This window comes from Telmatherina bonti (assembly GCF_933228915.1).
Source record: "Telmatherina bonti genome assembly, chromosome: 4".
Taxonomy (NCBI): Eukaryota; Metazoa; Chordata; class Actinopteri; order Atheriniformes; family Telmatherinidae; genus Telmatherina; species Telmatherina bonti.
The window spans coordinates 41,497,752-41,625,814 of NC_136622.1; the positions used below are offsets into that span (position 1 = coordinate 41,497,752).

General features: G+C 47.8%; 3 protein-coding genes across 6 annotated transcripts; 1 reads left to right on the plus strand and 2 right to left on the minus strand.

Annotated features, from left to right (window-relative positions):
- The first annotated feature begins 3,178 nt into the window (after window positions 1-3,178).
- On the plus strand, window positions 3,179-11,992 carry pcsk1nl (proprotein convertase subtilisin/kexin type 1 inhibitor, like). 2 transcript variants are annotated; one of them, XM_079239632.1, is made up of 5 exons: window positions 3,179-3,272; window positions 8,387-8,633; window positions 8,788-9,019; window positions 9,083-9,175; window positions 11,281-11,992. In XM_079239632.1, exons 1-5 carry the CDS (start codon window positions 3,219-3,221, stop codon window positions 11,663-11,665), a joined length of 1,011 nt encoding a protein of 336 aa, XP_079095758.1. In that variant the 5' UTR covers window positions 3,179-3,218; the 3' UTR covers window positions 11,666-11,992. The 2 variants fall into 2 exon arrangements, with proteins under 2 accessions (XP_079095758.1, XP_079095759.1); XM_079239633.1 differs by lacking the exon at window positions 9,083-9,175.
- A 976-nt stretch (window positions 11,993-12,968) lies between these two features.
- On the minus strand, window positions 12,969-29,870 carry lhfpl4b (LHFPL tetraspan subfamily member 4b; the record flags this gene model as incomplete). The annotated part of the gene is made up of 6 exons (XM_079239794.1): window positions 12,969-13,104; window positions 13,184-13,220; window positions 13,297-13,444; window positions 20,762-20,841; window positions 21,014-21,218; window positions 29,652-29,870. The coding sequence occupies 5 exons, from the start codon at window positions 29,868-29,870 to the stop codon at window positions 13,192-13,194; spliced, it is 681 nt and encodes a 226-aa protein (XP_079095920.1). The 3' UTR covers window positions 12,969-13,104; window positions 13,184-13,191.
- Window positions 29,871-38,782: 8,912 nt separating this feature from the next.
- hdac6 (histone deacetylase 6) lies at window positions 38,783-117,003 on the minus strand. 3 transcript variants are annotated; one of them, XM_079239410.1, is made up of 29 exons: window positions 116,863-117,003; window positions 66,193-66,272; window positions 65,843-65,974; window positions 65,688-65,773; window positions 65,470-65,554; window positions 64,096-64,136; window positions 61,409-61,427; window positions 60,936-61,033; window positions 60,646-60,750; window positions 59,230-59,298; window positions 58,954-59,080; window positions 57,416-57,481; window positions 57,276-57,335; window positions 57,108-57,197; window positions 56,884-56,990; window positions 50,993-51,060; window positions 50,228-50,375; window positions 50,030-50,158; window positions 49,794-49,962; window positions 47,242-47,447; window positions 46,978-47,170; window positions 46,739-46,888; window positions 43,390-43,567; window positions 43,179-43,267; window positions 42,901-43,095; window positions 42,707-42,829; window positions 42,480-42,626; window positions 42,282-42,410; window positions 38,783-39,309 (listed from the first exon to the last, which is right to left on the minus strand). In XM_079239410.1, the coding sequence occupies exons 2-29, from the start codon at window positions 66,259-66,261 to the stop codon at window positions 39,253-39,255; spliced, it is 3,135 nt and encodes a 1,044-aa protein (XP_079095536.1). In that variant the 5' UTR covers window positions 66,262-66,272; window positions 116,863-117,003; the 3' UTR covers window positions 38,783-39,252. The 3 variants fall into 3 exon arrangements, with proteins under 3 accessions (XP_079095536.1, XP_079095535.1, XP_079095534.1); XM_079239409.1 differs by having other exon boundaries at window positions 61,331-61,427; XM_079239408.1 differs by having other exon boundaries at window positions 60,936-61,138; window positions 61,331-61,427.
- Between the last annotated feature and the right edge of the window lie 11,060 nt (window positions 117,004-128,063).

Below are 128,063 nucleotides of genomic sequence, written 5' to 3' on the forward strand. Positions count from 1 at the left end.
CAGAGCTTCAACCATGTCCCGAGTGAGGCGGGGGACATTGAGTCCGAATGGGCTGTGGTCCGTGCCTCTATTGCTGAGGCGGCCAGCCGGAGCTGTGGCTGTAAGGTCATTGGTGCCTGTCGTGGTGGTAATCCCAGGACTCGTTGGTAGACACCAGAAGTGAGGGATGCCGTCAAGCTGAAGAAGGAGTCCTATCGGGCCTTCTTGGCCTGTGGGACTCTGGAGGCAGCTGATGGGTACCGACAGGCTAAGCACCATGCGGCTTCGGCTGTTGCCGAGGCAAAAGCTCGGGCATGGGAGGAGTTCGGCGAGGCCATGGAGAAAGGCTTCGGCTTCGAGGAGATTCTGGTCCACCATCCGGCGGCTCAGGGGGGGGAAGCAGTGCTCCATCAATACTGTGTACAGTGGAGATGGGGAGCTGCTGACCTCAACTCGGGGCGTTGTGGGTTGGTGGAGGGAATACTTCGAAGACCTCCTCAATCCTACCAACACGTCTTCCGATGAGGGAGCAGAGCTGGGGGACTCAGGGGTGGACTCTCCTATCTCTGGGGCTGAAGTCGCTGAGGTGGTCAAAAAGCTCCTTGGCGGCAAGGCCCCGGGGGTGGATGAGATCCGTCCGGAGTTCCTTAAGGCTCTGGATGCTGTGGGGCTGTCCTGGCTGACACGCCTCTGCAGCATCGCGTGGACATCGGGGGCAGTACCGCTGGATTGGCAGACTGGGGTGGTGGTCCCCCTTTTTAAGAAGGGGGACCGGAGGGTGTGTTCCAATTACAGGGGAATCACACTCCTCAGCCTCCCTGGTAAGGTCTATTCAGGGGTCCTGGAGAGGAGGGTCCGCCGGATAGTCGAATCCTGGATTGAGGAGGAGCAGTGTGGTTTTCGTCCTGGTCGTTGAACAGTAGACCAGCTCTATACCCTCTTTGGGGTCCTGGAGGGGGCATGGGAGTTTGCCCAACCAGTCTACATGTGCTTTGTGGACCTGGAGAAGGCATTCGACCGTGTCCCCCGGGGGCTCCTGTGGGGGGTACTCCGGGAGTATGGGGTACCGGACCCCCTTGTACGGGCTGTCCGGTCCCTGTACGACAGGTGTCAGAGCTTGGTCCGCATTGCCGGTAGTAAGTCGGATTCGTTTCCGGTGAGGGTTGGACTCCGCCAAGGCTGCCCTTTATCACCGATTCTGTTCATAACTTATATGGACAGAATTTCTAGGTGCAGCCGAGGTGTTGAGGGGATCCGACTTGGTGGCCTCAGGATTGGGTCCCTGCTTTTTGCGGATGACGTGGTCCTGTTGGCTTCATCTGGTGGTGATCTCCAGCTCTCGCTTGAGCGATTCGCGGCCGAGTGTGAAGCGGCTGGGATGAGAATCAGCACCTCCAAATCTGAGACCATGGTCCTCAGCCGGAATAGGGTGGATTGCCCTCTCCGGGTCGGGAGTCAGGTCCTGCCTCAAGTGGAGGAGTTTAAATATCTTGGGGTCTTGTTCACGAGTGAGGGAAGGATGGAGCGTGAGATGGACAGACGGATCGGTGCGGCGTCTGCAGTAATGCGGACTCTGCGCCGGTCTGTCGTGGTGAAGAAGGAGCTGAGCCAGAAGGCGAAGCTCTCGATTTACCAGTCGATCTACGTTCCTACCCTCACCTATGGTCATGAGCTGTGGGTCGTGACCGAAAGAAGGAGATCTCGTATACAGGAGGCTGAAATGGGTTTCCTCCGCAGGGTGGCCGGGCTCTCCCTTAGAGATAGGGTGAGGAGCTCGGTCATCCGGGAGGAGATCAGAGTAGAGCCGCTGCTCCTTCGCATCGAGAGGAACCAGTTGAGGTGGCTCGGGCATCTGGTCAGGATGCCTCCTGGACCTCCCTGGTGAGGTGTTCCAGGCACGTCCCTCTGGGAGGAGACCCCGGGGAAGACCCAGGACACGCTGGAGGGATTACATCTCTCGGCTGGCCTGGGAACGCCTCGGGATCCCCCCCGCAGAGTTGGCAAATGTGGCTGGGGAGAGGGAAGTCTGGGCTTCCCTGCTTAGGCTGCTGCCCCCTCGACCTGACCCCGGATAAGCGGCAGAAGATGGATGGATGGATATATTACATTATATTATATAAATCATATTACATTACATTACATTATATTACATAACATTATATTAAATTATATTATATTACATTACATTATATTATATTATATTTTAATATATTACATTACGTTACATTATATTAAATTATATTATATTACATTACATTACATTACATTATAGTATATTATATTATATTACATTACATTATATTATATTATATTATATTTTAATATATTATATTACATTACATAACATTATATTATATTATGTTATGTTAAATTACATTATATTATATTATATTACATTACATCACATTATATTACATAACATTATATTAAATTATATTATATATTATATTATATTACATTACATTATATTATATTATATTTTAATATATTACATTACATTACATTATATTAAATTATATTACATTACATTATATTATATTATATTATATTTTAATATATTATATTACATTACATTACAATACATAACATTATATTATATTACATTATATTATGTTATATTATATTATATTATATTGTATTATATTACATTACATTACATTACATTACATTACATTATATTATATTATATTACATTACATTACATAACATTATATTAAATTATATTATATTAAATTATATTATATTATATTATATTATATTATATTATATTACATTATATTATATTATATTATATTATATTTTAATATATTACATTACATTATATTAAATTATATTATATTGCATTACATTACATAATATTATATTATATTACATTACATTACATTACAATACATAACATTATATTATATTACATTATATTATGTTATATTATATTATATTATATTGTATTATATTACATTACATTACATTATATTAAATTATATTATATTAAATTATATTATATTATATTACATTATATTATATTATATTTTAATATATTACATTACATTATATTAAATTATATTATATTATATTACATTACATTACATTACATTACATAATATTATATTATATTACATTACATTACATTACATTACATTACATTATGAGTTATGGCTCCTCCTCTCCTGAGTCATCGGCTCCTCCCCCTCATCTGACAGGGAGCGTCTGCATCAGTGTGTTTATGGTCCGTCTGCAGAATGGCGTCTCACGGCCTCCTGCTGCTCAGCGCCGCTTTAATCCACGCGGCTCAGGTAAGCACGCGCCTGGTCCACGACGTTGTTGATGCGTGTCGCGTGTGACAATCCATGTCTGATGCTAATCTGCCACGGTAACCTGATCTGTGTGATCACTGATTTATCTGAGTGTGTGTGTGTGTGTGTGTGTGTGTGTGTGTGTGTGTGTGTGTGTGTGTGTGTGTGTGTGTGTGTGTGATTTTTACATTTATCTCGTTCTTGGGTCTTAAAAGGGCTTTTGGTGCTTTCAAGCAGATCAGAACCAGATCCGGGTCAGAACTCGGTCCAGATCAGAACCAGATCCGGGTCAGAACTAGGTCCAGATCAGAACCAGATCCGGGTCAGAACTCGGTCCAGATCAGAACCAGATCCGGGTCAGAACTAGGTCCAGATCAGAACCAGATCCGGGTCAGAACTCGGTCCAGATCAGAACCAGATCCGGGTCAGAACTAGGTCCAGATCAGAACCAGATCCGGGTCAGAACTAGGTCCAGATCAGAACCAGATCCGGGTCAGAACTCGGTCCAGATCAGAACCAGATCCGGGTCAGAACTAGGTCCAGATCAGAACCAGATCCGGGTCAGAACTCGGTCCAGATCAGAACCAGATCCGGGTCAGAACTCGGTCCAGATCAGAACCAGATCCGGGTCAGAACTAGGTCCAGATCAGAACCAGATCCGGGTCAGAACTAGGTCCAGATCAGAACCAGATCCGGGTCAGAACTAGGTCCAGATCAGAACCAGATCCGGGTCAGAACTCGGTCCAGATCAGAACCAGATCCGGGTCAGAACTAGGTCCAGATCAGAACCAGATCCGGGTCAGAACTAGGTCCAGATCAGAACCAGATCCGGGTCAGAACTAGGTCCGGATCAGGTCCAGGTCAGCGGAGTGTCTGTGGTCCTCGCAGAGATAGCAGTATGAACAGCGGCGTACATCAGAGCTGCTTCAACCAAAGGAACATATAATTTCATCTGCTGTCACCATGGAGACAGGAGATGGTAGCCCGTGGCAACAGGACAGGATGTTACACAGCAGGTCTCCTGTTACATGAGGCGTGTGTGTGTGTGTGTGTGTGTGTGTGTGTGTGTGTGTGTGTGTGTGTTCGTGTTCATGTTTTTGTTTCCGTACCACGACCTGGTCAGGTTGTTCACCAGCCTGAGGGGACCATCAGTCCTTATCAGGACCCGGTCCACTCAGGTATTCTTCAAGCTGTGTTCGGAAGGCTGCATCTGATTGGCTGATAAATAAATAAATACCAACTTTATTGTCCCTGAAGGTAAATTTGTTCAGTGCCTGAATACACAGCAGCAGCTGTCCAAGTCTCTGAGGATGTCGTCATGGTTACAGATGGAAGAAGCTGGATCTCATTTTACAACACCAGAAGGTCTCCATGACACCAGTCTCCTTGGAAACAATGCATGTTGACAAACAGCCATCCATCCAATCAGCTGTCAGCATCCTGAAGGGACAGAACTCCCTGATAAGCTGATGTCCCGGTAACCTTGTCAAGGAAACAGGATGTCCATTGTGTCCTCTACAGGACGTCCATCGTGTCCTCTACAGGACTCCATCGTGTCCTCTACAGGATGTCCATTGTGTCCTCTACAGGACGTCCATCGTGTCCTCTACAGGAAGCAGGATGTCCATTGTGTCCTCTACAGGATGTCCATCGTGTCCTCTACAGGAAGCAGAATGTCCATCGTGTCCTCTACAGGACTCCATCGTGTCCTCTACAGGATGTCCATTGTGTCCTCTACAGGACGTCCATCGTGTCCTCTACAGGAAGCAGGATGTCCATTGTGTCCTCTACAGGAAGCAGGATGTCCATCGTGTCCTCTACAGGAAGCAGGATGTCCATCGTGTCCTCTACAGGAAGCAGGATGTCCATCGTGTCCTCTACAGGAAGCAGGATGTCCATCGTGTCCTCTACAGGATGTCCATCGTGTCCTCTACAGGAAGCAGGATGTCCATCGTGTCCTCTACAGGAAACAGGATGTCCATCGTGTCCTCTACAGGATGTCCATCGTGTCCTCTACAGGAAGCAGGATGTCCATCGTTTCCTCTACAGGAAACAGGATGTCCATCGTGTCCTCTACAGGAAGCAGGATGTCCATCGTGTCCTCTACAGGATGTCAGTCGTGTCCTCTACAGGATGTCCATCATGTCCTCTACAGGATGTCCATCGTGTCCTCTACAGGATGTCCATCGTTTCCTCTACAGGAAACAGGATGTCCATCGTGTCCTCTACAGGAAGCAGGATGTCCATCGTGTCCTCTACAGGATGTCCATCGTGTCCTCTACAGGATGTCCATCGTGTCCTCTACAGGAAGCAGGATGTCCATCGTGTCCTCTACAGGATGTCCATCGTGTCCTCTACAGGAAGCAGGATGTCCATCGTTTCCTCTACAGGATGTCCATCGTGTCCTCTACAGGAAGCAGGATGTCCATCGTGTCCTCTACAGGATGTCCATCGTGTCCTTTACAGGAAACAGGATGTCCATCATGTCCTCTACAGGATGTCCATCGTGTCCTCTACAGGATGTCCATCGTGTCCTCTACAGGAAACAGGATGTCCATCGTGTCCTCTACAGGAAACAGGATGTCCATCGTGTCCTCTACAGGAAACAGGATGTCCATCGTTTCCTCTACAGGATGTCCATCGTTTCCTCTACAGGATGTCCATCGTGTCCTCTACAGGAAGCAGGATGTCCATCGTGTCCTCTACAGGAAACAGGATGTCCATCGTGTCCTCTACAGGATGTCCATCGTGTCCTTTACAGGAAGCAGGATGTCCATCGTGTCCTCTACAGGAAGCAGGATGTCCATCGTGTCCTCTACAGGAAGCAGGATGTCCATCGTGTCCTCTACAGGATGTCCATCGTGTCCTCTACAGGAAGCAGGATGTCCATCGTGTCCTCTACAGGAAACAGGATGTCCATCGTGTCCTCTACAGGATGTCCATCGTGTCCTCTACAGGAAGCAGGATGTCCATCGTTTCCTCTACAGGAAACAGGATGTCCATCGTGTCCTCTACAGGAAGCAGGATGTCCATCGTGTCCTCTACAGGATGTCAGTCGTGTCCTCTACAGGATGTCCATCATGTCCTCTACAGGATGTCCATCGTGTCCTCTACAGGATGTCCATCGTTTCCTCTACAGGAAACAGGATGTCCATCGTGTCCTCTACAGGAAGCAGGATGTCCATCGTGTCCTCTACAGGATGTCCATCGTGTCCTCTACAGGAAACAGGATGTCCATCGTGTCCTCTACAGGAAGCAGGATGTCCATCGTTTCCTCTACAGGATGTCCATCGTGTCCTCTACAGGAAGCAGGATGTCCATCGTGTCCTCTACAGGATGTCCATCGTGTCCTTTACAGGAAACAGGATGTCCATCATGTCCTCTACAGGATGTCCATCGTGTCCTCTACAGGATGTCCATCGTGTCCTCTACAGGAAACAGGATGTCCATCGTGTCCTCTACAGGAAACAGGATGTCCATCGTGTCCTCTACAGGAAACAGGATGTCCATCGTTTCCTCTACAGGATGTCCATCGTTTCCTCTACAGGATGTCCATCGTGTCCTCTACAGGAAGCAGGATGTCCATCGTGTCCTCTACAGGAAACAGGATGTCCATCGTGTCCTCTACAGGATGTCCATCGTGTCCTTTACAGGAAGCAGGATGTCCATCGTGTCCTCTACAGGAAGCAGGATGTCCATTGTGTCCTCTACAGGAAGCAGGATGTCCATCGTGTCCTCTACAGGATGTCCATCGTGTCCTCTACAGGAAGCAGGATGTCCATCGTGTCCTCTACAGGATGTCCATCGTGTCCTCTACAGGAAGCAGGATGTCCATCGTGTCCTCTACAGGATGTCCATCGTGTCCTCTACAGGAAGCAGGATGTCCATCGTGTCCTCTACAGGAAGCAGAATGTCCATCGTGTCCTCTACAGGAAGCAGGATGTCCATCGTGTCCTCTACAGGATGTCCATCGTGTCCTCTACAGGAAGCAGGATGTCCATCGTGTCCTCTACAGGATGTCCATCGTGTCCTCTACAGGAAGCAGGATGTCCATCGTGTCCTCTACAGGATGTCCATCGTGTCCTCTACAGGAAGCAGGATGTCCATCGTGTCCTCTACAGGATGTCCATCGTGTCCTTTACAGGAAACAGGATGTCCATCATGTCCTCTACAGGATGTCCATCGTGTCCTCTACAGGATGTCCATCGTGTCCTCTACAGGAAACAGGATGTCCATCGTGTCCTCTACAGGAAACAGGATGTCCATCGTGTCCTCTACAGGAAACAGGATGTCCATCGTTTCCTCTACAGGATGTCCATCGTTTCCTCTACAGGATGTCCATCGTGTCCTCTACAGGAAGCAGGATGTCCATCGTGTCCTCTACAGGAAACAGGATGTCCATCGTGTCCTCTACAGGATGTCCATCGTGTCCTTTACAGGAAGCAGGATGTCCATCGTGTCCTCTACAGGAAGCAGGATGTCCATCGTGTCCTCTACAGGAAGCAGGATGTCCATCGTGTCCTCTACAGGATGTCCATCGTGTCCTCTACAGGAAGCAGGATGTCCATCGTGTCCTCTACAGGAAGCAGGATGTCCATCGTGTCCTCTACAGGATGTCCATCGTGTCCTCTACAGGAAGCACGATGTCCATCGTGTCCTCTACAGGAAGCAGGATGTCCATCGTGTCCTCTACAGGATGTCCATCGTGTCCTCTACAGGAAGCAGGATGTCCATCGTGTCCTCTACAGGAAGCAGGATGTCCATCGTGTCCTCTACAGGATGTCCATCGTGTCCTCTACAGGAAGCACGATGTCCATCGTGTCCTCTACAGGAAGCAGGATGTCCATCGTGTCCTCTACAGGAAGCAGGATGTCCATCGTGTCCTCTACAGGAAGCAGGATGTCCATCGTGTCCTCTACAGGATGTCCATCGTGTCCTCTACAGGAAGCAGGATGTCCATCGTGTCCTCTACAGGATGTCCATCGTGTCCTTTACAGGAAACAGGACGTCCGTCACATCATGCTGAAACCTCGTGGACCTCACATGGTCCATGCTGTTGTTTATTAGAAATATAATCCATAACGTCTTGGTGACGTCAGACCTCTGTGGTTCAGTGTCTTCCTGCAGGTGTTGGTGGGGGGCGTGACCGTGACGTCTCAGCCAGACGCCAGCACAGAGACCTCCGAGACCGTCTGCCTTACAGAGACCAGATCATGTCATATCCTTCATTTAAGGCAGGAGGCGGGGCTAATAATGTGTACTACCAATCAGAGAACTGGAGAGGAAGGGGCTTGGACCAGGCACTGCAACGACTGGTGGAGAGAGACCAGAGGCGGGAGCAGGAGGAGGAGCAGCGAGCAGGTTGGAGCAACCTTCACATCCTACATCGATGTAAAGTTAAAACTTCCCCAGTTCCATCCACCAGAACCTCACTCACACAGATCCTAGAAACATAAAGTGTGATGAAGAACAGAAGAAGAAAATAAGCTTTAACCAGCCAATCATGTGTCTGCAGCTTACCTGGGGGCTCTGCTCTGCCTCCTGAGTGAGGCACAGAGCAAAGGATTGGTCAGTCCGGGTGATGTGGAGGTGGTGGAGGAGGTGGACGAAGATGAAGAGGATGATCGTGGGCCTCCAGGGGACTTCCAGGACTATGATGAGATGGGGCGGATATTGAGCATGGGGAGTCCCTCAGCGGCCTGGCGGAGCCTGATGGAGCCTCGGCAGACTCACCTGCTGCTGGACAGGTGAGTGTGTTCAGTTCTTCAGTAGTCAGAGGATGAATGAATGTAAAGAGTCCTGATTTTCAGGATGGAGCCTCAGCTGGTCCAGAGTCTGCTGCAGAGAGCAGGACCAACAGGCAGGGTCTCACTGGGACTGGACCGAGACCAGGAAACACTCAGGTGAGGACCAGTCCAGCATGTCCCTATCTTTACAGTTCAGTTCTCCACCTTTACGGTTCAGTTCTCCATCTTTACAGTTCAGTTCTCCATCTTGACGGTTCAGTTCTCCATCTTTACGGTTCAGTTCTCCATCTTTACAGTTCAGTTCGCCATCTTTACAGTTCAGTTCTCCACCTTTACGGTTCAGTTCTCCATCTTGACGGTTCAGTTATCCACCTTTACGGTTCAGTTCTCCATCTTTACAGTTCAGTTCTCCACCTTTACGGTTCAGTTCTCCATCTTTACGATTCAGTTCTCCATCTTTACAGTTCAGTTCTCCACCTTTACGGTTCAGTTCTCCATCTTGACGGTTCAGTTATCCACCTTTACGGTTCAGTTCTCCATCTTGACGGTTCAGTTCTCCATCTTTACAGTTCAGTTCTCCATCTTTACAGTTCAGTTCTCCATCTTGACGGTTCAGTTCTCCATCTTGACGGTTCAGTTCTTCATCTTGACGGTTCAGTTCTTCATCTTGACGGTTCAGTTCTTCATCTTGACGGTTCAGTTCTCCATCTTTACAGTTCAGTTCTCCATCTTGACGGTTCAGTTCTCCATCTTTACAGTTCAGTTCTCCATCTTTACAGTTCAGTTCTCCATCTTTACAGTTCAGTTCTCCACCTTTACGGTTCAGTTCTCCATCTTGACGGTTCAGTTATCCACCTTTACGGTTCAGTTCTCCATCTTTACGGTTCAGTTCTCCATCTTTACAGTTCAGTTCTCCACCTTTACGGTTCAGTTCTCCATCTTGACGGTTCAGTTATCCACCTTTACGGTTCAGTTCTCCATCTTGACGGTTCAGTTCTCCATCTTTACAGTTCAGTTCTCCATCTTTACAGTTCAGTTCTCCATCTTGACGGTTCAGTTCTTCATCTTGACGGTTCAGTTCTCCATCTTGACGGTTCAGTTCTTCATCTTGACGGTTCAGTTCTCCATCTTGACGGTTCAGTTCTCCATCTTGACGGTTCAGTTCTCCATCTTTACGGTTCTGTTCTTCACCTTTACGGTTCAGTTATCCACCTTTAGGGTTCAGTTCTCTACTGCTACAGTTCTGTTCTCCATCTTTACATTTCAGTTCTCCACCTCTTATGTTCAGTTCTCCACATTAACAGTTCGATTCACCACCTTTACAGTTCATTTCTTTACCTTTACAGTTCAGTTCTCCATCTTTACAGTTCAGTTCTCCATCTTTATGGTTCAGTTCTTCATCTTGACGGTTCAGTTCTCCATCTTTATGGTTCAGTTCTCCACCTTTACGGTTCAGTTCGCCATCTCTACGGTTCAGTTATCCACCTTTACGGTTCAGTTCTTCATCTTGACGGTTCAGTTCTCCATCTTTACGGTTCAGTTCTCCACCTTTACGGTTCAGTTCTCCACCTTTACGGTTCAGTTCGCCATCTCTACGGTTCAGTTATCCACCTTTACGGTTCAGTTCTTCATCTTGACGGTTCAGTTCTCCATCTTTACGGTTCAGTTCTCCATCTTTACGGTTCAGTTCTTCATCTTGACGGTTCAGTTCTCCATCTTTATGGTTCAGTTCTCCACCTTTACGGTTCAGTTCGCCATCTCTACGGTTCAGTTATCCACCTTTACGGTTCAGTTCTTCATCTTGACGGTTCAGTTCTCCATCTTTACGGTTCAGTTCTCCATCTTTACGGTTCAGTTCTTCATCTTGACGGTTCAGTTCTCCATCTTTATGGTTCAGTTCTCCACCTTTACGGTTCAGTTCGCCATCTCTACGGTTCAGTTATCCACCTTTACGGTTCAGTTCTTCATCTTGACGGTTCAGTTCTCCATCTTGACGGTTCAGTTCTCCATCTTTACGGTTCAGTTCTCCACCTTTACGGTTCAGTTCGCCATCTCTACGGTTCAGTTATCCACCTTTACGGTTCAGTTCTCCACCTTTACGGTTCAGTTCTCCATCTTTATGGTTCAGTTCTCCATCTTTACGGTTCAGTTCTCCACCTTTACGGTTCAGTTCTCCATCTTTATGGTTCAGTTCTCCATGTGTTATGGACACGCAGCTACATTGCTCCGCCCACTGTCTCCATCTCATGTCTTGTCTTTAGGCGGCTTGTTGCTAGGATACTGGCCAGCATCGGTCGTAACAACATCGCAGTGATGATGTCAGCTTCCAGAGCAAAGAGGGACCTGCCATTCCAATCAGTTGAACCTGTTAGCGATTCCCACAGCAGAACCCGCCGGTCCCTTGATGACATGGCTCCTCCGTTGCCGAGCAACAGCCCTCCTCTCCTCAGGGTAAAGAGACTTGAGGACGAAGACGAAGAAGAGAAGTTCCTCCCTCATACTGGCAGGCTGCAGAAGATCCAACGCATCGACACCATGGCGAACACGGACATGGAAGGTGGAAGTCATCAGCGCCACCGGAGGGCTGCCCTGACCTACGACCCCCAGATCCTGATCAGCCAAATCCTGGAGTACATGAAGGAGTGAGAGCAGGAGCAGAAAGAAACATGGGGAGGAGGAGGACTTTTCTTCTATTTGTTTTGATTTGTTTTTGTGTGAGGAGTTGCTAGACGCTACATAACCTCGACAGGAACAAGATTTCTGGGAGCTGTACTTAATGTCACACAAAGGTTCATGACTTCCTTTGATTCATTAAAGATGGAAGCATGATGGGCATTGTCTGTTACCATGGCAACAGCTGATGAGCTCTGTGATTGGTCGCTTCTCCTTGTGTTGCTCAGCTTGTTGTGATGCTTCATTTGTGCTGAAATTTGATTTATGTCACAATAAGAAATAAAGTTTCAGCTTCCTGGTGAAAAAAAATCATAAAAAACTTTTCTACATTTTTATTTTTTCTCATTCCAGTTTAATTTCAGCTGGACTGTTTACATCTCATGTCTTCATATTAAGTCATCATTTTATGAACAAAAAGCATGAAAAGACACGTGAAATTCATGTGAAACTCATGTCTGGTTATTTATTTTATATGATTTTATTATTTTCATTAAGAGAAAAGTTTTCCTAAATTAACAAAATGATTCTACAAAAATTAAATAAAGTGAAAGATAAAGAAGTTATCTAATAAAAAGTGAAAAATAAAAGATAAATCACACAAAATGAGGATCAAATAAATTAGATATATAAAATATGATGAAAAAAAATGTAATTAGCTGGTCAGAAATCAGGTCTGCTGCTGTTAGGGAGTTAGCACGAACACATTCTAGTCTCCTACAACTTGTCAAAACAAGTAAAGAAGCTAACAAGCTGAAAGAAACCAGATGCTAGATGCTAACTGTGGCTACACATAAACTAGCTTAAATCTCAGTTAGCTTCAAGCTACACAAACTATGCATGCTAAATTAGCTAACCATCAGGCAGCTGTTTGAAAACAGTCGATGTCAAATGCTAAAACTAATGCTAAATAGTTCAACCTTTCACTGGATTTCTGCTGCTTGCTTGCTAACACACGATAAATAAAACATTAATTTTTACATGTCTGAAACTACCTAGTCCATATTTATGAGGCTAACAGGCGCTTGCTGTGTTTCTGCTAAACAAAGCTAACCACAGTCTGAGATAATAGTAGTTCTTTTGAAAGAGTACATGCAAGCAGCACGACAGCTCTGATGGACATCATTTGAGAGCTGTTTGACAGGACAGGGTACAAAAACACAGGGATGTCCTGCAGGAAAGACACTGTCTTGTTTACATGCATGGGAGGGATGCAGCTCCTCTGAAAAAAGCAGATTAGTGGCTAAAAAGACTTCTGGAAGCAGCAACATCACACAACAGCAGCTGACAATCATGTCATGGACAATCTATTCATCACAGCACTTCAGATGAATGATCCTACGGGACATTATGGACCCAAGTCCACACAGTCCTCACAACACTGTAAACAACATCATTGCATGTGGACCACGTCTCTGAGGAGAAAACACAGAAGAAGAGTGAACAGGAAGTAGAAGGTACGAAGCAGTGCAGGCAGCAGAAGAAGAAACTGACCTGGAGACTCAGGCGGTCATCAGTAGACCTGTAGTCACTGCAAACAGATAAGCAGAGTTACACAGTGAAGGTCTGACTGAGGCATCAGCCTTCATCACCCTCTTCCTCCTCACCTTCCTGGGCGTTGGGAGGCAGCAGCGCGTCCTGTCTGTTGGCCAGAACGAAGGCCAGCGTAGCCAAGATGGCGTAGTCCAGAATCCCCAGGATGGCCAGGATGTAGGCCCAGTGGATGGAGCAGTTACCTGGAGAGAAGCTGCTCACCTGCAGGGAGAAGCAGCAGCTTCAGGTCATCCAGGTGAGAAAACACACTCATCATGCGTGTAGAATACATCATCATAAACATACGTGTGCATTTAACACACACCGAGATATCCCGTCTTTCAAACTGTTCTGTTCTAATCCATACATCTTATTTCCATTTTACTGATTCACGTCTGAAAGCCTGGCCGCGTGCTGCCATCTGGTGGCTGGATTTGGTAACACATTTAAGTAAATCTGTCGCCGTTTGATGACGAAATGGAGGCAGTTGCATCGCTAGACACTTCCAGCTTCATAAATGCTTTCAGGAGGTTCCTGGCAATCAGGGGACCTGTAAAACACATCCGTTCTGACAGGGGCACTAGTCTCATTGGAGCCTCAAACGCCCCTGGTACCCCATCTAATGGTGATAGAGGAGCTGTGCAAAGGTTCCTCTCAGACCATGGATGCTCTTGGACCTTTAACCCTCCTCACTCTTCTCACGTGGAGGGGCGTGTGGGAAAGGATGGTTGGTGTCACACATCTGGAGTTGGATTCAATGTTTTTTCAGATGGGATCTTCTACACCTAGACATGACATGCTTCTCAGGGTCAGAGGTCAGGGCCATCATGAACAACAGGCCATTAGTGTCTGTCTCTGATGATCCATGGATTCCTTCATTCTTACACCTACAACCTTCCCCCACCTTCAGGAGAGTTTAGGGAAAAGGACTTGTTCAAACAGCAGCGGTGGAGGTTTCAAAGCCTTCTGCACGACCAAGTCTAAAAGCAGGAAGGATGATACTTCTCCCAGACTTAAACCAAAAGAAATGACTGGCTTCTTGGCATCATTACTGAGGTGTACCCAAGTAAAGACGGGCATGTTCGCAAAGTTCAAGTCCAGTTGACAAAGAAAGACAGTACAAAGTTATTCTTACGACCTGTGAGCCACATGGTTTGTCTTATTTCTTCAGATTAAACTGGGATTGGTTGAGATCTCTTGATAGGAGGTTAGACTTCCATACGGTGTGTTCGCACCAGACGCTGAACGCTCGCCGTTGCTCACTAAACTGTCACTTTTGTGTCCAACGCCCAAGACGCTCTTGCCGCGTTTGCCGCTTGTCGAAACGAGCGGAAAACGCAATGAAAGGGGGGGGGGGGCTTTCCTTCTGGTCAGTTTGAATGATGGCGGATGCAGTAGAGAGATGGTGTAATGGAGTTCATTTGTGATGATTCCACTTGCCATCCTTTGTGTTTCTATAATTTAAACTTTATGTGTAATTTGATTAATTTTTATGAGTCTATTATTTTCAGTCAACAGATTTTATTTATTTACATTTATTGTGATGGGTACTTTAAGCTCCGATTCATTTGGAAGCACTTGAACGCCACCTGATAAGCCCTGCAGACTGGAGATGGACGCCCCCTCCCCCCCTCCGTCTAGCCTCAGTCTATCGGGAGGACTCGTGGTGAGTTGGCTTGCACTGATCTCTACAGAGATCGTTTTTTTCATCGTGTTTTAAATATTTATTTCCCGTCTGGAGGTATTCTGTTAACAGCTGCTGACGTAATGTGCTTGTGCTTCGTAAAAGGCTATATTACTCAGCAACTTGTTAGCCTAGTCTGTGTGGCTAATTCTAGCAACTTGGCTGCGAAAAACATTGACTTGTTTTCTTTTTCAGTTGTGTCGATGTCGTGACTGTGGGAGCTGATGAGCCTGTTTTTTATGTTCTGAACCAGAAACCAGATGTGGTCATAAAGAAGCCGTGGATTCTGAGACTGGGTACCATTGTCGTCATTTCATTCAACGCAGAAAAGAATAACCTGGCCGCTACAGTGGCATGGCTTTATTTAACAAACAAAGCTAGAGAACGCCATCGTAGGGCGTCTCAGCCCCATGTCCGGGTTCTCCAGCTAAACCATAGGCGTTCGGAGTTTGGCGAGTTTCTCCATTTACTCCAGGAGCTGCGTGCTGATCGCTCTGATTGGTTGACGCCCCGCATCACGCCACCGCGGCTATCACTGAAAACGCCTCCTTGACGCCTCCTTGACGCCTCCTTGACGCCTCCTTAACGCCGCCTTGACGCCGCCTTGACGCCGCCTTGACGCCTCCTTGACGCCTCCTTGACACTGCCTTGACGCCTCCTTGACGCGTCCTTAACGCCGCCTTGACGCCTCCTTGACGCCTCCTTGACGCCTCCTTGACGCCTCCTTGACACTGCCTTGACGCCTCCTTGACACTGCCTTGACGCCTCCTTGACGCCTCCTTGACGCTGCCTTGACGCCTCCTTGACGCTGCCTTGACGCCTCCTTGACGCTGCCTTGATGCCTCCTTGACGCCGCCCTGACGCCTCCTTGACGCCGCCTTGACGCCTCCTTGACGCCGCCTTGACGCCGCCTTGACGCCTCCTTGACGCCGCCTTGACGCCTCCTTGACGCCGCCTTGACGCCTCCCTGACGCCTCCTTGACGCTGCCTTGACGCTGCCTTGACGCCTCCTTTAGCCTCCTTGACGCTGCCTTGACGCCTCCTTGACTCCTCCTTGACGCTGCCTTGACTCCTCCTTGACGCTGCCTTGACGCCTCCTTGACGCCTCCTTGACGCCTCCTTGACGCCTCCTTGACACCGCCTTGACGCCTCCTTGACGCCTCCTTGACGCCTCCTTGACGCCGCCTTGACGCCTCCTTGACGCCTCCCTGACGCTGCCTTGACGCCTCCTTGACGCCTCCTTGACGCCTCCTTGACGCTGCCTTGACGCCTCCTTGACGCCTCCCTGACGCTGCCTTGACGCCTCCTTGACGCCTCCTTGACGCCTCCTTGACGCCGCCTTGACGCCTCCTTGACGCCTCCTTGACGCCTCCTTGACGCTGCCTTGACGCCTCCTTGACGCCTCCTTGACGCTGCCTTGACGCCTCCTTGACGCCTCCTTGACGCTGCCTTGACGCCGCCTTGACGCCTCCTTGACGCCTCCTTGACGCTGCCTTGACGCCTCCCTGACGCCTCCTTGACGCCGCCTTGACGCCTCCTTGACGCCTCCCTGACTCCTCCTTGACGCTGCCTTGACTCCTCCTTGACGCTGCCTTGACGCCTCCTTGACGCCTCCTTGACGCCTCCTTGACGCCTCCTTGACACCGCCTTGACGCCTCCTTGACGCCTCCTTGACGCCTCCTTGACGCCGCCTTGACGCCTCCTTGACGCCTCCCTGACGCTGCCTTGACGCCTCCTTGACGCCTCCTTGACGCCTCCTTGACGCTGCCTTGACGCCTCCTTGACGCCTCCCTGACGCTGCCTTGACGCCTCCTTGACGCCTCCTTGACGCCTCCTTGACGCCGCCTTGACGCCTCCTTGACGCCTCCTTGACGCCTCCTTGACGCTGCCTTGACGCCTCCTTGACGCCTCCTTGACGCTGCCTTGACGCCTCCTTGACGCCTCCTTGACGCTGCCTTGACGCCGCCTTGACGCCTCCTTGACGCCTCCTTGACGCTGCCTTGACGCCTCCCTGACGCCTCCTTGACGCCGCCTTGACGCCTCCTTGACGCCTCCCTGACTCCTCCTTGACGCTGCCTTGACGCCTCCTTGACGCCTCCTTGACGCCGCCTTGACGCCTCCCTGACGCCTCCTTGACGCCTCCTTGACGCCTCCTTGACGCTGCCTTGACGCCTCCCTGACGCCTCCTTGACGCCGCCTTGACGCCTCCTTGACGCTGCCTTGACGCCGCCTTGACGCCTCCCTGACGCCTCCTTGACGCTGCCTTGACGCCTCCCTGACGCCTCCCTGACGCCTCCTTGACGCTGCCTTGACGCCTCCCTGACGCCTCCTTGACGCTGCCTTGACGCCTCCCTGACGCCTCCCTGACGCCTCCTTGACGCTGCCTTGACGCCTCCTTGACGCCTCCTTGACGCTGCCTTGACGCCTCCTTGACGCCTCCTTGACGCCGCCTTGACGCTGCCTTGACGCCTCCTTGACGCTGCCTTGACGCTGCCTTGACGCCTCCTTGACGCCTCCCTGACGCTGCCTTGACGCTGCCTTGACGCCTCCTTGACGCCTCCTTGACGCTGCCTTGACGCCTCCTTGACGCTGCCTTGACGCCTCCTTGACGCCTCCTTTAGCCTCCTTGACGCCTCCTTGACGCTGCCTTGACGCCTCCTTTAGCCTCCTTGACGCTGCCTTGACGCCTCCCTGACGCCTCCTTGACGCTGCCTTGACGCCTCCTTGACGCCTCCTTTAGCCTCCTTGACGCCTCCTTGACGCCGCCTTGACGCCTCCTTGACGCCTCCTTGACGCCTCCTTGACGCTGCCTTGACGCCTCCTTTAGCCTCCTTGACGCTGCCTTGACGCCTCCTTGACGCTGCCTTGACGCCTCCTTGACGCCTCCTTTAGCCTCCTTGACGCCTCCTTGACGCTGCCTTGACGCCTCCTTTAGCCTCCTTGACGCTGCCTTGACGCCTCCCTGACGCCTCCTTGACGCTGCCTTGACGCCTCCTTGACGCCTCCTTTAGCCTCCTTGACGCCTCCTTGACGCCGCCTTGACGCCTCCCTGACGCCTCCTTGACGCTGCCTTGACGCCTCCCTGACGCCTCCTTGACGCTGCCTTGACGCCTCCTTGACGCCTCCTTGACGCCTCCTTGACGCCTCCTTGACGCTGCCTTGACGCCTCCTTGACGCCTCCTTGACGCTGCCTTGACGCCTCCTTGACGCCTCCTTGACGCTGCCTTGACGCCTCCTTGACGCCTCCTTGACGCCGCCTTGACGCCGCCTTGACGCCTCCTTGACGCCTCCTTGACGCTGCCTTGACGCCTCCTTGACGCCTCCTTGACGCCTCCTTGACGCTGCCTTGACGCCTCCTTGACGCCTCCTTGACGCTGCCTTGACGCCTCCTTGACGCCTCCCTGACGCCTCCTTGACGCCTCCCTGACGCCTCCCTGACGCCTCCTTGACGCTGCCTTGACGCCTCCTTGACGCCTCCTTGACGCTGCCTTGACGCCTCCCTGACGCCTCCTTTAGCCTCCTTGACGCCTCCTTGACGCCGCCTTGACGCCTCCCTGACGCTGCCTTGACGCCTCCTTGACGCCTCCTTGACGCTGCCTTGACGCCTCCCTGACGCCTCCTTGACGCCGCCTTGACGCCGCCTTGACGCCTCCCTGACGCCTCCCTGACGCCTCCTTGACGCTGCCTTGACGCCTCCCTGACGCCTCCTTGACGCTGCCTTGACGCCTCCCTGACGCCTCCCTGACGCCTCCTTGACGCTGCCTTGACGCCTCCCTGACGCCTCCTTGACGCTGCCTTGACGCTGCCTTGACGCCTCCCTGACGCCTCCTTGACGCTGCCTTGACGCCTCCCTGACGCCTCCTTGACGCTGCCTTGACGCCGCCTTGACGCCTCCTTGACGCCTCCTTGACGCTGCCTTGACGCCTCCTTGACGCCTCCTTGACGCCTCCTTGACGCTGCCTTGACGCCTCCTTGACGCCTCCTTGACGCTGCCTTGACGCCTCCCTGACGCCTCCTTGACGCCGCCTTGACGCCTCCTTGACGCTGCCTTGACGCCGCCTTGACGCCTCCTTGACGCTGCCTTGACGCCTCCTTGACGCCTCCTTGACGCTGCCTTGACGCCTCCTTGACGCCTCCTTGACGCCGCCTTGACGCCGCCTTGACGCCTCCTTGACGCCTCCTTGACGCTGCCTTGACGCCTCCTTGACGCCTCCTTGACGCCTCCTTGACGCCTCCTTGACGCTGCCTTGACGCCTCCTTGACGCTGCCTTGACGCCTCCTTGACGCCTCCTTGACGCTGCCTTGACGCCTCCCTGACGCCTCCTTGACGCTGCCTTGACGCCTCCCTGACGCCTCCTTGACGCTGCCTTGACGCCTCCCTGACGCCTCCCTGACGCCTCCTTGACGCTGCCTTGACGCCTCCTTGACGCTGCCTTGACGCCTCCCTGACGCCTCCTTGACGCTGCCTTGACGCCTCCCTGACGCCTCCCTGACGCCTCCTTGACGCTGCCTTGACGCCTCCCTGACGCCTCCCTGACGCCTCCTTGACGCCTCCCTGACGCCTCCTTGACGCCGCCTTGACGCCTCCCTGACGCCTCCTTGACGCTGCCTTGACGCCTCCCTGACGCCTCCCTGACGCCTCCTTGACGCCTCCCTGACGCCTCCTTGACGCCTCCCTGACGCCTCCTTGACGCTGCCTTGACGCCTCCCTGACGCCTCCTTGACGCTGCCTTGACGCCTCCCTGACGCCTCCTTGACGCTGCCTTGACGCCTCCTTGACGCTGCCTTGACGCCTCCCTGACGCCTCCCTGACGCCTCCTTGACGCCTCCTTGACGCTGCCTTGACGCCTCCTTGACGCTGCCTTGACGCCTCCCTGACGCCGCCTTGACGCCTCCTTGACGCTGCCTTGACGCCTCCCTGACGCCTCCCTGACGCCTCCTTGACGCCTCCTTGACGCTGCCTTGACGCCTCCTTGACGCGCCTCCACAGACTTGACGTGTAAATGGGGTGTAGATGGGGAGTGTTCTGTTATTGGGAGGCAGGTGTAAAGGTCCATCTGTTATACATCCTATTGCCATGATAACATTTATTTTCAACAAACAATTTTTGAAGTTGTAGAAAACTGTCCTGTAGCTTTTAATTTAATGTAAAACAATTATTTCATGATTGAGATTCCTAGAAGCTTTGTATGTTTATTTCTGTGTTTTACCCAACTCCAACTGGCTTCAGTAAAGAGTCCGCGGGAACTCTCGTCTGTCATCATGTTGGAGAGTTTATCCGCGAGTCGACTCCTGCTGGAGTAGAGGACATGAACGGTGCTGGGAGGCAGGTGTAAAGGTCCATCTATGCTGGACACAGACAGATGGACAGTCTCGTCTCAGGGCACAACGTTGAGTTGTTTGGCTGACACACAACCAGGAACAAGCCAGAGAAGAAGAGGAACAGGAAGATCGACAAATAAAATCCCCCGAAGAAGAACTCGAAAAGAACAAGACTGGTTTTCTTCTTCTGGTATTTTTGGACGATTGTAAACAACTTTATAGCCGTGCGTTGCTGCTACCAACCGGTGTCAGAACTCAGCACTGCCCCCTAGTGGAGGAACGGACTTACTAACTATTAAAGAAGTATGGAAGTATGAGACTTTAATGTTCACGAAGCACAAAGATCCGGGTTCTCCTGGAAACTGATCTGTTTGTCAATAAAGTTTCATTTGTTCGTAACAGAAGCACAAAACTATTTCAGCACGAAATATCCAATGCGTGAAGTTAACCGTAAAACAGATCAAGTGTTCCTACACAGGGGTGTAAACTTGTTTACAGTGAAGATCAGCTGTTTATTGTTGACAAACACTCACCGCATCTCCACACAGAGTTCTCATCTCTGGACTCTCCCATGAGTCTGGAAACAGGAGGCACGCCAAGGCCAGACAAAAACCTGCAGAGACAGAGGACACATCAGCCAAACCACGTCAAATGACAAACGTGTCCACCGCGGGACACGTCCAGACAGAGGGGTATAATAAAACCTCACGTGAACCAGGTGGGACAGAACATCTAACCTCCAATGAGACTTAAGCAGAAAACAGAGGAAGCCGTGTCCAACTAACCTGCAGTCAGCTGCAGCCAGGCGCAGATCTTGTAGACGGTTGCAGCGCTGCAGAACCTGAAGAGACAGAGACAGAAGACGCTGGTCCACACCGCCCAAAGCGACACGCCCACCAAAACAGCGACTGACTGGAAGGACGGCAGCGGAGACAGGCTGGACAGACTGCCACGACAGTCAGGGACAGGCCAGTCCGACTCCAAGCACACCTGAGGAGACATAGGAAAGCAGGGACGTGTAGACATATAGGGATGTGTAGACACATAGGGACGGAAAGACATATGGGGACGTACAGACATATGGGGACGTGTGGACACATAGGGACGGAAAGACATATGGGGACGTACAGACATATGGGGACGTGTAGACATATGGGGACGTACAGACATATGGGGACGTGTAGACATATGGGGACGTGTGGACATATGGGGACGTACAGACATATGGGGACGTGTAGACATATGGGGACGTACAGACATATGGGGATGTACAGACATATGGGGATGTACAGACATATGGGGACGTGTAGACATATGGGGACGTACAGACATATGGGGACGTACAGACATATGGGGACGTGTAGACATATGGGACGTACAGACATATGGGGACGTACAGACATATGGGGACGTGTAGACATATGGGGACGTACAGACATATGGGGACGTGTAGACATATGGGGACGTGTGGACACATAGGGACGGAAAGACATATGGGGACGTACAGACATATGGGGACGTGTAGACATATGGGGACGTACAGACATATGGGGACGTGTAGACATATGGGGACGTGTGGACATATGGGGACGTACAGACATATGGGGACGTGTAGACATATGGGGACGTACAGACATATGGGGATGTACAGACATATGGGGATGTACAGACATATGGGGACGTGTAGACATATGGGGACGTACAGACATATGGGGACGTACAGACATATGGGGACGTGTAGACATATGGGACGTACAGACATATGGGGACGTACAGACATATGGGGACGTGTAGACATATGGGGACGTACAGACATATGGGGATGTACAGACATATGGGGACGTGTAGACATATGGGGACGTACAGACATATGGGGACGTACAGACATATGGGGACGTGTAGACATATGGGGACGTACAGACATATGGGGACGTGTGGACATATGGGGACGTACAGACATATGGGGACGTGTAGACATATGGGGACGTACAGACATATGGGGACGTACAGACATATGGGGACGTACAGACATATGGGGACGTACAGACATATGGGGATGTACAGACATATGGGGACGTGTAGACATATGGGGACGTACAGACATATGGGGACGTACAGACATATGGGGACGTACAGACATATGGGGACGTACAGACATATGGGGACGTGTGGACATATGGGGACGTACAGACATATGGGGACGTGTAGACATATGGGGACGTACAGACATATGGGGACGTACAGACATATGGGGATGTACAGACATATGGGGACGTGTAGACATATGGGGACGTACAGACATATGGGGACAAGTGGACATATGGGGACATGTAGACATATAGTGACATGTAGACATATGGGGACATGAAGACATATGGAGAAATGTAGACATATGGGGACATGTAGACATATGGGGACATGTAGATATATGGAGACATGTAGACATATAGGGACATGTAGACATATGGGGACATGTAGACATGTAGTGACATGTAGACATATAGGGACATGTAGACATGTACCGACATGTATACATATGGGGACATGTATACATATAGGGACATGTAGACATATGGGGACATGTAGACATATAGGGAGATGTAGACAAATAGGGACATGTAGACATGTAGCGACATGTATACATATGGGGACATGTAGACATATAGGGAGATGTAGAAAAATAGGGACATGTCGACATATAAGGGCATGTAGACCTATGGGAACATGTAGACATATGGGGACGTATAGACATATGGGGACATGTAGGGACATGGAGACATGTAGGGACATGTAGACATGTAGGGACATGTAGACATGTAGACATATAGGGACATGTAGTGACATGTAGACATGTCGACATGTAGGGACATGTATACATGTGGGGACATGTATACATATAGGGACATGTAGACATATAGGGACATGTAGACATGTAGGGATATGTAGACATGTCGACATGTAGGGACATGTAGACATATAAGGACATGTAGACATGTAGGGTCATGTAGACATATAGGGACGTACAGACATATAAGGACTTATAGACATATAGGGACATGTACACATATAGAGACATGTATATATACAGGGACATGTAGACATATAGGGACATCTCGACATATAGGGACATGTAGACATGTAGGGATATGTCGACATATAGGGACATGTGGACATGTAGGGACATGTAGACATATAGGGACATGTAGACATATGGGGACATTAAGACATATGGAGACATGTACACATATAGGGACATGTAGACATATGGGGACATGTAGACATGTAAGGACATGTAGACGTGTATGGACATGTAGACATGCAGGGACTTACAGACATATAGGGAGATGTAGACATGTAGGGACATGTAGACATGTCGACATGTAGGGACATGTAGACATGTAGACATATAGGGACATGTATACATGTGGGGACATGTATACATATAGGGACATGTATACATATAGGGACATGTAGACATGTAGGGTCATGTAGACATACAGGGACGTACAAACATATAAGGACTTATAGACATATAGGGACATGTACACATATAGAGACATGTATATATACAGGGACATGTAGACATATAGGGACATCTTGACATATAGGGACATGTAGACATGTAGGGATATGTCGACATATAGGGACATGTGGACATGTAGGGACATGTAGACATATAGGGACATGTAGACATATGGGGACATTAAGACATATGGAGACATGTACACATATAGGGACATGTAGACATATGAGGACATGTAGACATGTAGGGACATGTAGACGTGTAGGGACATGTAGACATACAGGGACGTACAGACATATAGGGAGATGTAGACATGTAGGGACATGTAGACATATGGGGACATGTAGACATACAGGGACGTACAGACATATAGGTACATATAGACATGTAGGGACATATAGACCTATGGGAACATGTAGACATATGGGGACATATAGACATATGGGGACATGTAGGGACATGGAGACATGTAGGGACATGTAGAGATATAGGGACATGAAGACATGTAGACATATAGAGACATGTAGACATGTAGTGACATGTAGACATGTAGTGACATGTAGACATGTCGACATGTAGGGACATGTCGACATGTAGACATATAGGGACATGTATACATGTGGGGACATGTAGACATATAGGGACATGTATACATGTGGGGACATGTAGACATATAGGGACATGTGGATATATAGGGACATGTAGACATATAGGGACATGTAGACATGTAGGGACATGTAGACATGTCGACATGTAGGGACATGTAGACATATGGGGACATGTAGGGACATGTAGACATGTAGACATATAGGGACATGTATACATGTGGGGACATGTAGACATATAGGGACATGTATACATGTGGGGACATGTAGACATATAGGGACATGTGGATATATAGGGACATGTAGACATGTAGTGACATGTAGACATGTCGACATGTAGGGACATGTCGACATGTAGACATAAAGGGACATGTATACATGTGGGGACATGTAGACATATAGGGACATGTATACATGTGGGGACATGTAGACATATAGGGACATGTGGATATATAGGGACATGTAGACATATAGGGACATGTAGACATGTAGGGACATGTAGACATGTCGACATGTAGGGACATGTAGACATATGGGGACATGTAGGGACATGTAGACATGTAGACATATAGGGACATGTATACATGTGGGGACATGTAGACATATAGGGACATGTATACATGTGGGGACATGTAGACATATAGGGACATGTGGATATATAGGGACATGTAGACATATAGGGACATGTAGACATGTAGGGACATGTAGACATGTCGACATGTAGGGACATGTAGACATATGGGGACATGTAGGGACATGTAGACATGTAGACATATAGGGACATGTATACATGTGGGGACATGTAGACATATAGGGACATGTATACATGTGGGGACATGTAGACATATAGGGACATGTGGATATATAGGGACATGTAGACATATAGGGACATGTAGACATGTAGGGACATGTAGACATGTCGACATGTAGGGACATGTAGACATATGGGGACATGTAGGGACATGTAGACATATAGGGACATGTTGACATATAGGGAGATGTAGACAAATAGGGACATGTCAACATATAGGGGCATGTAGACATATGGGAACATGTAGACATATGGGGACATATAGACATATGGGGACATGTAGGGACATGGAGACATGTAGGGACATGTAGACATGTAGTGACATGTAGACATGTCGACATGTAAGGACATGTAGACATGTAGTGACATGTCGACATGTAGGGACATGTCGACATGTAGACATATAGGGACATGTATACATGTGGGGACATGTAGACATATAGGGACATGTGGATATATAGGGACATGTAAACATGTATGGACATGTATACATATAGGGACATGTAGACATATAAGGACATGTAGACATGTAGGGTCATGTAGACATATAGGGACGTACAGACATATAAGGACTTATAGACATATAGGGACATGTATATATACAGGGACATGTAGACATATAGGGACATCTCGACATATAGGGACATGTAGACATGTAGGGATATGTCGACATAAAGGGACATGTGGACATGTAGGGACATGTAGACATATAGGGACATGTAGACATATGGGGACATTAAGACATATGGAGACATGTACACATATAGGGACATGTAGACATATGGGGACATGTAGACATGTAGGGACATGTAGACGTGTAGGGACATGTAGACATACAGGGACGTACAGACATATAGGGAGATGTAGACATGTAGGGACATGGAGACATATAGGGACATGTAGACATATGGGGACATTAAGACATATGGAGACATGTACACATATAGGGACATGTAGACATATGGGGACATGTAGACATGTAGGGACATGTAGACGTGTAGGGACATGTAGACATACAGGGACGTACAGACATATAGGGAGATGTAGACATGTAGGGACATGGAGATATATAGGGACATGGAGACATGTAGGGACATGGAGATATATAGGGACATGGAGACATGTAGGGACATGGAGATATATAGGGACATGGAGACATGTAGGGACATGGAGATATGTAGGGACATGGAGATATATAGGGACATGGAGACATGTAGGGACATGGAGATATGTAGGGACATGGAGATATATAGGGACATGGAGATATGTAGGGACATGGAGACATGTAGGGACATGGAGATATATAGGGACATGGAGACATGTAGGGACATGGAGATATATAGGGACATGGAGACATGTAGGGACATGGAGATATATAGGGACATGGAGACATGTAGGGACATGGAGATATATAGGGACATGGAGACATGTAGGGACATGGAGATATATAGGGACATGGAGATATATAGGGACATGGAGACATGTAGGGACATGGAGATATATAGGGACATGTAGACATGTAGGGACATGGAGATATATAGGGACATGGAGACATGTAGGGACATGGAGATATATAGGGACATGGAGATATATAGGGACATGGAGACATGTAGGGACATGGAGATATATAGGGACATGGAGATATATAGGGACATGGAGACATGTAGGGAGATGGAGATATTTAGGGACATGGAGATATATAGGGACATGGAGATATATAGGGACATGGAGACATGTAGGGAGATGGAGATATATAGGGACATGGAGATATATAGGGACATGGAGATATATAGGGACATGGAGACATGTAGGGACATGGAGATATATAGGGACATGGAGACATGTAGGGACATGGAGATATATAGGGACATGGAGACATGTAGGGACATGGAGATATATAGGGACATGGAGATATATAGGGACATGGAGACATGTAGGGAGATGGAGATATATAGGGACATGGAGATATATAGGGACATGGAGATATATAGGGACATGGAGACATGTAGGGAGATGGAGATATATAGGGACATGGAGACATGTAGGGACATGGAGATATATAGGGACATGGAGACATGTAGGGACATGGAGATATATAGGGACATGGAGATATATAGGGACATGGAGACATGTAGGGACATGGAGATATATAGGGACATGGAGATATATAGGGACATGGAGACATGTAGGGACATGGAGACATGTAGGGACATGGAGATATATAGGGACATGGAGATATATAGGGACATGGAGACATGTAGGGACATGGAGATATATAGGGACATGGAGACATGTAGGGACATGGAGATATATAGGGACATGGAGACATGTAGGGACATGGAGATATATAGGGACATGGAGACATGTAGGGACATGGAGATATATAGGGACATGGAGACATGTAGGGACATGGAGATATATAGGGACATGGAGACATGTAGGGACATGGAGATATATAGGGACATGGAGATATATAGGGACATGGAGACATGTAGGGAGATGGAGATATATAGGGACATGGAGATATATAGGGACATGGAGATATATAGGGACATGGAGACATGTAGGGACATGGAGATATATAGGGACATGGAGACATGTAGGGACATGGAGATATATAGGGACATGGAGACATGTAGGGAGATGGAGATATATAGGGACATGGAGACATGTAGGGACATGGAGATATATAGGGACATGGAGACATGTAGGGACATGGAGATATATAGGGACATGGAGATATATAGGGACATGGAGACATGTAGGGACATGGAGATATATAGGGACATGGAGACATGTAGGGACATGGAGATATATAGGGACATGGAGATATATAGGGACATGGAGACATGTAGGGAGATGGAGATATATAGGGACATGGAGATATATAGGGACATGGAGATATATAGGGACATGGAGACATGTAGGGACATGGAGATATATAGGGACATGGAGACATGTAGGGACATGGAGATATATAGGGACATGGAGACATGTAGGGACATGGAGATATATAGGGACATGGAGACATGTAGGGACATGGAGATATATAGGGACATGGAGACATGTAGGGACATGGAGATATATAGGGACATGGAGACATGTAGGGACATGGAGATATATAGGGACATGGAGACATGTAGGGACATGGAGATATATAGGGACATGGAGACATGTAGGGACATGGAGACATGTAGGGACATGGAGACATGTAGGGACATGGAGATATATAGGGACATGGAGATATATAGGGACATGGAGACATGTAGGGACATGGAGACATGTAGGGACATGGAGATATATAGGGACATGGAGATATATAGGGACATGGAGACATGTAGGGACATGGAGATATATAGGGACATGGAGACATGTAGGGACATGGAGATATATAGGGACATGGAGACATGTAGGGACATGGAGATATATAGGGACATGGAGACATGTAGGGACATGGAGATATATAGGGACATGGAGACATGTAGGGACATGGAGATATATAGGGACATGGAGACATGTAGGGACATGGAGATATATAGGGACATGGAGATATATAGGGACATGGAGACATGTAGGGAGATGGAGATATATAGGGACATGGAGATATATAGGGACATGGAGATATATAGGGACATGGAGACATGTAGGGACATGGAGATATATAGGGACATGGAGACATGTAGGGACATGGAGATATATAGGGACATGGAGACATGTAGGGAGATGGAGATATATAGGGACATGGAGACATGTAGGGACATGGAGATATATAGGGACATGGAGACATGTAGGGACATGGAGATATATAGGGACATGGAGATATATAGGGACATGGAGACATGTAGGGACATGGAGATATATAGGGACATGGAGACATGTAGGGACATGGAGATATATAGGGACATGGAGATATATAGGGACATGGAGACATGTAGGGAGATGGAGATATATAGGGACATGGAGATATATAGGGACATGGAGATATATAGGGACATGGAGACATGTAGGGACATGGAGATATATAGGGACATGGAGACATGTAGGGACATGGAGATATATAGGGACATGGAGACATGTAGGGACATGGAGATATATAGGGACATGGAGACATGTAGGGACATGGAGATATATAGGGACATGGAGACATGTAGGGACATGGAGATATATAGGGACATGGAGACATGTAGGGACATGGAGATATATAGGGACATGGAGACATGTAGGGACATGGAGATATATAGGGACATGGAGACATGTAGGGACATGGAGACATGTAGGGACATGGAGACATATGAAGAGACAGCAGAAGACAAACAGGGACACATCAGTGACATTTTTCCATCTCTTTTTTTCTTTACCAGTCCAGTTTTTTGTTGTGATCCAGTTCTGATCCCACCCTGATATCAGGATCCTGGATTGTGAGACTCAGATAAACTGAAAGACAAACCAGCTTTGATTGGACAGTCCAGGTTCTGGGTTCTCACCTCAAATAGTCCCATGGTGCCGCTAGGTTTTGGAGGACCCGCCTGCTGGGTCCTGGAGTCAGCGGTTCCGACCCAGGACGGCTGCACCAGGATGACCACCTGGATGATGGCAAAGCAGAGGGTGCAGACGGCCCAGAGGACGCCGACGGCACGGGCGCTCCGCATGAACTCGGTTTGGTAGAGACGAGAGAGGTCGGCGAGGCCGGGAGATGCTGACATCACTGGAGGGGGTGGGGCTTCAGATCAATTCAACATGGACCCGGATGAGATCTGTCCTGGTTCCAGAGGATCAGAACGTCTCTAACTGGTTCTTCACCAGCAGTCTGTGGTCTGGAGCACCACCTGGCTCCCCACCGAGGCGGCTTCCTGCTGGCCTAACGCGTTACGCACCAGGCTGGAAGTTTGAACAGACAAACAAACAAACAAATAAATAAATAAATGAACAAATAAAACAGATGCAGAAACATCTGTCATGACATCATGACGAAGCGGGAAAATGGAAACGGCTTCACATGGAACCAGGTAAATAATTACACCTGCAGCTCCAGGAAGTTTTCATCTCAGTGATGTCTGGACCTGGACCTGGATCTGGACCAGGATTTGGACCTGGACCAGGATCTGGACCAGGATCTGAACCTGGACCTGGAGCTGACCAGGATCTGAACCTGGACCTGGACCTGGACCTGGACCAGGATCTGGACCAGGATTTGGACCTGGACCAGGATCTGGACCAGGATCTGAACCTGAACCTGGACCTGGACCTGGACCTGGACCAGGATCTGAACCTGGACCTGGAGCTGACCAGGATCTGAACCTGGACCAGGATCTGAACCTGGACCTGGACCAGGACCTGGAGCTGACCTGGACCTGGACCTGGACCTGGACCAGGATCTGGACCAGGATCTGAACCTGGATCTGGACCAGGATCAGGACCTGGAGCTGACCTGGACCTGGACCTGGACCAGGATCTGGACCAGGATCAGGACCTGGAGCTGACCTGGACCTGGACCTGGACCTGGACCAGGATCTGAACCTGGACCTGGACCAGGATCTGGACCAGGATCAGGACCTGGAGCTGACCTGGACCTGGACCTGGACCAGGATCTGAACCTGGACCTGGACCAGGACCTGGAGCTGACCTGGACCTGGACCTGGACCTGGACCTGGACCAGGATCTGAACCTGGACCTGGACCTGGACCAGGATCTGGACCAGGATCAGGACCTGGAGCTGACCTGGACCTGGACCTGGACCAGGATCTGAACCTGAACCTGGACCTGGACCTGGACCTGGACCAGGATCTGGACCAGGATCAGGACCTGGAGCTGACCTGGACCTGGACCAGGATCTGAACCTGGACCTGGAGCTGACCTGGACCTGGACCTGGACCTGGACCTGGACCAGGATCTGAACCTGGACCTGGACCAGGACCTGGAGCTGACCTGGACCTGGACCTGGACCAGGATCTGAACCTGGACCTGGACCTGGACCTGGACCAGGATCTGGACCAGGATCAGGACCTGGAGCTGACCTGGACCTGGACCAGGACCTGGAGCTGACCTGGACCTGGACCTGGACCAGGATCTGAACCTGGACCAGGATCTGAACCTGAACCTGAACCTGGACCTGGACCTGGACCTGGACCTGGACCAACAGGTCCAGATCATGGACCCCACCAGGCTGCAGGAGGAGGAGGGGTGATGGAGGTGTGGAACAACACGCGCCTGTAAACAGCTGTTCCAGCAGCTGCGCGAGCTGCAACATCAAACGGACTGACGTCCAATCAGCGGCTGATAAACATCAAAGCACCGATCGACGTTACATCAGAAACGACGTCATTTACCGTTCGCACGAGACGAAAACAGGAGGAAAAACAGCCTGCAGCAGGAGGAGCGCCGTCCGGAGGAGGTGGAGGAGCAGGAGGAGGATGTTGATGATTATCAATGCTGATCTTCTGATGTTTGAAACAATAAAATGATCAATGATCAAATCTGTCAGGTGGAGATCTGACGGAGCGGCTCGAGGAGCGAACAGCGTGACAGGAGGAGACGCTGCGCCTCCTGCAGGAGGACAGTGGAACTGCAGGAGGAGCTTCACGACCTCCGTCATCACCAAGCGGCAACCTGCTGCGGTAAAAAGCCAATGGAGAAGTGTATAAAACTGCAGTTCCCCCTTCTTCCACTAGGGGCTGCAAAACAGAGCAAATCCCCATAGACTCCCATGTTTCTTTTTTTTTTTTTTTTATTTATTTATTTTTGTCTTGTCCAGCATTTAGGCAGCAGAATGATGGTCTGCTGAGCAAATTTTCTCTGGCAAGGGAAGCTTTATAGATATAATGATCCCCTTGACTTTCTGAATTTTTATTTTATTTCTATATTTATTTTGTATTGTTGTTTGAATTGTAGAGTTTGTACTACTGGACCAGAGAGGACAGACGAAAGACAGAAAGAGAAAGGAGAAAAAACACCTCATATGGAAAGGGAAAGAGATAAAGGGAGGGCGAAAAAACAACTAAAAAATAACCCAAAAACAAAAAGAAAAAAACAACCTACAGATGTATACATACACACACACACACACATACACACATATATGTATACACTTATATACATATATACATATACACATATACACACACACACACATACACACATATATGTATACACTTATATACATATATACATATACACATATATACACACACACACATACATACGTACAAACATATACGCACTTGCCAGTATTAACACATATACATACACATACAAGCCAACTTTAGATCATAGTAACTAAACTATGAATGTAAAAAGTTAAATATAAATGAGAAACAAACAGAAATGAGAAAACTAGCTGCTGTTAGTGAATAAACCTGCAGACGACTCGGTGACTGTGTCACATGCAGAACATGCAGAGTGGAACGTGTTCAGAGAAGATCATGCCAGTGTGACCCCTCCCACACAAAGGCAAGAGGCACGCCAGGAGGACCCCCGAGACCGGGGCCATTGGCAGCCACCCCCAGGCGCAGACCCCAACCGCCCCACCCCCCCCCGGAGCCAGCCATGCACCGACCCAGGAGGCGGCAGAGGGGGGGTCCCAGCCAGAGTCCCCCCCAGTCAGGGGGAACAGGCCCCAGCAGGCCCGGACCAGCGAGGACCGGCCCCGCCGGGCACCGGCCCCCCAGGGCAGACAGAGCGCGGGCCCCACGGCCCCAAGAGCCCCGAAGCAACCCCCCACCCCCGCAGGCAGAGGGCCCAGCCCACACCGACGGAGGGCCGGGATCCCCAGACCGCCACCGAGCGGCAGCCAGGCCGCACCCCAGTGGACCAGCAGCGCTCCCCGAGCACCAAGACCCCCCTTTCCTATGCGCACACACACACACACACACACACACACACACACACACACACACACTTCCTCCTTAAACACACCCTATCCACCCATTCTCTTACACACGCTCAAACTCACACTCTCCTACCCCCGTTCTTTATACTCACACACCCCCTCAATTCAATTCAATTCAACTTTATTTATATAGCGTCAAATCACGGCAATGCCATCTCAAGACGCTTTACAGACAGAGGGGAAAACATAATGAAGGCCAATTCATAACAGCCTATATAAGGAAACCAACAGATTGAGTTGAGTCCAACTCAATCTCCCATCCTGAGCAAGCACACTGGCGACAGTGGGAAGGAAAAAACTCCCTTTTAACAGGAAGGAAACCTCCGGCAGAACCCGGCTCAGGACAGGCAGCCATCTGCCTCTGCTGTGTGGGGGGAAGAGGACAGAAAGACAACAGACAACAGGAACTGCTACTCCCGGCCAGGGAGACCTGCTGAGACAGGAGACATACATGTTAATGATGCAACACTGTTATGGGGGGGGGGTAAAAGAAAGAGATAAAGAGATAAAGAGAAAGAAGCTCAGTGTATCAGGAAATGTCCCTCAGCAGTCTAAACCTATAGCAGCATAACTTTTAAAAATTTCTGCCGAGCAGGAGGCAGAGCCTTTGGTTATCAGGCCCCTCTCTTATGGAATAAGCTCCCAGTTAGTGTTAGGGAAGCAGACACCCTCCCCACCTTTAAGACTAGGCTGAAGACTTATCTTTTTGATAAGTCCTATAGCTAGGGATGGTTAGCATCCCTTAGTTATGCTGCTATAGGTTTAGCAGATTTGATTAGCAGATTTTACAGATTTGACGCTATATAAATAAAGTTGAATTGAATTGAAGTGGAGAAACGGGAAACGGTGACACCCAAGGCAGAAAATAAAACCAAAGAAACGGTGTGAAATCTGAGCCATTTGTTCCAAATGAAACGTAAACTTTCCCCCAGAATGTTGGACATTAACAGCATCTGCAGAAGAAGAGAAAAAGTTATGTTTTCTTCTCTGTCTGTAAAGCGTCTTGAGATGGCATTGCCGTGATTTGACGCTATATAAATAAAGTTGAATTGAATTGAACTCTGGGACTGACACCATCTGGACCTGCAGCCTTGTTCTGGTTCAGTTTCTCAAGTTGCTTCTTAACCTGATTGCAGGAGACAAACAAGGTGGAGGTCTCAGGATGTCCTGATGTGGAGGGAGATGAAGCTGTGTTCTGGTCCATGACTGAGCTGCAGGGTGACAGATTGGAGGCGTGACAGGAAAGCAGTGGGCTTATGGAGGGTGTGTGGTCTGTTGGGCTGGAGGTAGGGGGTGAACTGAACCTGCTGAAGAATATGTTCAGCTCATTAGCTCTGTCCAGACCTCCATCAGGCTGGTCCCCCTTTAACTTGAAGCCGGTGATCTTCTTCATTCCAGACCACACATCCCTCAGGTTATTCTGCTGGAGCTGACTTTCTAACTTCTTCCTGTAGTCCTCCTTGCACTTCTTAGTTTGTGGTTTAAGTTGTTTTTGTGTTGCCCTCAATAACTCCCTGTCTCCATCCCTGAAGGCTTTCTTTTTGATGTTCAGCAGCTTTTTCAGGTCACTGGTGATCCAGGGTTTGTTATTGGGGAAGCACCTCACTGTTCTTGTTGGGACGATGCTGTCCACACAGAAGTTTATGTAATCTGTCACACACTCAGTCATGGTGTTGATGTCGTCTCCATGAGGTTCACAGAGGACGTTCCAGTCTGTAGCCTCAAAGCCTCCTCTAAGAGCATCTTCAGCTTCAGCAGACCAGATATTGATAGTCTTTGTGATGACTGGTTGCTGCTGAACGATGGGCTTGTAGGTGGAGGTGAGAAGAACCAGATTATGGTCAGATCTTCCTAAAGGAGGCAGGGCAGAACAGCTGTATCCATTATTCATATTTGCAGAAAATAAGTCCATCCGACCCCCACTCCATGCCACGTTCACATTGTACCCTGCTCCCTCAGCGATGCCCACTCGGTTGGGGGCTGCATCCTCCGAGGATGGGAAGAACACACCGTTGTCATAGCGATGAAGGGAGATGTACAGAACACTGAGGAGAGACAGAGTCCATCATCACATCAATGTCTTATTTCTTTGACACCTCCTAATCCTGCTCGATACCTGTTGTCATCTTCAAAAACATGTTGGGTCCCGTTGCCATGGTGAATGTCCCAGTCCAGGATCAGGACTCGGAGCTTCGGATCATTGGAGACTTTCTGAGCATGACGTGCAGCAAGCGCCGCCGTGTTGAAGAGGCAGAAACCACAGGGAGAGTTTCTCTCTGCATGATGTCCCGGAGGACGAACGATGGCCACGCCGTTGTTCACCTGCAGGAAAAGATAACCGTTAGCATTTTAGCATGTTCATTGTAATTCTGTTTTGTTCTCAAACGTTTACACTGTTAGCATGTAGCTTATTGTTAGCATGTTCGACCTGTCTCTTATGTTCTAACTTTTTGGCAGTTAGCTTGTTAGCACCTTTTTTCTCTTCCTGCTCTCGGAGAGGATGAAGTTTTTCTCTCTCCCTCCCGTTCCCACTCTGCCCTGCTGCTTCTTTGTCCGTCTGTCTGAGCCTCTTTCTCCATTTCCTTCTGAATTAAAATCATGGATCTGGTTAGCTGGTCTTTCAATGCAACTGGGTGATTCTTTTCTATCTTTTCTAAAAAGGTGCGCCGTTCTGTGGCTGCTGCTTCAGTCAGCCAGATCCTGTTTATGTCACATGTATGTTGTTTTGTCAAGTCTTCATCTTCATCTTCATCTTCTGCCGCTTATCCGGGGTCGGGTCGCAGGGGCAGCAGCCTAAGCAGGGAAGCCCAGACTTCCCTCTCCCCAGCCACATTTGCCAACTCTGCGGGGGGATCCCGAGGCGTTCCCAGGCCAGCCGAGAGATGTAATCCCTCCAGCGTGTCCTGGGTCTTCCCCGGGGTCTCCTCCCAGAGGGACGTGCCTGGAACACCTCACCAGGGAGGTCCAGGAGGCATCCTGACCAGATGCCCGAGCCACCTCAACTGGTTCCTCTCGATGCGGAGGAGCAGCGGCTCTACTCTGATCTCCTCCCGGATGACTGAGCTCCTCACCCTATCTCTAAGGGAGAGCCCGGCCACCTTGCGGAGGAAACTCATTTCAGCCGCCTGTATACGAGATCTCCTTCTTTCGGTCACGACCCACAGCTCATGACCATAGGTGAGGGTAGGAATGTAGATCGACTGGTAAATCGAGAGCTTCGCCTTCTGGCTCAGCTCCTTCTTCACCACGACAGACCGGCGCAGAGTCCGCATTACTGCAGACGCCACACCGATCCGTCTGTCCATCTCACGCTCCATCCTTCCCTCACTCGTGAACAAGACCCCGAGATATTTAAACTCCTCCACTTGAGGCAGGACCTGACTCCCGACCCGGAGAGGGCAATCCACCCTATTCCGGCTGAGGACCATGGTCTCAGATTTGGAGGTGCAGATTCCCATCCCAGCCGCTTCACACTCGGCCGCGAATCGCTCAAGCGAGAGCTGGAGATCACGACCAGATGAAGCCAACAGGACCACGTCATCCGCAAAAAGCAGGGACCCAATCCTGAGGCCACCAAGCCGGATCCCCTCAACACCTCGGCTGCTCCTAGAAATTCTGTCCATATAAGTTATGAACAGAATCGGTGATAAAGGGCAGCCTTGGCGGAGTCCAACCCTCACCGGAAACGGATCCGACTTACTACCGGCAATGTGGACCAAGCTCTGACACCTGTCGTACAGGGACCGCACAGCCCGTACAAGGGGGTCCGGTACCCCATACTCCCAGAGTACCCCCCACAGGAGCCCCCGGGGGACACGGTCGAACGCCTTCTCCAGGTCCACAAAACACATGTAGACTGGTTGGGCAAACTCCCGTGCCCCCCCCAGGACCCCAGAGAGGGTATAGAGCTGGTCCACTGTTCCGCGACCAGGACGAAAACCACACTGCTCCTCCTCAATCTGGGATTCAACTATCCGACAGACCCTCCTCTCCAGGACCCCTGAATAGACCTTACCAGGGAGGCTGAGGAGTTTGATTCCCCTGTAATTGGAACACACCCTCCGGTCCTCCTTCTTAAAAAGGGGGACCACCACCCCAGTCTGCCAATCCAGCTGTACTGCTCCTGATGTCCACGTGATGCTGCAGAGGCATGTCAGCCAGGACAGCCCCACAGCATCCAGAGCCTTAAGGAACTCCGGGTGGATCTCATCCACCCCCGGGGCCTTGCCGCCAAGGAGCTTTTTGACCACCTCAGCGACTTCAGCCCCAGAGGTAGGAGAGTCCACCCCTGAGTCCACCAGCTCTGCTCCCTCATCGGAAGACGTGTTGGTAGGATTGAGGAGGTCTTCGAAGTATTCCTTCCACCGACCCACAACGTCCCGAGTTTTGTCAAGTCTTGTACTGGAATTAGCTTTATTGTACTGGGACGCTGGCTCAATGACAAATGAAGCTGATTCTGGTCTTACTTGTACGTCTGTATTTCTCTAATGTCTTCATCCTTAGCAGATTGTGTACAGTAAGCATGTTAGCTGTGAGTCTTTTTTAATCCAATATTTACATGACCAGTAGCTAGCTAATGGTTAGCATGTGCGCCTTCATTTATTTTCTCTGGTGGAGCAGCTGACAAACTGCTGGAATGTTGGAAGAGTTGCAGAGAGGGAGACGTTGTTGAAGTCTCTGGAGATCGCCATGAATGAGTTTGGATGCTGTGTTTGTAGCCGAGCAACGACGGAGCTGATGACGTCACAGGCTGTGTCTGGTGCGGTACCAGGTATTATATAAACTGCTACCAGAATAACACAGGTAAACTCTCTGGGTAAATAATATGGACGGAAGCTCACAGCTAACAGTTCCATGTCCCTTGTGCATATCTTCTCCTTGACAGTAACATGTCCAGGATGACACCAACGCTGGTTAACCAGCACTGCAATTCCACCACCCTTTAGCTTTCCGCTGTGTTGTCTACTGCGGTCTGCACGGACCGTTTTAAAGCCCGGTACAGACACATTACAGTCAGGGATGTGTTCATGCAGCCATGTCTCGGTGAAGCACATAATACTGCACTCTCTGTATTCTTTCTGAGACCTTGTTAGCATCTCCAGCTCGTCCATTTTGTTAGCTAGCGATCTCATGTTACCCATGACGACGGTTGGTAGAAATGGTTTAAATCTCCATCGCTTTCTCCTCTGTCTCACTCCCGCTCTGCATCCTCTTCTCTTTCTTTTCAACTCCATCGGGATTTCATGTGTTGTTTCACTGATAATCCTGATTTGGGAGAGTTTCATCAGTTGATCCTGATTGTAAGACTCATCATAACAAGCCTTGAAAGCCAAAAATATGCAGAAAAATCTTCCTTGCAGCACACCCTCCGAATCGGCATGAAATCCTCAGAAAAAAAAAGACCTCATTTAAGGTAATATCTATGTGAGAAGAGTTCGTACTTTAAAAAAAAAATCAAGATAGCAAGTCAGAGCTACTAAAATCTGCTGCTATCAGACGGCGCAATCTAGAATGAATCCCTAATCTAATCTAATCTAATCTAAGAAGGGATGAAGTTGTATTTTTATTGAACATTGTATTTATTTAGTTAATTCTGTCATATCTGAGTAAAAGCTCAGTTATCCTCCGGAACCCATTCTTCTTTATCAGCGTCCAATGATTCCAATCGTTGAATCTTTATAAACCTGATCGATACTGAATGATCAATAAGACTTTTTTCTCTTTCTGGTGAAATTGAAGTTTTTATTTCTCAAGCTGATTGTTGATCAGTTACAAACAGTTTAAAAAAAAACCCCAAAACATTTACAAAATAAAGATTATTGCACAGATAATCAATAACCACAGGCTTGAAGATGATCAATCAATCTTTGATCAACAACAAATTAAAAATCAACTTTAAACAATTAGCTGATTTTTTAATACTTGTGACAATAAAATGAAAAACTTATCAGTTCAAGAAGGTTTCAAAACTTCTGATCACTTCCTGGTTACTTCTGATCACTTTGATCAGTTTGTTTGTGATATTTCTACATAGAATCAATATGTTTTGTTTCTGTTGTGTGATTGCTGCGCTCTCAGAGAATTAATCCAAAAACCTGCTGATGAGGATGATTAAGATCTCCAGTTAAAAAATGAAGAACTTTTTAGGGGCTGGATGACATCACTGGTATCCGTGGCAACAGACATCCAATCAGCCGCAATCAGATCTCTTCTCCAAACTTGGAGACGTGAGCTGCATTTTTAGCTTCAAACAGAACCTGAACAGTAGAAAAAAAACGTGTTGCTGTCATGTGACAGGACATGTGACAGATCATGTTACGTCATGTGACACGACGTGACGGGTCATTTACGGGTCGTACAATTAACTTTGACGGAAATTGTAAACACTCAAAACTGAATGACAAGCTTTTGCTGGTCTGATCCGGTCCGGTCGGGTCCAGTCCGGTCAGACCCAGTCCGGTCGGGTCCAGTCCGGTCAGACCCAGTCCGGTCAGATCCAGTCCGGTCAGACCCAGTCCGGTCAGGTCCAGTCCGGTCAGATCCACTCCAGTCAGACCCAGTCCGGTCGGGTCCAGTCCGGTCAGATCCAGTCCAGTCAGACCCAGTCCGGTCAGATCCAGTCCAGTCAGACCCAGTCCGGTCGGGTCCAGTCCGGTCAGATCCAGTCCAGTCAGACCCAGTCCGGTCGGGTCCAGTCCGGTCAGATCCAGTCCAGTCAGACCCAGTCCGGTCAGACCCAGTCCGGTCGGGTCCAGTCCGGTCAGATCCAGTCCAGTCAGACCCAGTCCGGTCAGATCCAGTCCAGTCAGACCCAGTCCGGTCAGATCCAGTCCAGTCAGACCCAGTCCGGTCGGGTCCAGTCCGGTCAGATCCAGTCCAGTCAGACCCAGTCCGGTCGGGTCCAGTCCCGTCGGGTCCAGTCCCGTCGGGTCCAGTCCGGTCGGGTCCAGTCCCGTCGGGTCCAGTCCGGTCAGATCCAGTCCGGTCAGACCCAGTCCGGTCAGACCCAGTCCGGTCAGATCCAGTCCGGTCAGATCCAGTCCGGTCGGGTCCAGTCCCGTCGGGTCCAGTCCGGTCAGATCCAGTCCGGTCAGACCCAGTCCGGTCAGACCCAGTCCGGTCAGATCCAGTCCGGTCAGACCCAGTCCCGTCGGGTCCAGTCCGGTCAGACCCAGTCCGGTCAGATCCAGTCCGGTCGGGTCCAGTCCGGTCAGATCCAGTCCCGTCGGGTCCAGTCCGGTCAGATCCAGTCCGGTCAGATCCAGTCCGGTCGGGTCCAGTCCCGTCGGGTCCAGTCCGGTCAGATCCAGTCCTGTCGGGTCCAGTCCGGTCAGATCCAGTCCGGTCAGATCCAGTCCTGTCGGGTCCAGTCCGGTAAGATCCAGTCCGGTCTGATCCGGTCCGGTCAGATCCAGTCCGGTCTGATCCGGTCCGGTCAGACCCAGTCCCGTCGGGTCCAGTCCGGTCAGATCCAGTCCGGTCGGGTCCAGTCCGGTCAGATCCAGTCCGGTCAGATCCAGTCCGGTCAGACCCAGTCCGGTCGGGTCCAGTCCGGTCAGATCCAGTCCGGTCAGATCCAGTCCGGTCAGATCCAGTCCTGTCGGGTCCAGTCCGGTCAGATCCAGTCCGGTCAGATCCAGTCCTGTCGGGTCCAGTCCGGTAAGATCCAGTCCGGTCTGATCCGGTCCTGTCGGGTCCAGTCCGGTCAGATCCAGTCCGGTCTGATCCGGTCCGGTCAGACCCAGTCCCGTCGGGTCCAGTCCGGTCAGATCCAGTCCGGTCGGGTCCAGTCCGGTCAGATCCAGTCCGGTCAGATCCAGTCCTGTCGGGTCCAGTCCGGTCAGATCCAGTCCGGTCAGATCCAGTCCGGTGTGATCCAGTCCTGTCGGGTCCAGTCCGGTCAGATCCAGTCCGGTCTGATCCAGTCCTGTCGGGTCCAGTCCGGTAAGATCCAGTCCGGTCTGATCCGGTCCGGTCAGATCCAGTCCGGTCTGATCCGGTCCGGTCAGATCCAGTCCGGTCAGATCCAGTCCGGTCAGACCCAGTCCGGTCAGACCCAGTCCCGTCGGGTCCAGTCCGGTCAGATCCAGTCCGGTCGGGTCCAGTCCGGTCAGATCCAGTCCGGTCAGACCCAGTCCGGTCAGACCCAGTCCCGTCGGGTCCAGTCCGGTCAGACCCAGTCCCGTCGGGTCCAGTCCGGTCAGATCCAGTCCCGTTGGGTCCAGTCCGGTCGGGTCCAGTCCGGTCAGATCCAGTCCGGTCAGATCCAGTCCGGTCTGATCCAGTCCTGTCGGGTCCAGTCCGGTCAGATCCAGTCCGGTCTGATCCGGTCCGGTCAGACCCAGTCCCGTCGGGTCCAGTCCGGTCAGACCCAGTCCGGTCAGACCCAGTCCCGTCGGGTCCAGTCCGGTCAGATCCAGTCCGGTCAGGTCCAGTCCCGTTGGGTCCAGTCCGGTCGGGTCCAGTCCGGTCAGATCCAGTCCGGTCAGATCCAGTCCGGTCTGATCCAGTCCTGTCGGGTCCAGTCCGGTCAGATCCAGTCCGGTCTGATCCGGTCCGGTCAGACCCAGTCCCGTCGGGTCCAGTCCGGTCAGACCCAGTCCGGTCAGATCCAGTCCCGTCGGGTCCAGTCCGGTCAGACCCAGTCCCGTCGGGTCCAGTCCGGTCAGATCCAGTCCGGTCAGGTCCAGTCCCGTTGGGTCCAGTCCGGTCGGGTCCAGTCCGGTCAGATCCAGTCCGGTCAGATCCAGTCCGGTCTGATCCAGTCCTGTCGGGTCCAGTCCGGTCAGATCCAGTCCGGTCAGACCCAGTCCGGTCTGATCCAGTCCTGTCGGGTCCAGTCCGGTCAGACCCAGTCCGGTCAGATCCAGTCCCGTCGGGTCCAGTCCGGTCGGATCCAGTCCCGTCGGGTCCAGTCCGGTCAGATCCAGTCCGGTCAGATCCAGTCCCGTCGGGTCCAGTCCGGTCGGATCCAGTCCCGTCGGGTCCAGTCCGGTCAGACCCAGTCCGGTCAGATCCAGTCCCGTCGGGTCCAGTCCCGTCGGGTCCAGTCCGGTCGGATCCAGTCCCGTCGGGTCCAGTCCGGTCGGATCCAGTCCCGTCGGGTCCAGTCCGGTCAGACCCAGTCCGGTCAGATCCAGTCCCGTCGGGTCCAGTCCGGTCGGATCCAGTCCTGTCGGGTCCAGTCCGGTCAGGTCCAGTCCAGTTGGGTCCAGTCCAGCAAACTCACCTGGTTGTGGACGTATGAGTCACACAGGTAGCACCATGTGGACAGGTCAGAGAAGCTGAGGACGAAGGGATGTTCTGACTGCGCACTGTGAGCCACCATGTGTCCGCTGACGTAACGTCCGCAGAAAACCTGAGCAGAGAAAACCGGGTCAGAACAGGTGTGACATGCTTTGCGAGGCTGACAGGGGAATGTAGTCACTTGGTAGCAGGTGAGACAGATCCAGTTCTCAGCTTCTGAACCGCAGTCTTGACACAGCAGAAAGACTTTGATACCCGATGGGGGGAGGGGCTTAACGGCGTCCAGGTGAGGACACCAGTCCAGAGGGTCCACCACGTACAGAGTGTTCTACAGGGAGGTGGAAAGGTCAGTCACCTCAGGACATTACAATAATCACATTAATCAGTAACTTATCAATATTCTCTGACTCCGCCCATCTCTGCTCCACATGCCGCCTCCAGAGACGCATAATTCTTTGACCAACCACACGCTCCTTCTGCCTCTGGTTCTGCCTCCACACCTGCTGACACTGGCGTTGCCACAGCAACAGTCTGGGAGTGAGGAGAAAAGGGAAGTTGTCACAGTGGTGGTCACGAAGCGGAGGTCTGTACTACTGACTCACCTCAGGCAGTATGCACTCCTCTGATTGGCTGCCACCTGACTCCGCCTTCACTTGACCTTCAACCTGCTCTGAGGCAAGGTGTGCCTTTGGTCTGGCCCCTCCTACTGCAACAGATGATGGCTGGTGATTGGCTGGGGTCTGACTGATGTCCAGACTGACCAATCCCTGAGTGAGATGTTCCAGACCGATCTCCGTCTGATTGGATGAGTGAGACACACTTGTCATCAGGGGTTGTTTAGCTGGAACAGATCCTGGGGTGATTGGTTTCTGAGTCTTACTGAGGAGACGTGTGGACCTTCAGAACTCTGCTCAGACCTCCACGGTTTTCCTTTAGAACCGCGTTTCCCATGAAGCTTCAGGTCCGGAACTGCCAGACAGGGACACATCAGACCAGAACCAGAGTTAGAACAAGATCCAGAACTGGAACCCGATCCAGAAGCAGAGCCAGAGCAAGGACCACAACCAGAAGCAGGTGCCATTAAGACTTACTATGCATCCTCAACGACTTCCAGTAGACGTTGTGATATCGAATGACCTCGTTGATTGTTGCCACAGCGCTGTGATGCGGCGGAGGAAGCGGCGTTACCAAGGATGGAGGAGGGTCTCCTAGCAACATGCTGGTGCACATCGCCATGGAGTCAGAGATGGAGGTCAGATTGTATCCTCCCTGAAGGGGCAGAAGGTCTTTATTGTTGGCGATGCCTGAGTTGTATGTTCTGATCAGTCTGGAAGTTCTGCTCACGCTAAATGATACCTGGATCGTCCGTTCCATCTGGAAGTTCTGCTCACGCTAAACGATACCGGGACCGTACGTTCTATCTGGAAGTTCTGCACACGCTAAATGATACCTGGATCGTACGTTCTATGTAGAGGTTCTGCTCACGCTAAATGATACCTGGACTGTACGTTCCATCTGGAAGTTCTGCTCACGCTAAACGATACCTGGACTGTACGTTCCATCTGGAAGTTCTGCTCACGCTAAATGATACCTGGACTGTACGTTCCATCTGGAAGTTCTGCTCACGCTAAATGATACCTGGACTGTACGTTCCATCTGGAAGTTCTGCTCACGCTAAACGATACCTGGACTGTACGTTCCATCTGGAAGTTCTGCTCACGCTAAATGATACCTGGACTGTACGTTCCATCTGGAAGTTCTGCTCACGCTAAATGATACCTGGACTGTACGTTCCATCTGGAAGTTCTGCTCACGCTAAACGATACCTGGACTGTACGTTCCATCTGGAAGTTCTGCTCACGCTAAATGATACCTGGACTGTACGTTCCATCTGGAAGTTCTGCTCACGCTAAACGATACCTGGACTGTACGTTCCATCTGGAAGTTCTGCTCACGCTAAACGATACCTGGACTGTACGTTCCATCTGGAAGTTCTGCTCACGCTAAATGATACCTGGATCGTCCGTTCCATCTGGAAGTTCTGCTCACGCTAAACGATACCGGGACCGTACGTTCTATCTGGAAGTTCTGCTCACGCTAAACGATACCGGGACCGTACGTTCCATCTGGAAGTTCTGCTCACGCTAAACGATACCTGGACTGTACGTTCCATCTGGAAGTTCTGCTCACGCTAAATGATACCTGGACCGTACGTTCCATCTGGAAGTTCTGCTCACGCTAAACGATACCTGGACTGTCCGTTCCATCTGGAAGTTCTGCTCACGCTAAATGATACCTGGATCGTCCGTTCCATCTGGAAGTTCTGCTCACGCTAAACGATACCGGGACCGTACGTTCTATCTGGAAGTTCTGCACACGCTAAATGATACCTGGATCGTACGTTCTATGTAGAGGTTCTGCTCATGCTAAACGATACCTGGACTGTACGTTCTTTCTGGAAGTTCTGCTCACGCTAAACGATACCTGGATCGTAAATTCTTTCTGGAAGTTCTGCTCACGCTAAAAGACACCTGGATCGTACGTTCTATGTAGAGGTTCTGCTCACGCTAAACGATACCGGGACCGTACGTTCTATCTGGAAGTTCTGCACACGCTAAATGATACCTGGATCGTACGTTCTATGTAGAGGTTCTGCTCACGCTAAACGATACCTGGACTGTACGTTCCATCTGGAAGTTCTGCTCACGCTAAACGATACCTGGACTGTACGTTCCATCTGGAAGTTCTGCTCACGCTAAACGATACCGGGATCGTACATTCTTTCTGGAAGTTCTGCTCACGCTAAACGATACCTGGATCGTAAATTCTTTCTGGAAGTTCTGCTCACGCTAAAAGACACCTGGATCGTACGTTCTTTCTGGAAGTTCTGCTCACGCTAAACGATACCTGGACTGTGGGTTCTATCTAGAGGTTCTGCTCATGCTAAACGATACCTGGACTGTACGTTCTATCTAGAGGTTCTGCTCACGCTAAACGATACCTGGACTGTACGTTCTATCTAGAGGTTCTGCTCACACTAAACGATACCTGGACTGTACGTTCTATCTAGAGGTTCTGCTCACGCTAAACGATACCTGGACTGTGGGTTCTATCTAGAGGTTCTGCTCATGCTAAACGATACCTGGACTGTACGTTCTATCTAGAGGTTCTGCTCACGCTAAACGATACCTGGACTGTGGGTTCTATCTAGAGGTTCTGCTCACGCTAAACGATACCTGGACTGTGGGTTCTATCTAGAGGTTCTGCTCACACTAAACGATACCTGGATCGTACGTTCTATCTGGAAGTTCTGCTCACGCTAAACGATACCTGGATCGTCCGTTCCATCTGGAAGTTCTGCTCACGCTAAACGATACCGGGACCGTACGTTCTATCTGGAAGTTCTGCACACGCTAAATGATACCTGGACCGTACGTTCTTTCTGGAAGTTCTGCTCACGCTAAACGATACCTGGATCGTAAATTCTTTCTGGAAGTTCTGCTCACGCTAAAAGACACCTGGATCGTACGTTCTTTCTGGAAGTTCTGCTCACGCTAAAAGATACCTGGATCGTACGTTCTTTCTGGAAGTTCTGCTCACGCTAAACGATACCTGGATCGTAAATTCTTTCTGGAAGTTCTGCTCACGCTAAAAGACACCTGGATCGTACGTTCTTTCTGGAAGTTCTGCTCACGCTAAACGATACCTGGACTGTAGGTTCTATCTAGAGGTTCTGCTCACACTAAACGATACCTGGATCGTAAATTCTTTCTGGAAGTTCTGCTCACGCTAAAAGATACCTGGATCGTACGTTCTTTCTGGAAGTTCTGCTCACGCTAAACGATACCTGGATCGTAAATTCTTTCTGGAAGTTCTGCTCACGCTAAAAGACACCTGGATCGTACGTTCTTTCTGGAAGTTCTGCTCACGCTAAACGATACCTGGACTGTAGGTTCTATCTAGAGGTTCTGCTCATGCTAAACGATACCTGGACTGTACGTTCTATCTAGAGGTTCTGCTCACGCTAAACGATACCTGGACTGTACGTTCTATCTAGAGGTTCTGCTCACACTAAACGATACCTGGATCGTACGTTCTATCTGGAAGTTCTGCTCACGCTGAACGATACCTGGATCGTCCGTTCTATCTGGAAGTTCTGCTCACGCTAAACGATACCTGGATCGTACGTTCTATCTGGAAGTTCTGCTCACGCTAAACGATACCTGGATCGTACGTTCTATCTGGAAGTTCTGCTCACGCTAAACGATACCTGGATCGTCCGTTCTATCTGGAAGTTCTGCTCACGCTAAACGATACCTGGACCGTACGTTCTATCTAGAGGTTCTGCTAACGCTAAACGATACCTGGATCGTATGTCGGGTTAGTTACAAATGTTGCCCTCCTTACCTGCATAGCTCACTTTTAGACACCTGAACTCACCTCCAGGATAAGGAGGACCCGTCCACCAGCCAGTGACATCAGCATGTGTGTGAGGTGAGCGTATCCTTCCGGAGTCACATGATATCCACCCAACGGATCTCCTCGAGCTGCATCGAAGCCGGCCGACACCAAAACTAGACTGGGGTTAAACTGCAGAGGACAAATAACCAATCAGGGCTCTGATGCACCGAGCGATGGAATGAAGGAAAGGCGATTTGTTGTTAGGTACGTTCAGTTACCTCGGTAGCAATCGGCATGACAACATGATGAAATGCTGCAAGGTAGTCAGAGTTGCCCATCCGACCCCCACTCCATGCCACGTTCACATTGTACCCTGCTCCCTCAGCGATGCCCACTCGGTTGGGGGCTGCATCCTCCGAGGATGGGAAGAACACACCGTTGTCATAGCGATGAAGGGAGATGTACAGAACACTGAGGAGAGACAGAGTCCATCATCACATCAATGTCTTATTTCTTTGACACCTCCTAATCCTGCTCGATACCTGTTGTCATCTTCAAAAACATGTTGGGTCCCGTTGCCATGGTGAATGTCCCAGTCCAGGATCAGGACTCGGAGCTTCGGATCATTGGAGACTTTCTGAGCATGACGTGCAGCAAGCGCCGCCGTGTTGAAGAGGCAGAAACCACAGGGAGAGTTTCTCTCTGCATGATGTCCCGGAGGACGAACGATGGCCACGCCGTTGTTCACCTGCAGGAAAAGATAACCGTTAGCATTTTAGCATGTTCATTGTAATTCTGTTTTGTTCTCAAACGTTTACACTGTTAGCATGTAGCTTATTGTTAGCATGTTCGACCTGTCTCTTATGTTCTAACTTTTTGGCAGTTAGCTTGTTAGCACCTTTTTTCTCTTCCTGCTCTCGGAGAGGATGAAGTTTTTCTCTCTCCCTCCCGTTCCCACTCTGCCCTGCTGCTTCTTTGTCCGTCTGTCTGAGCCTCTTTCTCCATTTCCTTCTGAATTAAAATCATGGATCTGGTTAGCTGGTCTTTCAATGCAACTGGGTGATTCTTTTCTATCTTTTCTAAAAAGGTGCGCCGTTCTGTGGCTGCTGCTTCAGTCAGCCAGATCCTGTTTATGTCACATGTATGTTGTTTTGTCAAGTCTTCATCTTCATCTTCATCTTCTGCCGCTTATCCGGGGTCGGGTCGCAGGGGCAGCAGCCTAAGCAGGGAAGCCCAGACTTCCCTCTCCCCAGCCACATTTGCCAACTCTGCGGGGGGATCCCGAGGCGTTCCCAGGCCAGCCGAGAGATGTAATCCCTCCAGCGTGTCCTGGGTCTTCCCCGGGGTCTCCTCCCAGAGGGACGTGCCTGGAACACCTCACCAGGGAGGTCCAGGAGGCATCCTGACCAGATGCCCGAGCCACCTCAACTGGTTCCTCTCGATGCGGAGGAGCAGCGGCTCTACTCTGATCTCCTCCCGGATGACTGAGCTCCTCACCCTATCTCTAAGGGAGAGCCCGGCCACCTTGCGGAGGAAACTCATTTCAGCCGCCTGTATACGAGATCTCCTTCTTTCGGTCACGACCCACAGCTCATGACCATAGGTGAGGGTAGGAATGTAGATCGACTGGTAAATCGAGAGCTTCGCCTTCTGGCTCAGCTCCTTCTTCACCACGACAGACCGGCGCAGAGTCCGCATTACTGCAGACGCCACACCGATCCGTCTGTCCATCTCACGCTCCATCCTTCCCTCACTCGTGAACAAGACCCCGAGATATTTAAACTCCTCCACTTGAGGCAGGACCTGACTCCCGACCCGGAGAGGGCAATCCACCCTATTCCGGCTGAGGACCATGGTCTCAGATTTGGAGGTGCAGATTCCCATCCCAGCCGCTTCACACTCGGCCGCGAATCGCTCAAGCGAGAGCTGGAGATCACGACCAGATGAAGCCAACAGGACCACGTCATCCGCAAAAAGCAGGGACCCAATCCTGAGGCCACCAAGCCGGATCCCCTCAACACCTCGGCTGCGCCTAGAAATTCTGTCCATATAAGTTATGAACAGAATCGGTGATAAAGGGCAGCCTTGGCGGAGTCCAACCCTCACCGGAAACGGATCCGACTTACTACCGGCAATGTGGACCAAGCTCTGACACCTGTCGTACAGGGACCGCACAGCCCGTACAAGGGGGTCCGGTACCCCATACTCCCAGAGTACCCCCCACAGGAGCCCCCGGGGGACACGGTCGAACGCCTTCTCCAGGTCCACAAAACACATGTAGACTGGTTGGGCAAACTCCCGTGCCCCCCCCAGGACCCCAGAGAGGGTATAGAGCTGGTCCACTGTTCCGCGACCAGGACGAAAACCACACTGCTCCTCCTCAATCTGGGATTCAACTATCCGACAGACCCTCCTCTCCAGGACCCCTGAATAGACCTTACCAGGGAGGCTGAGGAGTTTGATTCCCCTGTAATTGGAACACACCCTCCGGTCCTCCTTCTTAAAAAGGGGGACCACCACCCCAGTCTGCCAATCCAGCTGTACTGCTCCTGATGTCCACGTGATGCTGCAGAGGCATGTCAGCCAGGACAGCCCCACAGCATCCAGAGCCTTAAGGAACTCCGGGTGGATCTCATCCACCCCCGGGGCCTTGCTGCCAAGGAGCTTTTTGACCACCTCAGCGACTTCAGCCCCAGAGGTAGGAGAGTCCACCCCTGAGTCCACCAGCTCTGCTCCCTCATCGGAAGACGTGTTGGTAGGATTGAGGAGGTCTTCGAAGTATTCCTTCCACCGACCCACAACGTCCCGAGTTTTGTCAAGTCTTGTACTGGAATTAGCTTTATTGTACTGGGACGCTGGCTCAATGACAAATGAAGCTGATTCTGGTCTTACTTGTACGTCTGTATTTCTCTAATGTCTTCATCCTTAGCAGATTGTGTACAGTAAGCATGTTAGCTGTGAGTCTTTTTTAATCCAATATTTACATGACCAGTAGCTAGCTAATGGTTAGCATGTGCGCCTTCATTTATTTTGCTTGTTAGCGTGTTAGTTTGGAAGTTTGATGTGAAGGTGTACTGCAGGTCTGAGGTGTTACCTGTCCACTGAGGATCCTGTCCACAGCATTGAAGCAGCCCCCAGCGGCCAACTGGGAACACTGGAAGCTCTGGTTGTTGATGAAGATGGAGTTGAACTCTTCTCCCAGTCTGTGCAGGTCTCTGGGCTTCATGTTCGCCGTCGCCTTCATTTGCTCAATGTGCTGCTTGCTGAACACACACACCTCTGTGAGAACCAGGTGATTTGCACACACACACACACCAAGCACCTTCTTACCTGTGACACATGGACAGTTCCTCCTCAGCCGCCAGGCGAACTGGTATCCGTTGGCAACGATCAACCAATCCCAGCTGCTGATGTTTGGAGAAGATCTTGAAGATTCTCTGCGGCTGTTCAGGGTGATGTCTGCGACACAGTCACATGACCATATTTCTATCCAATCCAGTCAGAGTATGTGTGCAGCAGGTAACTCACCTGTCCCACAGATTCATGTGCTCCATCATCCTCTCATCATACACCAGACCTGTCGTTGTGTAAGAAGAGGGGGTGAGTTCGGTCTTCACTGCACTCTCCTGATTGGTGAAAACTCTGATGACATCACCATCAGCCAATGGGCCGCCCTCTGCACAAAGCACAGGAAGTGACTGAATTGGTGACATCACTTCTCTGGTACAGATGCGTGTTTGTTTTTCCTACATTCCCAGGACCAAGACGTGACTGTGCACCTCCATTACGGGGACTTTCTGTTGAGGACAGTGGTTTTGGACCGTTTGGACTCAGTTTTAGGGTTAAGTTTTGACTTAGGCTATGTTTTGGAAAGCTCTGTGTCAAAAGAGTCTCCAGCATCAAAAGTGCAAGTATGTGCTTTTAATGAGATCCCCAGTGGCCATTGCTGGCACTGCAGTGTGTAAAACTAGAAACTGTTTTTTTAATTACTGTCATGGATAATGTGAATGTGTTTTACTGAATAAACGTATTTCATTAATTCTGTTTTTCTTTTTTACACATAATTTACTGCTGGGAATGCTTTTGGCAATGTATGTATTTTTTTGTATTATTTTCATTTTAGCTGTCCTGCCAGAAACTACAGATTTAAAGAAGCCTTTTAGCTAATTCTGGCATATTTACATTGATATGTCGTGAATCTACAAAGTTGATAAAATATTTACTTTCACATAATCCCCCTTTAAAGTTGCTAATATCATAGATCATTATTTATTCTTGTGTGTTTTTGTTTACCTAGGACTTGCAGGGACTTCCAGTGTTGGTACAGAGCTGAAACTGTCTGAGAGATGGACTGTAGAGCACTGAAACACAGAGACCAGGGTCAACAAACTGGGAATAAACTGGAAATATTTACTTTGTGTTCTACATGTATCATATTCATTATAAGATAAATCAATTACAGCTTATCTTAGTAAAGTTCTTGTAAATAAATGTCACCCTGAAAACCATTAATAGGCCCAAAACAAAGTACATAAAACACATTAACACAGATACTTAATCTGTCTGGTTTATCAAATTCAAGTAACCTAAAACTACCTAAAAATCTTTTTACACATCAAGCATCTTGCACATTGAATACACATTAAATGAAGTCTATATTTAAAATAAAAACTATTGTAATTTTTTTAATTTATTTGTAATCTTTATATTGTTATATTGAGTATCCCAACCGTGTTTTGTTAAACTTAATGCGTGTTAATAGTAATGTATGTCTAAATTTCTGTTAAAAAAAACGGACAGGCATTTTGAGTTCTTATAGTCTCTTCAGTCTTGTTCCAAATCTGAGGACGCTTACATTCAATTCAAACTTTATTTAGGAAGCGCTTTCCAACATATATGTGATTCAAAGTGCGTTACAGTTCAAAACCATTCCAAGGGTGCAATTTTTTCTCTCTCTGCAGTTTCCTCTCCTGCTGTCTTCAGCTGCCAATCGAGCGCCACTGACATCACAGCGCTGTGCTGTAAACTCCTCCCACAGCCGCTTTGGCGTCAGCCACTGCTGCCAACATGGCGACGTTCTCGCTAAATCTGGCGACTTTCAAAACCCCATTGGCGACTTTTTTTTTGTTAAAAGCAGCTGCAGTTACATCCTACATGAGAAGCAAGAACAGAGTTCCTGCTTCTTCAGGTTGCACTTCTAATTTGAGAGTATTTTTAATTACGTCCATCATCACTTGATCTGTTCTGCCTGAAAAACTGCCCCTGATCATCCACAATGTTTTCTTTAGATCATCCAGTTCATCAACCATCTTTTAAGGTTTGTATTTAAACGACTCCTTCACTGATTGTGTGATGGAGTCAGTGAAAGTCCTCTGGACGGGTTCAATCGGCGAATCCACCGACAGTTAACGCATTTGACAAAACGTTAGAGTCCCAGAGCAGCGCATCAGCGGTTTGCTTTCTGTGTCTTTGCTTACTTTACTGGGTTTTAGTTGTTTACATTCCCCAGGTCAGTCCTTGGCTTCATCTACGTCATGGTCGCGCAAATACCGCGTTAATGTGTTCAGCAACACGCGTCTCTACTTGATGACCTCATCAATGAACTGAGAAAAACTGGTAACAAACTGGGAAATAACTGGGAAATAACTGGGAATAAACTGGGAAATAACTGTGAATAAACTGGGAAATAACTGGGAATGAACTGGGAAATAACTGGGAATAAACTGGGAAATAACTGGGAATAAACTGGGAAATAACTAGGAATAAACTGGGAAATAACTGGGAATGAACTGGGAAATTACTGGGCATAAACTGGGAATAAACTGGGAAATAACTGGGAATAGACTGTGAATAAACTGGGAAATAACTGGGCATAAACTGGGAAATAACTGGGAATGAACTGGGAAATAACTGGGAATGAACTGGGAATAAACTGTGAATAAACTGCGAAATAACTGGGAATAAACTGGGAAATAACTGGGAATAAACTGGGAAATAACTGGGAATGAACTGGGAAATAACTGGGAATAAACTGGGAAATAACTGTGAATAAACTGGGAAATAACTGGGAATAAACTGGGAAAAAACTGGGAATGAACTGGGAATAAACTGGGCATAAACTGGGAAATAACTGGGAATGAACTGGGAATAAACTGGGACTGAACTGGGAATAAACTGTGAATAAACTGGGAAATAACTAGGAATAAACTGGGAAATAACTGGGAATGAACTGGGAAATTACTGGGCATAAACTGGGAATAAACTGGGAAATAACTGGGAATAGACTGTGAATAAACTGGGAAATAACTGGGCATAAACTGGGAAATAACTGGGAATGAACTGGGAAATAACTGGGAATGAACTGGGAATAAACTGGGAAATAACTGGGAATAAACTGGGAAATAACTGGGAATAAACTGGGCATAAACTGGGAATGAACTGGGAAATAACTGGGAATAAACTGGGAAATAACTGAATAAACTGGGAAATAACTGGGAATAAACTGGGAAATAACTGGGAATGAACTGGGAATAAACTGTGAATAAACTGGGCATAAACTGGGAAATAACTGGGAATAAACTGGGAATGAACTGGGAATAAACTGTGAATAAACTGGGAAATAACTGGGAATAAACTGGGAAATAACTGGGAATGAACTGGGAATAAACTGTGAATAAACTGGGAAATAACTGGGAATAAACTGGGAAATAACTGGGAATAAACTGGGAAATAACTGGGAATGAACTGGGAAATAACTGGGAATAAACTGGGAAATAACTGTGAATAAACTGGGAAATAACTGGGAATGAACTGGGAAATAACTGGGAATGAACTGGGAAATAACTGGGAATAAACTGGGAAATAACTGGGCATAAACTGGGAAATAACTGGGAATGAACTGGGAAATAACGGAATGAACTGGGAATAAACTGTGAATAAACTGGGAAATAACTGGGAATAAACTGGGAAATAACTGGTAACAAACTGGGAAATAACTGGGAATAAACTGGGAAATAACTGGGAATGAACTGGGAAATAACTGGGAATGAACTGGGAAATAACTGGGAATAAACTGTGAATAAACTGTGAATAAACTGAAATAACTGTGAAATAACTGGGAATAAACTGGGAATAAACGGAAATAACTGGGAATAAACTGGGAAATAACTGGGAATGAACTGGGAAATAACTGGGAATAAACTGTGAATAAACTGTGAATAAACTGGGAAATAACTGTGAATAAACTGGGAAATAACTGGGAATGAACTGGGAAATAACTGGGAATAAACTGGGAATAAACTGGGAAATAACTGGGAATAAACTGGGAATAAACTGGGAAATAACGGAATGAACTGTGAAATTACTGGGCATAAACTGGGAATAAACTGAATAAACTGGGAAATAACTGGGAATAAACTGTGAATAAACTGGGAAATAACTGGGAATAAACTGGGAAATAACTGGGCATAAACTGGGAATGAACTGGGAAATAACTGGGAATGAACTGGGAATAAACTGTGAATAAACTGGGAAATAACTGGGAAATAACTGGGAATAAACTGTGAATAAACTGGGAAATAACTGTGAATAAACTGGGAAATAACTGGGAATAAACTGGGAAATAACTGGGAATGAACTGGGAAATAACTGGGAATAAACTGGGAAATAACTGGGAATGAACTGGGAAATAACTGGGAATGAACTGGGAATAAACTGTGAATAAACTGGGAAATAACTGGGAAATAACTGGGAATAAACTGGGAAATAACTGGGAATGAACTGGGAAATAACTGGGAATAAACTGGGAATAAACTGGGAAATAACTGTGAATAAACTGGGAAATAACTGGGAATGAACTGGGAAATAACTGGGAATAAACTGGGAAATAACTGGGAATAAACTGTGAATAAACTGGGAAATAACTGGGAAATAACTGGGCATAAACTGGGAAATAACTGGGAATGAACTGGGAAATAACGGAATGAACTGGGAATAAACTGGGAATAAACTGTGAATAAACTGGGAAATAACTGGGAATGAACTGGGAATAAACTGTGAATAAACTGGGAAATAACTGGGAAATAACTGGGAATAAACTGGGAAATAACTGGGAATGAACTGGGAAATAACTGGGAATGAACTGGGAAATAACTGGGAATAAACTGGGAATAAACTGGGAAATAACTGTGAATAAACTGGGAAATAACTGGGAATGAACTGGGAAATAACTGGGAAATAACTGGGAATAAACTGTGAATAAACTGGGAAATAACTGGGAAATAACTGGGCATAAACTGGGAAATAACTGGGAATGAACTGGGAAATAACGGAATGAACTGGGAATAAACTGTGAATAAACTGGGAAATAACTGGGAATAAACTGGGAAATAACTGTGAATAAACTGGGAAATAACTGGGAATGAACTGGGAAATAACTGTGAATAAACTGGGAAATAACTGGGAATGAACTGGGAAATAACTGGGAATAAACTGTGAATAAACTGGGAAATAACTGGGAATAAACTGGGAATAAACTGGGAAATAACTGTGAATAAACTGGGAAATAACTGGGAATAAACTGTGAATAAACTGGGAAATAACTGGGAATAAAGTGGGAATAAACTGTGAATAAACTGGGAAATAACTGGGCATAAACTGGGAAATAACTGTGAATAAACTGTGAATAAACTGGGAAATAACTGGGAATAAACTGGGAATAAACTGGGAAATAACTGGGAATAAACTGTGAATAAACTGGGAAATAACTGGGAATAAAGTGGGAATAAACTGTGAATAAACTGGGAAATAACTGGGCATAAACTGGGAAATAACTGTGAATAAACTGTGAATAAACTGGGAAATAACTGGGAATAAACTGGGAATAAACTGGGAAATAACTGGGAATAAACTGGGAAATAACTGAATAAACTGGGAAATAACTGGGAATGAACTGGGAAATAACTGGGAATAAACTGTGAATAAACTGGGAAATAACTGGGAATAAAGTGGGAATAAACTGTGAATAAACTGGGAAATAACTGGGCATAAACTGGGAAATAACTGTGAATAAACTGTGAATAAACTGGGAAATAACTGGGAATAAACTGGGAATAAACTGGGAAGTAACTGGGAATAAACTGGGAAATAACTGGGAATAAACTGGGAATAAACTGGGAAATAACTGGTAACAAACTGGGAATAAACTGAATAAACTGGGAAATAACTGGGAATAAACTGGGAAATAACTGGGAATAAACTGAATAAACTGGGAAATAACTGAATAAACTGTGAAATAACTGGGAATAAACTGGGAATAAACTGGGAATAAATTGGGAAATAACTGGGCATAAACTGGGAAATAACTGGGAATGAACTGGGAAATAACGGAATGAACTGGGAATAAACTGTGAATAAACTGGGAAATAACTGGGAATAAACTGGGAATAAACTGGGAAATAACTGGGAATAAACTGGGAAATAACTGGGAATAAACTGGGAATAAACTGTGAATAAACTGGGAAATAACTGGGAAATAACTGGGAATAAACTGGGAAATAACTGTGAATAAAGTGGGAATAAACTGTGAATAAACTGGGAAATAACTGGGCATAAACTGGGAAATAACTGGGAATAAACTGGGAATAAACTGGGAAGTAACTGGGAATAAACTGGGAATAAACTGGGAAATAACTGTGAATAAACTGGGAAATAACTGGTAACAAACTGGGAATAAACTGGTAACAAACTGGGAAATAACTGGGAATAAACTGTGAATAAACTGTGAATAAACTGGGAAATAACTGGGAATAAACTGGGAATAAACTGGGAATAAACTGGGAAATAACTGGGAATAAACTGTGAATAAACTGTGAATAAACTGGGAAATAACTGGGAATAAACTGGGAATAAACTGTGAATAAACTGGGAAATAACTGGGAATAAACTGGGAATAAACTGGGAAATAACTGGGAATAAACTGGGAATAAACTGGGAATAAATTGGGAAATAACTGCAGCCGACCCCTCCGGCAGCTGATGGGTATCAGTAGGATTCAGTGGTCTGTCCAGCTGATGTGACCTGTCCCTGATCAGATAAGACTGGAAGCTGAGAACTGGTTCAGACCCCGCCACCCTTTTCCTCCAGGTCAGAAACATCAGCGTCCAATCAGACATCTCAGGTGTTACCTGTCAGACGGACAGGTGGGCGGGTTTAGAGGAGGGCAGGCTTCGCCCAGCAGAGCTCTGACGCAGGCTGCTACGCCCTCTGCTGTAGCCTGCAGGTTATAGCCTCCCTGCTCACACACACGTTAAAAACAAACAAACAAACAAACAAACAAACAAACAAACATCAGCACCTGAAGATGTCAGCAAGGTCAACGGGGCGGCGTAACCTGTTCAAGGTGTTTTACCTCCAGAGCCAGAACAAGTCGACCTTCAGCCAAACCCTTCAGCATGTGGGTGAGAACATGGAAACACTGCGGTCGCACACACATCTCCCCCTGAACGTGTAAACACACCAACACGTGAAGGAAAGCTTCAACATGTGAACCGAGTGTTTCAGGTCAGATCTGCGTCACCTTCGGATCTCCATCTGCAGCGTCGAATCCAGCAGAAACCAGAACCAGCTCAGGCTGAAACTGGACACAAAGATTACAGGATTACAGGATGATGTCCTCAGCGTCAGCATCATACGTGTGTGTGTGTGTGTGCGCGCTACCTCGTACGCAACAGGAAGAAGAAGTCGCTGAAACGCAGCGATGTAATCAGCGTCAGTCATCCCCGTCTGAAACACGGGAATAAGGAACAGGAAGTTAGAACGAATCCCGGATGTGTCATGGATGTCTGAGCTGTGTGGTGTGTGGCGGAGGCGTGGCGGAGGCGTGGCGGAGGCGTGGCCTGTGGTTCAGGCAGCACAGCTGAGCAGAATCAGGATCATGCTCCTCACCTGCTGATAAACCCCAGGCCGTTCACCATTCCACGCTTCTAGGTGTCAAACTAAGCTGAGACAAACCACAGCCTCACCCTGCCCCCCCCCCCCCCAGCCCCGTTCTGGACTGGTTGACCAGTTCTGGGCTGGTTGACCAGTTCTGGACTGGTGGATCAGTTCTGGACTGGTTGACCAGTTCTGGACTGGTGGATCAGTTCTGGACTGGTTGACCAGTTCTGGACTGGTGGATCAGTTCTGGGCTGGTTGACCAGTTCTGGACTGGTGGATCAGTTCTGGACTGGTTGACCAGTTCTGGACTGGTGGATCAGTTCTGGACTGGTTGACCAGTTCTGGGCTGGTTGACCAGTTCTGGACTGGTGGATCAGTTCTGGGCTGGTTGACCAGTTCTGGACTGGTGGATCAGTTCTGGGCTGGTTGACCAGTTCTGGACTGGTTGACCAGTTCTGGACTGGTTGACCAGTTCTGGACTGGTTGACCAGTTCTGGACTGGTGGATCAGTTCTGGACCGGTGGATCAGTTCTGGACTGGTTGACCAGTTCTGGACTGGTGGATCAGTTCTGGGCTGGTTGACCAGTTCTGGACTGGTGGATCAGTTCTGGGCTGGTTGACCAGTTCTGGACTGGTTGACCAGTTCTGGACTGGTGGATCAGTTCTGGGCTGGTTGACCAGTTCTGGACTGGTGGATCAGTTCTGGACTGGTTGACCAGTTCTGGACTGGTTGACCAGTTCTGGACTGGTGGATCAGTTCTGGACCGGTGGATCAGTTCTGGACCGGTTGACCAGTTCTGGACCGGTGGATCAGTTCTGGACCGGTTGACCAGTTCTGGACCGGTGGATCAGTTCTGGACCGGTGGATCAGTTCTGGACTGGTTGACCAGTTCTGGACCGGTGGATCAGTTCTGGACTGGTGGATCAGTTCTGGACTGGTTGACCAGTTCTGGACCGGTGGATCAGTTCTGGACTGGTGGATCAGTTCTGGACTGGTTGACCAGTTCTGGACTGGTGGATCAGTTCTGGACTGGTAGACCAGTTCTGGACTGGTGGATCAGTTCTGGACCGGTGGATCAGTTCTGGACTGGTTGACCAGTTCTGGACCGGTGGATCAGTTCTGGGCTGGTTGATCAGTTCTGGGCTGGTTGACCAGTTCTGGACCGGTGGATCAGTTCTGGGCTGGTTGACCAGTTCTGGACTGGAGGATCAGTTCTGGGCTGGTTGACCAGTTCTGGACTGGAGGATCAGTTCTGGGCTGATGGATCAGTTCTGGACCGGTGGATCAGTTCTGGGCTGGTGGATCAGATAGAACTGACCTTGTTCCAGGGCAGGTTGATGTTCCTCCCCTCAGCTGGTCCGGTACCGATGAAGCTGCAGTCCGACTCGGGCAGGTGAGGCCAGAAGGACCCTTGTTCGTACCTGTGCACGCTGAAGTACAGGACACTGCAACACACATTAACAGGGTTTAGCCTGGAACCCTGCAACACACATTAACAGGGTTTAGCCTGGAACCGGTCCAGCATCGGAGCCGGGTTCTACCGGGAACCCGGTCCAGCATCTTAGCACTCCAGCAGACCCTAAGGAATGTTTACCTGGGATCCTCCTGGAACAGGTACTGGATACCCTGACCATGATGAACATCCCAGTCCACGATCAGGACCCTGAAACCCAGAAAGACTTCATTACTAATGCTGGTTCATGATGTCGTCCTCACCTCAGCCAATCACAGACAGACGTGCTCCATGAAAATCCTCCAGGAGGCGCAGCTGCACGCCGGGAGGGAACGGGAGGCGCTGCTGCACGCCGGGAGGGAACGGGAGGCGCAGCTGCACGCCGGGAGGGAACGGGAGGCGCAGCTGCACGCCGGGAGGGAACGGGAGGCGCTGCTGCACGCCGGGAGGGAACGGGAGGCGCTGCTGCACGCCGGGAGGGAACGGGAGGCGCAGCTGCACGCCGGGAGGGAACGGGAGGCGCTGCTGCACGCCGGGAGGGAACGGGAGGCGCAGCTGCACGCCGGGAGGGAACGGGAGGCGCAGCTGCACGCCGGGAGGGAACGGGAGGCGCAGCTGCACGCCGGGAGGGAACGGGAGGCGCAGCTGCACGCCGGGAGGGAACGGGAGGCGCTGCTGCACGCCGGGAGGGAACGGGAGGCGCTGCTGCACGCCGGGAGGGAACGGGAGGCGCTGCTGCACGCCGGGAGGGAACGGGAGGCGCTGCTGCACGCCGGGAGGGAACGGGAGGCGCAGCTGCACGCCGGGAGGGAACGGGAGGCGCTGCTGCACGCCGGGAGGGAACGGGAGGCGCTGCTGCACGCCGGGAGGGAACGGGAGGCGCAGCTGCACGCCGGGAGGGAACGGGAGGCGCAGCTGCACGCCGGGAGGGAACGGGAGGCGCTGCTGCACGCCGGGAGGGAACGGGAGGCGCAGCTGCACGCCGGGAGGGAACGGGAGGCGCTGCTGCACGCCGGGAGGGAACGGGAGGCGCTGCTGCACGCCGGGAGGGAACGGGAGGCGCAGCTGCACGCCGGGAGGGAACGGGAGGCGCTGCTGCACGCCGGGAGGGAACGGGAGGCGCAGCTGCACGCCGGGAGGGAACGGGAGGCGCAGCTGCACGCCGGGAGGGAACGGGAGGCGCAGCTGCACGCCGGGAGGGAACGGGAGGCGCAGCTGCACGCCGGGAGGGAACGGGAGGCGCAGCTGCACGCCGGGAGGGAACGGGAGGCGCAGCTGCACGCCGGGAGGGAACGGGAGGCGCAGCTGCACGCCGGGAGGGAACGGGAGGCGCTGCTGCACGCCGGGAGGGAACGGGAGGCGCAGCTGCACGCCGGGAGGGAACGGGAGGCGCTGCTGCACGCCGGGAGGGAACGGGAGGCGCAGCTGCACGCCGGGAGGGAACGGGAGGCGCTGCTGCACGCCCGGAGGGAACGGGAGGCGCAGCTGCACGCCGGGAGGGAACGGGAGGCGCTGCTGCACGCCGGGAGGGAACGGGAGGCGCTGCGTACGACTCACCTGGTGACAGCGTAACGGGTCTGAGCGTAGCGAGCCGCGATCGCTACGTTGTTGTAGAGACAGAAACCGTTTGGTTGGTTTGTCTGAGCATGATGACCTGGAGGTCTGAGAGGAGGGGGAGGAGGAGGAGGAGGGGGAGGGGGAGGAGGAGGGGGAGGGGGAGGGGGAGGGGGAGGGGGAGGAGGAGGAGGAGGAGGAGGGGGAGGAGTGGGAGGAGGGGGAGGAGGGGGAGGTCATCAGTCATCAGCTGTCTCTGATCACCTGACCTAATCATGAGTAACCATGGTTACCTGATGACAGCAAATCCATTTCTAAGTTTTGATGTCAAGACCTGATCGACCAGCTGGAGGACGGAGCCGACTGCAGAGATGCTGACCTGGAAGGAGTCCTGACACACACACACACACACACACACACACACACATAGACAGACACACACACACACACACACACACATAGACAGACACACGCACACACATACACACACAGACACCTGGAATCAGACAGAAAACCTGGAATTTTAGAGGCTTCGTGGTTCCTGGATGACCTCTGCAGCACCCTCTGTCTGATGGACTCCAAGTTTCCACCAGAGGTTCAGCAGAGAAACCTGGAGGACATGACGTCTGTGTGCAGGTGGAGGTGTGTGTGCAGGTGGAGGTGTGTGTGCAGGTGGATGTGTCCTTACAGGATGGAAGTAGACAGAGTCGTATCTGTCAGACAGAGTCTGGAGTTCAGTCTGCGTCATTTTCTGAGAGGACTTCACCTGGTGCAGGTAATCCTTCCTGTAAACACAGACAGGAAGCAGTAAACACAGACAGGAAGCAGTAAACACAGACAGGAAGCAGTAAACACAGATAGGAAGCAGTAAACACAGATAGGAAGCAGTAAACACAGACAGGAAGCAGTAAACACAGACAGGAAGCAGTAAACACAGACAGGAAGCAGTAAACACAGATAGGAAGCAGTAAACCCAGACAGGAAGTAGTAAACACAGACAGGAAGCAGTAAACACAGACAGGAAGCAGTAAACACAGATAGGAAGCAGTAAACACAGACAGGAAGCAGTAAACACAGACAGGAAGCCGTAAACACAGACAGGAAGCAGTAAACACAGACAGGAAGCAGTAAACACAGACAGGAAGTAGTAAACACAGACAGGAAGTAGTAAACACAGACAGGAAGCAGTAAACACAGACAGGAAGCAGTAAACACAGATAGGAAGCAGTAAACACAGACAGGAAGCCGTAAACACAGACAGGAAGCAGTAAACACAGACAGGAAGCAGTAAACACAGACAGGAAGTAGTAAACACAGATAGGAAGTAGTAAACACAGATAGGAAGCAGTAAACACAGATAGGAAGCAGTAAACACAGACAGGAAGCCGTAAACACAGATAGGAAGCAGTAAACACAGATAGGAAGCAGTAAACGCAAACAGGAAGTAGTAAACACAGATAGGAAGCAGTAAACCCAAACAGGAAGCAGTAAACACAGACAGGAAGTAGTAAACACAGATAGGAAGCAGTAAACACAGACAGGAAGTAGTAAACACAGACAGGAAGCAGTAAACACAGACAGGAAGTAGTAAACACAGACAGGAAGTAGTAAACACAAATGGGAAGCAGTAAACACAAACAGGAAGTAGTAAACACAGATAGGAAGTAGTAAACACAAATGGGAAGCAGTAAACACAGACAGGAAGCAGTAAACACAGACAGGAAGCAGTAAACACAGACAGGAAGCAGTAAACACAGACAGGAAGTAGTAAACACAGACAGGAAGTAGTAAACACAGATAGGAAGCAGTAAACACAGACAGGAAGCAGTAAACGCAAACAGGAAGCAGTAAACACAGATAGGAAGCAGTAAACCCAGACAGGAAGCAGTAAACACAGATAGGAAGCAGTAAACACAGACAGGAAGCAGTAAACACAGACAGGAAGTAGTAAACACAAATGGGAAGCAGTAAACACAAACAGGAAGTAGTGAACATAGACAGGAAGTAGTAAACACAAATGGGAAGCAGTAAACACAAACAGGAAGTAGTAAACATAGACAGGAAGTAGTAAACACAAATGGGAAGCAGTAAATACAGACAGGAAGTAGTAAACACAGACAGGAAGCAGTAAACACAGATAGGAAGCAGTAAACACAGACAGGAAGCAGTAAACACAGACAGGAAGCAGTAAACACAGATAGGAAGTAGTAAACACAGACAGGAAGTAGTAAACACAGACAGGAAGTAGTAAACACAGATAGGAAGCAGTAAACACAGACAGGAAGTAGTAAACACAGACAGGAAGTAGTAAACACAAATGGGAAGCAGTAAACACAAACAGGAAGTAGTAAACACAGACAGGAAGTAGTAAACACAAATGGGAAGCAGTAAACACAAACAGGAAGTAGTAAACACAGACAGGAAGTAGTAAACACAAATGGGAAGCAGTAAATACAGACAGGAAGTAGTAAACACAGACAGGAAGCAGTAAACACAGATAGGAAGCAGTAAACCCAGACAGGAAGCAGTAAACACAGACAGGAAGCAGTAAACACAGACAGGAAGCAGTAAACACAGACAGGAAGTAGTAAACACAGACAGGAAGCAGTAAACACAGACAGGAAGCAGTAAACACAGACAGGAAGTAGTAAACACAGACAGGAAGCAGTAAACACAGATAGGAAGCAGTAAACACAGACAGGAAGCAGTAAACACAGACAGGAAGCAGTAAACACAGACAGGAAGTAGTAAACACAGACAGGAAGTAGTAAACACAAATGGGAAGCAGTAAACACAAACAGGAAGTAGTAAACACAGACAGGAAGTAGTAAACACAAATGGGAAGCAGTAAACACAGACAGGAAGCAGTAAACACAGACAGGACGCAGTAAACACAGACAGGAAGCAGTAAACACAGACAGGAAGCAGTAAACACAGATAGGAAGCAGTAAACACAGACAGGAAGCAGTAAACACAGACAGGAAGTAGTAAACACAGACAGGAAGTAGTAAACACAGACAGGAAGCAGTAAACACAGATAGGAAGCAGTAAACACAGACAGGAAGCAGTAAACACAGACAGGAAGTAGTAAACACAGATAGGAAGCAGTAAACACAGACAGGAAGCAGTAAACACAGACAGGAAGTAGTAAACACAGACAGGAAGTAGTAAACACAGACAGGAAGCAGTAAACACAGATAGGAAGCAGTAAACACAGACAGGAAGCAGTAAACACAGACAGGAATTAGTAAACACAGATAGGAAGTAGTAAACACAAATGGGAAGCAGTAAACACAAACAGGAAGTAGTAAACACAGACAGGAAGTAGTAAACACAGACAGGAAGTAGTAAACACAGACAAGAAGCAATAAACACAAACAGGAAGTAGTAAACACAGACAGGAAGCAGTAAACACAGATAGGAAGCAGTCAGGCTGTTGATTGGTAGACTTACGAGTGAGCAAGCAGCAGCTCTTCTTCTGAAGCTTCTCTGGACTGAAACACATGTTGATGGTTAAAAACCTCCACCCTCTTCTCAAAGAGACACACCCCCCCCCCCCCACACTCTCATACACACACCTCCCCCCTACTCTCATACACACACCTCCCCCTACTCTCATACACACACCTCCACCCTACTCTCATACACACACCTCCACCCTACTCTCATACACACACCTCCACCCTACTCTCATACACACACCTCCCCCCTACTCTCATACACACACCTCCCCCCTACTCTCATACACACACCTCCCCCCTACTCTCATACACACACCTCCCCCCTACTCTCATACACACACCTCCACCCTACTCTCATACACACACCTCCACCCTACTCTCATACACACACCTCCCCCCTACTCTCATACACACACCTCCACCCTACTCTCATACACACACCTCCACCCTACTCTCATACACACACCTCCACCCTACTCTCATACACACACCTCCCCCCTACTCTCATACACACACCTCCACCCTACTCTCATACACACACCTCCACCCTACTCTCATACACACACCTCCACCCTACTCTCATACACACACCTCCACCCTACTCTCATACACACACCTCCACCCTACTCTCATACACACACCTCCCCCCTACTCTCATACACACACCTCCACCCTACTCTCATACACACACCTCCACCCTACTCTCATACACACACCTCCCCCCTACTCTCATACACACACCTCCACCCTACTCTCATACACACACCTCCACCCTACTCTCATACACACACCTCCCCCCTACTCTCATACACACACCTCCCCCCTACTCTCATACACACACCTCCACCATACTCTCATACACACACCTCCACCCTACTCTCATACACACACCTCCACCCTACTCTCATACACACACCTCCACCCTACTCTCATACACACACCTCCCCCCTACTCTCATACACACACCTCCACCCTACTCTCATACACACACCTCCCCCCTACTCTCATACACACACCTCCCCCCTACTCTCATACACACACCTCCCCCCTACTCTCATACACACACCTCCCCCCTACTCTCATACACACACCTCCACCCTACTCTCATACACACACCTCCCCCCTACTCTCATACACACACCTCCCCCCTACTCTCATACACACACCTCCCCCCTACTCTCATACACACACCTCCCCCCTACTCTCATACACACACCTCCCCCCTACTCTCATACACACACCTCCCCCCTACTCTCATACACACACCTCCCCCCTACTCTCATACACACACCTCCCCCCTACTCTCATACACACACCTCCCCCCTACTCTCATACACACACCTCCCCCCTACTCTCATACACACACCTCCACCATGACGCAGTGCAGCAGCAGATCTTGTCTCTGCAGCTCCGCCATGATGGACGCCACCCTGTCTGGACTCTCTGGATGACTGAAGAATGACAGTAAGACGTTACCACGACAACTACAAACATCAGCGGAGGGACAAGCCCCTAGTGATGCGTTTAGGAAAGCCCGTTGCAAACAGCTGATTGGACATGGTTCCAGTGTGTTCTGGTTCTGACCTCGGGTCCCAAAGGTTCTGGTGTAGCGTGAAGACCTCTGAGTAAACCAGTCCGGTTCCCTTGGCTGTAGACCTGCTGGACAGATTCTACACACACGTCATCAGGTTAACACCTGTGTGGTCCTGACACACCTGAGCTGCAGGTAAAAGTCTCACCAGTGTCTGCAGCTGACCAACCAGCTCCTCCTCCTGCTCCTCTCGGCTCCTTGCCATCCTCCCTCTCCTCTTCATCTCCTGCAGGCTGCCTGCTCCTTTCCTTTCCTTCTGTCCTTCACTTCTGCTGTTGCCCTGAAAACACACCTGGGCAGGTAAATCACACCATTCCCACCAACGTGGACAGAACAGGACTCGCTTTACAAGAGCTTGGTCAGGACAACCAAACCTGCTCCAGTTCAAAAGGAGTTGCCATGGTGATTTACCCTGTAACCATAGCGATTTACTCCATGATGTGTGTGTGTGTGCATGCGTGCGTGTGTGTGTGTGTGTGTGTGTGTTGACCGACAGACCTGAGACAGACGAGGAGATCTTCTGACTGACGTCAGTCTAAGTTCTGGTGAACCTGATCCGGCCTCCATCACGACGGCACCTGAACCAATACAGAACCACAAAGAACTGGAGGTCACGGATCCACCTGAGCAAAGACAGGTTCTTGTTTGTACATGTTCTGATCCGGTTCTGATAACCGTGGCCTGGAACCTGACCAGAAACTACTAATGGGGGGATTGGAAGTTTCAAACGCGTCGTTCTGATGCGTGTAGGACTCGTCTCTCATGTCACCTTGGTTTCTAATGTCGCCTTCGTCTGTAACGTCGTCCTCGTCTCTAATGTCACCTGCGTCTCTTACGTCGTCCTCGTCTCTAATGTCACTTTCGTCTCTTACGTCGTCCTCGTCTCTAATGTCACCTTCGTCTCTTACGTCGTCCTTGTCTCTAATGTCACCTTCGTCTGTAACGTCGTCCTCGTCTCTGTCACCTGCGTCTCTTACGTCGTCCTCGTCTCTTACGTCGTCCTTGTCTCTAATGTCACTTTCGTCTCTTACGTCGTCCTCGTCTCTAATGTCGCCTTCGTCTGTAACGTCGTCCTCGTCTCTAATGTCACTTTCGTCTCTTACGTCGTCCTCGTCTCTAATGTCACCTTCGTCTGTAACGTCGTCCTCGTCTCTAATGTCACCTGCGTCTCTAACGTCGTCCTCGTCTCTAATGTCACTTTCGTCTCTTACGTCGTCCTCGTCTCTAATGTCACCTGCGTCTCTAACGTCGTCCTCGTCTCTAATGTCACCTTCGTCTCTTACGTCGTCCTCGTCTCTAATGTCACCTGCGTCTCTAACGTCGTCCTCGTCTCTAATGTCACTTTCGTCTCTTACGTCGTCCTTGTCTCTAATGTCACCTTCGTCTCTTACGTCGTCCTCGTCTCTAATGTCACCTGCGTCTCTAATGTCGTCCTCGTCTCTAATGTCACTTTCGTCTCTTACATCGTCCTTGTCTCTAATGTCACCTTCGTCTCTTACGTCGTCCTCGTCTCTAATGTCACTTTCGTCTCTTACGTCGTCCTCGTCTCTAATGTCACTTTCGTCTCTTACGTCGTCCTTGTCTCTAATGTCACCTGCGTCTCTAACGTCGTCCTCGTCTCTAATGTCACTTTCGTCTCTTACATCGTCCTTGTCTCTAATGTCACCTTCGTCTCTTACGTCGTCCTCGTCTCTAATGTCACTTTCGTCTCTTACGTCGTCCTCGTCTCTAATGTCACCTTCGTCTCTTACGTCGTCCTCGTCTCTAATGTCACTTTCGTCTCTAATGTCACCTTCGTCTCTTACGTCGTCCTCGTCTCTAATGTCACCTGCGTCTCTAACGTCGTCCTCGTCTCTAATGTCACCTGCGTCTCTTACGTCATCCTCGTCTCTAATGTCACCTTCGTCTCTTACGTCGTCCTCGTCTCTAATGTCACCTGCGTCTCTTACGTCGTCCTCGTCTCTAATGTCACTTTCATCTCTGTCACCTGCGTCTCTTACGTCGTCCTCGTCTCTAATGTCACCTGCGTCTCTAACGTCGTCCTCGTCTCTAATGTCACCTGCGTCTCTAACGTCGTCCTCGTCTCTAATGTCATCTGCGTCTCTTACGTCGTCCTCGTCTCTAATATCACTTTCGTCTCTTACGTCGTCCTCGTCTCTAACGTTGTCCTCGTCTCTAATGTCACCTTCGTCTCTTACGTCGTCCTCGTCTCTAACGTTGTCTTCGTCTCTAATGTCACTTTCGTCTCTAATGTCACCTTCGTCTCTTACGTCGTCCTCGTCTCTAATGTCACCTGCGTCTCTTACGTCGTCCTTGTCTCTAATGTCACCTTCGTCTCTTACGTCGTCCTCGTCTCTAATATCACTTTCGTCTCTTACGTCGTCCTCGTCTCTAACGTTGTCCTCGTCTCTAATGTCACCTTCGTCTCTTACGTCGTCCTCGTCTCTAACGTTGTCTTCGTCTCTAATGTCACTTTCGTCTCTAATATCACTTTCGTCTCTTACGTCGTCCTCGTCTCTAACGTTGTCCTCGTCTCTAATGTCACCTCCGTCTCTTACGTCGTCCTCGTCTCTAACGTTGTCTTCGTCTCTTACGTCGTCCTTGTCTCTAATGTCACCTTCGTCTCTTACGTCGTCCTCGTCTCTAATATCACTTTCGTCTCTTACGTCGTCCTCGTCTCTAACGTTGTCCTCGTCTCTAATGTCACCTTCGTCTCTTACGTCGTCCTCGTCTCTAACGTTGTCTTCGTCTCTAATGTCGCCTCCGTCTCTTACGTCGTCCTCGTCTCTAATGTCGTCCTCGTCTCTAATGTCACCTTCGTCTCTAACGTCATCCTCGTCTCTAATATCACTTTCGTCTCTTACGTCGTCTTCGTCTCTAATGTCGTCCTCGTCTCTAACGTCGTCCTCGTCTCTAATGTCACCTGCGTCTCTTACGTCGTCCTCGTCTCTAATGTCACCTTTGTCTCTTACGTCGTCCTCGTCTCTAATGTCACCTGCGTCTCTTACGTCGTCCTCGTCTCTAATGTCACCGTCGTCTCTTACGCCGTCCTGGTCTCTAATGTCACCTTCGTCTCTTACGTCGTCCTCGTCTCTAATGTCACCTTCGTCTCTTACGTCGTCCTCGTCTCTAATGTCACCTTCGTCTCTTAAGTCCTCCTCGTCTCTAATGTCACTTTCGTCTCTTACGTCGTCCTCGTCTCTAATGTCACTTTCGTCTCTAATGTCACCTGCGTCTCTAACGTCGTCCTCGTCTCTAATGTCACCTGCGTCTCTTACGTCGTCCTCGTCTCTAATATCACTTTCGTCTCTTACGTCGTCCTCGTCTCTAACGTCGTCCTCGTCTCTAATATCACCTTCGTCTCTTACGTCGTCCTCGTCTCGAATGTCACCTGCGTCTCTTACGTAGTCCTCGTCTCTAATGTCACCTTCGTCTCTAATGTCACCTTCGTCTCTAACGTCGTCCTCGTCTCTAATGTCACCTTCGTCTCTTACGTCGTCCTCGTCTCTAATCTCATCCTCGTCTCTAATGTCGTCCTCGTCTCTAACGTCATCCTCGTCTCTAATGTCGCCTTCGTATCTAAAGTCATCCTCGTCTCCAACGTCATCCTCGTCTCTAACGTCGTCCTCGTCTCTAATGTCACCTTCGTCTCTAATGTCGCCTTCGTCTCCAACGTCATCCTCGTCTCTAACGTCACTTTCGTCTCTAACGTCATCCTCGTCTCTAATGTCACCGTCGTCTCCAACGTCGTCCTCGTCTTTAATGTCGCCTTCGTCTCTAACGTTGTCCTCGTCTCTAATGTCGCCTTCGTCTCTGATGTCACTTTCGTCTTTAATATCACCTTCGTCTCCAACGTCATCCTCGTCTCTAACGTCGTCCTCGTCTCTAATGTCACCTTCGTCTCTAATGTCGCCTTCGTCTCCAACGTCATCCTCGTCTCTAACGTCACTTTCGTCTCTAACGTCGTCCTCGTCTCTAATATCACTTTCGTCTCTTACGTCGTCCTCGTCTCTAATGTCATCCTCGTCTCTAATGTCGTCCTCGTCTCTAATGTCATCCTCGTCTCTAATGTCGTCCTCGTTTCTAACATCGTCCTCGTCTCTAACGTCGTCCTCGTCTCTAATATCACCATCGTCTCTAATATCACCTTCGTCTCAAACGTCATCCTCGTCTCTAATGTCGTCCTCGTCTCTAACATTGTCCTCGTCTCTAATGTAATCCTCGTCTCTAACATCATCCTCGTCTCTAACGTCGTCCTCGTCTCTAATGTAACTTTCGTCTCTAATGTCACCTTCGTCTCTAATATCACCTTCGTCTCTAACGTCGTCCTAATCTCTAATGTCGCCTTCGTCGCTAATGTCGCCTTCGTCTCTAATGTCACCTTCGTCTCTAAAGTCGTCCTTGTCTTGAATATCACCTTCGTCACTAACGTCGTCCTCGTATCTAATATCACTTTCGTCTCTAACGTCATCCTCGTCTCTGATGTCGTCGTCGTCTCTAACGTCGCCTTTTTCTCTAATGTCACTTTCGTCTCTAATATCACCTTCGTCTCTAAAGTCGTCCTCGTCTCTAATGTTGCCATCGTCTCGAATGTCACTTTCGTCTCTAATATCGCCATCGTCTCTAATGTCGCCTTCGTCTCTAATGTCATCCTCGCCTCTAACGTCGTCCTCGTCTTGAATATCACCTTCGTCTCTAACGTCGTCCTCGTCTCTAATATCACTTTCGTCTCTTACGTCGTCCTCGTCTCTAATGTCGTCCTCGTCTCTAATATCACCTTCGTCTCTAATGTCATCCTCGTCTCTAATGTCGTCCTCGTCTCTAATGTCATCCTCGTCTCTAATGTCGTCCTCGTTTCTAACATCATCCTCGTCTCTAATGTCACTTTCATCTCTAATGTCATCCTCGTCTCTAATGTCATCCTCGTCTCTAATGTCGTCCTCGTCTCTAACGTCGTCCTCGTTTCTAATGTCACCTTCGTCTGTAACGTCGTCCTCGTCTCTAATGTCACCTTCGTCTCTAATGTCGTCCTCGTCTCTAATGTCGTCCTCGTCTCTAACGTTACCATCGTCTCTAACGTCACTTTCGTCTCTAATGTGACTTTCGTCTCTAACGTCGTCCTCGTCTCTAATGTCGCCATCGTCTCCAACATCATACTCGTCTCTAACGTCACTTTCGTCTCTAACGTCATCCTCGTCTCTAACGTCGTCCTCGTCTCTAATGTCACCTTTGTCTCTAATGTCGCCTTCGTCTCCAACGTCATCCTCGTCTCTTACGTCACTTTCGTCTCTAACGTCATCCTCGTCTCTAATGTCACCGTCGTGTCCAACGTCGTCCTCGTCTTTAATGTCGCCTTCGTCTCTAACGTTGTCCTCGTCTCTAATGTCGCCTACGTCTCTAATGTCACTTTCGTCTCTAATATCACCTTCATTTCTAACGTCGTCCTCGTCTCTAATGTCGCCTTCGTCTCTGATGTCACTTTCGTCTTTAATATCACCTTCGTCTCTAATATCACCTTCGTCTCTAACGTCATCCTCGTCTCTAACGTCGTCCTCGTCTTGAATATCACCTTCGTCTCTAACGTAGTCCTCGTCTCTAATATCACTTTCGTCTCTTACGTCGTCCTCGTCTCTAATGTCATCCTCGTCTCTAACGTCGTCCTCGTCTCTAATGTAACTTTCGTCTCTAATGTCACCTTCGTCTCTAATATCACCTTCGTCTCTAACGTCGTCCTCGTCTCTAATATCACCATCGTCTCTAATATCACCTTCGTCTCAAACGTCATCCTCGTCTCTAATGTCGTCCTCGTCTCTAACATCGTCCTCGTCTCTAATGTAATCCTCGTCTCTAACATCATCCTCGTCTCTAACGTCGTCCTCGTCTCTAATGTAACTTTCGTCTCTAATGTCACCTTCGTCTCTAATATCACCTTCGTCTCTAACGTCGTCCTAATCTCTAATGTCGCCTTCGTCGCTAATGTCGCCTTCGTCTCTAATGTCACCTTCGTCTCTAAAGTCGTCCTTGTCTTGAATATCACCTTCGTCACTAACGTCGTCCTCGTATCTAATATCACTTTCGTCTCTAACGTCATCCTCGTCTCTGATGTCGTCCTCGTCTCTAACGTCGCCTTTGTCTCTAATGTCACTTTCGTCTCTAATATCACCTTCGTCTCTAAAGTCGTCCTCGTCTCTAATGTTGCCATCGTCTCGAATGTCACTTTCGTCTCTAATATCGCCTTCGTCTCTAATGTCGCCTTCGTCTCTAACGTCATCCTCGTCTCTAACGTCATCCTCGTCTCTAACGTCGTCCTCGTCTTGAATATCACCTTCGTCACTAACGTCGTCCTCGTCTCTAATATCACTTTCGTCTCTTACGTCGTCCTCGTCTCTAATGTCGTCCTCGTCTCTAATATCAACTTCGTCTCTAATGTCATCCTCGTCTCGAATGTCACTTTCGTCTCTAATATCGCCTTCGTCTCTAAAGTCGTCCTCGTCTCTAATGTTGCCATCGTCTCGAATGTCACTTTCGTCTCTAATATCGCCTTCGTCTCTAATGTCGCCTTCGTCTCTAACGTCATCCTCGTCTCTAACGTCATCCTCGTCTCTAACGTCGTCCTCGTCTTGAATATCACCTTCGTCACTAACGTCGTCCTCGTCTCTAATATCACTTTCGTCTCTTACGTCGTCCTCGTCTCTAATGTCGTCCTCGTCTCTAATATCACCTTCGTCTCTAATGTCATCCTCGTCTCGAATGTCACTTTCGTCTCTAATATCGCCTTCGTCTCTAATGTCGCCTTCGTCTCTAACGTCGTCCTCGTCTTGAATATCACCATCGTCACTAACGTCGTCCTCGTATCTAATATCACTTTCGTCTCTAACGTCATCCTCGTCTCTGATGTCGTCCTCGTCTCTAACGTCGCCTTTGTCTCTAATGTCACTTTCGCCGCTAATGTCGCCTTCGTCTCTAATGTCACCTTCGTCTCTAAAGTCGTCCTCGTCTTGAATATCACCTTCGTCACTAACGTCGTCCTCGTATCTAATATCACTTTCGTCTCTAACGTCATCCTCGTCTCTGATGTCGTCCTCGTCTCTAACGTCGCCTTTGTCTCTAATGTCACTTTCGCCGCTAATGTCGCCTTCGTCTCTAAAGTCGTCCTCGTCTCTAATGTCGCCATCGTCTCGAATGTCACTTTCGTCTCTAATATCGCCTTCGTCTCTAATGTCGCCTTCGTCTCTAATGTCATCCTCGTCTCTAATGTCGTCCTCGTCTCTAATGTCGTCCTCGTTTCTAACATCGTCCTCGTCTCTAACATCGTCCTCGTCTCTAATGTCATCCTCGTCTCTAACATCATCCTCGTCTCTAACGTCGTCCTCGTCTCTAATGTCACTTTCATCTCTAACGTCGTCCTCGTCTCTAATATCACCTTCGTCTCTAACGTCGTCCTCGTCTCTAATATCACCATCGTCTCTAATATCACCTTCGTCTCAAACGTCATCCTCGTCTCTAATGTCGTCCTCGTCTCTAACATCGTCCTCGTCTCTAATGTAATCCTCGTCTCTAACATCATCCTCGTCTCTAACGTCGTCCTCGTCTCTAATGTAACTTTCGTCTCTAATGTCACCTTCGTCTCTAATATCACCTTCGTCTCTAACGTCGTCCTAATCTCTAATGTCGCCTTCGTCGCTAATGTCGCCTTCGTCTCTAATGTCACCTTCGTCTCTAAAGTCGTCCTTGTCTTGAATATCACCTTCGTCACTAACGTCGTCCTCGTATCTAATATCACTTTCGTCTCTAACGTCATCCTCGTCTCTGATGTCGTCCTCGTCTCTAACGTCGCCTTTGTCTCGAATGTCACTTTCGTCTCTAATATCGCCTTCGTCTCTAATGTCGCCTTCGTCTCTAACGTCGTCCTCGTCTCTAACGTCGTCCTCGTCTCTAATATCACCTTCGTCTCTAATGTCATCCTCGTCTCTAATGTCGTCCTCGTCTCTAATGTCATCCTCGTCTCTAATGTCGTCCTCGTTTCTAACATCGTCCTCGTCTCTAATGTCACCTTCGTCTCTAACATCGTCCTCGTCTCTAATGTCACTTTCATCTCTAATATCACCTTCGTCTCTAATGTCATCCTCGTCTCTAACGTCGTCCTCGTCTTGAATATCACCTTCGTCTCTAACGTCGTCCTCGTCTCTAATATCACTTTCGTCTCTTACGTCGTCCTCGTCTCTAATGTCGTCCTCGTCTCTAATATCACCTTCGTCTCTAACGTCGTCCTCGTCTCTAATATCACCTTCGTCTCTAATGTCATCCTCGTCTCTAATGTCATCCTCGTCTCTAATGTCATCCTCGTCTCTAATGTCGTCCTCGTTTCTAATATCGTCCTCGTCTCTAATGTCACTTTCATCTCTAATGTCACCTTCGTCTCTAACGTCGTCCTCGTCTCTAACGTCGTCCTCGTTTCTAATGTCACCTTCGTCTGTAACGTCGTCCTCGTCTCTAATGTCACCTTCGTCTCTAATGTCGTCCTCGTCTCTAACGTTACCATCGTCTCTAACGTCACTTTCGTCTCTAATGTGAATTTCGTCACTAACGTCGTCCTCGTCTCTAATGTCGCCATCGTCTCCAACATCATACTCGTCTCATACGTCACTTTCGTCTCTAACGTCATCCTTGTCTCTAACGTCGTCCTCGTCTCTAATGTCACCTTTGTCTCTAATGTCGCCTTCGTCTCCAACGTCATCCTCGTCTCTAACGTCACTTTCGTCTCTAACGTCATCCTCGTCTCTAATGTCACCGTCGTCTCCAACGTCGTCCTCGTCTTTAATGTCGCCTTCGTCTCTAACGTTGTCCTCGTCTCTAATGTCGCCTACGTCTCTAATGTCACCTTCGTCTCTAATATCACCTTCATTTCTAACGTCGTCCTCGTCTCTAATGTCGCCTTCGTCTCTGATGTCACTTTCGTCTTTAATATCACCTTCGTCTCTAATATCACCTTCGTCTCTAACGTCGTCCTCGTCTTGAATATCACCTTCGTCTCTAACGTCGTCCTCGTCTCTAATATCACTTTCGTCTCTTACGTCGTCCTCGTCTCTAATGTCATCCTCGTCTCTAATGTCGTCCTCGTCTCTAAGGTCGTCCTCGTTTCTAACATCGTCCTCGTCTCTAACATCGTCCTCGTCTCTAATGTCATCCTCGTCTCTAACATCATCCTCGTCTCTAACGTCGTCCTCGTCTCTAATGTCACTTTCATCTCTAACGTCGTCCTCGTCTCTAATATCACCTTCGTCTCTAACGTCGTCCTCGTCTCTAATATCACCATCGTCTCTAATATCACCTTCGTCTCAAACGTCATCCTCGTCTCTAATGTCGTCCTAGTCTCTAACATCGTCCTCGTCTCTAATGTAATCCTCGTCTCTAACATCATCCTCGTCTCTAACGTCGTCCTCGTCTCTAATGTAACTTTCGTCTCTAATGTCACCTTCGTCTCTAATATCACCTTTGTCTCTAACGTCGTCCTAATCTCTAATGTCGCCTTCGTCGCTAATAACGCCTTCGTCTCTAATGTCACCTTCGTCTCTAAAGTCGTCCTTGTCTTGAATATCACCTTCGTCACTAACGTCGTCCTCGTATCTAATATCACTTTCGTCTCTAACGTCATCCTCGTCTCTGATGTCGTCCTCGTCTCTAACGTCGCCTTTGTCTCTAATGTCACTTTCGTCTCTAATATCACCTTCGTCTCTAAAGTCGTCCTCGTCTCTAATGTTGCCATCGTCTCGAATGTCACTTTCGTCTCTAATATCGCCTTCGTCTCTAATGTCGCCTTCGTCTCTAACGTCATCCTCGTCTCTAACGTCGTCCTCGTCTTGAATATCACCTTCGTCTCTAACGTCGTCCTCGTCTCTAATATCACCTTCGTCTCTAACGTCGTCCTCGTCTCTAATATCACCTTCGTCTCTAATGTCATCCTCGTCTCTAATGTCGTCCTCGTCTCTAATGTCATCCTCGTCTCTAATGTCGTCCTCGTTTCTAACATCGTCCTCGTCTCTAATGTCACTTTCATCTCTAATGTCACCTTCGTCTCTAACGTCGTCCTCGTGTCTAACGTCGTCCTCGTTTCTAATGTCACCTTCGTCTGTAACGTCGTCCTCGTCTCTAATGTCACCTTCGTCTCTAATGTCGTCCTCGTCTCTAATGTCGTCCTCGTCTCTAACGTTACCATCGTCTCTAACGTCACTTTCGTCTCTAATGTGACTTTCGTCTCTAACGTCGTCCTCGTCTCTAATGTCGCCATCGTCTCCAACATCATACTCGTCTCTAACGCCACTTTCGTCTCTAACGTCATCCTCGTCTCTAATGTCACCTTTGTCTCTAATGTCGCCTTCGTCTCCAACGTCATCCTCGTCTCTAACGTCACTTTCGTCTCTAACGTCATCCTCGTCTCTAACGTCGTCCTTGTCTCTAACGTCACTTTCGTCTCTAATGTGACTTTCGTCTCTAACGTCATCCTCGTCTCTAACGTCGTCCTCGTCTCTAATGTCGCCATCGTCTCCAACATCATACTCGTCTCTAACGTCACTTTCGTCTCTAACGTCATCCTCGTCTCAAACGTCATCCTCGTCTCTAATGTCATCCTCGTCTCTAATGTCGTCCTCGTCTCTAATGTCGTCCTCGTTTCTAACGTCGTCCTCGTCTCTAACATCGTCCTCGTCTCTAACATCGTCCTCGTCTCTAACATCATCCTCGTCCCTAACGTCGTCCTCGTCTCTAATGTCACTTTCATCTCTAATATCACCTTCGTCTCTAACGTCGTCCTCGTCTCTAACGTCGTCCTCGTTTCTAACGTCACCTTCGTCTGTAACGTCGTCCTCGTCTCTAATGTCACCTTCGTCTGTAACGTCGTCCTCGTCTCTAATGTCACCTTCGTCTCTAATGTCGTCCTCGTCTCTAACGTTACCATCGTCTCTAACGTCACTTTCGTCTCTAATGTGACTTTCGTCTCTAACGTCATCCTCGTCTCTAACGTCGTCCTCGTTTCTAATGTCACCTTCGTCTGTAACGTCGTCCTCGTCTCTAATGTCGCCTACGTCTCTAATGTCACTTTCGTCTCTAATATCACCTTCATTTCTAACGTCGTCCTCGTCTCTAATGTCGCCTTCGTCTCTGATGTCACTTTCGTCTTTAATATCACCTTCGTCTCTAATATCACCTTCGTCTCTAACGTCATCCTCGTCTCTAACGTCGTCCTCGTCTTGAATATCACCTTCGTCTCTAACGTCGTCCTCGTCTCTAATATCACTTTCGTCTCTTACGTCGTCCTCGTCTCTAATGTCATCCTCGTCTCTAATGTCGTCCTCGTCTCTAATGTCGTCCTCGTTTCTAACATCGTCCTCGTCTCTAACATCGTCCTCGTCTCTAATGTCATCCTCGTCTCTAACATCATCCTCGTCTCTAACGTCGTCCTCGTCTCTAATGTCACTTTCATCTCTAACGTCGTCCTCGTCTCTAATATCACCTTCGTCTCTAACGTCGTCCTCGTCTCTAATATCACCATCGTCTCTAATATCACCTTAGTCTCAAACGTCATCCTCGTCTCTAATGTCGTCCTCGTCTCTAACATCGTCCTCGTCTCTAATGTAATCCTCGTCTCTAACATCATCCTCGTCTCTAACGTCGTCCTCGTCTCTAATGTAACTTTCGTCTCTAATGTCACCTTCGTCTCTAATATCACCTTCGTCTCTAACGTCGTCCTAATCTCTAATGTCGCCTTCGTCGCTAATGTCGCCTTCGTCTCTAATGTCACCTTCGTCTCTAAAGTCGTCCTTGTCTTGAATATCACCTTCGTCACTAACGTCGTCCTCGTATCTAATATCACTTTCGTCTCTAACGTCATCCTCGTCTCTGATGTCGTCCTCGTCTCTAACGTCGCCTTTGTCTCTAATGTCACTTTCGTCTCTAATATCACCTTCGTCTCTAAAGTCGTCCTCGTCTCTAATGTTGCCATCGTCTCGAATGTCACTTTCGTCTCTAATATCGCCTTCGTCTCTAATGTCACCTTCGTCTCTAATGTCGTCCTCGTCTCTAATATCACTTTCGTCTCTTACGTCGTCCTCGTCTCTAATGTCGTCCTCGTCTCTAATATCACCTTCGTCTCTAACGTCGTCCTCGTCTCTAATATCACCTTCGTCTCTAATGTCATCCTCGTCTCTAATGTCGTCCTCGTCTCTAATGTCATCCTCGTCTCTAATGTCGTCCTCGTTTCTAACATCGTCCTCGTCTCTAATGTCACTTTCATCTCTAATGTCACCTTCGTCTCTAACGTCGTCCTCGTCTCTAACGTCGTCCTCGTTTCTAATGTCACCTTCGTCTGTAACGTCGTCCTCGTCTCTAATGTTACCTTCGTCTCTAATGTCGTCCTCGTCTCTAACGTTACCATCGTCTCTAACGTCACTTTCGTCTCTAATGTGACTTTCGTCTCTAACGTCGTCCTCGTCTCTAATGTCGTCCTCGTCTCTAATGTCACCTTTGTCTCTAATGTCGCCTTCGTCTCCAACGTCATCCTCGTCTCTAACGTCACTTTCGTCTCTAACGTCATCCTCGTCTCTAACGTCGTCCTTGTCTCTAACGTCACTTTCGTCTCTAATGTGACTTTCGTCTCTAACGTCATCCTCGTCTCTAACGTCGTCCTCGTCTCTAACGTCGCCATCGTCTCCAACATCATACTCGTCTCTAACGTCACTTTCGTCTCTAACGTCATCCTCGTCTCTAACGTCGTCCTCGTCTCTAATGTCGTCCTCGTTTCTAATATCGTCCTCGTCTCTAATGTCACTTTCATCTCTGTCACCTTCGTCTCTAACGTCGTCCTCGTCTCTAACGTCGTCCTCGTTTCTAATGTCACCTTCGTCTGTAACGTCGTCCTCGTCTCTAATGTCACCTTCGTCTCTAATGTCGTCCTCGTCTCTAACGTTACCATCGTCTCATACGTCACTTTCGTCTCTAACGTCATCCTTGTCTCTAACGTCGTCCTCGTCTCTAATGTCACCTTTGTCTCTAATGTCGCCGTCGTCTCCAACGTCATCCTCGTCTCTAACGTCACTTTCGTCTCTAACGTCATCCTCGTCTCTAATGTCACCGTCGTCTCCAACGTCGTCCTCGTCTTTAATGTCGCCTTCGTCTCTAACGTTGTCCTCGTCTCTAATGTCGCCTACGTCTCTAATGTCACCTTCGTCTCTAATATCACCTTCATTTCTAACGTCGTCCTCGTCTCTAATGTCGCCTTCGTCTCTGATGTCACTTTCGTCTTTAATATCACCTTCGTCTCTAATATCACCTTCGTCTCTAACGTCATCCTCGTCTCTAACGTCGTCCTCGTCTCTAATATCACCTTCGTCTCTAACGTCGTCCTCGTCTCTAATATCACCTTCGTCTCTAACGTCGTCCTCGTCTCTAATATCACCATCGTCTCTAATATCACCTTCGTCTCAAACGTCATCCTCGTCTCTAATGTCGTCCTAGTCTCTAACATCGTCCTCGTCTCTAATGTAATCCTCGTCTCTAACATCATCCTCGTCTCTAACGTCGTCCTCGTCTCTAATGTAACTTTCGTCTCTAATGTCACCTTCGTCTCTAATATCACCTTTGTCTCTAACGTCGTCCTAATCTCTAATGTCGCCTTCGTCGCTAATAACGCCTTCGTCTCTAATGTCACCTTCGTCTCTAAAGTCGTCCTTGTCTTGAATATCACCTTCGTCACTAACGTCGTCCTCGTATCTAATATCACTTTCGTCTCTAACGTCATCCTCGTCTCTGATGTCGTCCTCGTCTCTAACGTCGCCTTTGTCTCTAATGTCACTTTCGTCTCTAATATCACCTTCGTCTCTAAAGTCGTCCTCGTCTCTAATGTTGCCATCGTCTCGAATGTCACTTTCGTCTCTAATATCGCCTTCGTCTCTAATGTCGCCTTCGTCTCTAACGTCATCCTCGTCTCTAACGTCGTCCTCGTCTTGAATATCACCTTCGTCTCTAACGTCGTCCTCGTCTCTAATATCACTTTCGTCTCTTACGTCGTCCTCGTCTCTAATATCACCTTCGTCTCTAACGTCGTCCTCGTCTCTAATATCACCTTCGTCTCTAATGTCATCCTCGTCTCTAATGTCGTCCTCGTCTCTAATGTCATCCTCGTCTCTAATGTCGTCCTCGTTTCTAACATCGTCCTCGTCTCTAATGTCACTTTCATCTCTAATGTCACCTTCGTCTCTAACGTCGTCCTCGTGTCTAACGTCGTCCTCGTTTCTAATGTCACCTTCGTCTGTAACGTCGTCCTCGTCTCTAATGTCACCTTCGTCTCTAATGTCGTCCTCGTCTCTAATGTCGTCCTCGTCTCTAACGTTACCATCGTCTCTAACGTCACTTTCGTCTCTAATGTGACTTTCGTCTCTAACGTCGTCCTCGTCTCTAATGTCGCCATAGTCTCCAACATCATACTCGTCTCTAACGTCACTTTCGTCTCTAACGTCATCCTCGTCTCTAACGTCGTCCTCGTCTCTAATGTCACCTTTGTCTCTAATGTCGCCTTCGTCTCCAACGTCATCCTCGTCTCTAACGTCACTTTCGTCTCTAACGTCATCCTCGTCTCTAACGTCGTCCTTGTCTCTAACGTCACTTTCGTCTCTAATGTGACTTTCGTCTCTAACGTCATCCTCGTCTCTAACGTCGTCCTCGTCTCTAATGTCGCCATCGTCTCCAACATCATACTCGTCTCTAACGTCACTTTCGTCTCTAACGTCATCCTCGTCTCAAACGTCATCCTCGTCTCTAATGTCATCCTCGTCTCTAATGTCGTCCACGTCTCTAATGTCGTCCTCGTTTCTAACGTCGTCCTCGTCTCTAACATCGTCCTCGTCTCTAACATCGTCCTCGTCTCTAATGTCATCCTCGTCTCTAACATCATCCTCGTCCCTAACGTCGTCCTCGTCTCTAATGTCACTTTCATCTCTAATATCACCTTCGTCTCTAACGTCGTCCTCGTCTCTAACGTCGTCCTCGTTTCTAACGTCACCTTCGTCTGTAACGTCGTCCTCGTCTCTAATGTCACCTTCGTCTGTAACGTCGTCCTCGTCTCTAATGTCACCTTCGTCTCTAATGTCGTCCTCGTCTCTAACGTTACCATCGTCTCTAACGTCACTTTCGTCTCTAATGTGACTTTCGTCTCTAACGTCATCCTCGTCTCTAACGTCGTCCTCGTTTCTAATGTCACCTTCGTCTGTAACGTCGTCCTCGTCTCTAATGTCGCCTACGTCTCTAATGTCACTTTCGTCTCTAATATCACCTTCATTTCTAACGTCGTCCTCGTCTCTAATGTCGCCTTCGTCTCTGATGTCACTTTCGTCTTTAATATCACCTTCGTCTCTAATATCACCTTCGTCTCTAACGTCATCCTCGTCTCTAACGTCGTCCTCGTCTTGAATATCACCTTCGTCTCCAACGTCATCCTCGTCTCTAACGTCACTTTCGTCTCTAACGTCATCCTCGTCTCTAACGTCGTCCTTGTCTCTAACGTCACTTTCGTCTCTAATGTGACTTTCGTCTCTAACGTCGTCCTCGTCTCTAATGTCATCCTCGTCTCTAATGTAGTCCTCGTCTCTAATGTCGTCCTCGTTTCTAACATCGTCCTCGTCTCTAACATCGTCCTCGTCTCTAATGTCATCCTCGTCTCTAACATCATCCTCGTCTCTAACGTCGTCCTCGTCTCTAATGTCACTTTCATCTCTAACGTCGTCCTCGTCTCTAATATCACCTTCGTCTCTAACGTCGTCCTCGTCTCTAATATCACCATCGTCTCTAATATCACCTTCGTCTCAAACGTCATCCTCGTCTCTAATGTCGTCCTCGTCTCTAACATCGTCCTCGTCTCTAATGTAATCCTCGTCTCTAACATCATCCTCGTCTCTAACGTCGTCCTCGTCTCTAATGTAACTTTCGTCTCTAATGTCACCTTCGTCTCTAATATCACCTTCGTCTCTAACGTCGTCCTAATCTCTAATGTCGCCTTCGTCGCTAATGTCGCCTTCGTCTCTAATGTCACCTTCGTCTCTAAAGTCGTCCTTGTCTTGAATATCACCTTCGTCACTAACGTCGTCCTCGTCTCTAATGTCACCTTCGTCTCTAATATCACCTTCGTCTCTGATGTCGTCCTCGTCTCTAACGTCGCCTTTGTCTCTAATGTCACTTTCGTCTCTAATATCACCTTCGTCTCTAAAGTCGTCCTCGTCTCTAATGTTGCCATCGTCTCGAATGTCACTTTCGTCTCTAATATCGCCTTCGTCTCTAATGTCGCCTTCGTCTCTAACGTCATCCTCGTCTCTAACGTCGTCCTCGTCTTGAATATCACCTTCGTCACTAACGTCGTCCTCGTCTCTAATATCACTTTCGTCTCTTACGTCGTCCTCGTCTCTAATGTCGTCCTCGTCTCTAATATCACCTTCGTCTCTAACGTCATCCTCGTCTCTAATATCACCTTCGTCTCTAATGTCATCCTCGTCTCTAATGTCGTCCTCGTCTCTAATGTCATCCTCGTCTCTAATGTCGTCCTCGTTTCTAACATCGTCCTCGTCTCTAATGTCACTTTCATCTCTAATGTCACCTTCGTCTCTAACGTCGTCCTCGTCTCTAACGTCGTCCTCGTTTCTAATGTCACCTTCGTCTGTAACGTCGTCCTCGTCTCTAATGTCACCTTCGTCTCTAATGTCGTCCTCGTCTCTAACGTTACCATCGTCTCTAACGTCACTTTCGTCTCTAATGTGACTTTCGTCTCTAACGTCGTCCTCGTCTCTAATGTCACCTTTGTCTCTAATGTCGCCTTCGTCTCCAACGTCATCCTCGTCTCTAACGTCACTTTCGTCTCTAACGTCATCCTCGTCTCTAACGTCGTCCTTGTCTCTAACGTCACTTTCGTCTCTAATGTGACTTTCGTCTCTAACGTCATCCTCGTCTCTAACGTCGTCCTCGTCTCTAATGTCGCCATCGTCTCCAACATCATACTCGTCTCTAACGTCACTTTCGTCTCTAACGTCATCCTCGTCTCTAACGTCGTCCTCGTCTCTAATGTCACCTTTGTCTCTAATGTCGCCTTCGTCTCCAACGTCATCCTCGTCTCTAACGTCACTTTCGTCTCTAACGTCATCCTCGTCTCTAACGTCGTCCTTGTCTCTAACGTCACTTTCGTCTCTAATGTGACTTTCGTCTCTAACGTCATCCTCGTCTCTAACGTCGTCCTCGTCTCTAATGTCGCCATCGTCTCCAACATCATACTCGTCTCTAACGTCACTTTCGTCTCTAACGTCATCCTCGTCTCAAACGTCATCCTCGTCTCTAATGTCATCCTCGTCTCTAATGTCGTCCTCGTTTCTAATGTCGTCCTCGTCTCTAATGTCGTCCTCGTTTCTAATGTCGTCCTCGTCTCTAACATCGTCCTCGTCTCTAACATCGTCCTCGTCTCTAATGTCATCCTCGTCTCTAACATCATCCTCGTCCCTAACGTCGTCCTCGTCTCTAATGTCACTTTCATCTCTAATATCACCTTCGTCTCTAACGTCGTCCTCGTCTCTAACGTCGTCCTCGTTTCTAATGTCACCTTCGTCTGTAACGTCGTCCTCGTCTCTAATGTCACCTTCGTCTCTAATGTCGTCCTCGTCTCTAACGTCGTCTTCGTCTCTAATGTGACTTTCGTCTCTAACGTCATCCTCGTCTCTAACGTCGTCCTCGTCTCTAATGTCGCCTTCGTCTCTAACGTCACTTTCGTCTCTAACGTCACTTTCGTCTCTAACGTCGTCCTCGTCTCTAATGTCACCTTCGTCTCTAATGTCGCCTTCGTCTCTAATGTCACTTTCGTCTCTAATGTCGTCCTCGTCTCTAATATCACCTTCGTCTCTAACGTCGTCCACGTCTCTACTGTCGCCTTCGTCTCTAACATCGTCCTCGTCTCTAATGTCACTTTCGTCTCTAATGTCACCTTCGTCTCTAATATCACCTTCGTCTCTAACGTCGTCCACGTCTCTAATGTCGCCTTCGTCTCTAACATCGTCCTCGTCTCTAATGTCACTTTGGTCGCTAATGTCGCCCTCGTCTCTAATGTCACTTTCGTCTCTAACGTCGTCCTCGTCTCTAACGTCGCCTTCGTCTCTAATGTCACTTTCGTCTCTAATGTCACTTTCGTCTCTAACGTCGTCCTTGTCTCTAATGTCGCCTTCGTCTCTAATGTCACTTTCGTCTCTAATATCACCTTCGTCTCTAATGTCGCCTTCGTCTCTAATGTCGCCTTCGTCTCTAACGTCATCCTCGTCTCTAACGTCGTCCTTGTCTCTAACGTCACTTTCGTCTCTAATGTGACTTTCGTCTCTAACGTCATCCTCGTCTCTAACGTCGTCCTCGTCTCTAATGTCGCCATCGTCTCCAACATCATACTCGTCTCTAACGTCACTTTCGTCTCTAACGTCATCCTCGTCTCAAACGTCATCCTCGTCTCTAATGTCATCCTCGTCTCTAATGTCGTCCTCGTTTCTAATGTCGTCCTCGTCTCTAATGTCGTCCTCGTTTCTAATGTCGTCCTCGTCTCTAACATCGTCCTCGTCTCTAACATCGTCCTCGTCTCTAATGTCATCCTCGTCTCTAACATCATCCTCGTCCCTAACGTCGTCCTCGTCTCTAATGTCACTTTCATCTCTAATATCACCTTCGTCTCTAACGTCGTCCTCGTCTCTAACGTCGTCCTCGTTTCTAATGTCACCTTCGTCTGTAACGTCGTCCTCGTCTCTAATGTCACCTTCGTCTCTAATGTCGTCCTCGTCTCTAACGTCGTCTTCGTCTCTAATGTGACTTTCGTCTCTAACGTCATCCTCGTCTCTAACGTCGTCCTCGTCTCTAATGTCGCCTTCGTCTCTAACGTCACTTTCGTCTCTAACGTCACTTTCGTCTCTAACGTCGTCCTCGTCTCTAATGTCACCTTCGTCTCTAATGTCGCCTTCGTCTCTAATGTCACTTTCGTCTCTAATGTCACCTTCGTCTCTAATATCACCTTCGTCTCTAACGTCGTCCACGTCTCTAATGTCGCCTTCGTCTCTAACATCGTCCTCGTCTCTAATGTCACTTTGGTCGCTAATGTCGCCCTCGTCTCTAATGTCACTTTCGTCTCTAACGTCGTCCTCGTCTCTAACGTCGCCTTCGTCTCTAATGTCACTTTCGTCTCTAATGTCACTTTCGTCTCTAACGTCGTCCTTGTCTCTAATGTCGCCTTCGTCTCTAATGTCACTTTCGTCTCTAATATCACCTTCGTCTCTAATGTCGCCTTCGTCTCTAATGTCGCCTTCGTCTCTAACGTCATACTCGTCTCTAACGTTGTCCTCGTCTTGAATATCACCTTCGTCTCTAACGTTGTCCTCGTTTCTAATATCACTTTCGTCTCTTACGTCGTCCTCGTCTCTAATGTCATCCTCGTCTCTAATGTCGTCCTCGTCTCTAATGTCGTCCTCGTTTCTAACATCGTCCTCGTCTCTAACATCGTCCTCGTCTCTAATGTCATCCTCGTCTCTAACATCATCCTCGTCTCTAACGTCGTCCTCGTCTCTAATGTCACTTTCATCTCTAACGTCGTCCTCGTCTCTAATATCACCTTCGTCTCTAACGTCGTCCTCGTCTCTAATATCACCATCGTCTCTAATATCACCTTCGTCTCAAACGTCATCCTCGTCTCTAATGTCGTCCTCGTCTCTAACATCGTCCTCGTCTCTAATGTAATCCTCGTCTCTAACATCATCCTCGTCTCTAACGTCGTCCTCGTCTCTAATGTAACTTTCGTCTCTAATGTCACCTTCGTCTCTAATATCACCTTCGTCTCTAACGTCGTCCTAATCTCTAATGTCGCCTTCGTCGCTAATGTCGCCTTCGTCTCTAATGTCACCTTCGTCTCTAAAGTCGTCCTTGTCTTGAATATCACCTTCGTCACTAACGTCGTCCTCGTCTCTAATGTCACCTTCGTCTCTAATATCACCTTCGTCTCTGATGTCGTCCTCGTCTCTAACGTCGCCTTTGTCTCTAATGTCACTTTCGTCTCTAATATCACCTTCGTCTCTAAAGTCGTCCTCGTCTCTAATGTTGCCATCGTCTCGAATGTCACTTTCGTCTCTAATATCGCCTTCGTCTCTAATGTCGCCTTCGTCTCTAACGTCATCCTCGTCTCTAACGTCGTCCTCGTCTTGAATATCACCTTCGTCACTAACGTCGTCCTCGTCTCTAATATCACTTTCGTCTCTTACGTCGTCCTCGTCTCTAATGTCGTCCTCGTCTCTAATATCACCTTCGTCTCTAACGTCATCCTCGTCTCTAATATCACCTTCGTCTCTAATGTCATCCTCGTCTCTAATGTCGTCCTCGTCTCTAATGTCATCCTCGTCTCTAATGTCGTCCTCGTTTCTAACATCGTCCTCGTCTCTAATGTCACTTTCATCTCTAATGTCACCTTCGTCTCTAACGTCGTCCTCGTCTCTAACGTCGTCCTCGTTTCTAATGTCACCTTCGTCTGTAACGTCGTCCTCGTCTCTAATGTCACCTTCGTCTCTAATGTCGTCCTCGTCTCTAACGTTACCATCGTCTCTAACGTCACTTTCGTCTCTAATGTGACTTTCGTCTCTAACGTCGTCCTCGTCTCTAATGTCACCTTTGTCTCTAATGTCGCCTTCGTCTCCAACGTCATCCTCGTCTCTAACGTCACTTTCGTCTCTAACGTCATCCTCGTCTCTAACGTCGTCCTTGTCTCTAACGTCACTTTCGTCTCTAATGTGACTTTCGTCTCTAACGTCATCCTCGTCTCTAACGTCGTCCTCGTCTCTAATGTCGCCATCGTCTCCAACATCATACTCGTCTCTAACGTCACTTTCGTCTCTAACGTCATCCTCGTCTCTAACGTCGTCCTCGTCTCTAATGTCACCTTTGTCTCTAATGTCGCCTTCGTCTCCAACGTCATCCTCGTCTCTAACGTCACTTTCGTCTCTAACGTCATCCTCGTCTCTAACGTCGTCCTTGTCTCTAACGTCACTTTCGTCTCTAATGTGACTTTCGTCTCTAACGTCATCCTCGTCTCTAACGTCGTCCTCGTCTCTAATGTCGCCATCGTCTCCAACATCATACTCGTCTCTAACGTCACTTTCGTCTCTAACGTCATCCTCGTCTCAAACGTCATCCTCGTCTCTAATGTCATCCTCGTCTCTAATGTCGTCCTCGTTTCTAATGTCGTCCTCGTCTCTAATGTCGTCCTCGTTTCTAATGTCGTCCTCGTCTCTAACATCGTCCTCGTCTCTAACATCGTCCTCGTCTCTAATGTCATCCTCGTCTCTAACATCATCCTCGTCCCTAACGTCGTCCTCGTCTCTAATGTCACTTTCATCTCTAATATCACCTTCGTCTCTAACGTCGTCCTCGTCTCTAACGTCGTCCTCGTTTCTAATGTCACCTTCGTCTGTAACGTCGTCCTCGTCTCTAATGTCACCTTCGTCTCTAATGTCGTCCTCGTCTCTAACGTCGTCTTCGTCTCTAATGTGACTTTCGTCTCTAACGTCATCCTCGTCTCTAACGTCGTCCTCGTCTCTAATGTCGCCTTCGTCTCTAACGTCACTTTCGTCTCTAACGTCACTTTCGTCTCTAACGTCGTCCTCGTCTCTAATGTCACCTTCGTCTCTAATGTCGCCTTCGTCTCTAATGTCACTTTCGTCTCTAATGTCGTCCTCGTCTCTAATATCACCTTCGTCTCTAACGTCGTCCACGTCTCTACTGTCGCCTTCGTCTCTAACATCGTCCTCGTCTCTAATGTCACTTTCGTCTCTAATGTCACCTTCGTCTCTAATATCACCTTCGTCTCTAACGTCGTCCACGTCTCTAATGTCGCCTTCGTCTCTAACATCGTCCTCGTCTCTAATGTCACTTTGGTCGCTAATGTCGCCCTCGTCTCTAATGTCACTTTCGTCTCTAACGTCGTCCTCGTCTCTAACGTCGCCTTCGTCTCTAATGTCACTTTCGTCTCTAATGTCACTTTCGTCTCTAACGTCGTCCTTGTCTCTAATGTCGCCTTCGTCTCTAATGTCACTTTCGTCTCTAATATCACCTTCGTCTCTAATGTCGCCTTCGTCTCTAATGTCGCCTTCGTCTCTAACGTCATCCTCGTCTCTAACGTCGTCCTTGTCTCTAACGTCACTTTCGTCTCTAATGTGACTTTCGTCTCTAACGTCATCCTCGTCTCTAACGTCGTCCTCGTCTCTAATGTCGCCATCGTCTCCAACATCATACTCGTCTCTAACGTCACTTTCGTCTCTAACGTCATCCTCGTCTCAAACGTCATCCTCGTCTCTAATGTCATCCTCGTCTCTAATGTCGTCCTCGTTTCTAATGTCGTCCTCGTCTCTAATGTCGTCCTCGTTTCTAATGTCGTCCTCGTCTCTAACATCGTCCTCGTCTCTAACATCGTCCTCGTCTCTAATGTCATCCTCGTCTCTAACATCATCCTCGTCCCTAACGTCGTCCTCGTCTCTAATGTCACTTTCATCTCTATCACCTTCGTCTCTAACGTCGTCCTCGTCTCTAACGTCGTCCTCGTTTCTAATGTCACCTTCGTCTGTAACGTCGTCCTCGTCTCTAATGTCACCTTCGTCTCTAATGTCGTCCTCGTCTCTAACGTCGTCTTCGTCTCTAATGTGACTTTCGTCTCTAACGTCATCCTCGTCTCTAACGTCGTCCTCGTCTCTAATGTCGCCTTCGTCTCTAACGTCACTTTCGTCTCTAACGTCACTTTCGTCTCTAACGTCGTCCTCGTCTCTAATGTCACCTTCGTCTCTAATGTCGCCTTCGTCTCTAATGTCACTTTCGTCTCTAATGTCGTCCTCGTCTCTAATATCACCTTCGTCTCTAACGTCGTCCACGTCTCTACTGTCGCCTTCGTCTCTAACATCGTCCTCGTCTCTAATGTCACTTTCGTCTCTAATGTCACCTTCGTCTCTAATATCACCTTCGTCTCTAACGTCGTCCACGTCTCTAATGTCGCCTTCGTCTCTAACATCGTCCTCGTCTCTAATGTCACTTTGGTCGCTAATGTCGCCCTCGTCTCTAATGTCACTTTCGTCTCTAACGTCGTCCTCGTCTCTAACGTCGCCTTCGTCTCTAATGTCACTTTCGTCTCTAATGTCACTTTCGTCTCTAACGTCGTCCTTGTCTCTAATGTCGCCTTCGTCTCTAATGTCACTTTCGTCTCTAATATCACCTTCGTCTCTAATGTCGCCTTCGTCTCTAATGTCGCCTTCGTCTCTAACGTCATACTCGTCTCTAACGTTGTCCTCGTCTTGAATATCACCTTCGTCTCTAACGTTGTCCTCGTTTCTAATATCACTTTCGTCTCTTACGTCGTCCTCGTCTCTAATGTCATCCTCGTCTCTAATGTCGTCCTCGTCTCTAATGTCGTCCTCGTTTCTAACATCGTCCTCGTCTCTAACATCGTCCTCGTCTCTAATGTCATCCTCGTCTCTAACATCATCCTCGTCTCTAACGTCGTCCTCGTCTCTAATGTCACTTTCATCTCTAACGTCGTCCTCGTCTCTAATATCACCTTCGTCTCTAACGTCGTCCTCGTCTCTAATATCACCATCGTCTCTAATATCACCTTCGTCTCAAACGTCATCCTCGTCTCTAATGTCGTCCTCGTCTCTAACATCGTCCTCGTCTCTAATGTAATCCTCGTCTCTAACATCATCCTCGTCTCTAACGTCGTCCTCGTCTCTAATGTAACTTTCGTCTCTAATGTCACCTTCGTCTCTAATATCACCTTCGTCTCTAACGTCGTCCTAATCTCTAATGTCGCCTTCGTCGCTAATGTCGCCTTCGTCTCTAATGTCACCTTCGTCTCTAAAGTCGTCCTTGTCTTGAATATCACCTTCGTCACTAACGTCGTCCTCGTCTCTAATGTCACCTTCGTCTCTAATATCACCTTCGTCTCTGATGTCGTCCTCGTCTCTAACGTCGCCTTTGTCTCTAATGTCACTTTCGTCTCTAATATCACCTTCGTCTCTAAAGTCGTCCTCGTCTCTAATGTTGCCATCGTCTCGAATGTCACTTTCGTCTCTAATATCGCCTTCGTCTCTAATGTCGCCTTCGTCTCTAACGTCATCCTCGTCTCTAACGTCGTCCTCGTCTTGAATATCACCTTCGTCACTAACGTCGTCCTCGTCTCTAATATCACTTTCGTCTCTTACGTCGTCCTCGTCTCTAATGTCGTCCTCGTCTCTAATATCACCTTCGTCTCTAACGTCATCCTCGTCTCTAATATCACCTTCGTCTCTAATGTCATCCTCGTCTCTAATGTCGTCCTCGTCTCTAATGTCATCCTCGTCTCTAATGTCGTCCTCGTTTCTAACATCGTCCTCGTCTCTAATGTCACTTTCATCTCTAATGTCACCTTCGTCTCTAACGTCGTCCTCGTCTCTAACGTCGTCCTCGTTTCTAATGTCACCTTCGTCTGTAACGTCGTCCTCGTCTCTAATGTCACCTTCGTCTCTAATGTCGTCCTCGTCTCTAACGTTACCATCGTCTCTAACGTCACTTTCGTCTCTAATGTGACTTTCGTCTCTAACGTCGTCCTCGTCTCTAATGTCACCTTTGTCTCTAATGTCGCCTTCGTCTCCAACGTCATCCTCGTCTCTAACGTCACTTTCGTCTCTAACGTCATCCTCGTCTCTAACGTCGTCCTTGTCTCTAACGTCACTTTCGTCTCTAATGTGACTTTCGTCTCTAACGTCATCCTCGTCTCTAACGTCGTCCTCGTCTCTAATGTCGCCATCGTCTCCAACATCATACTCGTCTCTAACGTCACTTTCGTCTCTAACGTCATCCTCGTCTCTAACGTCGTCCTCGTCTCTAATGTCACCTTTGTCTCTAATGTCGCCTTCGTCTCCAACGTCATCCTCGTCTCTAACGTCACTTTCGTCTCTAACGTCATCCTCGTCTCTAACGTCGTCCTTGTCTCTAACGTCACTTTCGTCTCTAATGTGACTTTCGTCTCTAACGTCATCCTCGTCTCTAACGTCGTCCTCGTCTCTAATGTCGCCATCGTCTCCAACATCATACTCGTCTCTAACGTCACTTTCGTCTCTAACGTCATCCTCGTCTCAAACGTCATCCTCGTCTCTAATGTCATCCTCGTCTCTAATGTCGTCCTCGTTTCTAATGTCGTCCTCGTCTCTAATGTCGTCCTCGTTTCTAATGTCGTCCTCGTCTCTAACATCGTCCTCGTCTCTAACATCGTCCTCGTCTCTAATGTCATCCTCGTCTCTAACATCATCCTCGTCCCTAACGTCGTCCTCGTCTCTAATGTCACTTTCATCTCTAATATCACCTTCGTCTCTAACGTCGTCCTCGTCTCTAACGTCGTCCTCGTTTCTAATGTCACCTTCGTCTGTAACGTCGTCCTCGTCTCTAATGTCACCTTCGTCTCTAATGTCGTCCTCGTCTCTAACGTCGTCTTCGTCTCTAATGTGACTTTCGTCTCTAACGTCATCCTCGTCTCTAACGTCGTCCTCGTCTCTAATGTCGCCTTCGTCTCTAACGTCACTTTCGTCTCTAACGTCACTTTCGTGTCTAACGTCGTCCTCGTCTCTAATGTCACCTTCGTCTCTAATGTCGCCTTCGTCTCTAATGTCACTTTCGTCTCTAATGTCGTCCTCGTCTCTAATATCACCTTCGTCTCTAACGTCGTCCACGTCTCTACTGTCGCCTTCGTCTCTAACATCGTCCTCGTCTCTAATGTCACTTTCGTCTCTAATGTCACCTTCGTCTCTAATATCACCTTCGTCTCTAACGTCGTCCACGTCTCTAATGTCGCCTTCGTCTCTAACATCGTCCTCGTCTCTAATGTCACTTTGGTCGCTAATGTCGCCCTCGTCTCTAATGTCACTTTCGTCTCTAACGTCGTCCTCGTCTCTAACGTCGCCTTCGTCTCTAATGTCACTTTCGTCTCTAATGTCACTTTCGTCTCTAACGTCGTCCTTGTCTCTAATGTCGCCTTCGTCTCTAATGTCACTTTCGTCTCTAATATCACCTTCGTCTCTAATGTCGCCTTCGTCTCAAATGTCGCCTTCGTCTCTAACGTCATACTCGTCTCTAACGTTGTCCTCGTCTTGAATATCACCTTCGTCTCTAACGTTGTCCTCGTTTCTAATATCACTTTCGTCTCTTACGTGGTCTTCGTCTCTGATGTCGCCTTTGTCTCTAACGTCGTCCTGGTGTCTTACGTCGTCCTCGTCTCTTACGTCGTCCTCGTCTCTAACGTCGCCTTCGTCTCTAACGTCGTCTTCGTCTCTAATGTCGCCTTCGTCTCTAACGTCGTTCTCGTCTCTAATGTCACTTTCGTCTCTAATGTCACTTTCGTCTCTAATATCACCTTCGTCTCTAACGTCGTCCACGTCTCTAATGTCGCCTTCGTCTCTAACTTCGTCCTCGTCTCTAATGTCGCCTTCGTCTTTAATGTCGCCTTCGTCTCTAACGTCATCCTCGTCTCTAATGTCATCCTCGTCTCTAATATCACCTTCGTCTCTAACGTTGTCCTCATTTCTAATATCAGTTTCGTCTCTTACGTCGTCTTCGTCTCTAATGTCGCCTTCGTCTCTAACGTCGTTCTCGTCTCTAATGTCACTTTCGTCTCTAATGTCACTTTCGTCTCTAATATCACCTTCGTCTCTAACGTCGTCCACGTCTCTAATGTCGCCTTCGTCTCTAACGTCGTCCTCGTCTCTAATGTCGCCTTCGTCTTTAATGTCGCCTTCGTCTTTAATGTCGCCTTCGTCTCTAACGTCATCCTCGTCTCTAATGTCATCCTCGTCTCTAATATCACCTTCGTCTCTAACGTTGTCCTCATTTCTAATATCAGTTTCGTCTCTTACGTCGTCCTCGTCTCTAATGTCGCCTACGTCTCTAATGTCACTTTCGTCTCTAATGTCACTTTCGTCTCTAATGTCGTCCTCGTCTCTAATATCACCTTCGTCTCTAACGTCGTCCACGTCTCTAATGTCGCCTTCGTCTCTAACGTCGTCCTCGTCTCTAATGTCACTTTCGTCTCTAACGTCGTCCTCGTCTCTAATGTCGCCATCGTCTCCAACATCATACTCGTCTCTAACGTCACTTTCGTCTCTAACGTCATCCTCGTCTCAAACGTCATCCTCGTCTCTAATGTCATCCTCGTCTCTAATGTCGTCCTCGTCTCTAATGTCGTCCTCGTTTCTAATGTCGTCCTCGTCTCTAACATCGTCCTCGTCTCTAACATCGTCCTCGTCTCTAATGTCATCCTCGTCTCTAACATCATCCTCGTCCCTAACGTCGTCCTCGTCTCTAATGTCACTTTCATCTCTAATATCACCTTCGTCTCTAACGTCGTTCTCGTTTCTAATGTCACCTTCGTCTGTAACGTCGTCCTCGTCTCTAATGTCACCTTCGTCTCTAATGTCGTCCTCGTCTCTAACGTCGTCTTCGTCTCTAATGTGACTTTCGTCTCTAACGTCATCCTCGTCTCTAACGTCGTCCTCGTCTCTAATGTCGCCTTCGTCTCTAACGTCACTTTCGTCTCTAACGTCACTTTCGTCTCTAACGTCGTCCTCGTCTCTAATGTCACCTTCGTCTCTAATGTCACTTTCATCTCTAATATCACCTTCGTCTCTAACGTCGTCCTCGTCTCTAACGTCGTCCTCGTTTCTAACGTCACCTTCGTCTGTAACGTCGTCCTCGTCTCTAATGTCACCTTCGTCTGTAACGTCGTCCTCGTCTCTAATGTCACCTTCGTCTCTAATGTCGTCCTCGTCTCTAACGTTACCATCGTCTCTAACGTCACTTTCGTCTCTAATGTGACTTTCGTCTCTAACGTCATCCTCGTTTCTAATGTCACCTTCGTCTGTAACGTCGTCCTCGTCTCTAATGTCGTCCTCGTCTCTAACGTTACCATCGTCTCTAACGTCACTTTCGTCTCTAATGTCACCTTCGTCTCTAACGTCGTCCTCGTTTCTAATGTCACCTTCGTCTGTAACGTCGTCCTCGTCTCTAATGTCGCCTACGTCTCTAATGTCACTTTCGTCTCTAATATCACCTTCATTTCTAACGTCGTCCTCGTCTCTAATGTCGCCTTCGTCTCTGATGTCACTTTCGTCTTTAATATCACCTTCGTCTCTAATATCACCTTCGTCTCTAACGTCATCCTCGTCTCTAACGTCGTCCTCGTCTTGAATATCACCTTCGTCTCCAACGTCATCCTCGTCTCTAACGTCACTTTCGTCTCTAACGTCATCCTCGTCTCTAACGTCGTCCTTGTCTCTAACGTCACTTTCGTCTCTAATGTGACTTTCGTCTCTAACGTCGTCCTCGTCTCTAATGTCATCCTCGTCTCTAATGTCGTCCTCGTCTCTAATGTCGTCCTCGTTTCTAACATCGTCCTCGTCTCTAACATCGTCCTCGTCTCTAATGTCATCCTCGTCTCTAACATCATCCTCGTCTCTAACGTCGTCCTCGTCTCTAATGTCACTTTCATCTCTAACGTCGTCCTCGTCTCTAATGTCACTTTCGTCTCTAACGTCGTCCTCGTCTCTAATGTCGCCATCGTCTCCAACATCATACTCGTCTCTAACGTCACTTTCGTCTCTAACGTCATCCTCGTCTCAAACGTCATCCTCGTCTCTAATGTCATCCTCGTCTCTAATGTCGTCCTCGTCTCTAATGTCGTCCTCGTTTCTAATGTCGTCCTCGTCTCTAACATCGTCCTCGTCTCTAACATCGTCCTCGTCTCTAATGTCATCCTCGTCTCTAACATCATCCTCGTCCCTAACGTCGTCCTCGTCTCTAATGTCACTTTCATCTCTAATATCACCTTCGTCTCTAACGTCGTTCTCGTTTCTAATGTCACCTTCGTCTGTAACGTCGTCCTCGTCTCTAATGTCACCTTCGTCTCTAATGTCGTCCTCGTCTCTAACGTCGTCTTCGTCTCTAATGTGACTTTCGTCTCTAACGTCATCCTCGTCTCTAACGTCGTCCTCGTCTCTAATGTCGCCTTCGTCTCTAACGTCACTTTCGTCTCTAACGTCACTTTCGTCTCTAACGTCGTCCTCGTCTCTAATGTCACCTTCGTCTCTAATGTCACTTTCATCTCTAATATCACCTTCGTCTCTAACGTCGTCCTCGTCTCTAACGTCGTCCTCGTTTCTAACGTCACCTTCGTCTGTAACGTCGTCCTCGTCTCTAATGTCACCTTCGTCTGTAACGTCGTCCTCGTCTCTAATGTCACCTTCGTCTCTAATGTCGTCCTCGTCTCTAACGTTACCATCGTCTCTAACGTCACTTTCGTCTCTAATGTGACTTTCGTCTCTAACGTCATCCTCGTCTCTAACGTCGTCCTCGTTTCTAATGTCACCTTCGTCTGTAACGTCGTCCTCGTCTCTAATGTCGCCTACGTCTCTAATGTCACTTTCGTCTCTAATATCACCTTCATTTCTAACGTCGTCCTCGTCTCTAATGTCGCCTTCGTCTCTGATGTCACTTTCGTCTTTAATATCACCTTCGTCTCTAATATCACCTTCGTCTCTAACGTCATCCTCGTCTCTAACGTCGTCCTCGTCTTGAATATCACCTTCGTCTCCAACGTCATCCTCGTCTCTAACGTCACTTTCGTCTCTAACGTCATCCTCGTCTCTAACGTCGTCCTTGTCTCTAACGTCACTTTCGTCTCTAATGTGACTTTCGTCTCTAACGTCGTCCTCGTCTCTAATGTCATCCTCGTCTCTAATGTCGTCCTCGTCTCTAATGTCGTCCTCGTTTCTAACATCGTCCTCGTCTCTAACATCGTCCTCGTCTCTAATGTCATCCTCGTCTCTAACATCATCCTCGTCTCTAACGTCGTCCTCGTCTCTAATGTCACTTTCATCTCTAACGTCGTCCTCGTCTCTAATATCACCTTCGTCTCTAACGTCGTCCTCGTCTCTAATATCACCATCGTCTCTAATATCACCTTCGTCTCAAACGTCATCCTCGTCTCTAATGTCGTCCTCGTCTCTAACATCGTCCTCGTCTCTAACATCGTCCTCGTCTCTAATGTAATCCTCGTCTCTAACTTCATCCTCGTCTCTAACGTCGTCCTCGTCTCTAATGTAACTTTCGTCTCTAATGTCACCTTCGTCTCTAATATCACCTTCGTCTCTAACGTCGTCCTAATCTCTAATGTCGCCTTCGTCGCTAATGTCGCCTTCGTCTCTAATGTCACCTTCGTCTCTAAAGTCGTCCTTGTCTTGAATATCACCTTCGTCACTAACGTCGTCCTCGTCTCTAATGTCACCTTCGTCTCTAATATCACCTTCGTCTCTGATGTCGTCCTCGTCTCTAACGTCGCCTTTGTCTCTAATGTCACTTTCGTCTCTAATATCACCTTCGTCTCTAAAGTCGTCCTCGTCTCTAATGTTGCCATCGTCTCGAATGTCACTTTCGTCTCTAATATCGCCTTCGTCTCTAATGTCGCCTTCGTCTCTAACGTCATCCTCGTCTCTAACGTCGTCCTCGTCTTGAATATCACCTTCGTCACTAACGTCGTCCTCGTCTCTAATATCACTTTCGTCTCTTACGTCGTCCTCGTCTCTAATGTCGTCCTCGTCTCTAATATCACCTTCGTCTCTAACGTCATCCTCGTCTCTAATATCACCTTCGTCTCTAATGTCATCCTCGTCTCTAATGTCGTCCTCGTCTCTAATGTCATCCTCGTCTCTAATGTCGTCCTCGTTTCTAACATCGTCCTCGTCTCTAATGTCACTTTCATCTCTAATGTCACCTTCGTCTCTAACGTCGTCCTCGTCTCTAACGTCGTCCTCGTTTCTAATGTCACCTTCGTCTGTAACGTCGTCCTCGTCTCTAATGTCACCTTCGTCTCTAATGTCGTCCTCGTCTCTAACGTTACCATCGTCTCTAACGTCACTTTCGTCTCTAATGTGACTTTCGTCTCTAACGTCGTCCTCGTCTCTAATGTCACCTTTGTCTCTAATGTCGCCTTCGTCTCCAACGTCATCCTCGTCTCTAACGTCACTTTCGTCTCTAACGTCATCCTCGTCTCTAACGTCGTCCTTGTCTCTAACGTCACTTTCGTCTCTAATGTGACTTTCGTCTCTAACGTCATCCTCGTCTCTAACGTCGTCCTCGTCTCTAATGTCGCCATCGTCTCCAACATCATACTCGTCTCTAACGTCACTTTCGTCTCTAACGTCATCCTCGTCTCTAACGTCGTCTTCGTCTCTAATGTCACCTTTGTCTCTAATGTCGCCTTCGTCTCCAACGTCATCCTCGTCTCTAACGTCACTTTCGTCTCTAACGTCATCCTCGTCTCTAACGTCGTCCTTGTCTCTAACGTCACTTTCGTCTCTAATGTGACTTTCGTCTCTAACGTCATCCTCGTCTCTAACGTCGTCCTCGTCTCTAATGTCGCCATCGTCTCCAACATCATACTCGTCTCTAACGTCACTTTCGTCTCTAACGTCATCCTCGTCTCAAACGTCATCCTCGTCTCTAATGTCATCCTCGTCTCTAATGTCGTCCTCGTTTCTAATGTCGTCCTCGTCTCTAATGTCGTCCTCGTTTCTAATGTCGTCCTCGTCTCTAACATCGTCCTCGTCTCTAACATCGTCCTCGTCTCTAACGTCATCCTCGTCTCTAACATCATCCTCGTCCCTAACGTCGTCCTCGTCTCTAATGTCACTTTCATCTCTAATATCACCTTCGTCTCTAACGTCGTCCTCGTCTCTAACGTCGTCCTCGTTTCTAATGTCACCTTCGTCTGTAACGTCGTCCTCGTCTCTAATGTCACCTTCGTCTCTAATGTCGTCCTCGTCTCTAACGTCGTCTTCGTCTCTAATGTGACTTTCGTCTCTAACGTCATCCTCGTCTCTAACGTCGTCCTCGTCTCTAATGTCGCCTTCGTCTCTAACGTCACTTTCGTCTCTAACGTCACTTTCGTCTCTAACGTCGTCCTCGTCTCTAATGTCACCTTCGTCTCTAATGTAGCCTTCGTCTCTAATGTCACTTTCGTCTCTAATGTCGTCCTCGTCTCTAATATCACCTTCGTCTCTAACGTCGTCCACGTCTCTACTGTCGCCTTCGTCTCTAACATCGTCCTCGTCTCTAATGTCACTTTCGTCTCTAATGTCACCTTCGTCTCTAATATCACCTTCGTCTCTAACGTCGTCCACGTCTCTAATGTCGCCTTCGTCTCTAACATCGTCCTCGTCTCTAATGTCACTTTGGTCGCTAATGTCGCCCTCGTCTCTAATGTCACTTTCGTCTCTAACGTCGTCCTCGTCTCTAACGTCGCCTTCGTCTCTAATGTCACTTTCGTCTCTAATGTCACTTTCGTCTCTAACGTCGTCCTTGTCTCTAATGTCGCCTTCGTCTCTAATGTCACTTTCGTCTCTAATATCACCTTCGTCTCTAATGTCGCCTTCGTCTCTAATGTCGCCTTCGTCTCTAACGTCATACTCGTCTCTAACGTTGTCCTCGTCTTGAATATCACCTTCGTCTCTAACGTTGTCCTCGTTTCTAATATCACTTTCGTCTCTTACGTGGTCTTCGTCTCTGATGTCGCCTTTGTCTCTAACGTCGTCCTGGTGTCTTACGTCGTCCTCGTCTCTTACGTCGTCCTCGTCTCTAACGTCGCCTTCGTCTCTAACGTCGTCTTCGTCTCTAATGTCGCCTTCGTCTCTAACGTCGTTCTCGTCTCTAATGTCACTTTCGTCTCTAATGTCACTTTCGTCTCTAATATCACCTTCGTCTCTAACGTCGTCCACGTCTCTAATGTCGCCTTCGTCTCTAACTTCGTCCTCGTCTCTAATGTCGCCTTCGTCTTTAATGTCGCCTTCGTCTCTAACGTCATCCTCGTCTCTAATGTCATCCTCGTCTCTAATATCACCTTCGTCTCTAACGTTGTCCTCATTTCTAATATCAGTTTCGTCTCTTACGTCGTCTTCGTCTCTAATGTCGCCTTCGTCTCTAACGTCGTTCTCGTCTCTAATGTCACTTTCGTCTCTAATGTCACTTTCGTCTCTAATATCACCTTCGTCTCTAACGTCGTCCACGTCTCTAATGTCGCCTTCGTCTCTAACGTCGTCCTCGTCTCTAATGTCGCCTTCGTCTTTAATGTCGCCTTCGTCTCTAACGTCATCCTCGTCTCTAATGTCATCCTCGTCTCTAATATCACCTTCGTCTCTAACGTTGTCCTCATTTCTAATATCAGTTTCGTCTCTTACGTCGTCCTCGTCTCTAATGTCGCCTACGTCTCTAATGTCACTTTCGTCTCTAATGTCACTTTCGTCTCTAATGTCGTCCTCGTCTCTAATATCACCTTCGTCTCTAACGTCGTCCACGTCTCTAATGTCGCCTTCGTCTCTAACGTCGTCCTCGTCTCTAATGTCACTTTCGTCTCTAACGTCGTCCTCGTCTCTAATGTCGCCATCGTCTCCAACATCATACTCGTCTCTAACGTCACTTTCGTCTCTAACGTCGTCCTCGTCTCTAATGTCGTCCTCGTTTCTAATGTCGTCCTCGTCTCTAACATCGTCCTCGTCTCTAACATCGTCCTCGTCTCTAATGTCATCCTCGTCTCTAACATCATCCTCGTCCCTAACGTCGTCCTCGTCTCTAATGTCACTTTCATCTCTAATATCACCTTCGTCTCTAACGTCGTCCTCGTCTCTAACGTCGTCCTCGTTTCTAATGTCACCTTCGTCTGTAACGTCGTCCTCGTCTCTAATGTCACCTTCGTCTCTAATGTCGTCCTCGTCTCTAACGTCGTCTTCGTCTCTAATGTGACTTTCGTCTCTAACGTCATCCTCGTCTCTAACGTCGTCCTCGTCTCTAATGTCGCCTTCGTCTCTAACGTCACTTTCGTCTCTAACGTCACTTTCGTCTCTAACGTCGTCCTCGTCTCTAATGTCACCTTCGTCTCTAATGTCGCCTTCGTCTCTAATGTCACTTTCGTCTCTAATGTCGTCCTCGTCTCTAATATCACCTTCGTCTCTAACGTCGTCCACGTCTCTAATGTCGCCTTCGTCTCTAACGTCGTCCTCGTCTCTAATGTCACTTTCGTCTCTAATGTCACTTTCGTCTCTAATATCACCTTCGTCTCTAACGTCGTCCACGTCTCTAATGTCGCCTTCGTCTCTAACGTCGTCCTCGTCTCTAATGTCGCCTTCGTCTTTAATGTCGCCTTCGTCTCTAACGTCATCCTCGTCTCTAATGTCATCCTCGTCTCTAATATCACCTTCGTCTCTAACGTTGTCCTCATTTCTAATATCAGTTTCGTCTCTTACGTTGTCTTCGTCTCTAATGTCGCCTTCGTCTCTAACGTCGTTCTCGTCTCTAATGTCACTTTCGTCTCTAATGTCACTTTCGTCTCTAATATCACCTTCGTCTCTAACGTCGTCCACGTCTCTAATGTCGCCTTCGTCTCTAACGTCGTCCTCGTCTCTAATGTCGCCTTCGTCTTTAATGTCGCCTTCGTCTCTAACGTCATCCTCGTCTCTAATGTCATCCTCGTCTCTAATATCACCTTCGTCTCTAACGTTGTCCTCATTTCTAATATCAGTTTCGTCTCTTACGTCGTCCTCGTCTCTAATGTCGCCTACGTCTCTAATGTCACTTTCGTCTCTAATGTCACTTTCGTCTCTAATGTCGTCCTCGTCTCTAATATCACCTTCGTCTCTAACGTCGTCCACGTCTCTAATGTCGCCTTCGTCTCTAACGTCGTCCTCGTCTCTAATGTCACTTTCGTCTCTAACGTCGTCCTCGTCTCTAATGTCGCCATCGTCTCCAACATCATACTCGTCTCTAACGTCACTTTCTTCTCTAACGTCATCCTCGTCTCAAACGTCATCCTCGTCTCTAATGTCATCCTCGTCTCTAATGTCGTCCTCGTCTCTAATGTCGTCCCTGTTTCTAATGTCGTCCTCGTCTCTAACATCGTCCTCGTCTCTAACATCGTCCTCGTCTCTAATGTCATCCTCGTCTCTAACATCATCCTCGTCCCTAACGTCGTCCTCGTCTCTAATGTCACTTTCATCTCTAATATCACCTTCGTCTCTAACGTCGTCCTCGTCTCTAACGTCGTCCTCGTTTCTAATGTCACCTTCGTCTGTAACGTCGTCCTCGTCTCTAATGTCACCTTCGTCTCTAATGTCGTCCTCGTCTCTAACGTCGTCTTCGTCTCTAATGTGACTTTCGTCTCTAACGTCATCCTCGTCTCTAACGTCGTCCTCGTCTCTAATGTCGCCTTCGTCTCTAACGTCACTTTCGTCTCTAACGTCACTTTCGTCTCTAACGTCGTCCTCGTCTCTAATGTCACCTTCGTCTCTAATGTCGCCTTCGTCTCTAATGTCACTTTCGTCTCTAATGTCGTCCTCGTCTCTAATATCACCTTCGTCTCTAACGTCGTCCACGTCTCTAATGTCGCCTTCGTCTCTAACATCGTCCTCGTCTCTAATGTCACTTTCGTCTCTAACGTCGTCCTCGTCTCTAATGTCGCCTTCGTCTTTAATGTCGCCTTCGTCTCTAACGTCATCCTCGTCTCTAATGTCATCCTCGTCTCTAATATCACCTTCGTCTCTAACGTTGTCCTCATTTCTAATATCAGTTTCGTCTCTTACGTCGTCTTCGTCTCTAATGTCGCCTTTGTCTCTAACGTCGTCCTGGTCTCTTACGTCGTCCTCGTCTCTAACGTCGTCCTTGTCTCTAATGTCGCCTTCGTCTCTAACGTCGCCTTCGTCTCTAACGTCACTTTCGTCTCTAACGTCATTTTCGTCTCTAACGTCGTCCTCGTCTCTAATGTCACCTTCGTCTCTAATGTCGTCCTCGTCTCTAATGTCATCCTCATCTCTAAAATCACCTTCGTCTCTAACGTCGCCTTCGTCTCTAACGTCGTCCTCGTCTCTAATGTCACTTTCGTCTCTAATGTCACTTTCGTCTCTAATGTCGTCCTCGTCTCTAATATCACCTTCGTCTCTAACGTCGTCCACGTCTCTAATGTCGCCTTCGTCTCTAACGTCGTCCTCGTCTCTAATGTCACTTTCGTCTCTAATGTCGTCCTCGTCTCTAATATCACCTTCGTCTCTAACGTCGTCCACGTCTCTAATGTCGCCTTCGTCTCTAACGTCGTCCTCGTCTCTAATGTCACTTTCGTCTCTAATGTCGCCTTCGTCGCTAATGTCGCCCTCGTCTCTAATGTCACTTTCGTCTCTAACGTCGTCCTCGTCTCTAATGTCGCCTTCGTCTCAAACATCATCCTCGTCTCTAATGTCGTCCTCGTCTCTAACGTCGTCCTCGTCTCTAACATCGTCCTCGTCTCTAATGTCATCCTCGTCTCTAACATCATCCTCGTCTCTAACGTCATCCTCGTCTCTAACGTCACTTTCGTCTCTAACGTCGTCCTCGTCTCTAATGTCGCCTTCGTCTCAAACATCATCCTCGTCTCTAATGTCGTCCTCGTCTCTAACGTCGTCCTCGTCTCTAACATCGTCCTCGTCTCTAATGTCATCCTCGTCTCTAACATCATCCTCGTCTCTAACGTCATCCTCGTCTCTAACGTCACTTTCGTCTCCAACGTTGTCCTCGTCTCTAATGTTGCCTTCGTCTCTAATGTCACTTTCGTCTCTAATATCACCTTCGTCTCTAACGTCGTCCTCGTCTCTAACGTCGCCTTCGTCTCTGATGTCACTTTCGTCTCTCATATCACCTTCGTCTCTAACGTTGTCCTCGTTTCTAATATCACTTTCGTCTCTTACGTCGTCTTCGTCTCTAATGTCACCTTTGTCTCTAACGTCGTCCTGGTCTCTTACGTCGTCCTCGTCTCTAACGTCGTCCTTGTCTCTAATGTCGCCTTCGTCTCTAACGTCGCCTTCATCTCTAACGTCACTTTCGTCTCTAACGTCGTCCTCGTCTCTAATGTCATCCTCGTCTCTAATATCACCTTCGTCTCTAATGTCGTCCTCGTCTCTAATGTCATCCTCGTCTCTAATATCACCTTCGTCTCTAACGTTGTCCTCGTTTCTAATATCACTTTCGTCTCTTACGTCGTCTTCGTCTCTAATGTCGCCTTCATCTGTAACTTCGTCCTTGTCTCTAACGTCGTCTTCGTCTCTAATGTCGCCTTCGTCTCTAACGTCGCTTTCGTCTCTAACGTCGTCCTCGTCTCTAATGTCACTTTCGTCTCTAATGTCACTTTCGTCTCTAATGTCGTCCTCGTCTCTAATATCACCTTCGTCTCTAACGTCGTCCACGTCTCTAATGTCGCCTTCGTCTCTAACGTCGTCCTCGTCTCTAATGTCGCCATCGTCTCCAACATCATACTCGTCTCTAACGTCACTTTCGTCTCTAACGTCATCCTCGTCTCAAACGTCATCCTCGTCTCTAATGTCATCCTCGTCTCTAATGTCGTCCTCGTCTCTAATGTCGTCCTCGTTTCTAATGTCGTCCTCGTCTCTAACATCGTCCTCGTCTCTAACATCGTCCTCGTCTCTAATGTCATCCTCGTCTCTAACATCATCCTCGTCCCTAACGTCGTCCTCGTCTCTAATGTCACTTTCATCTCTAATATCACCTTCGTCTCTAACGTCGTCCTCGTCTCTAACGTCGTCCTCGTTTCTAATGTCACCTTCGTCTGTAACGTCGTCCTCGTCTCTAATGTCACCTTCGTCTCTAATGTCGTCCTCGTCTCTAACGTCGTCTTCGTCTCTAATGTGACTTTCGTCTCTAACGTCATCCTCGTCTCTAACGTCGTCCTCGTCTCTAATGTCGCCTTCGTCTCTAACGTCACTTTCGTCTCTAACGTCACTTTCGTCTCTAACGTCGTCCTCGTCTCTAATGTCACCTTCGTCTCTAATGTCGCCTTCGTCTCTAATGTCACTTTCGTCTCTAATGTCGTCCTCGTCTCTAATATCACCTTCGTCTCTAACGTCGTCCACGTCTCTAATGTCGCCTTCGTCTCTAACATCGTCCTCGTCTCTAATGTCACTTTCGTCTCTAATGTCACCTTCGTCTCTAATATCACCTTCGTCTCTAACGTCGTCCACGTCTCTAATGTCGCCTTCGTCTCTAACATCGTCCTCGTCTCTAATATCACCTTCGTCTCTAACGTCGTCCACGTCTCTGTCACTTTCGTCTCTAACGTCGTCCTCGTCTCTAACGTCGCCTTCGTCTCTAATGTCACTTTCGTCTCTGTCACTTTCGTCTCTAACGTCGTCCTTGTCTCTAATGTCGCCTTCGTCTCTAATGTCACTTTCGTCTCTAATATCACCTTCGTCTCTAATGTCGCCTTCGTCTCTAATGTCACCTTCGTCTCTAACGTCGCCTTCGTCTCTAATATCACCTTCGTCTCTAACGTCATACTCGTCTCTAACGTTGTCCTCGTCTTGAATATCACCTTCGTCTCTAACGTTGTCCTCGTTTCTAATATCACTTTCGTCTCTTACGTGGTCTTCGTCTCTGATGTCGCCTTTGTCTCTAACGTCGTCCTGGTGTCTTACGTCGTCCTCGTCTCTTACGTCGTCCTCGTCTCTAACGTCGCCTTCGTCTCTAACGTCGTCTTCGTCTCTAATGTCGCCTTCGTCTCTAACGTCGTTCTCGTCTCTAATGTCACTTTCGTCTCTAATGTCACTTTCGTCTCTAATATCACCTTCGTCTCTAACGTCGTCCACGTCTCTAATGTCGCCTTCGTCTCTAACGTCGTCCTCGTCTCTAATGTCGCCTTCGTCTTTAATGTCGCCTTCGTCTCTAACGTCATCCTCGTCTCTAATGTCATCCTCGTCTCTAATATCACCTTCGTCTCTAACGTTGTCCTCATTTCTAATATCAGTTTCGTCTCTTACGTCGTCTTCGTCTCTAATGTCGCCTTTGTCTCTAACGTCGTCCTGGTCTCTTACGTCGTCCTCGTCTCTAACGTCGCCCTTGTCTCTAATGTCGCCTTCGTCTCTAACGTCGCCTTCGTCTCTAACGTCACTTTCGTCTCTAACGTCATTTTCGTCTCTAACGTCGTCCTCGTCTCTAATGTCACCTTCGTCTCTAATGTCGTCCTCGTCTCTAATGTCATCCTCATCTCTAAAATCACCTTCGTCTCTAACGTCGCCTTCGTCTCTAACGTCGTCCTCGTCTCTAATGTCACTTTCGTCTCTAATGTCACTTTCGTCTCTAATGTCGTCCTCGTCTCTAATATCACCTTCGTCTCTAACGTTGTCCACGTCTCTAATGTCGCCTTCGTCTCTAACGTCGTCCTCGTCTCTAATGTCACTTTCGTCTCTAATGTCACCTCCGTCTCTAATATCACCTTCGTCTCTAACGTCGTCCACGTCTCTAATGTCGCCTTCGTCTCTAACGTCGTCCTCGTCTCTAATGTCACTTTCGTCTCTAACGTCGTCCTCGTCTCTAATGTCATCCTCGTCGCTAATGTCGCCCTCGTCTCTAATGTCACTTTCGTCTCTAACGTCGTCCTCGTCTCTAATGTCGCCTTCGTCTCAAACATCATCCTCGTCTCTAATGTCGTCCTCGTCTCTAACGTCGTCCTCGTCTCTAACATCGTCCTCGTCTCTAATGTCATCCTCGTCTCTAACATCATCCTCGTCTCTAACGTCATCCTCGTCTCTAACGTCACTTTCGTCTCTAACGTCGTCCTCGTCTCTAATGTCGCCTTCGTCTCAAACATCATCCTCGTCTCTAATGTCGTCCTCGTCTCTAACGTCGTCCTCGTCTCTAACATCGTCCTCGTCTCTAATGTCATCCTCGTCTCTAACATCATCCTCGTCTCTAACGTCATCCTCGTCTCTAACGTCACTTTCGTCTCCAACGTTGTCCTCGTCTCTAATGTTGCCTTCGTCTCTAATGTCACTTTCGTCTCTAATATCACCTTCGTCTCTAACGTCGTCCTCGTCTCTAACGTCGCCTTCGTCTCTGATGTCACTTTCGTCTCTCATATCACCTTCGTCTCTAACGTTGTCCTCGTTTCTAATATCACTTTCGTCTCTTACGTCGTCTTCGTCTCTAATGTCACCTTTGTCTCTAACGTCGTCCTGGTCTCTTACGTCGTCCTCGTCTCTAACGTCGTCCTTGTCTCTAATGTCGCCTTCGTCTCTAACGTCACCTTCATCTCTAACGTCACTTTCGTCTCTAACGTCGTCCTCGTCTCTAATGTCATCCTCGTCTCTAATATCACCTTCGTCTCTAACGTTGTCCTCGTTTCTAATATCACTTTCGTCTCTAATGTCGTCCTCGTCTCTAATATCACCTTCGTCTCTAACGTCGTCCACGTCTCTAATGTCGCCTTCGTCTCTAACGTCGTCCTCGTCTCTAATGTCACTTTCGTCTCTAATGTCACCTCCGTCTCTAATATCACCTTCGTCTCTAACGTCGTCCACGTCTCTAACGTCGTCCTCGTCTCTAATGTCACTTTCGTCTCTAATGTCGCCTTCGTCGCTAATGTCGCCCTCGTCTCTAATGTCACTTTCGTCTCTAACGTCGTCCTCGTCTCTAATGTCGCCTTCGTCTCAAACATCATCCTCGTCTCTAATGTCGTCCTCGTCTCTAACGTCGTCCTCGTCTCTAACATCGTCCTCGTCTCTAATGTCATCCTCGTCTCTAACATCATCCTCGTCTCTAACGTCGTCCTCGTCTCTAATGTCACTTTCGCCTCTAATATCACCTTCGTCTCTAACGTCGTTCTCGTCTCTAATATCGCCTTCGTCTCTAATATCACTTTCGTCTCTAACGTCGTCCTCGTCTTGAATATCACCTTCGTCTCTAACGTCGTCCTCGTCTCTAATATCACTTTCGTCTCTTACGTCGTCCTCGTCTCTAATATCACTTTCGTCTCTTACGTCGTCCTCGTCTCTAATGTCGTCCTCGTCTCTAATGTCGCCTTCGTCTCTAACGTCGCCTTCGTCTCTAACGTCATCCTCGTCTCTAATGTCGACTTCGTCTCTAATGTCGCCTTCGTCTCTAACGTCATCCTCGTCTCTAATGTCGACTTCGTCTCTAATGTCGCCTTCGTCTCTAACATCATCCTCGTCTCTAATGTCGCCCTCGTCTGTAATGTCGCCCTCGTCTTTAATGTCACCTTCGTCTCTAATGTCGCCTTCGTCTCTAACGTCATCCTCGTCTCTAATGTCGCCCTCTTCTTTAATGTCGCCTTCGTCTCTAATGTCACCCTTGTCTCTAATGTCGCCCTCGTCTTTAATGTCACCTTCGTCTCTAATGTCGCCTTCGTCTCTAACGTCATCCTCGTCTCTAATGTCGCCCTCGTCTCTAATGTCGCCCTCTTCTTTAATGTCGCCTTCGTCTCTAATGTCACCCTTGTCTCAAATGTCGCAACCGCAACTAGCCAGGTGAACAAAGATCCACCAGAGCACCAGACACATTTAACACAACAGCCTATCCATGACGCTTCTCCCCCAGTCCAATACAGTTGAAGGCAGCACCCATTTGATGCTGGTGATATTTCTTCTTCACAGGATAGAAACTAATATCTATACTATATCTATACTAAACGATAGAAGAAGTACAAGGGGCCTAAACCTATAATCCCCCTGTTTATATGAGATGATCCAAGAGAATTTTCCAGACTAAAGTTAGCTTTACCTGCTGACGCTACTGAGCATTTCAAGTATCAGATATTGGTTGACCATCTCAAGCTGGAAGAAGCCTTGCTTATTTCTGACTCGTACACCAATTCCCATTGTCCCTATTGTGACACAATGGCTCCTCTTGGCCAGCCTCAACAGCTTGCTTTGAAGAGAATAGCGGAACTGATGGATGGAGTAAACATTACAGAAGGTGATACGGTGTCATTTCGCAAGTTTGCTCTGAAGGTACGTGCTCTTGTGGGGATGTTGGATCAACTGGGACAAAGTGGAACGATCGAGTTGAATTGTGGTTCTCATGTCACTTGACTTAGAGTGGAACATCTTTCATAATGCGTACATAATGTATAATGTAGTATCTAGATCTAATGATAGACTAAGACATCCATCCCATCACATCCCAATTTTTTATCACTCCCAAGATTACAACACAAGGAGAAATATTTCATTAATGGGAATGAAAAGGAAACTGAAATGCACTAGTTTCAGTGTAACTTGTAAAGATCCAAACATTTGGAATGGGATCGACAGGACAAAAAAAGTCTGAAACTTTGCACATTTTTAAAAAGAGATTAAAACAACATCTACTATTAAACTACGTTTAGTGTTATCACTTTCTTTTAAAACCCAAAAATAACAGGTTGAGGATTAAATGACGTAACTCCCTTTTCGTCTAACTATTGTATATTGTATACATACATGTTTTCTTTGTGCCAATACCTGTGTTGAGGTCTTGTATCTGTGGACCTGAGGAAATCTGGGGATCTAAGTTTTAGGGGATTGGGGTGGAAATTGTGGCATTGTTTTTCTATGGTAAACTGTTAGGTCTTGGCTGCCATTTATAAAATAAAGATAGCTTATAGGGAGTCCAAATTTTTACAAGTAGACAATGTATTTATTTGTGTGTCACTGTATTATAATGTGATTTGTAAAAATGAAATAAATGAAGTGAACACAGGATGGAAACTTTGCCATCCTAGATGACGGATCAGAGAGAACCATTCTCCTACCTGCTGCAGCTAATCAACTTAGGCTTCATGGGATTCTGAGAACTTGGCACTGAGAACAGTCAGACAAGATATCAGAGTTATTCAAGGTCAGTCAGTATCATTCACTATCGCCCCAGCCTCACAACCCAATAAAACCTATAAAATAAAGGGAGCCTTCACTGCAGAATACCTGGGTTTAGCAGAACATTCGCACCCTGTTGTGACATTACAAAGTAGATACCCCCATCTGCGAAACCTCCCCCTCAGTTCATTCCAGCAGGTAAAGCCACCTCAGCTGATGGGCTCAGATTATCCACATTTGATCACCCCCATCGAACCTGTGCGACTTGGGCCTCCTGGTGGACCAGCTGCTATTAAACCAGATTAGGATGGACATTACAAGGTCCCACAAGCGCAGTAAAGGATCAGCTACCCACTGATGTTTATTCATCTCCACACAATCACCAGACTCTGACCTGCTGACAAATGTTCAGCGACTTTGGCAACTGGATGTATTGCCATTCAGGAATGAGAAAGCTGTTAGCAGATCTCAACAGATCAGCATGCCATCCGTTTGCTGGAAGACTCAATAGTCAGAGTGACTACAGACCTGTGACATGCCCATTCTCCATTGCCAGGAGCACAGAGAAAAGGTTCATGTGGCTGAGCACAATGGGAAACACAGGATTGTGTTTAATTGCTCATTTACATATCAAGGACAAAGCTTGAATGATCACCTCCTACCAGGACCCTCTCTAGGACCCACATTGTTCGAAGTATTACTGCGCTTCAGACAGCACAGCATCGCCATCTCAAGTGATATTAAAGGTATGTTTCATCAGGTCCGCCTACTCCCTGATGACACACCACTGCTGAGGTTTCTGTGGAGATGTTCAAATGGAGCAACCCCCCGATGTGTTTGACGTTCTGCCCTTTGGCGCTACCTGCAGGCCCTGCCGTGGTGTCTCTGCACTACAGCGGCATACCAAACACCAAACCTACTGAGGAGATAACAGCTTCATGTGGACAACTGCTTATACAGCTGGAGCTCATCAGAGGAGGCAGCTGAGTTCGTGGACAGGCTCCGTTCACTTCTCCTGTCGGGTGGGTTTGAGCTGAGGCAGTGGGCAAGCAATGTGCCTGATATTATAGCACATCTGCCAGAAGAGGCCAAGAGTGGCGACAATGAACCGTGGCTCGCACAGAATCCTCCACACCAACAGGGAATGGCACTTGGGATCCGCTGGCATTGTGAGAGATGAACTAGGTTACGATACCGTTCAGTGCCAAATAACAAGCCCACAATGCGATATATCTACAGAGTGCTAGCAAATCAGTACCACCCTCTTGGCTTCATAATCCCATTTTTATAGCAAGACACCTGTGGGACAGATCAGAAGAATGGGTTGACCCTCACCTTCCCGGAGACCTACTGCAAGCCTGGTGTAATTAGAATATCTGCACCTTGTAGCCATACCACCATGCTATAGTAGCCCAGAGATGGGTAAGACTGTAGCACAGAAATCAACATTTTCTGTGCTGCTTCAGAGCAGGTCTACAGCTCAGTCGCATACCTTCGCACCAAGATGGGAATGTGGAGTCAGCGTTCATCATGGCGAGGTCAAGAGTATCTCCCAAGAAGCAACAGTCTATTCCTAGACTTGAACTGTGTGCTGCACTAACCGGGGCTGGCAAACCGGCTCATTACGGAGCTCACCATAACCATAGAACAAGTTGTGGAGCGACTCCACAACCGTGTGGAAGTGGATTCAGTCAGATTTATGCAGATTTAAAGTCTTTGTTGGAACGAGAGTGGCTGAGATCCAGGACCTTAGCAGTAACATGACATGGCGGTACGTAGACTCGACAAACAACCCAGCAGATGATATAACCAGAGGAAAGTCTCTGCAGTCATTAGCTGGAGAAAACAGATGGAGTTCAGGACCATCTGGGTCTGGGCGATGAATCGGGTTTTAATCTCAGTACGATCTGGGTTTCCAACGATGATAAAAATAAAAGGGTGTGATTATTTTCCTCTCTGCAGTTTCCTCTCCTGCTGTCTTCAGCTGCTAATCGAGCGTCTCTGGCGTTGCAGCGCTGTGCTGTAAACTCCTCCCACAGCCGCTTTGCTTTCATTCAGACACTGTTGCCAACTTGGAGACTTTCTCGCTAAATCTGGAGACTTTTTTTGTTAAAAGCGACAAATCTAGCAGCTTTTACTGGAGTTATTAGAGACTTTTCTGGTGTTTTGGCGACTGACTTGAAGGCACATATTGTTCTGCAGTTACTGTAAGGAAGGAGCAGCGGGAGCCTCTCCCGTCCTAAAGCACTCCCAGGCGGCCAGTCTCAGTCGGCTCCGGCTGCAGGTCAATGTAGAATAACTGCAGTAGGTTGTGGAAGTTCACCTAAACATAGTTTATACCATTGTCAGTGACAACTGGCTGCATTATTTTCCTATACATAGTTCAGCCAGTTAAACACTGTAATAGCCCTCCGTTACGGGGCGTTACCATAGCAACGCGTTAACCAGCTGGTTCAGATCAGCTGCTTTTAACAGGTGAATGAGAGAAACGCGCTGCAGCCTGACAGCGGTTGTTTGGTATAAAACGTACATCCAGGCCAAAGTAAAATAGTTTGTATCATATAGTATATTAGTAAAAAAAAGAAATACAGATTTGTTATAAAATATTTACTGTGTGTGAGTATGGTGGTAAAAGCGGATTAAACAAGTCGTAACCGTGTGTCAGATGGTTATAATGTCCGAACACCACGATGAGCAGCGTTGTTTAATCCTTACTTATATTTATCCAGTTTACATCAGTATTTGCACTTTGTCAAGAAAAAGCTTCATGTTTGTTTGTTTTCTAAAATATGTGGAATCCTAAAGACATTTTTTAAAAGTCACGGTTTAATGTTAAAAAAAATTCATGTTGTTAAAGATAAAAGGATAATCATGTTAAATAATCGAAATATCAAATTAAGTCAAAATAATCTTCACCATAAGTTTTGCCATAATTGAGCAGCTCTACGTGCACACCTGTACTCCACTATCTGCACACATCTGCAGCTGTACAACAGGTTTCCTCCTGGGCATGGAGGCACCTCCACCTGCCTCCATCTGCCCGATGGCCGCTACACCACGTCTGGCTGTGGAGAACATCGTTCTGTTCCTCTGCTCTGGGTTGGGAAAAGGAGCGGACCCGACCTGTCAGTCCCTTCCCTTTGGAAGGTGCCGGACTGGAGTCCAGAGTCTCCATGTTCCATGTCCACCAGCAGGGACAGATAAGCCACGTTGGGGAGCATTTTATATCCAACCATCACTTCATGTTCTGTATCTGCAGGTGGAGGAAACACCTGAGCAGCCTGATGATGGGCTGTTGTCATGGCGACCGCCTCCTTTTACCTGCAGGTCTTCATGTAGAGCTTTATTAGTACGGCAGCTTCTGTACGACTTATTAACTGTGTGATGTGGCTTTTCTAACATGTAGAACTGCTTGGTTTCAGAACATTTTCCTGCTGGACGTTTTACGTGCTGGAGGAACTTTTTCTCTTCTTCTGCAGATGCTGTTAATGTCCAACATTCTGGGGGAAAGTTTACGTTTCATTTGGAACAAATGGCTCAGATTCCTTTTTATTTCCTGCCTTTGGTGTCGCCGTTTCCCGTTTCTCCAGATGTTGTCGTACGCCGGGGTCAGAGTTGGCGTGGAGGTCGGTGTAGATTTGTTCGTAATAACCAGTCTGCTTTTAATGTATGCCAAGCCTTTTTATTAGCAGCACCCAAAACATGTGCCAGGTGGACAGGTGACATTACCAGACACGCTGTGTAACATATTATATTTTAACAATAATATCTACATCCCTCTTTTTAAGTTTTTTTTTTTTTTTAAATAACAAGGGGTAGAAAATAAAATAAAACTGTTAGTAACATCAAGTTACAAAACAACTGCCTACTATGTAGCCTAAATGAAATACAACTACTTAGGTACATAGTCTGAATATTTACGATTTGGTTTAGGAACTCTACCACTTTTGGTACGGTACTGATTGTCATTATATTGCATTGGGATAGCATTGGGTAAATCATTCAGTGTCACTCTTCCATTTGTCTCTTGTTCACTTTGGTTCTCATTCGATGTTGGTTTTGCATTGTCAGTCATTTTACTTGTGTCATTTTCTGTGTTTTCAGTTTTGGATTTGTCCAGCTGTGGAAGACTGTCCATTTCACTTGACTGAGTGGTGACTTGATCAGGTTGCTTTTCATTCACAGGCAGGAGATGTTGTCTGTTACGTCTGTATTGTTTCCCGTCAGACTCCACCATGTAAGAACAAGGTTCTTTGCAGATCTGACGTACAACTCCGATTTTGTCGTGTCCTTTTACTGTTTGCAATCTCACAACCTGGTTTGGTGTTAGGGGAGTGAGTGGCTTGCTTGACTTGTCATAATGTTGCTTTTGAGCTCTGCGCTTTTTTGTGAGCTGAGCTTTAACAGTAGCTGTGGCCTTTGCTGTTGGTTTAAGCAGTTTTTTACACATTGGGAGAGTTGACCGTGTTCGTCTTGAAAACAGTCTCTGGGCTGGTGAGCCAAGGATGTTGTCTCGTGGTGTGTTGCGCAGGTGTAGCAGATTTAAGTATAGATCCGTTCCATCTCTTTTTGTTGTTTCAAGAAGTCTCTTGGCACTTCGAACAGCTCTCTCACCGAGACCATTTGACTGAGGAAACTCAGGGCTGCTCGTAACATGTTCAAATTCCCAAGCTGTTGCAAAGTCGCGGAATGCTTGGCTTGTGAACTGAGTGCCGTTGTCGGAATACAGTTTTTGTGGTATTCCATGCACTGAGAAGTGACGCTTGAGCTTCTTGATTGTGCAGGATGATGTCAAATTTTCGAGTTTGTCCAGTTCAAACCATCCGGAATAAGAATCAACAAGCACAAGATAATGGTTGTTGGCCCACTCAAGTATGTCAGTAGCTGTGACAGACCATGGGAGATCCGGAATGTGATGAAGTTTTAATGGCTGTTTTTGTTGGTGAGGCTTTAGACTGTTGCAGACACTGCAAGATTTTACCTTGTCCTCAATGTCCTTGTTTATTGTTAGCCAGAACACAGTGTCCCTTGCTCTGCTTTTGGTAGACTCCATGCCGGGATGTCCTTTGTGTAGCTCCTGTAGATAGATGTCACGTAGTGATGCTGGAACAACAGCTCTGTTATTTTTGTAAACAACATTTTGGTCAACAGTCAGTTCATCACGAAAACTGTAAAATGGTTTAATCACCTCGGGTACACTACTCGCTCTTGTGGGCCATCCCTGCTGGATAAAGCGGGTGAGTGTTTGCAGAGTTGTATCCGCTTTTGTGTGTTCTCTGAGCTCCTTTAGACGTCGGGCTGAAATCAGCTGAAGTGACATGACTTCAAAGTCACGTTGTTCTTCTTTCAGAGGGGGAGTGTCCATCTTTGGTGTGCGGGAAAGAGTGTCAACAATGTAGAGATGCTTGCCTTTTTTGTAGACCAGTGTAAGATTGAACTTCTGCAGTCGTAGCATCATTCTTTGTAGACGTGCAGGGACTGTGTGAAAGGGCTTGCTGTGAATGGTGACCAGTGGCTGGTGGTCGGTTTCAATCACCACCGGCTTTCCATAGATGTAGTCGTAGAATTTGTAACACGCAAAAACAACTGCGAGTAACTCCTTCTCGATCTGCGCGTACCTTCTCTCCGTTTCAGTAAGAGTCCGTGAGGCATACGCAACAGGTTTGTTGTCCTGGAGACAGGCCGCTCCAAGGCCGTACTGAGAAGCGTCGCAGGTGAGGGTTACAGACTTTTTCATGTCATAGTACTGAAGCACTGGTGGGCTGGTGATGCAGGCTTTGAGTTTGATGAAAGCATCTTCTTGGTGAGGGGTCCAGCTCCACACCACATCCTTGTGCAGCAGCTGACGTAGCGGTGCAGACAATTCACTTAAGTTTGGTATGAACTTTCCTAGGTAGTTGATCATACCTAAGAAGCGCTGAAGGGAAACCTTGTCTTCAGGTGAGGGCATGTCATTGATTGCAGCTATTTTAGCTGGATCTGCTCTGAGTCCTTTGTCAGTGAATATGTGACCGACATAGCTCACTTCTTTGAGTCTGAATTTACACTTTTTGGGATTTAGCCTTAGCTTAACTTGTTTGGCACGTTCCAGTATTTTTCTGAGATTGCGGTCGTGCTCCTCAACACCTTGTCCTCCAACCAAAATATCATCAACGATCACTGCACATGGATATCCTGCGAATATCTGTTCCATGGCTTTCTGGAAAACTTCAGAGGCTGTGTTGATACCAAATGGCATTCTCAGGAATTTAAACCTGCCAAATGGTGTTGCAAATGTGGTGAGAAGAGATGAAGCATTGTCCAGTTTGATCTGCCAGAAGGAACTTTTTGCGTCCAGGACAGAAAAGACGGTTGCTTCAGACATTTGCGCTGCCACTTCCTCAACCGTGCGCACTGGATGGTGAGGTCTCATCAATGACTTGTTTAAGTCCCTCGGGTCGATACAAAGACGCACTTCATCAACGTCTTTCTTGTGTGTGGCAACCATGTTTGACACCCATTCTGTGGGCTCGTCCACCGGTTCGATTACTCCAAGTTGCTGCATTCTGTGGAGTTCCTTTTCCACTTTTTGTTGCATCGGAACAGGAATGCGCCGTGGAGAGTTGACAACTGGTACTGCATTGGGTGCAAGTTTCATTGAGTAGGTCACTGGTAGATTGCCAAGCTCATCTTTGAATAAGTCCTTGTATTCATCAAATATATCCTTTTCAAAGCTATTATCCTGAGCAGTGTCAATGTGGAAAACTTCCTGGCTGAAGCTAACCAAGTTCATTCTCACACTGTCCTTCAGTCCCACAATGGACTGTACATTTTGCTTGACAACTTGAAAAAGTAGGTAGTAGGACTACTCAGCCAGTTTGCACTTGAGAGTGATTGTGCCTGCAGATTTGATCTTTGTTCCTCCAAAAGCGATGAGATTTGTCTGCTTGTCCGAAGTCTGCAGCTTCTCTATGCAGCCAATGTCTTTGCAAGTATTCAGAGAAATAACATTACATTTAGCTCCAGTGTCAACTTTTAGTTTGAGAGCCTTGTTTCTGACTGTCACTGAACAATAACCCTCTTTTTTGGAGCCATCTTCGCCCTCTAGTGTAAAGTGCTCGATAGTAAAGGTATCATCGCTGTCTGAAGTTCCTGCTGAGATTTGGTTAACTTGTTTTCCTCTTTGTTGTGGCTTTGCAGACCTGCACTGGTTTTTGAAATGGTTGTACTTGTTGCACATGTGGCATTGTTGTCCAAATGCAGGGCATTGCTCACGTTTGGCAGGATGGGAACCACCACAGTTTCTGCAGTTGGAGATGCCTGTGAAGACCTTTTCTGGTTTCTTTCTGTATTTATTGCTCTTTTTAAATGTGTGACTGTGCTTTACTTGTACAGTGTCCACACTAGCAGAAATCACGTGTTTTGGAATAGAGAGGGCTTTACTGTGTTGGTCTGTGAGCTCGCTTATTTGACAAATGCGCATTGCTTTGGCAAGTGTTAACTCTGTTTCTTTGAGGAGGGAATCACTGCTGATACACTAATCTGTCTCTGATTAGCTCGTCTTGTAATGCTCCAAAGTTACACGTTTTAGCCATGTTCCTCAATGTGCTCACATACGCCTCTACTGTTTCTGCTGTCGTTTGTTAAAGTTGTGTCTCTCCATAATGACATTTGTTTCAGGATTACAGATCTCTTTGAACTTCCTTTTCAAACACGCCGGGTCCTCTCTCGACTCTGCGGCAGTTACGATAGCGCCATCCTCCGACTTTACCGCTGGGGCATACGTCAATGATCTCTCTCTTTCTATGGCCTCCGGTCCCGCCAGATTGAGGAGTATATAGGCCTTGGTTTTAGCATTTTTATCACTGTGGGCTGCGGCTATGAATATATCATATTCTTGCTCGAACTTACGCCAGTTCTCGGCCACATTGCCATCAAAGACGAGAGGATCTGGTCGCCGGAATCCGTCCGCCATTATTGTTGTTGTGCGGAGGTCGAAAAGTTTTTCTCGCGCTTACCGGCTCCCTTTGCCTTGTGTCTTAAGCAGACTTTGCGATGAATCCCTCTTCCGACACCATGTAGATTTGTTCGTAATAACCAGTCTGCTTTTAATGTATGCCAAGCCTTTTTATTAGCAGCACCCAAAACATGTGCCGAACCGGCTGCATTATATAGAGTACCAGCATGAGACAACAGCGACACCTATTGTACAGGTGGACAGGTGACATTACCAGACACGCTGTGTAACATATTATATTTTAACAATAATATCTACAGTCGGGACGTTTTACCACCAAGTCCTGCTTTTAGAAACCCCAGAAGTGGACTGGGACTGGTCTACGGCGGGCTTGGTGCTGCAGGGTTAGAAATGAGGCTCCTGGACCTGAAACCAGAACCAAACGGACCGGCGGCTAACCTGTTAGCTGGAAACGTTCCCGCTTCCGGTTCGGTGTGAGCTGAGACCATCCAAACTCAGACCCGGATCAGCAGAACCAGCAGGTTCGGTTCGGCTTCTCTGTTTATGTTCCGGTTCTTCTGAGCGCCAACAGAAGCGGCGCATCGTCGCACTCATGTGACGTCACGGGCCGCATAGACGTCATCATAGACATTTTATATATAGATGCTGACTTTTCCTCCATCGAGCCTCCGAGTCCTCCTGACCCCAAACAGACCACTGTTGGTGAGATTCGTTCCTGAACACAACCAAAGATCCGTTCTTTGTTCCAAGACAATCTGGTTTCATCCGCATCTCGTGTCTCCTGTTGGAACACTTTGTTCAGAATCTGGACCTGATAGAAGTCTGGTCTCTCCCTCAAAGATTTTCTCACCAATAAAGTCAAAGAAGTTTCTTTCAAATGAATCCACAGATTTTATCCAACCAAGTATTATTTTCAGCGATTCAAACTGAGGCTGATGTTTCTTGTTCCTTTTGTAAACTTCAGCCAGAGACTTCTACTCACCTTTTTGGAAATGTATAAACTCACAGAACTTCTGGAAGGACATTGTTGCACTGAGCTCCAATAACCTCAAACCAGCTTTCCTCTGCATTTTGAAAATGTTTTGTTTGGTATCACAGATTTTAAGAAGAAAGATTCCTCTGCCATATTTCTAATAAACCTGATCCTGGTTCTCACAAAGTTCCACATTCACAAAAAGTAAAGTCGTGCATAGAAAACCACATTTTAATCTCTTTATAACGGATGTAAAAATGCATCTTGATACAATCTCTGACTCAAACAACAAAAAGGAAAAAAAACAAAACAAAAAAACAAAGGATATTTGTAACAAATGTAATTTAATTCTGTAACTCACATTCACCCTCTTATTTTTTATTAATTCTTTTTTATTATTTTCTTTTTATTTATTTATCATTTTATTTTATTTTTATTTTTCTCTTTCCATGAATGTCCGGTGTCCCTTTTTGTACAATTGTCTTTTTTTTCTTTTTGAAGACTGTTGTAAATTCTGTAAAAGAATTGAAGTTATAAATAAAGGGGAAGAAAAGACATAATCTATACATAGACGCCTCGTTGAGCGCTGGAGCGTTAACCAGCGTCGCCGCCATGTTGGATGGGTCTCCGCCATATTGGATGGGTCGCCGCCATATTGGATGGGTCTCTGCTTTGAGTCTTGCTGCAGAGTCAACGTAGTTTCCCCACATAACTGTTTTCTGTGGAACAACGCGTATATATTACACACAAACAAAATACTTTTCTACATAACTAGTTTATAAATAATGTTAACACAGTGAATAATCTACTAAATAAAAATGATAAATTTTACTCCATGAGGTGTTCATGGAAAAATATATTGATGTTTTACAAAGAGAGTTTTACATGGTAGCATAATTACCTCCGCCAAGGAGGTTATGTTTTTACTGGCTTATCTGTTTGTCTGTTTGTGTTCAAGATAACTTTAAAAGTTCTGGACGGATTTTCATGAAAATTTTAGGACTTGATTTAATCTTGGTGGTGATCCGGATTACCATTTGGATCCTGGAACTTTTTAAAGGCCTTGGCGAGGTTTGCGCTCTCTGAGTGTTTTTCTAGGTAACTTCTGAATTGTACAGTTTTGATACAATACTTTATTTTCAGACTTTGTACAACTGTATCTCTATATTGATAAATTAATAAATGTAAATAAAAGAAAGAGTCAACCATAGTCAAGAGAAAACCAGCAACTATTCCCGTATACGGTTGCAATAATCAGCAAAATATTGAAAGCAGGTTGTGTGGAATTACATTTCACAAGGTTGAATAATAATTTATTAGACCAGATAAAAATAGATAAATCCAAATTCATCAATAAACAAACATGTTAGTATCAATTTCATTTATACATTTATTTATATTGCAGCTACCTTATGTCTTTGTTAAGTAGCATTATAAAACATTTTAGCACATAGTTTTTAATGTTTTACAGTGATCTGTATCATAACAATATCTCTGCCCTTTGTAACAAACCAAACTGGGAGAAAAATCAGGTGAAAATTGGTGAAGTTCAAGTTTATTTATATAGCACATTTCTACAGCAGCAGCTGCCCAAAGTGCTGAATTGTAAAGCAACAAACAACAACACTGCACAATTTAAAATTAAACACTTGTGGTGGAATTATGCGTATAGTGTAGTTTTAACACTATACGCATAATACGCACTATACGTTTTATTCCCGATTTGACTGTCAATGGATGCAAAGTCCTACATCCAGCCTCTCTACTCCCCGCTCCTGCCGATGACACGCTCCATGACTGTGTGGCTGGACTGGCCATCCTCTGCACCCCCAGACCTGACCTCTCTGACCGACCTCTAGTTGACCCTGACTTGATGGCTCCGCTGTGGAAACACCGTGGTTTCCTGACATCTGATGGTGACCCAGTTCGTCACCGTCGCCTTATTGACTCCCTTCTTTCTGCCATTTTGCTCCCTTGACAGGTTGCTGTATGCACATGTGCACTAACTCTTCTGACCCTGTCTCTACAGGTGACTCTCCTGCAGATGAAGGCTGCGTCTCTGACCCACCCTCCTTTTACAGCCTCTCACTTCCTCTTTTCTCTCACGGCCCACAGATGGAGAGATTTCCTCCTTGGTCTCTCTCAGGCCTTCCTTGGACCAAAGCACTTCCTCTCGTGCTGTTGTCCATGCGCATGCGTAAAAGGGGAAGACCAAAGAGGTCCCCCCGTAGATTCTTTTCACAGGTCCACCCGAATGGGCATGGGCCCCTCCGAGGCTCCCCCTCCTGGCACGACCCTGTGTGATAATAATGTTTTAACATACTGTGCTGATCTCATGTGAACCTTTTCAGGCGTTTGCTCTCAGGTTGCTGCAGACCTTCCTGAACCAGCGTCTAAGCAGCTCTGTTTACTTCAGCCTGGAGACTTTGTCCTGATGAGAAGCTTCAAACGTCAGTGCTGGGACCACCTATTTCACATTCTTCTGGCGACCCAGACAGATGACCATGCTACTTGGCTACCGTAATACCATATCATTGCTGCAGGGAGGTTCCTGCACCGACCGTGGCTCCCCGGCTTGCTGCTGATCGTGACGCAGCAGTGTAACGCACCACCCGACAGAGGGCAGAATAATCCCTGTGGTAGCGTGGGTAGTGAGACAGTCTACTCTCACACCTGAAGACCAGCCGCCGTTCTCAAACAATCTCAGTGTGGAGTGAAATTAGCGTCCACCTGCAACAGTAGCGTGCCAAGCTCCAACACAAGCTCCGCCCACCCGGCATCATAGAGAGAGATCGACCCTGGCATCCATTTAGGGTTCATGTCTGATCATTAAAGAGCTCAATGTGTTGTTTGGTTATTTTAGCTATCATCGTTGTGTTTCCTATTGTCTTCTTTAATCAATCTGCCTCACCCCCTGTTAACCGCTCTGCCACTCACTACAGTTCCTTCTCTGCCCCGCGGTCGCTGAGTGCCCAGAAGGGTTCTGAGGGCAACCTCCGGCGGTTAAAAGTGAAGCCTATGCTGAAGTGCATTCAGCTGCAGTTCTCCCTTCATCCGCTAGGGGCTGGCTCCAAAACAGAGCAAATCCCCATAGACTCCCATGTTCCATGTTCCCATGCGGGTCCTTTTTATTGACAGGTACCAATCTCTGGCTTCAAGGACGAAGGACATAGAACAACCACGGTTTTTAGCCGGTGATCAATGTGACTTAGCTTTAGCCCGCTTACCTCCGTTAGCTGGGTAGCTCCTGTTATCTCGGGGTTAGCTCGGTTAGCTTTTAGCTACAGAAACCTCAGAGTTCACTCGATGTCCGTCAGCCACCATGACGCTCACAGCCCCCCTCTCAGCTCCACCTCTTTGCCCATATTTGTGTTTTCCGGGCGAGACGATGCGCATGACGCTACCAACATGGCGACGGTAGGAACCGCCCACCGAGCTTCAATTCAGCTCTTCAGGAACCTACTGGTGATGTCACGGAGGCCCCGTCCATCTCTTTATACAGTCTGTGGTTCTAACAGGTAGACGCGCCATCTTCTATTCCCCAGCTAGCACTCTGAGGAGCCCCTGTGCGGTCTACTCTGTCATTATGATACATGCATCCTGTGTGTGCTCTGGTTCTTTGGATGGCATGGTGATCGGTGGACCAGTTACCAGTGGTGTATTTCTGATTCCACTTCTGCGTCTACTTGGGGGACCGTTTTTTCCTAAACTGGAACTGACTGGTCTCCTTCCTCCTACGTGGATAATAAGAATTCTCGCAGGTGGTCTTGTGTGTTGAAATTAGACCTGACTAAGGCTACTTTGGTGTTCACGTTTAACACTACCTCTGAGCCCCTTTTGTCACATCCTCCTCCTAGTCGATATCGGGGTGGTACTTTTAGTAACTCCTGTTGTCATGTGAGGTTATTTGTGTATGTTCCGGGCCCTCGCCGGGACCCGTTAGAAGATTTTTCTCTTTGCAGTGATGTCACGTCGTCGCCTCGTAGCTTGGCTGAGTCCTATGCTGATTTCCCTGTTGTCGGTCTTTTCCCGGGTCCCAAGTCTGAACTTGAGAAGTGAGTGGATGATTGCTTTGAGATGATGACTGGCATGTCTGCTCAGAGTAATAATTGGATATTGCTGGCTGAGCAGGTAGAAGTGTTTGTTGGAGTTGCCTGTGTGGTCTGCCTGGGGCCCAGACCTGTGCTGCGTGTAGTTACCCCTCCACCTGAGTTTGACTCCACCTGTATGATTGATTTGCTCTCTTCTGAAAACCCTAATCCTAACCCTTTCAGATATGTATTTCCTTGGATGTTCCTTTCCTTGTTACCCGCACACAGTCCCCTCCTCTGGTTCAGGTGTGATGAAGCGAGATTTTACTTGCTTCATGAGCTCCTCTCCGGATTCTGGTTTTGTAGGGGTTTTGGTCCGTGCTTGGTGTGACAGTGTTTATGCTGTTAATTTTCTGTGGCCTGCGCCGGCCTTTGGTGGTGGTACGGTGGTCTGGTTCTTAGGGGCGTGCTGCCATCGAAGTGGGCTGGTATATGTGCCCCTGTCACCCTTCTCTTGCCTACAGTTGTCTTCCTGGGTTTCCCATCTGCCCCCTTATCCGGTCACTCGGTCCAGGCACTCTGTTCATCCTGACGACTCAGCTGCTTCTGCCTACGTCAACGCTATTGGGGTTCCATTGCAGTACTTGCTGCCCTTTTTGTTCTGTGTTTGCTGTGTCGTCCCGTGTATCAGAGCCTTGTTGGTTGGGCTGATTGACACTGCCTTAGGATGTCGCATTCCTCGGCTTGTTTATTACTCTCTTCCTGCTTCGGATCTCCCTCACTTTGTTCCTTTTTCCTTCTTTTTTGATAGTGATGGCTTTTCTGATTCTGACTCTGACACGTGAGTGTCATTCCTTTCAGGATGTTTTATGACGGATTTTCTTCAACCCTGCCAGGAGTGACCATTCTGATGTTTTAGTTTCCTGCATCTCTTTGGGTAGTTAGTGTTATTTTATGGGTTTGTTTTGTTGCTTTGTTATGTTCATGAATTGTGTTTCTTTTGTGTTGATCCTGAAAGGATCAAAAGGGGGAATGTGGTGGAATTATGCGTATAGTGTAGTTTTAATATGTTACTCATTTATTAAATTATATTAAGATATATATTCTGCATAGTTAGAGTAGTTCAGTAAGCTTGCTTTAGTAGATTCATGCAAAAAACTAAGTGTTCTGTTCAAGGCCTGTTTCAGCTTTGACTATTGTTATCTCCAAGCTAGCAGTTGTTTTGACTCGTGCTGCCAGGCAAAGCTTGTTTGTGTCTGCTTAAAGAACACTGTAGCACTCGTGTTCTACAGAGCAGAGGCAGAGCTCTCGAGACCTCTCGCCCGCAACATCTGTACATGCCCAATAAATTGAACAGAAAACAGTTGATTTATAGATTTATTTCTCATTGGATAAATTCCACGACAACACTGCACATTAAAAAAATAAATAAAATCTGGACACAAAACAAAAAATAAAAATAAAAGTAAAAAGAAATTAAAATACACAGTTGTGTATTGTGGTTGGACCTACACTTTACAGATAAATGCATTGGAGGCTCATGGAGACCTATCCAAGATGGCGGCGCGATGAGCCGTCAGCCTGTATAGGCAGCGTGATACGATGTGGCGTCTATGTATATATCATTTGTTTTCAATAACCTGCCTGTTTTTATCAGCACAACTTACAGGTCACCAAAGCCTTCCTCATGTTTTATGAAAAAATTTTCCGATTTCATATCAGCCATACATCTTAAATATAAAACAATTTTAATGGTGATTTTAACCTTCATACTGATAACAGTGGTGATCCCTATGCCAGTGAGCTTTTAAACATTTTAACCAGTTTTAAACAGCATGTTAACCAGACTGCCCACAACAGAGGACACACCCTGGCTTTGACCATAACTTATGGCCTGACCCCCGGTGTGTCCTCTGTGTCAGACTACTCTGTGTTTTTTAACATCACCAGCTCTATAAAACAAGGCGCTTCAGTGAGGACTGTGAGGAGGCAATGCATTACTTCTGAAGTGGCTGCATATCTTATGGATATTTTATCTGGAACTCCTGCTAAGATCTTTCCTCCATCATGTGATTTTATCGTCAACAAATTATAGTCAGCAATTAACTCAGCAGCTCCAGTTAAAACAAAAAAATAAAGAAAGAAATTCAGAACAATTTCCCCCCACACAGCAGAGACAGATGGCTGCCTGTCCTGAGCCGGGTTCTGCCGGAGGTTTCCTTCCTGTTAAAAGGGAGTTTTTTCCTTCCCACTGTCGCCAGTGTGCTTGCTCAGGATGGGAGATTGAGTTGGACTCAACTCAATCTGTTGGTTTCCTTATATAGGCTGTTATGAATTGGCCTTCATTATGTTTTCCCCTCTGTCTGTAAAGCGTCTTGAGATGGCATTGCCGTGATTTGACGCTATATAAATAAAGTTGAATTGAATTGAATTGCATGTGAGGACTTGGCAGACCACTTCAGAGGTAAGATCAATGCTATTAGATCCAACTTTTATCTCAGCATAATGATCTTAATCGATATGAAGCATTGTTTTTATCTGAGGAAACACTGGAGAGTTTTGGTGAGCTTGGTGGAGTTTTCTCCCAGCTAAATCCAACAACCTGCCTTTTAGACCCGATTCCCACATCGCTTTTAGAAACTTTATGGTTTCTTTGAGTGTGAGCTTTTAGACAAAGTAAACTGCTATCTTCAGATGGGTGTTTTCCCTTCTGCCTGTAAAACGGCGGTGGTGAGGTCCCTTCTGAAGAAGAGTGGCTTAGATCCATTGTTAATTACCGACCTGTATCCAACTTACTGTTTTTAAGTAAAATAATAGAAAAATTGTTGCTACTCAATTACAAGAGTTTCTGAATAAACACAACATTTTAGAAAAATATCAATCTGGTTTAGGCTGCACGGTGGCGCAGTGGTTAGCACTGTGGCCTCACAGCAAGAAGGTCACTGGTTCAATCTTTGGCTGGTTTGGTCAGTGGTCTTTCTGTGTGGAGTTTGCATGTTCTCCCCGTGTATGCGTGGGTTCTCTCCGGGTACTCCGGGTCCTCCCACCATCCAAAGACATGCATGATAGGTTAATTGGTCACTCTAAATTGCCCCTAGGAGTGAGCGTGAGTGGTTGTTCATCTCTCTGTGTGACCCTGCGATGGACTGGCGAGCTGTCCAGGGTGTACCCTGCCTGTCGCCCAAAGCCGGCTGGGATAGGCTCCAGCTTCCCCGCGACCCTAAGCGGTTCGGAAAATGAATGAATGAATGAATCAATCTGGTTTAAGGACTAACTCAGCTCTAACTTGGACTCTGAGACTTTCTGTTCTGGTTCTACTGGATCTTAGCGCTGCATTCGAAACAGTAGATCATCAGATTTTATAAACAGACTCAGAAGTCTGATGGGCCTCAACTGCTCTTAAGTGGTTTTATTTCCACCTCTCAGATCGACTATTTTTTGTAAGTATGGATACATGCTCCTCAGGAACCCATAAAATGTGGGGTTCCCCAAAGATCACTGAGTGATGTCATCGGGAGACATGGCGTTGATGTCCACAGCTATGTCGATGATACGCGGCTTTACGTCGCCGTGTCTCCTGAAGACTTAGTTCTTTATTTGTTCCTTAATGTTCTTTTAAACTGTGTTTCAGATATAAAGTTATGGATGACAGAGAACTTTTTACAGCTCAACCAGGACAAAACTGTGGCTTTAATGATCGGTCTTGAAGGCAAGAGAGAGATCCTTTAATCAGAATGACAACATTTTAATTCTTCCCAGTGTGTGAGAAATCTGGGTGTTCTTCTTGACTCTGAGCTGGACTTTATTCCACACATACACTGCAAAAACTCAGCCTCAAAAAACAAGAAAAAAAATACAAAAATGAGGTAAATGTTGCTTAAAATAAGATAAATTATCTGTCAACAGAACAAGAGAATTTGGCTTTTCAAGACTTCCCAAAACAAGTAAAAAAAATACTCTTAAAACAAGAGGAATTCTCCGGCATAGAAACTAAGAATTATCTTAAGCATATGTGTACTCAATTTAAGATTTTTAATCTTACTTAGATTTCAGTTTTTGCAGTGTCAAAAATGTAACAAAAACAGGATTTTATCATCTCAAGAACATCGGCATAGTCGCCCGTCTCTTTCCAGCACAGAGGTGCTGATGAATGCTTTTATTTCCAGTAGATTAGATTACTGTAACGTCCTGCTCTCTGGTCTTCCTAAAAAGTCTCTTTCCAGCCTACAATAACTACAGAATTCAGCGGCACGAGTTCTGACGAGGACCAGAGGGCAGGAACACGTTACACCAGTTTTAAAATCGCTGCATCGGCTTCCTGTACGTTTCAGGATTGATTTTAAGATTATTTTACTTGTTTTTAAATGTCTTAACGGTCTTGGGCCTTCTTATTTATTTGACCTTCTTTTTAGTTATGGGACTAGTGGACCCTGAGGTCCTCTGGTACCGGCCTTTTAGTGGTTCCTAAAGTCAGAACTAAAACATATTGTAGCATGCTGAGCATTGGTGGGTGGAGTTTTCCCAGCATGCCTTGCTGACTTTGTTCAGGTTGCACCGTGAGTGAAACTGCTAATGCCGTTAATGAGACTCTGTTCTTCAATGCATGTAGGTGGTTCTGTGAATGTTAATAAAGGGCACAACTTGTAAGAGAGAACACTTGTCTGCATTCAACCTCATCCCATTAATATTGCTACATTGGTGTCAGAAGTGGGATTGAGATGGCAACCATTTTGAGAGGAGTTGAAGACCTGATCACATGGCTGCATTCTCTGGAGGGGGCTCGTCCCAAGAAATTGGACAGGATGATGATGAAGACTCCCCTGGGAGGAAGTCCAGCTGAAGGAACCGATAAGTATGTGGAAACAGTGGGTAGTAGACCCTGCAGGTCCAAGGAAGAAATGACTGGCAGTAGCCCACTTATCATGCACGGTCCTGCTTCTTCCTTCCAGCCAGCACTGAGCATGACCCCACCCAGGAGTTACCAATACTCTTCAGCGCCTTCGATCCCAATTTCACTGGCCAGGATGCCATCAAGATGTGGAGCGTTATGTACATTGTTGTGACATCTGCACTCCCCGGAAGGGCCCAACTAGGCGCTCACACGCCCCATTGCAGCAGTATCAGGATCAGGGCCCCAATGGAACGTGTGGCTGTTGATGTTCTAGAGCCCTTTCCAGCCACAGAGCGGGGTAACCGCTACATATTGGTAGCCATGGACTATTTTACCAAGTGGCCTGAGGCCTATGCTGTTCCTGATCGGCGGTAGTGAGTGCCATCACTACCGCTGAATGCCTGGTGAATGAAATGTTCTGTCGGTTTGATGTTCCAGAGGAACTGCACAGTGACCAGGGACTGTGCAGTTCCTCTGGAACTTCACTGAAGGCCCAGGTTTTCAGTGAGGTTTGTCGACGCCTGGGCATCAAGAAAACCCATACAACACCATTGCATCCCCAAAGTGATGGACTGGTTGAGCGGTTTAATCGCACTCTAACCACCCAACTTGCCATTCTGACCAGCCAAAAGCAACAAGACTGGGACCTGCACTTGCCCCTGGTCCTGTGGGCATATGGGACGGCTGTCCAGGAGTCTACTAAGTGCACCCCAGCAGTCCTTATGTTTGGACGTGAGCTTCGTACCCCTGTGGATTTAGTGTTTGGTGCACCTCCGGAACCAGAGGTGGTAGGCAAACCTGGTTTGGACTACCTTTATCAGCTCCAAGGATGACTCAAAAAAGTGCATGATCTAACCAGGCAGGCACTTGCTGAGGCTGGATTGAAACAGAAACGAGCCTATGACACTCGTAGAGGAGAGGATTTTGCTCCTGGGGCACATGTCTGGGTCTACTGTCCAGAGAGGAAAAGAGTCCTGTCTCCTAAACTGATGAGCCACTGGGTTGGACCATGCACTGTTGTTGAGAGGCTGTCGGATGTGGTGCATAGAGTTCAGTTAATAAAAAGGAACCGGATGGTGGTTCTTCACCGAGACAGACTGGCCCCTTACCGACCCCAGGCCCCATCTGACAGTGTACCCAGGCCAGAGGACCAGCCATAGGAGCTTTCCCAGCGCTTGGAGCCTTCCGGGGGGTCATCGGGGCGGGCCCGACGGAGGCGCCAGACAAGAGAGAACTCTTGTCTGCATTCAACCTCATCCCATTAATATCGCTACAATACGGTGAGACCTCTTTCCACTGTTATGGTCCTGGACTGTGGAAGAGCCTGCCAGAGAGCCTCAGAGCCGCGGAGACTGCTGATGGCTTTATGACTAGAATTACATTGACTGGCTAAACCAGACCAAAGGGAAAGAGTCAGCAGAAGGAAAGAAAGGGGGAAAAAAAAGATCCTGTGCCTGAGTCCCCATAACTCAGGCACAGGACCAAAGACCCTTCACACCCAAGGGCCACCCAACACCCTGGAAAAGGCCCAGCACCGGGGAAAGTAGGGCTGTGTCTCAATCAGCGCACTAACACTACTTCGCGCACTATGTTTCAGTGCGTTTACACTGACTTTTGTGCAAAAATCTCAGTGCACTGAAAGTACCCGGATGCTGCCCTAAACCCGCCCATAAATGCAGTGTGGAACGATGGACACTTCGCGCACTAAATCGACGCCATTTTACTGACGTAGCAGAAGAGGATG

Coding starts and splice junctions, on each gene's coding strand:
- pcsk1nl (XM_079239632.1), top strand. CDS start 3,219: ATGGCGTCTCACGGCCTCCTGCTGCTCAGCGCCGCTTTAATCCACGCG. Junction 3,273..8,386: donor CTTTAATCCACGCGGCTCAG/GTAAGCACGCGC, acceptor TCTGTGGTTCAG/TGTCTTCCTGCAGGTGTTGG. Junction 8,634..8,787: donor GGAGGAGGAGCAGCGAGCAG/GTTGGAGCAACC, acceptor ATGTGTCTGCAG/CTTACCTGGGGGCTCTGCTC.
- hdac6 (XM_079239408.1), bottom strand. CDS start 66,261: ATGGAGGCCGGATCAGGTTCACCAGAACTTAGACTGACGTCAGTCAGA. Junction 56,991..57,107: donor GACTTGTTCTGGCTCTGGAG/GTAAAACACCTT, acceptor GTGTGTGAGCAG/GGAGGCTATAACCTGCAGGC. Junction 43,096..43,178: donor AAGGTCCACACGTCTCCTCA/GTAAGACTCAGA, acceptor TCATCCAATCAG/ACGGAGATCGGTCTGGAACA.